The following is a 142,833-nucleotide window of genomic DNA, read 5'->3' on the forward strand; positions in this document are numbered from 1 at the left end:
AATAAAAAGATCTGTTCAATTCTCTCCGAGCAACACTACTACATGAGACCATAGCACTATGATGAATAAGAAAATGGATGCATGCATTTCCATCTGGAGTAGACAATGTCAAATGTGAAACTGGAGACTGGACTCAGTTAAAGTGAACTGAACATTAATAGCAGAGGTTAATCTTTTTAGTCAATATAAGGGAACAGAGTTTCAACGATAAAACACAAAGAAATAAGCAGACGTTGTATATACTGATATGATGAAACATGTGTTTTCAAGTTCACGAGTGAACAAAGAAAGGAGTACATAATGAAGTTGACAAGGGAATCAAAGATCACCAAAGTGAGTTTGTGTGCAGGGAGCAAAATATAATTGCTTGCCATTAAAATACTCTTTGCAGCCAAGAAGTGAGCAGGCGCTGTTGATAACTAAAATCTTTTTGTGTGGCCCTGTTAAACGGATCTCATGGCACTGAAAAAAAAGTGTGTTGTTTATGAAGAATTAATTACCACCCACTGCTGAGAAGACTGTGTAAGAAAAAAATAATGAATTTTGTTGCTTGGAGAGAGTTTAATTCACAGAAACTACCTTATCTAGAGTCTGTCACTTCATAAAAAAAACAGCCCTGTGGTTCTCAACTGTTCCAGCCTCAGGACTCAACAGCAACTCCTTCATGAGAAATCTTGACCCAAATTTTGTGTTATTTTTCAACCAATGAGATTTATTTTGTGAAAAATAGTTTGGACATCAGACGGTACAAAACGTGACAGCACAACAAGACAGAACAAAACAAAACTGTTTAAAAAGTGCTTCATAGACTTTTAGACCCTTTATTTTTTTTCCAGGCACACATTAGCAAACCATTGAAAATTGTGGGTCCAGACCAACCAGACCAACCACAGATACATTGCTCTAGAGGGCTTAAAAATACTGAGTCAGGACATCAGGTGGAATTTCTAATTAAAGTGGGCAAGATGACATAAAGAAATGATAAATATACATTTAAAGTTAATCAAGCCAAACTTGGAAAGCAATTGTTGGAAAGTGCACTGCATAACTCATATCTTATTCTTGTCAGAAATATCTTACTGTTAGTCAGAAGGAGTATGAAAAAAGATTGGCTTAACGTTCTTGAAACTTGGTTGAGCAATGTGTCATGGACCAAAGAAGAAGTTTAAGTTGGGAATGAAAGGATTTCAGGCAATGGAATAAGCAATAATTGCAGAGCAGGTGCAGGCAGAGCTATTCATAGAGGAATATCCTCTTAAACAAGTGAAAATATTGATAGAATTCAATCCTGTAAGATTGATTTTTTTCAGACAGATATTGCTTGGTTTGCAGATTTGAACATCATGGGTCTGGATTACTGGCCTTAATGTAGGACTATGCTGTCTGAGTGTCCTTCTACTTCATAATGAAAATGCTTTCATAGTTTAACAGTTATATTTTGTAAAAGAGAGGTTCTATTGATTGTGAATTTCCTTACTTTTTACTGTAGCTAAACAAGCAAACTCCTGTTGTAGATGATTTAGCAGGAGGGATTGTTGGCTCCTCCTGACAGAAACAACTGCTGCTTTTTGTTATGAGCGTTTATTATTAGAATGGTTTATTTGTCTCCAAATTATGCAGCTGAATTGGACCGTGATGTATAGTACATTATGTACACTACAATGGATTCCAGCAAAGACACAGGGATTCCTCCACAGTTGGTTGTGCCATGGCTTAAGGCTCAGACAAACATCTGTTGAATGCATTTAGATCTCAAACTGAGCCAATTATAAGAGAGAAAAAAACGCCCCTGGTCAGTCCGTCCTCGACCCAGTTCTAGTCAGCTGATGATGACTGTCTTCCTTCCTTCTTTCCTCCCACTTGCAGGCATGATTGGCTGGGTCCTGTCCAAGGACGAGGATGTGGAGAGCTGCAGCACCAATAAAAGCCAACTCAACTGACTCATGTTGTTTATAAAGGAATCCTTTCTAACGTGGGAGTGAGGAGGTGGACCTCTTTGTTTATGTGTGTGTGCCTGTTTTGTGTTTAATTTTCTTGGAGCTATTTAACATATATATATATTCATATTGAGAAATGTGCCTCCAACGACTGGGGTTTTTGAAGGCTCTTCCCTCTTTATAGATGGCATGATCTGGAAGGAGGAGGCAATTATTTATGATTAGACACAGATAAAAGTCTCATGTGTTGGCTGTGTTCTTCACTGTAGCTGTTGGTTTAGTGGAGTCAATACTGGATTAGAATGACAGCAGCTCTATAGATAGTCCTGCATAGGATATCAAATTAACTGTAGCATAAACCTTGTTAATAAGTTTTCACATTCATCATTTTTAAAAGCCACATACTACTCCAGGTTCAGTGTAGGCTGCATCTTAAATATTAAGCCTAATGCCTTGGAAGTGATCCCTTACTTAAAATTGTCTTGGGCAAAGTGTACAGCTTTGTACATTAACTCAAAGGTTTGATGTATGCTCACATTAGAAAATTGATAAAAGTGTGTAACCACTGAAAGAGGAGCAGTTTAGACATATCTTTAAACTAAACCAATCTCATTCTCAAAAATGTCTTCTGGATGATCAAAATTCTTAGAGCTATACTGAGCTATGCCAATTGATCACTAAAAAGAGCCAGAATTGCCATCACTAGTGCATGCTAACAGGTTAGAGCCATCACACTGCTGGCAAGATCTGGTAGTGTGCTAAGTTCACGCACAACTCAGGTACTGTAGATTTAGGGAATAAGAAGTTTGCCTGTTTTTACTGTGAGCACTGTGGCCAAAAGAGACAACAAATAATAAAGTGTTGAGAATGAATTGTTTCAACATCTATAAATTATCTCTAAGGTATGACATTTTAAGGAAGGGCATACCAATTTAGGGTGATGGTCCCTATCCACATCTGACTCTTGTCCCTGGACACACTGCTTCTACCATGTTGTTTAGTGTCTCTTTTACAGTTCAGTTTTAGGGTATGACAAAAACATTTTAATACAGTGCGTCTCTCATGGACAGATGTGCACACAGTAGGCAGACTCCTAAACTATTTGGGGCCCAACAGTTTCAGTGACCTAAAGTGTTGGAAGGCATTTTCTGACACACTTATTTAAAAAAAAAAAAAAACTATTGAAGTTAAAAAAAAAAAAAAAAGTTTACCAGCTAAAGACAGCACGCTAAGTAACACAGGGACTTAAGTCTGTTTAAAGCTAGGCTGGGTAAGCTGGACCTCCTATCAGGAAACGGTGGACAAAGGTTCCATTGATTTCTCTAGATAGAGGTGTAAAAAGAAAGGAATAAGGTGTCAGTACAGTGCAGAGGAAACTAATGGGAAGAGAAGGAACATTGAAGCACATCATATAATGTTTCCCTCAGTACTAAGCCTTAACAAAACGCCCCCTCCGCCTCAACTACTACTGTTGCAGAAAAGAAAACAGCTGATTAAATCCTCCTGCATCTCTATGTGAGATCCAACAGCAGCTCTATGTGCTGATTTCTTTCTGAAATCCTGATTTCTTTCTGTTTTCAACAAAATATCAATGTGAATTCTGGCTGGCGCTCACTGGTAAGCAATACCTTTTTTTATAAAGTTCAAATAAAGGTTCATAAAGGAGACATCTTGGTGACACACTGTATGTAACTACAACCCATTGTATGTGTAAATGAATATGCAGGATGATAAGGAATTAAGATATATACACAGTTCTTAATAACTATAGCAACATTTGTTTCACCTTCATGCTGCTTTGTCAATTGGATACTTTGACATTTTCTGATACTTTCTGATAGCTCTTCAACCTCTCTGCTAATATAATGTTAAAGAAAAACTGCCTAAGCTAATGATGAGACAAACTTCTACAATTATCAGTCCGATGCTTCAAATCAGGCTAGAGAGCAGCGGTGGTCCAGATACCGAGAAGGTAACTGAAAAGAAGAGAGGAATGTTAACAAGAATACATCTGAGAAATAAATATTATTTTCAGCTTGTTTTCAGGGACCATTTCTTAGTATGAACAAGATCACCCACATCTACTTAAAAAATAATATTTGAGAAGCTTTTGTATTTTGTTTCAAAGGAGGGGAAATGCACAGCTTCATTCTATCCATTTGGCTCTCCAGTACTGAAAGCCTGAAAGTGTCAGTACTTATTGGAAAATGAAACACCTACCTTAATCATGGTGACATAGGATGTTAAGACAATATATGGCCTTTTTTCATTTCTTATCGAAGCAATTGATACAACGTTTGAACATCTGCCATGAAACTTAGTGACACTTAACAGATGAACCAACCATTAAGCAACCTTTCCTTTTTCATATCGCATTCAGACAAGCAATTACAGGGGCACTGGTGGCGCAGTGGTTAGTGCGCGCGCCCCATGTATGGAGGTTGTCGTCTCAAGCGGGCGGCCCGGGTTCACATTCCACCTGTGGCTTCTTTCCTGCATGTCATTCCCCACTCTCTCTCTCTCTCTCTCCCTGATTTCCGACTCTATCCACTGTTCTATCTCTCCATTAAAGGCATAAAAAGCCCAAAAATAAATCTTAAAAAAAAAAAAAGACACGCAATTACACAAAGGTTTAACATATCAAATTACGACTTCAAAGACAAGCTGCCCATTCTGGTTTAGTCCTTACACTTATTGGATATATACTCGGCTGTGACTGCCCATCCTGAGAGCAACATTATCCCCCTTTTGTCTTGGAGCCTCTTGGGGATTCCTCTGACATGTCTTTGTTTATGTTGAACCAACAGAGTCATCAAACTATGCACAAGTTTTATAGGGGTGTCTGTCAACCACATAAAACTATGTAATTACCAGCAATTTCAGATACTAATGCCTGCACCCAAAAAGTAATTTCACACCAATTAAAATCTGCAACAACAGAATCTGCAATCTGGTTTTGCGGACCCCTTCAATCCTGCCTGCAGGGTTGACAACTTGATGCAATGAGGTCAGTCACAAGCTGAGCATGGTGATCATTATGGCTGTGTCTATTGTCCTTTATGATTAGGTATAAAGGAACAAAAAGGATGATGTCAAAAACAATCCCACTAAATAACAGGGAGGTGTCTATATGCAAAAAGTGTTTGAGTGGGTTGTTGTCAGGTGAATAAAGAACATATATTTAGGAGCAAAGAGAAATAAAAACAAAGCAGCTGTTGAAGGCCATCATGAGATAATTAAAACCTGCACAATACCTTTCTCTGCCCCATTGGGCTTTATAGTGAGTGTTAAACTGCCAGATTATATTTAATGGAAATTGGATTGTCACTGCGGCCTGGAGAAGTAAGGAAAAAAATAGAACTGGTACTGAATCACCTCATTGGTGCTGTGTTGTTGTTAAAACCATCAGTGAAAAGCACAGATGTATGAGGTGCGGTGGAGCCTGACTTAAACATTTATGACAATGAGCTCCTTGGGTTCCAAAATGTACATTTTTCATTATGTTTTGTCAGTGGGACATTGCCTCCTATCATTCCCCTAATCCCATTTAACCTGTTATGGGGGATTTTCACTGTTGGAATCTCATTATTGAAGGATGCTTTTCTCATTTGAATAATTTCGCAATGACAAGAAAATGACTTTCCTGTATCCCAGCCTGGTAACGTTCTTAAGGCTAAAAAAATGTTTCAGTGTCTTAATAATGTGCCTGTGGTTGTTTCCATTGCTTTGAACAGTGTTAGAAACTATGAGTATGACGTCTGCTTGAACATAATCTTCAGCTAATTAGGGTATTTGTATTACTCTGTCACAATGGCTTTGTTTGCTAATTAATACATTCAAAGTTTTAAATGTGCCCCCTTTGGCTTTATGTACCTTGAGCTGCCTGTTTGATGGGATTTAAACAAAAATAAACAATAGCACATGAAGGCAGATCCTTTGTGTTAGTGGGAAGTAAGCTAGTAATATTTCATAAAATATACATTTTTATCAGCCAACATAGTAAACAAAAACAGGCCTTAGTAAGGTTTAATGTTATAATACATAATAATATTAATTGAGATCAAAACATTATTACATCAACATGTATTTCCCTAGTATACTCAATGGCTCAGTGGTAGAAAGGATAATTTTTCAATCAGATGGTTGGTTGTTCACAGTGTCCTTGGGTAAGACACTGAACCCCCTGCTGCCCCTGGAGGCATAGCCATCAGTGTGTGAATGTATCTATGAAAGGGTTAATGTGGCATGTAGTGTAAACGTGCTCTGAAAGGTCAGAAATGGAAAAGCATGATGTAAGAGCCGTCCATTACCATTCCATTTAGTTGCTCCAGATCTATCCAAGACATGATCACATTAATCTCTGACATAAGCATGTTGCTTATTTAAAGTTCACATATTATACTCATTTTCAACAAATTAAAAATTAGTCTCAGAGGTTGAAGTTTCTTGCCAAACATCCACTCTGATCCTGTATTTGATCATGCCTATAAACACCTCTATTTCAGCCCTGCTCAGAACAGGCTGTTTCTGTGTCTACAGCTTTAAATGTAAATGAGCAGTGTTTGACCACGCCCCTCGTGAAGGGCTTGGGTGTCGCTGGCTTTCTTGCACCATGCCCAATTGTTTACAGTGAGAAGGCAGACTCAGAGGGCAGAAGAAACATCTAGCTGTGGGGGTGTCACCAACCTGAAGGAGGGGTTACTGCCCTTTGTGATGTCAGGAAGAGAAAATCTCCAAATTGGCCTTTTTTGAGAACACATTTTCTGAACAGTGGAGCAGGCTAAAGTCTAAAATGCTCATGCTCACTGTGGCTCATTAATGGTTGTCCAACCTCACTGGTGACTTGTCCTGAATTAAGGAGTCACTTCAGTGTACACATTTGTGAATCTATTTACGCATGTGCAATCAATTACGCAACACATTTTTGCTCCACACTTTTATCATTTAAGAAATATTTCCAAAATTAGAATACTACTTCCTCTGGCGGAATCAGACATTTGTCCAGCTTTCCTGTATGTTGTCAGTTACAGCTGTACATAACTCTGAGCCCATGCTGAACGTGTCAGACAGAGCATTACTCAAATCTCAAAACCTTTCTATTAGTAACCTGTCTGTTGATAAAGTTTTAAATTCTTGTATTGGTAGTAAATCATTGGCTGGCCTTTCCCCATCTTAAATGAAATAACACTACGTTGGCCATAGAATTATCTAATTTCGCTGCTAGATCAATTCTTCCCAACAGTTTTTCCTTGGAGCCTCTCTATAGTATCTAAGAAAAGCAGTCCCCCCCAGGACAAAAAAGGGAAACATTGCTGTCAATAATTAACAGAAATTGTAGTTGTTTTCATTTGAAAAGGAAGGAACTAACTTTTTTTGAACAAAATACCTTTGTATAAAATATCCAGTAAGTATGTTAACATAATTTTTCTTAATATGTGCAGATCTTATTTTTACAACCCTCGAGCAGACATAGCTGTGCACCACCCTCCGAGGTGTTTGGTACACCCCCGGCAAATGTCCTAGATCCTACTACCCAAACATTGTGCTTTTTTTTTTTTTTTTTTTTTGAGCTCAGACAAAATTATCAAACAGCATGCACATTTGAAAACTTAACTACTGGGTGCTGAACAAAAAAACAGCCAAAGTATAAGTCGACACACCAGAAGTTGCTCCAATGAAATGAAATTTAATGGCAATATCACCACATGTAACGTTTCGGGCCCTCGCCCTTCATCAGGCATGACGATGAAAAAATGATGGATAGGCAACAGTTACCGTCTACCTGAAAAGAAACATATTTATGCTGTAAAATAAGTTAAAACTTTAGAAAGAGAGAATATGAAACAAAACAAAGGTTTCCGTCCAGAATTGTATCTGAAACTGAGTAGTTATGCCACATGTGCCGTCATCACAAGGCTACCAAGAAAGTCCCTCTGCAACATCGGTCTCTTGTCTCAGAGATTAAAGTCCTACAAAAAACATCTTCAAACTTTTACAAACTGATAATAAAACTGTACAGCCAGGCTGCAATCAGCAATTAGTGTTACAGCAACGTCTCTGAAGTCTTTGCCTCTCTGTAGAACTGTGTCAACTTCTCAGTTGTTGGTATTATTTGAACAGAGGACATATTTCCCTAATCAACCGCCTTGGAAATGCGGGATTAGAAGTGCCAGTCTTGGTTTTGTTTTTGATCAGTGTTGTTCTCTTATAGGCAGGTAGCACTGCAGCAGGAACACTTTCTGTGGATCTGTATTTGTTAATTAGATTCTATTCCTTCACCCAAACTTAACAGCCAAAGTTATTAGCACATTCATAGAGTGTTCTCCCGTTCCTACGGAAAAATTTTCCCAGACATTCAATTACTGATTCCTGGCTTTTTTTTGTGATAACAAAGAAAAATCTTCTAAACCAGCAGAGAGCAGGCACAAAAGTAATTTCAGTGCCTGTCAACACACTGACTTGCGGACAAGACGTTACTGCACACAACAATGGGTATCAGTTCAGCAGAAAAAGAGGGATTAGGCTTCAGGTATATCATCACAACCTTCTGTTTGGTTTTCCACTCACAGCATGGCAAACTAAGTGTACACAGAGATTTGTTGTCTGTGTCTACATTGCATATTCACAAAGCAATGGATGAGATGGATGACCATTTAAAGACCTCAACACTTGCTTGTGCCAATGCTGAGAAATCTATCATTTTGATGTAAATAAGAAAACCAAATCAGTTTTGATAGAACACTTTACAATGATAAGATGGGGGAAATCATTGTGGTATAATATGTCATTAAGACTAAGATGTATTTCCAAAAGAGACTGAAACATGAATAATAGGATTAATATAGACGCATTCACATTTTTTTCAAACCTTTGTTCTGTATGAGAAGGCACAATACAACATGGTATATGATACTATTACTTTCCCCGAGATGGCTAGGGGATGAAGGGAGTAAGAATAAAAATAAAACCCAGGGAAAAGAACTAGGAACTAAATATAAGCAAAGTTTATACAATACATCATGCAATAAGGCCTCAATCAAAATCTCACTCCTTCCACACAGGGATCCCACTGAAGATTTTCAGCGTCAAAGACAAACGCACACACAAAGCCGAATGACCCACTGACAACTGGCTGCTTCCTCTCCTGCTCTTTATATATCAGTCCCTGATTGCCAAGTTGCCACAGGTGTGGCATGGGCACACTCAGGCTGAGGAGCAACACCTGGGGAGCACACAGGAGAGAGAGAGAGAGAGAGAGAGCGAGAGAGAGAGAGAGAGAGAGAGAGAGAGAGAGATAGAGAGAGAGAGAGAGAGACAGAGAGAGAGCGAGAGAAAACAAACACATACACACAACACAACGGCACATAACAGGTACATATGGGTACAGAATTGTATCTGTCGTGCTGGAGAGGCCATACACTTGATAGTGATGGTAGTGACGCGTTGGGTATTGACTTTTGACTTATGTACACACATGTATCATATGTTTTGATCCACTTTATGAATAAACAGCAGTGTGATGAAAGTAGCTCAGCCACTTTTATTAAATCAAAGTAGAAAGTAAATCAAGACTATAAAATGTTGGACACCGCTGGTTTAATATTATTAAAGATGCACAATTATGCACAGTGGAGACAGCTGATCCGCAATGAGATTCAACATGATAGGAAATAATCCTTTTAACTTTTCGCTTAATTTGGTTGTAGGTAATTGATGTGGCCAGTTGTTTACAAGTGCACGCCAGTACTGTGAAAGGGGTAGGTTTTTGGGTTCCTAGTAGAACATTCTTGGAAGGTTCCACCTTGAACCTTTTATAAGGTCCTACCTAGAACCCAACAAACATACCAAGGACCATCTGTTAAAAGGTTTCACCAATAACTCCCCACACTTTTAAAGGTTTATTTAGGGCTCTTCTGTGATTTAATGCTTCCACTCAACACCAGTTTGGTTCCAATCAACACCAACTCATCTTATGGCGCTCAAATTACTTCATTTGAGGATTCTCACAGAACCTTTTTCTGATCCCTTTCTTGTCATCTTTCCAGGATTTTAAAATCTTCCAGCCTTTTAAGGACCACATCTCCAAAAGAGGGTTCTTTGAAAGTAATTGGTAAAAACCCAACCCTTTATGAAGAACCCTTTTGAAAACCCTATTGTTAAGAGTAAAATATCTGTGAGAGTTTGAAGGATATTCTGTGTGCCAAGTTTACTGTAATCACAAGGTGTACTTATATATTCTTACCCTAATACCTTATAGATATTTCCTATGCCATGTTGACCTTATCCTGGGAGGTGTTCTGTCAGTACAACTCATCATATTTTAAGAATAGCCTATATAAGGTATTCAAAATGTATACATTTACAAAAGTGCCTACAAAGAGCCCTCTGAGGCTGCATTTTTCCTCAATATCCCAAAGCTGAGAATGCTGGATGTGATAAAGCAGATTAATATTGGTATTCAGCCCATGCAGATTTTGACACTCAATTAAACATGAGTGGGAAGAACAAAATGAAGTGTCACTTCCTGTACAATTATGCTGGTGTAGTGTGTCCAAGAATTGCAGTTCAAGCTTGTTACCTAAGCAAGTCTCAGTAGTTGCCCTGATTTCCTAATAAGTGATTGAAATGTCAGCGTAAAGGTCACAGACTAGAAATTCAACATCTAATGTTGCTATATCGGAGGACTTTGTTCAGTAAGTTTGAGACTAAAGTGCACCAAAGAAAGAAAGGCATTTATGATTGAAGGACATTCTTGTTTATGATTCGGAGGCCATCAGTGTCATCAGTAAGCAGAGTTTAGTAGCCAGTGGTTTCTTAGTGTGCAGGAATATCTAGCTGGAACCTGTTATTCCATTGAGGCTAAATGTAGTTTGTTTCCAGATAGATGAGTTAGTCCCACAGCCATTTATACTGCCAGCACAGGCAGCATGCCAACTTTTCATCAGAGACCAATGTAACTGTCTGTAACTCTGTTAAAACAGGAGATTATTAATTGAACAAAGCTTGTGCTATAGAACTCACTCTATATGTATCTGATATATTTCAATTGCATGGCTTCAACCTTTTTTAAATAAAGCACAGAGACCCCTGAAGGACATGGAGAATTTTTTGGGGGTAAATCCTGAGTTTATCTGGATTAAGCTAAAACATGTTTTTCCATCAATGTCCTTTAAGGGGGTCAGTGAGAAGTAGAAACAAGGAAGACACAAATAAAGAAATGAAATGGAGAAGGAGTATAGATATTTCATGTGGAAAAGATCTAAGTAAAACATACTAGGGTAGTGACAGTGAAAGTGAGGTTTCTCCGCAACTGCCAGGTGAGTTGTGAAAAATCAAATGACCTCTTGCATTAAAAATAAAAACTCTGTACCCTCACAGGTCGTGATATATCTTCCAGTCGGATTAAGCTATCAACAGATTCTTGTCAAGAATCAATTAAAAGGTGGAACTGTAAATAATTTGTAAGGGCCTTCATGTCTCTGTGGTCAAATAAGGGGCTACGTTTACTTTGATTTGCTCAAAATCTTAAGGGGGACAGATGTAGACAGAAAACCAACTGAGTTGCTCTCCAACTTCAAAGCAAATCTAACATGGAGTTCACATGGTATCTTAATAAAACAGCAATCCTAAATTAATTTGTTACTTTGGTCTCATTCTATTGTACTATGGCCACATATTAGTAAAAGTTCTCTTACTTGTGGTGTCTTTACACAACTGATAAAGCAGCTTTAAACTACATACAATGTAATTTTTGCCTGGTTTGTTGATACTATGAATACATCAAATTAAACATCAAATTGATATAAGGAAATAAGCTATCATTATTAGTGCCAAACTCTGTCGCTTTGTCCGCTATCTTGGATTTCTGTTGTGTCTTTTTCATGTCATCTCTTGCCTCCTGAGACCAGATGTGGCCAAATAATTGGTTAATTGGTGTCATCCTTAAATGTAGAAGTTTTAGCCAGACCCAAGGCTGACAGGGTGGCCATCATACATCTTTATCATATGTGCATCTTGTGATAAAGGGAAGCTAGCATAACCAATTCAAGCAAAGCAATAATAGAAGAAAAGTGCATTTGTGTGCCCCATTAAAACTCAAAAATCCATGCCATTACTTGAATGATTGGTACTGCAGTGTTCTTTTAAAATGCTTTTCTTTGCCCCTTAAGAAATTCTTAACAATCCAAAGTTTGGGCAAATAGGGATATATGTCTTCCTTAATGAGTGAAGCCCAGACATTATTCTCTCATGAATACTGCCTGGCCGGTGCAAAAAAATGCCACAGCACTCGGTCGCAGAGGAAGTGAATTTTAATCACAGCTTTTGGCCTCTCGCTAAACATGTGATTACATTTTTAAATGAGCCATTGCCAAAGCCTTGGAGGAGGCACAAGAACTTCATGTGCTATCACTCAAAACTGAAAATTTGGATGCCCTTTGGGTGCCAAATCAGTATTTGTAAGCATGACTCCTACAACTCCCTTTAGGAGTTAACAAATTAAAAAAACTAATCTCCAAGATGTGTCATGCAAATATTAAGACTGGTGCTGCTCCGTTATGATTTATTGTTCTTATTAAAGTAAGAGTCAGCACTGGTTGGTTCTAGTAACTACTCTTTGCACATGCACTGTACCATCATAGTTTTGCGTCAGTTGTAAGAGTTGTGTCTCACATTGCACTGTCGGAGTGTTAGGCCTACTCTATTGTATTCTATTGCAGTGGAAGTTTTAGCACACCATACAGAGAATTCATAACTAAATCAATCAATCAATCAACTTTTATTTGTATAGCGTCAACTCATAACAAGTGTTATCTCGAGACACTTTACAAGAAGCAGGTAAAGGGGGTAGGGGTGGGGTGGGGGATGTTCTGGCAAGCCGTCAACCGACGATCTTGAGGAGCCTAGGAGAGCTCAAGAGCTCCCAGGAAAGTAGGTGGTTAGTGACTGAGATTTATAGATAGATACATGCAGTAATATGATGTACTGTATATGCAGAGAGAGAGAGAGAGAGAGAGAGAGGAGCTCAGGGTGCCAGTTCCCCCGGTAGTCTAAGCCTATAGCAGCATAACTAAGAGCTGGTCTACACCAGCACCAGCCCTAACTATAAGATTTATCAAAAAGGAAAGTTTTAAGTCTATTCTTAAAATACAGACTGTGTCTGCCTCCCGGACCCCGGCTGGAAGGCGGTTCCAGAGGAGAGGAGCCCGATAACTGAAGGCTTTACCCCCCATAGTACACTTGGAGACTGTAGGTACCACCAGCAGGCCTGCACTCCGGGACCGCAATGCTCTCGAGGGACAGTACGGCACTAGTAGCTCCTTCAGGTAAGATGGTGCCTGGCCATTTAGAGCTTTGTAGGTGAGAAGAAGGATCTTGAATTCTATTCTAGACTGTATAGGGAGCCAGTGCAGAGAAGCCAGGACAGGAGTGATGTGGTCCCATTTCCTGGTTCTGGTCAGTACACGAGCTGCAGCATTCTGGACCAGTTGAAGAGTCTTTAGAGATTTGCCAGAGCACCCTGACAAAAGAGAGTTACAATAATCCAGTCTGGAGGTAACAAATGCATGAACTAGTTTTTCTGCATCACTTTGCGACAGGATATTCCTGATCTTGGATATATTACGAAGGTGAAAGTAGACTGTTCTTGAAATTTGACTGATGTGAGAGCTAAAAGACATATCTTGATCAAAAAGAACTGCTAGATTCCTAACAGTGGTGCTAGATGCCAGGCTGATGTCATTGAGGACAGTCACATCACTAGAAAAAGTATCTCTGAGGTTCTTAGGGCCTAGCACAATAACTTCAGTCTTGTCTGAGTTAAGTAGCAAAACATTTCAGGTCATCCAGGTCCTAACGTCCTTAAGGCACGTTTCTAGCTGACATAACTGACTGGTACCATCGGGCTTCATTGATACATAAAGCTGAGTATCATCTGCATAACAATGAAACTGTATGGAGTGTTTCCTCATAATATTTCCCAGAGGAAGCATATATAATGTAAAAAGAATTGGTCCAAGCACTGAACCTTGTGGGACTCCATGGCAAACTTTAGTGTGCATAGAGGACTCATCATTAACATGTACAAACTGAGATCGGTCTGATAAGTAGGATTCAAACCAACTTAAAGCAGTCCCTGTAATTCCAAGCAAATGCTCCAGTCTGTACAACAGGATCCGATGGTCAATGGTGTCAAAAGCAGCACTAAGATCTAACAAGACGAGCACAGACAGAAGTCCCCTGTCTGAGGCTAGAAGTAGATCGTTTGTATCTCTAACTAGTGCAGTCTCAGTGCTATGGTGGACTCTAAATCCTGACTGGAACTCCTCAAATAAACTGTTGTCATGGAGAAAGTCACACAGCTGTTTAGCTACCACCTTCTCCAGGATCTTCGAGAAAAAAGGAAGGTTGGATATAGGCCTGTAGTTAGCCAGAGTTCCTGAGTCCAGAGTAGGCTTTTTAAGTAGATGATTAAGTTTGATTACCGCTACTTTAAATGCCTGTGGTACATAGCCTGCCAGTAAAGACATATTGATCATATCTAATATGGAGTTGCTAACTAAGGGAAAGACTTCCTTAAACAGCTTGGTTGGGATTGGGTCCAAAATACAGGTTGACGGTTTCGACGTAGAAAAAATGGAATATAGCTCTGAAAGGTCAATTGGAGAAAAACAGTCGAGACTAATATCTGGTCCTGGAACTGTCTCTGCCGTATCAGACGTATCTGCACCAGGTAAGGGCAGGAGGTTACCAATTTTGTCTCTGATGTCTAGAACTTTGTTGTTGAAAAAGCTCAGGAAGTCATTACTGCTGAGGGCTAGAGGAATACAAGGCTCAATGGAGCCATGACTCTCTGTCAGTCTGGCTACAGTGCTGAAAAGGTATCTAGGATTGCCTTTGTTTTCCTCGATTAGAGAGGAGTAGTAGGCAGCTTGGGCGTGACGTAGAGCCTTCATATATCTTCTATGACTATCCTGCCAGAAAAAACGAGATTCTACCGTTTTGGTCGAATGCCATATTCTTTCAAAATTCTGTGACGATTGTTTCAGAGTACGGGTTTCTGAGTTGAACCATGGAGCCACTCTCCGCCGCTTGACAACCTTCTGTTTCAGGGGAGCAATCGAATCCAGAGTAACTCTCAGCGAATCCACTGCACTATCAACAAACTGATCTAGCTGAGAGGGACTAAAGCTATCGTAAGAGTTTCCAACTGGGTTGAAACACTGTACTGAATCAAAAACAGCTGAAATAGCTTCCTTAAATCTAGCCACAGCACTATCCGACAAACTTCTAGAGAGCACACCTCTTCCAGGCAGAGGTAATTCTAGTAGGACAAAATCAAATGTAATAAAAAAATGGTCTGATAGCAGAGGATTTTCTAGGAAAACTGTAAGGTTATGGATTTCAATTCCATAAGCTAAAACAAGATCCAGGGTGTGGTTAAAACGATGAGTAGGTTCGTTTACACCCTGGGTGAAACCAATAGAGTCTAATAGTGACATAAAAGCTGTGCTCAGGCTATCATTTTCAACATCCACATGGATATTGAAGTCACCTACAACAATTATTCTATCACTGCTAAGGACTAAGTCTGATAACAATTCTGCAAACTCAGATAAAAACTCAGAATATGGGCCAGGAGGGCGGTACAACAACTAGAACTGGCTGAAAGGTTCTTGAGACTGGATGTGGAAGACTAAGAACAAGGCTTTCAAAAGAAGAAAAATTCAGCTTTGGTCGAGGGTTAACTAAAAGACTGGAATTAAAAATAGCTGCTACTCCACCACCTCGTCCGGTGTCTCGAGGTATATGAGTATTAAAATGACTGGGAGGAGTGGATTCATTCAAACTAACATATTCATCTCGACACAGCCAGGTTTCAGTCAAAAAAAGTAAATCAATGTGCTGATCTGATATCAGATCATTCACTAAAAGAGACTTGGATGCTAAGGACCTAATGTTCAAAAGTCCGCAGTGAATCCTACGATCTTGTAGCAAAATTGTATTCGTAGTTTTGATTCTAATCAGATTCTGACGATTCATGCCGTTTGGATGACTTATAAAAACGGGTCTGGGCCGGGGGACAGACACAGTACCTATAGTATAACTACAGTTCGATTCAGAATTACAGCTATAGTGACTGGGAGACAGATTTAAGGGAGGCGCAGAGAAGTGTGTAAGTCTGCAGCTCTGCCTCCTGGTCTGAACTCTGTGTTGTTGTCAGGGTTTTGGACTAATAACCTCTGCTATGTTTCTAGATAATAGAGCTGCACCGTCCAAAGTGGGATGGATGCCGTCTCTAGCTAGCAGACCAGGTTTTCCCCAAAAAGACTGCCAGTTATCTATGAAGCCCACATCGTTTGCTGGACACCACCTCGACAGCCAGCGGTTGAGTAATGACATACGGCTATACATGTCATCACTGGTCTGATTTGGGAGGGGACCAGAGAACACTACGGAGTCCGACATCGTCTTAGCAAAAGTACACACCGACTCCACATTAACCTTAGTGACTTCCGACTGGCGTAGTAGGGAGTCATTTGTGCCGACATGAATTACGATTGTATCAAATCTACCTTTAGTCTTTGTCAGCAACTTTAAATGAGATGCGATGTCGCCCGCTCTGGCCCCGGGTATACACCTAACTATGCCCGCTGACTTCGCAAGCTTCACGTTTCGGACTATGTAGTCTCCAATAATCAGAGTTTTATTCTCAGCGGGTGTGTCGCTGAGTGGGGAAAATTTGTTTGAAACGTGAAGTGGTTGGTGGGGAACCGTGTGTTTCGATTTTCGACTATGCTTCCCTCGGACAGTAACCCAGCCACTGCCTCCCGGCTGCTCGGGAGCTACCGGGGGGGAGCCAAGCTATGTCGGCCCGCACCGGCTACAGGTGGCTGGCTAACTACTGCTGCATACGATGACTCTGACTCAATGGTGCGGAGCCGTCTCTCTAACTCAGACACCCTCGCCTCCAAAGCTAAAAATAAACTACATTTCTTACAAGTATCATTATCACTAAAGGAGGACGAGGAGTAACTTAACATCTGACACGTAGAGCAGGAGAGAGCAGGAGAGGGAGAGACAGAAAAAGAAGCCATTGTAAAGCTAACTGCTAAGCTAAGCTTAGGTACACAGTAACACAGTGCAGAGTAGAACAGAACAAGAAATTATGCAATACGCTCACCGTAGTACGCTGCTCTGCTCAGGTGCTGCTCGCTGCTTTGCTCAGGTGCTGCTCGCTGCTTTGCTCAGGTGCTGCTCGCTGCTCTGCTCAGGTGCTGCTCGCACACAATGTGGTGGGCTGAATAGTAAATGGGAAGAGCTATGGGACACAGGGCTTAGAGAAGGCTTGATTTACACTCATACATAGTGTTGGGCCTCAGCCATGTGGTTGGGACAAAGGACTCAGGCCTATATCACAGTCTCGAGCCTGACTAAAGTTATTTTGAAGGCAACTAAACAAAGGGGTCTTAGCCCAGCAACCCCCCAACAGAAACTAACAAATAGGTGTGAAAAGTGGGGGGGTTGGGGGTTCCGAATTCTCTATCCTCATTGGAGGAGGCCTGAGGTAAACCCACAGGCAGCTCCAGTCTTTAAAAGCAATCACCAGGCATTGCTTCCTTCTCTTCAAGTGTTGTCTGCTGACACCAGAGGATAAACTCTCCAACAAGATGGACTCCAGCATTCGAGACAAAGCCTTTCCTCCTCTTGGCTTACATAGGTTAAACTCCAGAGCTGAGGTTGCTCAGTATAGGTAGCTCTTCACATGCTGAATTCAAGCATCAGAGGATTCAGCTGACTACTTCCACAGCATATTTTTAGGAGTTTTGGGCGCAATCAGATGCTATCAGGTTCGAGCAAAAAGAAGAGTTTCTTTCCTTTGATTTTTCGTAAGACGTCATTGAACGCAACTGGACAGGAGCGCTGAAGGAAGCCCACTGATCCCTGAATCCACAAGGACACATAAAGAACTCGGCTCCTGCAACTAGAAGACCCTATAGAGCAACGCTCGGGTCGAAGATCTGAATCCCGCTACCCTCTTCCTACATCTGCCACGAAGGAACCCTGCCTGAATCTGATGATTCAACATTCAACAGAGTGACGATCTAACCAGCTTTGCAACGATCACCAGGAGTTACCCCAAGTAAGAGCTTTGGTCTGGGCAGAAATAGTTTCAGAAATAGTTATGTTTCTTTTATAACCACTGATAATTATGCATCATTGTTGACGACACGTCACATTCTGTTTATTATCTGTTGTAAGCTGCTGCATTTGTTTTATTGTGATGAACTGCTGTGTTCACCTATGTGTGTAATGCTATGCTAGTTTACCTTCAGTCAACGGCTTTCACAATCAGAAAGACCAGTGTACCCGCCGTTGAATCAATGTCTGGCCACTGGCTTTCTGGTGTTTAAGTAACAGTTACTGAACTCAGCTCAGAGAGCTCAAACTATTTCAAAAGGTAGCCACACGGCTTCCTTTCCTGTTGTCCACCATTTTGTCCACATGTGACGAAGTCACATGGTGCATTGTCTCTCTCCACCATCTTGTTTTCTTTCTTTCTCTCTCCCTCTCTCTTTCTCTCTCTCTCTCTCTCTCTCTCATCTACATACACACACAAAAACACATTTACACCTCATTCACAAGTTTTGCTTGATAATGTTTGTTGCTTAGATTAGTTTATGATAGTTATTTGTTTGATTAAGTTCATTGATTTTTATTGATGTTGCTTTGTTTAAATAAATTCTGTTATAATTTTAAGAGAGCAGTTGTTTGTGATTACTGGTGTATTTGCATTGTGATATAAGCTGGGTGCGAAGGCTTTGTGTACGGATTTCACGCCTTCAATTTATTAAATATAGTTATTAATTATTAATAATATTAGTAATTAAATAACTAATTTGAGACTGATTTGAGTGATATTTTGGTTATATTTACCTGAGTACAGGTTGGTGCCCCAAAACGAGATTAAACATAGTTTAATGATATTTTATTTATATTATTAATAATTAAATATAATTATTAAAGAATATAACCAAAGTTGACTTGATACAACCCCAACAATAGCTACTCACGTTATTGCAGAACCTGGGATGGACTGACCATGGGTATGCCCTTAAACTGGCAAAAGGAAGACTAAGTCTGCACACCACTAAATCCAAAAAGACTAAGTCCTGGATCTTAGTCTTCCTTTTGCCTTTGTATATATATTTTTTGTCCAGTCCCCAACGATTTGGATGTGCATGCTGTTCGATATTGTAGGCCATTTAAACTGACCAAAGGTGAAGTACCAGAAATTATGAACCTATATGTGACACATACATACATTTTTTTACAACATTACTGGTTTATAACAACAGAGGTCCTTTTTTATAGTTTGCCATAATTTTCACGAGTAATAACATATTATGCAAAGTTTTTGATCCAATGTAAAAAAAACATTGCCAATACCACTTATCCCATTTAGGATTGTGTCCAGCCTTCTTCCTGTTGACCTTGTTGGGGTTGTATCAAGTCAACTTTGGTTATATTCTTTAATAATTATTTCTAATTATTAATAATATACATAAAATATCATCAAACTATGTTTAATCTCGTTTTGGGGCACCACCCTGTACTCAGGGAAATATAACCAAAATATCACTCAAATCAGTCTCAGATTAGTTATTTAGTTACTAATATTATTAATAATTAATAACTATATTTAATAAATTGAAGGCGTGAAATCCGTACACAAAGCCTTCGCACCCAGCTTATATCACAATGCAAATACACCAGTAATCACAAACAACTGCTCTCTTAAATTATAACAGAATTTATTTAAACAAAGCAACATCAATCCAAAATCAATGAACTTAATCAAACAAATAACTATTATAAACTAATCTAAGCAACAAACATTATCAAGCACACCTTGTGAATGAGGTGTAAATGTGTGTGTGTGTGTGTGTGTGCGTGTGTGTGTGTGTAGGAGAGAGAGAGAGAGAGAGAGAGAGAGAGAGAGAACAAGATGGGGGAGGGAGACAATGCACCATGTGACTTCGTCACATGTGGACAAAATGGTGGACAACAGAGGAAGCCGTGTGGCTGCCTTTTGAAATAGTTTGAGCTCTCTGAGCTGAGTTCAGTAACTGTTACTTAAACACCAGAAAGCCAGTGGCCGGACTTTGATTCAACGGCGGGTACACTGGTCTTTCTGATTGTGAAAGCCGTTGACTGAAGATAAACTAGCATAGCATTACACACATAGGTGAACACAGCAGTTCATCACAATAAAACAAATGCAGCAGCTTACAACAGATAATAAACAGAATGTGACGTGTCGTCAACAATGATGCATAATTATCAGTGGTTATAAAAGAAACATAACTATTTCTGAAACTATTTCTGCCCAGACCAAAGCTCTTACTTGGGGTAACTCCTGGTGATCGTTGCAAAGCTGGTTAGATCGTCACTCTGTTGAATGTTGAATCATCAGATTCAGGCAGGGTTCCTTCGTGGCAGATGTAGGAAGAGGGTAGTGGGATTCAGATCTTCGACCCGAGCGTTGCTCTATAGGGTCTTCTAGTTGCAGGAGCCGAGTTCTTTATGTGTCCTTGTGGATTCAGGGATCAGTGGGCTTCCTTCAGCGCTCCTGTCCAGTTGCGTTCAATGACGTCTTACGAAAAATCAAAGGAAAGAAACTCTTCTTTTTGCTCGAACCTGATAGCATCTGATTGCGCCCAAAACTCCTAAAAATATGCCATGGAAGTAGTCAGCTGAATCCTCTGATGCTTGAATTCAGCATGTGAAGAGCTACCTATACTGAGCTAGGAGATCAGCTCTGGAGTTTAACCTATGTAAGCCAAGAGGAGGAAAGGCTTTGTCTCGAATGCTGGAGTCCATCTTGTTGGAGAGGGTATCCTCTGGTGTCGGCAGACCACACTTGAAGAGAAGGAAGCAATGCCTGGTGATTGCTTTTAAAGACTGGAGCTGCCTGTGGGTTTACCTCAGGTCCCGTTCCCCCCCTTTACGTCACACGTAGGTGTGAAGTACCGCAGGGGATTCTGGGATAAAGAGTCCTTTAAAGGCCTCTTTGAAATCTCAGTAAGTAACTCAAAGGCACAGACTGTCCTAAGCCTGCGTGGCCCAACATCCCCCCTTTGTCCTGAAGAATGGGATTGCAGGTCACAGTCTTTAGGGCAAATAGGGCCAACAGTCCATGTGTTAGGAAACAAACGTTCAAATAGTTAGTGAGCAACAGTCCATACATTTTGAGAGGCATTCGGTCTGGGCAGACACTGAGGCAAAGTCTGGGCAGACTGTCTAATTATGGCTAAAGCTAGGCATAAAACATAACCAGGCATTAGCAAAGCTTTGCCACTCAAGGTGCATTCTTTAACAAAACAAATGAAACAAACAGACAAGAGGAGGAGAGAAAGAGAAGAGTATCAGGTGTAGATTTGTGGGCTAACTCCTAGCCTGGGCAGGAGTAAGTCTATGGGATGGTGTATGTGGCATGTAGGTGTGTAAATATACATGTGCATTATGTCTCACTACCAATGTCAGGTCATAAAACAGAGACTAGAAAGCATTAATGCTGAGTGACTTTGGTGGGTTTTGCAGTGGAGGCTACTCCCCCCTCCCCACTGTGGAGTCAGAACCTTGTTCTTTGTAAGGGCTGGAGGCCTCCCACTGTCTAATCACCTCTGTCACACACATCCGGACCATGTTCTCCATTCCCCTGTCAGAACCTGCATCCTTGGGAAGTTCATGGGAACTCCGGTTATGCCTACCCCTCTGTCTGGGGCTTCGGCCATCCCGAGAGTTCTGTTCGGGTCTGGTGGTGATCAGTACTTCAGGTTGGGAACTACCCTGTGGCTGGCTCCTTCCTTCACCCCCCCTGGTTCTGTTGTCTATTCTGCCGGTGATGCGGTTTCTTAGATTTATTCATAGCATAAGGCAATTTGTTGCCTTCTAGTGCTAGGTCACTATTGTGTCTCCAAAACCCAGGACGTATGCGTGTTTCCCAAGCCATCTGTGCAAATTCCTTGATTTCTGGCATACCAAGCTGATGTGTTCGGCAATGCATGGTGACATCGTAACGCACACAGCCATGCAGATTGTGCAGGAATAAGGACTTGAAAGTCTGGTCCTCTTCCAAACCTGGAGCATTACATCCCTGGAAATATGCAGATTTTAGGCGCTGGTAATAATCTTTGGGTGCCTCGTGCTTCTGGTGCCAGACACTAAAGGCTCTAAGAGGGGCAGATACAGGGTCGGTGTAGGTGGAGAATTCCTTGCACAAAGCGTTGCAGAGTGCTGAGTACTGGTCTCTGATCTCAGGCAGGAGGGTAGTCATGAAGTCATGGACACTCCTGGAAGTTGTCTTCCAGATCAGCTTGAGTTTTTTCGTGTGGATGCATCAGGTAGATCACAGAGGCACAGGTTGATCTCTCTGAGGTAATCATCAATGCTGAAATGTGGGTTACCTGGGTCAAACCGGTCTACATCCTTCGCCAGGGATTCAATGAGCCTTATGCGCATTCTTTGATCTCTGGGTGGACAGGAGCCATCCGATTCATCTGATGTTTCAGAACTTCTCAGCTGTGGACAATGCAGTGTGGACTTACAGGTAGAAGGAGGGGGGTTGGTGTTATCTCTGCCTCTGGGGCTGAGAAGTCACCCCCCTCCCTATGTGGTGATTCAAACCTGTGAAGGTGTGAAAAGGTGTCACAGCTGTCGGGGGACTGGGGCGTTTCCCCAAAGGGAGGGGCTCCACAGTCAAAGTCTTTGTTTCCAGGAATGGCAGGGAAGACAAGACTAATTTTCTTAGTCCTTGGGTTATCCTGGCTGCTCGGTTCTTTATTGAGCTTTTTCAGCAGGGTTGTTTGATTTCTTGAGGGGCTTGGTTCAAGATCAGAGCCATATTCTGACAATATGTCTTGCTCCATGCATACCTATGCCAATTTCTGAATAACGTCAAACACATCCAGCACTTCCTGCTCAGCAGTTTTGAATTGCTGACGAATAAATGTATTTTCTGCCAACAGGGATTGGATGTGGTTCTGCAGGGCTTCTTTCTCTACTTGCAGCTGGGTTTGCTGCAGGAGGACTTGCGTTGGGAAAGAGGGAGGAGTTGCCCAAGAACATTCAGGATTATGCTTTGGGGTTTCCTGGCTTGGTGGTTGGCCTGATCAACGAGCTCCTTTAACTTCTTATCACAAATGCTAATTGAATAGCTATTTAGGTCGGCTATCTCCTCTAAGGATAGGTGCGTCAGACTGGCAACAGTTTCTTGCAGTGCTGCGTCGTCTGATCCAAAAGGAGTCTCAGCTCCCGGCTCACCTAGGGTCTTGGTAAACATTTTACGTGATAAAATGGAACCACAGTGGATTACTGTTAAGAAAGCCGCTAAGCTAAACAAAGCTAGATCAACACCAGAGCAAATCTTATCTAGGTTTCCCAACTGATCACTGCAGTCTATCCTGGAAGCTAGGAGAGGGGATTCACACCTCAAGTCCTCAAAGGATGGGAGGAACTCACACCTCTCGGACAGCTGGCTATGCAACAATTATGAGGTTACACTCTCAACTAGAAAAATTGCTAAATTGTTGTCTCAAACAACAAAGAGCACAGAAAAATTAAAACTACTCAACTCACCAAAACACAACAACACAACTAAACACAACTTGATGTCTACTTTGCTTAAAATGAGAATGTTCACAACAAATACATTTCTTTAGAAGAATTACTACAGGATAAAACTCTGGATTAAAGCAACAAACTAGTTCATTAAGAAAGTCGCCCTGGCTGCATCATTATGTTCAACAACACAAACTAAGCCACAGCTTGCTGTCTGTTTTGAATAAACAACAAGCAAGAAAAGTAAATCTTCAAAAGAAAAGACAATTTTTCCTCACGAAAAATCTCTTTTAGGATTAAAAATTCGGATTACTGTGCATTTACAGGGCAATAAAGCTGGTTTATTGAAGGCCTCACACGGGGCACCATTTGTTGGGGTTGTATCAAGTCAACTTTGGTTATATTCTTTAATAATTATTTCTAATTATTAATAATATACATAAAATATCATCAAACTATGTTTAATCTCGTTTTGGGGCACCACCCTGTACTCAGGGAAATATAACCAAAATATCACTCAAATCAGTCTCAGATTAGTTATTTAATTACTAATATTATTAATAATTAATAACTATATTTAATAAATTGAAGGCGTGAAATCCGTACACAAAGCCTTCGCACCCAGCTTATATCACAATGCAAATACACCAGTAATCACAAACAACTGCTCTCTTAAATTATAACAGAATTTATTTAAACAAAGCAACATCAATCCAAAATCAATGAACTTAATCAAACAAATAACTATTATAAACTAATCTAAGCAACAAACATTATCAAGCACACCTTGTGAATGAGGTGTAAATGTGTGTGTGTGTGTGTGTGTGCGTGTGTGTGTGTGTAGGAGAGAGAGAGAGAGAGAGAGAGAGAGAGAGAGAACAAGATGGGGGAGGGAGACAATGCACCATGTGACTTCGTCACATGTGGACAAAATGGTGGACAACAGAGGAAGCCGTGTGGCTGCCTTTTGAAATAGTTTGAGCTCTCTGAGCTGAGTTCAGTAACTGTTACTTAAACACCAGAAAGCCAGTGGCCGGACTTTGATTCAACGGCGGGTACACTGGTCTTTCTGATTGTGAAAGCCGTTGACTGAAGATAAACTAGCATAGCATTACACACATAGGTGAACACAGCAGTTCATCACAATAAAACAAATGCAGCAGCTTACAACAGATAATAAACAGAATGTGACGTGTCGTCAACAATGATGCATAATTATCAGTGGTTATAAAAGAAACATAACTATTTCTGAAACTATTTCTGCCCAGACCAAAGCTCTTACTTGGGGTAACTCCTGGTGATCGTTGCAAAGCTGGTTAGATCGTCACTCTGTTGAATGTTGAATCATCAGATTCAGGCAGGGTTCCTTCGTGGCAGATGTAGGAAGAGGGTAGTGGGATTCAGATCTTCGACCCGAGCGTTGCTCTATAGGGTCTTCTAGTTGCAGGAGCCGAGTTCTTTATGTGTCCTTGTGGATTCAGGGATCAGTGGGCTTCCTTCAGCGCTCCTGTCCAGTTGCGTTCAATGACGTCTTACGAAAAATCAAAGGAAAGAAACTCTTCTTTTTGCTCGAACCTGATAGCATCTGATTGCGCCCAAAACTCCTAAAAATATGCCATGGAAGTAGTCAGCTGAATCCTCTGATGCTTGAATTCAGCATGTGAAGAGCTACCTATACTGAGCTAGGAGATCAGCTCTGGAGTTTAACCTATGTAAGCCAAGAGGAGGAAAGGCTTTGTCTCGAATGCTGGAGTCCATCTTGTTGGAGAGGGTATCCTCTGGTGTCGGCAGACCACACTTGAAGAGAAGGAAGCAATGCCTGGTGATTGCTTTTAAAGACTGGAGCTGCCTGTGGGTTTACCTCAGGTCCCGGTCCCCCCCTTTACGTCACACGTAGGTGTGAAGTACCGCAGGGGATTCTGGGATAAAGAGTCCTTTAAAGGCCTCTTTGAGATCTCAGTAAGTAACTCAAAGGCACAGACTGTCCTAAGCCTGCGTGGCCCAACAACCTGTTATGCCACATACCAACAATCGATAAACTAGTAAGCCGCAAACTGATTTCCTTCTATTCATGTATTTCATTGTTTACCTACATCACCTGACCCAGATATTGGGCATGGGTTGAGTCAGTTGTCTGTCAATTGGAAAGTCTGCTGGTCGTAGTGCCTTGCAAGGCTAACTATCTTCTAAAATTTTCAAACACCAATGGCTTCTCCAGTTCAAGGGTCACTGAAACAAAAATATGCTATGCAGATGGGAAAAGCAAGGACACAAACAGCAATTGTCCTTCAGTTATGATATATTTATTATTCAAGTTTTAAATAATGCTTTTGATAGCAAGTTACATTTATTACAATCTGAAGCCCTTTGTATTTGAAAAGACCTTTGTTTAGTCTTGGTCCAATTCATGGAATGCAATGTGCTTCTCTTCTATTTATTATAAGGAAACAGTAAAAATCCTATGGAGCCCAAAGTCAATGCATCATTGACACACAGAGTTATAAACAAGCAGCTGTGGAGCTTTTTGCTAATTGGGCCTTAAATCAAAGTCCTTACAGTGAATGAAGCTACACATCAAGGCAAAAGAAAAAAATGGTTCAACAGCGGACAATAAATAGACACCATAAAAGTGGCAGAAAATCATGAGACTCCAGCCAATTTAAATGATGGGAATAACAGGGGACCAGGAAATCTTGTAGTAAGCTTGCACAGTTCACTCTAAATGTTGACTCAAAGTACACATTTAAACAGAAGCTCCACCTTGATCCCTTTAAAACATCAGGACATTTGTAAATCTTTTTGCAAAAGTGACTGCCTCCTAATTCTGATGTGAAACATCTTGGTCTAAATCAAATATGTATTTTCTGTATCCTTTGTCCAAGCAAAACACACACTCAGTGGGAGACTGAGTCTTATATAATCACATAACCAAGTGAGTCAGAAATGCAGAATGATCAATACCAGTCAAATATTTGGATGCTTTAAACAGATTTGGCATTTAATGTTGTGCAATAAATTGAATACAGTCTCTTGTAGAAGACTACAAGAAGCAAGTGGTAAGTGCATGTCTTTAAGTTACAGAGGATCAGAGAAATACAGGCAATCAATACAAATAATACTGACCCTAAATATTCAGTACAGTTGATCCAATTAGAAATAATTTATTGGACATTTGCACAACGTAGACATCATTCAACTGCTGTTGCTTCTGGCAATGAAATTGTTTGAATTATATCAATGGCTACAAATAATTTAAACTTTGAGAAAAGCAGACTGCCTTTGAGTATTCCTGGTTTTCCTGGAAATGGTCCAAACTCTCAAGCCCACCGAACTATCCATTCTGTTCTTTTCACCTGTTTTAGTGTCTCCAAAGACACAAATGAACATCTTCTAAGCCTTTGAAAGAAGAATGGATAAAGGGAGCCATATGATCTCCTGTGATGGGAGTAGGTTTAATAATATTTCAAGAGGGACTCAATGTGCTTTGCCCTACCAGTGGTTCTCTATTCATGGATGAGGTAAATACAAAAATTTGACATTCTACAATAGTATTCTTACTACAACTGGCTCAAACATTGTGGTATCAACTTACCTGTGTCACTTTGTACTTGGTTAAATTGTGAAATTATACCAGTGGAAAATGTGCTGTGTAATGTTGCACATTGTAGCTAATTTCTCAAACTTAATTAACATATTAACTAATTTATTGTAATTCTGCACATTTTATTGCATTTTTATACTCTGATTCAAATCTTGTTCCTTTGTACTTATTGCATGATTTTGTTTTCATCTTATGTCTTGTCATAACTTTACCCCCTCAAATGTAGAATGCTGCATCCTTCACTCTTTTTGTTTGCCCCAGATTCAGAGAAATACAGAAAGAAATGTTGTCTTATCTCTAACCTAAATCAGGGGTTCCCAAACTTTGCTGTGACAAGGACCCACATATAGCGTCTACCTCCGGTGGGATCCCCCTCTGGCAAATTTTCATGAATTCCTTTCCTTTTTTTCCTTGTTAGTAATTTATTGCATTCGTTATGTAGTTTTGTTGTGTGTTATTTTACAATATTTAAATATTTTCATAGAAAAAGAACACAAACTTGGATATGCAGTGATCAATAACATCTAATAAGACATATTAGGTATAATAATAGTATGTTGATTTTTATTCTTGTTCCATTTTCTCCCCTCTCCCCTCCAAATTATAGGGACCCCCTAGTAACCCCTGGTGACCTCCCAGGGACCCCCACTTTGAAAAACACATTGGGACATGAGGCATTGGGAATCGTGCAGTACAGTCTTTACCAAGAACAACTTATATGTTGTTTTATTGAAAAAAAATAGTTCTCAGTCAAAATAAACAATACAATTATATGTAGAGAACTAAGTAGGGTTACACTTCCTGTGTGATTTTCAAATTAAATCAGTCTGGCATTTCTAGGGAGTAAATCCCCTCATTTATACACAATATTTTTTATTCTGAAATTATTCGAGGACAGTTGTCTGTTAAATTCAGTTACTTTAAACTTTCTGGGTTCCCTGCAACACTTTATTCAATGTAAATGAGATCATTAAACCCAGTAGGCTATGAGTACATTGTGTGAATATTTAAATAACAGCAGGTTAAGGGTGATAATTCTTCTAGTCCACCCTCTCTCGCTCTCTCTCTCTTCTAGGTTTCCTCTCACTATTTTTCTCTGAGCTTGGGGAGTTGTTTTTGTCCTGTATGTAAAGTAAGTAACCGTTAATAATGTAAACAAGATAATTTTCTATAAGCCTAACCCCCTGAAAAACCACCCCTGGATATGGCGCGAGAAAAAAGGAAAAAAATGTAGTTATAAACCAGTGTAGTTCATCATCTTAATTGCCTAATGTGCGTCTCTTTCTCGCTCCTTACCCATTCACTCTTTTTTCCTTTCTCTCTCTCTCTCTCCCTTCTACAGTCGTTTTGCGCTATATCCTTGTAAATTAATGACCCATTTATAATGTAAATAGGATTGTTTCTGATAAGCCCAGCCCTCAGGACTTGTATAAAGACATTTGAAAACAATCCATGAATGTGACAGACAGCCTGCTAAGGTGATTAATACATATACTTAATTTACATTTATTGATTATTAATTCAATTTGAGCAAAGTCTCTTTTGCCTTTTCTGTAAATAAGAAAATCTCTATTAAGCCAAAAATACAAAATATATATAGTTTATGTAATTTATTGAGGTAAAACATGAAGACGACAGGGTTGACAGCAACAACAAACAACATTGAAGGGCTGTGAGAATACCATACTTGAGCTGGAGCCATCACATGCCGCAGCCGTCACGCAGCCAATTCAAGCTAGTCTGTACCAGGACATACTGTGAGCCTGTGACTGATTGTGTGAGTTGAAATATTTTAGTTTTTGAAGCTTAAGGAGAATTGGGAAGGACGAGAAAGCTTCTTTATAACCTAAGGTCTTGACATTTTATTCCAGATCTTTAGGATAAAAGTACAATTCAGGATTCGGGATACATTCATCTGCAGTCAGATCGATAGGTAGATAATTATCTATTTTCTACATGTAGGTTTAAAGGAGCTATATGTAACTCTGACACGTTGTGTTTAAAAGTGGTACTGCACTCCAAATTCTAAATATTGGAGAAGGCTGTATACTCCTGCCCCTCCTCCCTAGAGTAGATGAGAACCCAGGTTGCCATGGACACCGAATCTTCAGTGTTTAGCCAGCTCTGCATCAGTCTTGAAACCTTTCTGGGTTCTATCTTCTCTCCATTTTCAAAAGCATCTCATATTTAGCCTATGTTTCTTGTCAGGAGCTTTTTAGCAAAATGCTGCTGTTTTTAGGTCAGGTAGAATTAGTTATATCTGAACCATTTTGTTTCCTGCTTCCATCGCTGCAACACAAGTTGGTTTGTCGTGATTACTGGTCTCATATTTGGCAAACCGAGGGGCGCCTACCTTCTCTGGTCAAAAATAATACAGAGCATTCCGGACTGGAATCCAAACTTAGAAGGCGGACATACTGGCTGCTGCATTGTTGTCAGTGAAGGCAGCACTTCAACATAGCATTTTTCCTTAATGTCTGATGATATAGTACTGTAAGGCCAATTGATGATTTCATTCATTCTATAGAGTCTATAGACAATTCAAACAGTTTTTTAGAGGGGAAAAATATGCTACCCCTGATACCTAATGCATGTGTAACAATCTCAGTATTTTGTTCTCTAGGGACAAAATACTTGATGATGCTTGAAGGTAATTTTGATTGATTTTCACATAACCCTAAACCTAAGAACCACGGTATTATTCATGGCACGTCACAAGTTTAATTTTCACAATTCACAGATCCACAACTTATTTCTTTAAGCACATGCCTGTGCCATGTCAGATGGCTCTCATTGTAGGTTCAATGAAGCTGTGTAATGTAAACAAATGGTACACAGCACCATCAATTGAGCATCAAGGGAGCCGGAAAGTCATGCACTTACTCTAATATTTCACTTTTCTTCTGCACTAAATCAACCCCTATCCCAGTGCTGTGGGAGAAAGACTGAGTGAGGAAATTGAAGACAAAGGCTGTTATTTGTAAGAATCCCCACACCACATTACCTGATTTATTTTGTTCACTCTCCCAAGACTCCTCTCTCGCTTACCTCTCCTTTCTCGCTCACTCATTCTCCCTCTCAATGTCTTCCTCGCTCTCCCTTCACAATTATCTCTTATAGCCTGTGAGGTGATTAATGGGTTTCATTTGACGTCCTCTCCTACCCTCCGCCGAGCACCAACAAATAAAACCAGTTCCCAACACACAAATTGTCCCTCAGAAGAGCCGTAAAACTGGGGGAAATACGGAGGTTGCAAAGACAATGAAGCAGAGCGATCTGGCCTTTGGAAAGAAAAACATTTGCAGAGGAACGGCCTGGAACAATTTCCTTTGTAGCCTCACTCCCCAGAGAAATCCCCCTACTGCTAATCTACAGTTATTGCTACTGCTGACGGCAGATTCCAAATTAAGGAGAGGAGGGGGATAAAAAACACTTACGAGTTATGGTCTCTCCACTACTCATGTTTATAACTTCTTTTTCTGTGTTTCAGAGAGACCTTGTTGGCCATGTTAAGTGGCTTTGCATAAGCTTAAGATATCTGAATGAAAAAAAGGTAAAGCAGATCGACTCAGATTCTGAGGTTGCCGAAGGGGCCCTTTAAGGCCTGGACTGGGCAGCACAACTTGCAAAAATCCCTGCCAATTTCTGAGGCCACAAAAATACAAATGCAGAAAAAAGAAAGGGAAGATCTGAATTTCAAATAGCCGACAAACAGACTTACAGGCTTGTCTCTTGCTGAGTTTGGTCACACAAAACATGGTATACAAGAACTGTCAGCATGGGTTTAATGTCACAAACAAGCTATTATAGGGAAGAAAGTGACTGTGGACTTGCTCAGGTAAGAACAGCATGACCACACACTCTACACCAATGGGAAGGGAGTTGAGAGAGGCTCCAGCTTGATGTTGGCTCTGGCGGGAATAAGGAGCTGTCCTCGAGCACCTATATCAATTTGGTAATAGGAATACTCCACAATGCCTCTTCTAACTGAGGAAACAGAGGAGAGCCAACTTGCCTCAAAAAGCTCTAACATTGCACCAGTCATTATGTGCCCCTGAGCTGTGTGGCAGTGTGGTTGTCCAGCTACCAGAAGTAGGACCAGAGAACTCTCTAGATAATTATAAAAACTGCAGCAAAAATCATTGGGACCCAGCCACACCTCCGGCTGCCTTCAACAGTTACACTGCATCAACAGCCACCAATAAAATACAGCGTATCACCTGTCTGACCTTTTCCCTCATGCAGAAGATACAGGTCCGTCAGAGCAGAAAGCTGCAGGATGGTGCATAGTTTCTTCCCCAAGGCAGCCAGACTTACAAATCAAATGTAACAGCCAAGTCATGGAAGCCATCCCCCCCCCCCCACCCCAGTACCCTGTAAGTCAATAAACCTTAGCACTACAACTAGATGCCTTGATGACTGTAGATCAATAGTGGCTGCTCTAAAGCTATAGGCCCAGTCCCAATATCAGCACTTCCTCCCTAATGTGTTTCTCAAACTGGGGACTTTGGGGAGTTAGTGCGCAAGGGACCGAAGCTGTTAAGAGCAGAATTGGGACGGTTTCGTTTTCATCACCCTTCTGATTGGGTTCAAGAGAGAAAACATGGCGCTGGTTGTAGTAACGTTGTTCACAGTACTTCTGCTTAAAATTGATTAGAAATTAAGTGTATTATTGGAAGAAATAAGAAGTCACACGATAAGAAGATTCTACACCTGATCAAAACATTGGTGCTGATGCCCGACCAAATTAACTTAATTTTACAATTTAATTAACCGGTTAATACCACTAATGTGTTCCTCTATTAATAGCTGTAACATGACACAATCTTTTTAACTCTACTGTTAATGTTATTGCAATTGAAACTGTTTTGGCTATAGAATAAATTGTGAGAAAAAAAAGCGGCAACCTTCGATCTTGAAAAATGAAGCCAATGCGAAAGTGCAAAATCCTGCAGTTCGTTCCACGTATGCTTCAAGCCCCCAAATCTAAACAAAGAGGACTATTTCAACTTCAAGCAGTTCTATTTCATCCCAATGCAAGCTATATGTGACTCATATGGACATTTCCTCAACATCCTTGTTTGTTTTCTTAGCTATGTCCACGGTACTTGTGTTCAGAAAAACAACCCACTTTAAGTCCAATGCTGAGTATCCACCTCCTGGTGGATGTAAATTGTTATAGATTGAAGGGGGAAATAAACATTATTTACATGGGTGTGCATTCCAATTACCAACTAAATAGTATCACTAAAACAGATTGAGCATTAAAAATCATGTGAAATTGCTTTTACCTTGTACTTTTTCTTAAGATGTTTTTCCATTGCCTTGATTTTGAAAATGTCGCGTAAAGGCACATGTTCATCCATTAGATCACTTGTATGCTTACGCTATGACCATGATAACCTACTCATATCCCTGGGTAGAGGCATTTCTGATCGTTTCTTATTGGTCCCTATGTGAAGATAATAGCAAAAGAAAGTGAAATCCTATTCTGCAAGCCACAGCTTCACGTCAGCTCCTTTTGATATGAATGTCCATTTCTGATCAAAAACAATTTCCACTTACACTTAAAGAAATTTCTTCTCCATCATCTCTCTTCTGGGCTTCCCTGTCAGATCAAACGTTTAGCTTCCCCATTGGTTAGCTGTTGGAAATGTCAATAGGGATTTTGGGCAATAGCCCGAAGTCAGATCTGATGAGCACTTCAGAAAGGGGTGCATTATGTTGTGCAAGAGGGCTCCCCTGGAGATCAACACAAGAGAATTTGGACACCCTATGGTCTTGCACCCCATTGCGAGAATGCGCAATTAAGGGGCACAGAGGCGGAAGTGCAGATACTGGGACAGGGCCCAAGAGCATCTTAAGACAGGCTTTGCCTTGCTGGCTCACCAGGTGAGATTGGTCTTGCTTACTTGCTTTTCCATTAAGCAAACTTAAAGGCAGACTTTTGAAAAGTTTTCCTTAGTTCATATTATGTCCAAGCTTGACTCAATTTCTGAGGGGGAGACAGATGTTTTTTTCTGCTTATAAGCCACCTTCCCCTAACTGGCAAGCGACCTCTCTAAGATGATTCTCATGAAAGGTCAAATGTCCAAATCAGAGTCTTTAAATATTGAAGAAACTGAGCACATATACAGAACAAGCAGCAACACCCCAGTAAACCAGGTCACAACTTAATTATTTCCTATCAATCCAAGGTTTTGCAGACCAATGTACACAGACTGAATAGTTTGTTGAAGACCTAGATCTGCATTGAGCAATGATACATTGTCAAGGCCATATAGCTTTCTATTATGGGTAACCTGATTAAATATGGTACAATGGCATCCAGGCATGGATGTCCACATAAGACCTTGGACTTTATAAATTTTGGATTTAGGAAGCCATTAGCATTCTGGACTTAAAGTAATTCCCCTTTAAGCCCATTAGTCAACAGGTGTCACAGGACTCAACATAAGTGGAGTCATTAATGGAAGCGTGGAAGGCTTTGTGACTTCAGGGGTAACATTAACCAACAGGCCCTACAATGATCATTCAAACAAACCTATCCTGAAACACAGCTCTCACTTAGGCTTGAGTTAAAGTCATTCTCAAATTAACTTTTGGGACTAAATTATGTTCTGAAACAAGCATAAAAGCCTACACATGAGACCAGTTACTGGACTTCTTTGTTGTCAATTTGTATACAGTATAACTGTTAAATATAAATTTTTACATGCGCCATGTTTTCCCCAATGGCATTATTCCAAAGTCTTCCACAGAAACATGTAATCATTGGTTAATGTATGTATGTAAGTTTCCAGTATCTAATCCCAAGCCTGAGCATTTCCCTCCTTCTAGCTCCAGACCATTTTTAACAGTCTTATCCATGAGGCATGGTGGGAAATGCCAGCCAGTGACATTCAGCTCGGTAAAGGGTATATCACTCCATCTGCTTTGCAGTTCACAGCTGTCTGACCACTAACCAAACCCTGTGTGGGTATCATTAACGTATGTTCACTGTCCTTCTGACAAGTACACTCTATGTGAGACAAATACAAAGGGTGCCCAGAAGTCATCAAGAAAAAAAAAGCGAAAGTAATGTTACTTTGTGCCAAACTCGCTGCTACTATACTGCTGAGTTGATGTCAAGAGTTTATAGCGCACTATGATGTCATCACAACATGCTGTACTTACAGCTTGACATTTAAGTCATGACCACAGGCTTCATTATTGTAGGCCTTTCGTACTTTCAAATGCCATTATCAAGCAAACTGGACACCATTAGTCATGCAGCTTCCCCAAACTTCTGATATTCAGTTGCTACATAGCAAATAGTATGACATAATCTACACACCTGGACATAGTCTACCACATCAAAGGTGTTAGAAATAACCTGAGGGCTGGGCTGTTGGATTCCAATGCATGAGTTGGTTTATTTGGGCTTTTGATTGAGCAGTCACATTTCCACACCATGCAGAGATACCATACCATATCTTAGGAGACTCTCTTCTCCTGTGTGATAAAATTTGAAGTTGCACTTTAGGGGTCACACCAAAGGTTCTGAGTCATCTCAATAAGTGCAGCAGAGGCTGCACTCTAAAATGAACAGCCTTCCACGCAAGTGTGTTATCTTTATGGATGCTGAGGTAACAGCAAAATGACATGGTATACCAAATTGTTTTTACAAGGAAACTAAAGCAGTGTGTAAGTACATGAAATAAATGAATGTTATAGCAAAAAATCACAACTTATCTTAAGACATGTTACATAAAGAACAGGTCTAGACTGTGCTCTGTATTACACTATAAATATAGACTTGCTATATTCAACATGAGCAAGTACTTGACAAAAGGGACAAGAAAAAACTTAGTTTGAATAGCTAGAAACCTGGAACACAACTTGACTATTACTGTATGGCCAACTGTGTGTGTTGAGAGAAAAGAGATATAGAACAATCAGAGAAGCATGGTAGCAGATATATTAATACCAATAATAGCATTAATGAAGATAAGACTAATAATAATGATAACAGTAGAATTGAAAGTAACCTATGAGACTAAGAGGTAAAAAAATAAGGGGCGTTGGTAGCCTATAGTGGTTAATGCATGCGCCCCACATAATATGGCTACAGTCCTCCAAGTGGACGGCCCGAGTTCAAATCCGACCTGTGGATCCTTTAGCAGGTCATGCTCCACTGTCTCTCTCCCCGATTTCTGAATGTATTCACTGTCCTATCTCTAAATAAAGGCAAACCCCATCAGTGAAGATAAAAAGATACATGCATTAGTGGGACATAAAAGAAAACAGATGGATTGGCAGAGGAGCAGAGAGAAGCTCAGTTTGTCCAGGTAAGTCCTTTGACAATCTATCAGCAACAGTAAGGGGTGGTACAAGGAAATCCTAAGCGAGCCATAACTTTGAACTTCATTAAAATTAAAAGTTTAGTCCGAGAAAAAATAAAAAGGGAGTGTCCCTTATAAACTTGAGGATAGTTCCAGAGGAGATAAGTCTACTAAATAAAGACTCTGCCTCCTATACTACTTTTGAAGACTAGGTACGCACAGTGTATAGAGGGGTAACAGGGCACAATAAGCTCATAAAGATATGATGGTGACTGAGCAAAAAACCCTCTGTAGGAGGAAGATTAATTTCAAATCTATTTTGATTTATAAGAGAGCTAATGCTGAGAACCTAGTGCAGATATAAATCATTCAAATCATCTGTCTTGGAACCTTGAGGGAACTGATTGCAAGGTGTGGCTTAGGAAGGTCACGTTGACTGTGGTGTCGCCAGTGGAGGTGTCTAGCTGAGCTTTTAAGCCCTCCAAAATATATGAATAATTTAGAGGACATTAAAAGTGTCAAATACTCTTTAATGGGAAAAGAGAAACTTCATTACATTCTAAATTGGTTGTTGTGCACAAATTAAGTAACGGGAGTGCCAAGGTATGTTGCAGGAGGTTTCTTTTAGCCCCTTTCGTTCAGGAAGCTTTTTAAATATTTGCATTTGATTTCAGTTTTTCCTTTACTACAAGGGTCTTGTACATGCTGATGGATTCAACTCAATTATGACACTATTTCATTTCGCATAACACTCCAACGCTTTTCAAACACTTTCAAAATGTTCAAGCAAGTACACAGACCTTAGTGATGAGTAAAGTGAATATGAATTCTAAATGATCACTCTGAACAGGGTATATATAGCTTCTTCTACTTATGTTCACATGCAAGAATCAGAATATTACAACACAGTCTTGACCATATCATGTAGTTGCTTAATCCTGACATTTTTCTAGCAGGGTTCCAATGCTTATGTGGGGTGAAAGAATATTTGGCTCATTTTTTTATTTTTTTTTACACTTGATTAAACTAAAATACAGTTGTGGCACACAAGTTCTAATAAAAAATAAAACAATTTTGGCCTCTGGCAGACAACAACAGTGATATGGAATGGTTGGATATGTTTTTAGGATGATTGGTTCTTTACCTCAAGGGGTCTTGTTCCTTCAAAATGTCATATTTGTAAAGCTTGAGAAGAGAACAGAAAAGTTCATAGCCAGAAAGTCTTTAATCCAGTGGCTGACGTTTTTTTATTGCTCAGCAGTGAAGTGATTTACACCATCCCAGTAGTGCAGCCTTAGGAGTAATACCATCAATTTGCCCTAATTCAGTTTCAGTGACAAACCTCTCACACTGGGTAAACCCATTGCCTCTGATCCCCTCACTGCCTAAGTGGCCAACAGCGAAGAGTTAGGGTTTGAAGCAACAAAGCCCAATGTCCCAAGTGGCATCATGATAACAATTTTTGAAATCACATTACTGTCAAAACCTCTACCATATAATTAAAACAACACTCAAAAGAAGATTGTACATATACAGTAGCAGAGGGCTGTAGGTGGATGCTGGATTGTTGGGGGGGGGGGTAAGGGTCCAAAAAACTACAGTAAAATTCAGAGCCGTTGTACATTTTTACAATAAAGTTGTTGTTGAGCAGCTTCAGTGATTCATTCCTACAATATGCAACTACTTCCTTCAATACATTTTTATAGCTTTGGATGCAGTCAATGTATTTTTTTATATTGTGGGCCATTTTCTGAAGAGTAAAGCCAATCCTTTATCAGCTGTCCTCCCAGAGTGTGAACCACTTGTTCTTCTTGATCTGTCCACTCTTGCTCCTTCCCTCTCACTCCATAGATATCTCATCCTACTTAAGCTACCAAAGCCACCCATGTGTGATATTGGCTATGCTGGCTTTCCAATGACTACTGTTACCCAATTGCACTCCAGCAGAATTTTGCCTCTGGAAAGCAATGGTTTTCAATCACAACTTTTCTTGCATATTGCAACGGGGAGCTTTTATTTGACTTTTTTGAGGTGAGCGTTGGATAAAAGTGACTTTCAATCAAATGTCCCTATTGCAAATTATAGTCTTTATTTTCTCCAATATATCTAAAGATGGAGGTGAAGAGCTTAGTCTTGCTGAGTCATGCTCTGCCTCCACAAATTCTATGAAAAAACCATGTTGTTTGGGGAACCTACTTAAGTTTATATATTTTTTTTATTGAAGAAGACACATTTGTCTTTTAAATTCCCTGCATAGACTTTCAAAACAAAGAGCAATAAAGAATTCAACACACACATGGTCTCTTTGAGGCAACAAGCAAGCAAAAAGAGCTGAAGCACAGGTTAGTAGATCATTAGGTGCACTTATCACACCTATCACCCATTCTGAGCGCGACATGCTTTTAAGCATGTGAACACCAAGGAAGCAGCAGTACCAGGAGCAAGCAAAGGGCAGGTCCATTATCTATGTGCTAACTACAAAAAAGCTAGTGTTGACAACGATTTTAAGCCTGTCCCTTGTTAAGTCTGCATGCTTCAAGATGTCCACTATTGTTTCAAAGCCCATGAAAGGAGACCAGACTATATGAATGACTACTGCCCTCAAACAGTAAGCTCAACAGTGATGAAGTGCTTTCAAATGGTCCAACCTGCTCCTTACTTCTTAGCACGCTAAAGTTCAGTTTGCCTACCATGCCAAAAAAGAATGGCCTTTACTTCCCCCAAATCTCACCTGGACAAGAAAGGGGGTTATAAGATTCCTGTTTATTGTCTAGAGTTCAGTGTTCGACATATACAGTGGACTGTACAACATGGATGTAGTCTCAGTGATGTAACCCATTGGTTTCCTGAAGCGTAGTTTTGTAGCCCAACAATGGTCGTCGCTATTAGGCAAATACAGTCTCAACCAAACTTTCAGTCAACCTAGTAACAGGCAAAGAGGTAGAGCCTCCTGAAAAACAGCTACAACATGCCAACGTTCAGTCAGATCTGTCAAGCCTCTAAATATGAATAACCCTTAGCCTTAATATCATACAAATGGATGGGTTATAAAGAAAATCACTCCCTGACATTGTGTGTTGATAATGACATGAGCTATAACGTGGATGTGAATATGACTTCTGGGTCTTTTGCAGCCAGCCTCAAGTGACTCTTCATAGAGCTCGAGGACCTAAGATCAAACACCTGACAGTTCATGTAGATCCCATGACCTCCTCATTGAAAGCTAGCGAGTATGTGTGAGCACAACTCTTCCAACCTCATGACACCTCTTAACGCCAGACCAATCTTCTGCTTGTACACACACAACTGCGTATCCAGCATCCACTTTTTATACTGATATTCATTTTACTTTGACAACTGTATGATTACATTAAACTTGAAATTGAAGCCCAAGCCTCTAAAGGGTTGGAAATAAGTGATTCTTCTGTCTAGCCTAATTTTTCTTAGCATCAAAACTCCAGTGGTGCTTATATGCGCAAAGCTCCTGAAAACTTCCTATTTTTTCCCCCTTGTCAGCCTCCTGGTAACTGTTTTTTGTGAAATTGGGGTGAGGGGGCGGGGGTTGATGATGTTTATATCCGACGAGCAATGACAGACTTTACAGCATGCGATCAGTGTGATCTCTGTGCACGTAATGAAATTGCGCCTGTATGCCTACCATCCACCAGTATGTTCTTCTCCACTCATTTGTTGATATTATGTATATCAAACTATATCATACGTCAGGAAGATTTCACAGGCAACCTGCCTGATATTTTTTAGAAATGTTCAGGAGCGTATAAGAAAACTGCTCAGGTTAAAGCTGCAGTGTGCAGGCAGATTCTACCTTTCTGTCTTTAGCTGCAGTGTTTCCTGTTGTTACAACAGCTTCTCTTCCGTCTAGACATGTGGGGGGAAATGTGTTACAAGTGTGACTTGGGAAAATGGAACAAGGTATTTTCACTGCACCTCTGTCAACGCTATAGACCAATCAATTAGGGCATTCTTTCTTTCATTGTTTGGTTTCTGCTTTAAGTTATGCCCTGTGTATGCCTCTTTTTCAGTGTTATGCTTGTTTCCATGGCAATGACTCCCATGCTCCCACACTCTCTGCTTCCAGGTAGGCACTGACGGGGTAATACTGCTTCACTGAAGAATTTCTCATCATTACAGCTCCTGTGCTAGACCAAAGTGAAATATTCTAGCAGTACATCAATTGTCCCTGAGTGTGCTCCAATAAATTTTCATTGATATCTTGTTGGAAGGCTTCTGCATTAACATTCACCCTACCAAAGTGACTTTTTTACCTTTGTCTCTCCGTGTTAAGCTGAATAAGAGGGCCACAGTAGAGGGAACAGGCGGGGTGGCCTTTTTACTCGACAAAAGATAAATATCAAGAGGAAGCGAAAAGTCAAGAATGGAATTATCTTGCTATACATATAATGCTTTTCTTAAATGATCTTATCGTGCCTAACCACTAGAAATATTGTCCTTCAGTGGGCTTGGAATGAGCTGTTTAGTCAAAATACAGCCCCTGCTGCTTACACAAATTTATTTTTTCTTCAAGGTCAGCTACCACATTTCACATCACTGCACCCCCTTCCACAGGCTTTGCTGACGATGCTCAAATCCAAGATTTATCTCGCTGCCTTTGTATGTTTCTACAAAATATAACAGGCAGTACAACTTGGTGAAGGAGAGACGGGCTGCAAAGCATAACAGTCTCTTAAGCGGTGCATTACAACAATAGTTTATTTGGGGGGTTTATGTGACTAAGTGTGGCTTATTTGGGCAATTTTCCACATTTTACATTAATACAAGGAAATGCTTGCAGAATGGAAATTCTTCTTAAGGGGGTCAAAAAGAAAAAGAAGTTTGCTTTAATGTTCCCTTCCACCATCGTATCAGACACGGCTCAAGTTCTTACAGTATGTAATTTAACTTGTTATTGTTGTTGCACCGTAAGTTATTACCAGACCAGATACTCTGAACACCCCCAAAGCTTCCCAAAACACAATTCCTTGGCCCCAATGCTACTTTCAGCCAAGGTACTCCTATAAATGCTGTGGCTAACTTATCAATGTCTTGTATGTTGTCAATGATGCTTGCTTTGTTCCGTAGGGACTTTGCTCTAACTTCCTGTAGCTTTTTCATGATGACAAATGAAAGGGCAAGGAAGGTGTGCTCTCCCTGCATAGGCCTTTCCACACATTCATGTAGTGGAGGGGCAGGAAGGTATCCTGAACAGAGCCATACTGCCAAATATAAATGACTGCACAGCAATTAAAGCTGTCTTTGACCAAAGGGGTCCTGGCTGAAATCTGTTTTGTCTTTGAAGTAAGGGGAGATGACTTTTCTTCCGAAAATAGTTGAATGATTTTGGCCTACAGCCCAGTGTGCTGACAGGGCGACTCTGTGTGTGTGTCTTTGTGCGGGTGTGTGGGCCTGTATTTAATAAAAGACGGATTATGTGAATGTCAAGCTTGATGCCAGTGTCTTGTTGATGGAGGGTCAAGTATCACAGCCCTGAATGGCCAAAGATTTATGGTGGTCGCTCTTAGACACTCTCCACCAGTCACCCTGCTTATATACCTCACTGTTCATGCTTCCCCCCTTTATTTCATTACTTAGAAGAACAAGAAGAGTATGGCATGTTGTTTTATTGATGCCTGTGAACACACATTACATATTTTTTTGATCATTTTGTGGGCTTTTTGCCTTTATACATATATATATATATATATATATAGGATGGTGGATAGAGTAGGAAATCAAGAAAGTACATGGGGAATGACTTGCAGCAAAGGAGCTACAGGTCAGAGTTGAACCTGGGCTGCCCACTTGGAATCTTGACCTCTCTGCTCTAAATTGGTCCTTAGCCAGTGCTGTGTTATGGGAAGATCTCCTATCTTTAACATAACATGCTCGGGAGTTTGTTAGGGATGATGTATAAGATATAAAGTGGTGTTGGTTGTAAGGTTTTAATGCACTGATCTATGAATGAACGTGGGCGACTCTGTATGCTGTCCACAGCTGCTTTACACTGTGTGAAAAATGTCTTGTACAGTATGAAATCCCTTGGGATCTCGCAGCAGGGATTTCAGGGCAGTAATGGTCATTCAGATGGCCATTCACTGTGTTCACCTGGATAAATCACCATAATGACTCCAGGCTTTACTGTCTAATCATACAGAACTCTATACACACATTACACTTGTCGGTTGAACGCCAAATTCACACTTGTCTGGTTACATTTAAGCCTCTTTTTCAACCTTGGTTTTCAGCAAAGAAACATGTCTCTTTTTTTGCCTGCTTGAAACCATGTTAGAAGGTTAATACTTTAATTACATGGTTTTGTTCTTATGTTGCAAATGAGAATATGAATTAATGAGATGGCATTCAACAACCAGCCGACTACAGGCAAAATCTGACCAGTCAGATTCCACTTTGTAAATCCTTAGGTAAGAAAATCCCTCAGTTAATCAATCTACAACTGCATTTTCTAGGTGTGTTGACCTGACACCAAGAAATTGGTTTAAGTACTATTTCAGCCAGACTAACATGTTAACATGCATTTTAAAAGTCCAGCTTTAGCAGGACCAACACAATAAATCCACTTTTTCCAAACTGTAACATACCGATGAATCAGTCAACTGCAATCTGAAGAACAGTTTCCTTTGCACAGTAAAGGATTATACTCTGTCAAACTTGGTGAAAAATCATACTTCATCTTCCTTTGGCTGCATACTTTCTGGTGATGTGTGTTAATTTCTTGTCACTTTGCAGTAAAGCTTTCGGTTTCCTCAGCTGTTTCCACATTTAGCCTTTACTGGCACATCTGTGTCAGAGCTATCAGACGAGTGATGTCATTTGCTTTGTGAGTAATTGCAACCACACACACTTATATTCATGTTCAAAACTGTTCATGTTTCACTGCTGTACATATATAGTCAGCATGAACTGTCATACAAAAAACTAGCATTTTTTTTATTATTTGAAATGTTATTTATCTACTAATATCTACAAATGTTAATAAAAGCATTCAGTTCAATATCTGATATTTGAATCATATACTGATTCATAGTGCTTTGTTCTTACAAAGTCCTAATTTCTTTTATATTAATGTTTATAGGAGTGGATGACTTTTACATTCAGATAAAGATGGTGTGTTAAATTACACCAGAATGCTGGAAAAGCTGTGTCTGGACTGCATGACTTTGACCTCTCACTTAGTTTTTTTTCACCAGGGTGTGGGCCAGCTGGCAAGGAGGCCCTTATTTTCTACATTTTTTTTCAGAAAAATACTTCTTTGTGCAATGTTTTACATCTGTGATGAACATCCTCTCCTCAAGTGTCTGTGGTTATGATGCGATGAAGTAAGCCATGATATGATATGACCGACTTCTGTCACTCTCATGTATATGAAATGTTGTTTCTTTCAGACGATTCTTAAAAAGCATTTAAATTATAATTTTTTTTTTTTTTAAATACAGAAAAAAGGGTCACGTTGCTTTGGGAAAAAGTATATATTTACCAGGGAGGAAAAGGGAGGAAGGCAAGAAAGGCTTATGGATCTTTGCACATCTAATGTGGATAATCATGTGTAATCAAGCAACAACAAAGAAAATATTTCAACAGGCTTGTAGTAGTAGTAATAGTTCTGTCACTTGACAAGAAGAAACTAAATTACATAAGAGAAACAATCTGAGTATCCTGACCCAGTCTAACAGCACTCAGCATAGTTTTGCATGAATTTTGAAAAAACACTTGTTTCTTTTTATTTCTCCAAGAAGAACAGTCCACTAGTTGTATCCCCCTGAAAACCTTGAAACTTTTCAAAATCTAGATTTAATATTTTAAATTCAAGTAACATCAATTAAATATTGCAACTCCTCCTACAGCAGCATACAATATGTTTACATAATTGTTATAAATTATATTTTATTAAATAGATATTTCAAAAAAAGAGCCACCTGTGTTAGAGTGAGGGAGCAACCTCTGCCATACCAGGAACCTATATATCCTCCCGCGGGGGGAGAGGGGTATATCAGCGGATATAAGTGTTGCTAAAGGAACAAGGTAAGAAACTGCAGGGGCATCAGCTCCTCCTTTTGACATGAGAGCATCTACAGTGCTCATAAGTAAATGGAAATGATAAATGGACTTGAGCTTGTATAGCGCTTTTCTATTCTTCTGACAACTCAAAGCGCTTTTAACACCGCAGTTCACACCGCCCATTCACATCCATTCACACACTGATGGCAGAGGTTGCTATGCAATGTGATCATCAGAAGTAACTAATCCCATTCATACACATTAATACGCCACCGATGAAGCAGCTGGAGCATCTTGGGGTTAAGTGTCTTGCCCGAGGACACATCAGACATGTAACTGCAGGAGCCGGGGATCAAAGCCCCAACCTTCTGGTTGGGTGATGACTGACTCTACTAACTGAACCACAGCCAGCCCAGTGAGGTTCAATCCATTGATATTCTCTCTGCCATCTCCCATTATCCAGCCACAGCCAACCTCAAGATCTAATTTACTGCCCTAGACAGATATGTTTATCATTTGGAACATTCTGTTTAAATCATTTCTTTACTGCTAAAATAACTGTGTGTTTCAGTTGTTTTTTTTAAATCTTTAAAAAAGAAAGATTTGTTGGGGGCTACCAAAATCCCATGGTTTACCCTGCTGCCTGTACCAATACATGGAAGCTCCAGTTTAACAAAGGCCAGACACACAGCAGTATTACAATCCTTAGAATTTGCACTTTTTCGGCCGAGTGTTAATCGTTTGAACAACAGATGTTTAGGGTGATGCTTGTATGTCTTTGCAGTCCTAAACGTGTATGACAACCTGTTGTTTGTGAGAGAAAAAAACAAGCGAGAACATATACACACAAACATGCAACACAAGTAGACTGGATACAAAACAGGGAGACAGAGTGTTAATAAGAAGGGGATAGATGGAGGAAGAATGATGATCTCCCGTCTGCTGGGGATCTATTTCTGTGCCTCTCACACGGAGGTATCCACTTGGATCAGAATGTATGCATACACACTAATGCAGTAATGAGGGTATTTATCAGGCGAGCGCTTTTATGGCAACAATTACTTTTGGAGGAAAGTTGTCTCATCATGTTCGGAGCATTCTATTTGATACTCAGCTGCATTTCGATTGAGTGGAAGGCTCCTCGTTTCCTTTGGTTCACTCTGATTTAGACGATCGTGAAGAATGTGTGTAGAAGCTTGATAGAGCTACAAAGGCTCAAGGCAAGAGGAAAGGGAAGCTCATTCTTGCAGGTTGAATGTATAAATCTCTGTAGCGCACAATAGGAACTTGAACAGAGAACAAGTTTTGTTACAGCGAGCATATACAACTCTGTCGTATTTTAGTTGTTATTGTTGTTGGCAAGAGAGCTTCTGTTAAGAAGACCTGCAGTGACTTTTAGGCTTACAACAGTGTGAGAATGACACACTGATTCATACCCAGGCTGACAAATGTGTTGAATTCAGACGTGTTGTAAAGTTATTGTTTAATCCTGTGTTTGGTAGTAAAGGGTGGGACAGAATATGAAAGACATCTATGCGCGCACCGGAAAAAAGTATTGTGTCATTTAAATAGAGGGAAAAAAACAGGAGCGTTTTGGAAAGGAATGTTCAGTCAGGAACACTCTCGTCATGTGGCTCTTTTCCCGCATGTCTCCCTCTCCCCCTGACTGTATCAGTGTATATGTGTGTGATAAGAAGCAATAATTCAATCAGCTGGCTGTCAGCTGATTACAGCTGGGGTGTCCTGCATGAAGTAACGCAAAGCCCCATGTGTTACATTTAAGTGTTTTTTTTTTTTTTTATCATTGTATTCTGTCACCACTTTGAGTTGACATATCTGCTTTGGCATGACATGTTCCAGTTATTAAGACACACATTCTTGTCAGGTTCAACCACAAAAATGTTGATACCTTCACTTTTTTCAAGAGGATTATAAAAGTTCTTTCATCAGGGCAACATTGTATTTTTTTTAGGAGACTTTATTAATGACTAATTAGCTGCAGCTCTAATAACATCCACTTGGGCCCAAATTGTGTTTAATGCAAGAAGCTTATTTATTATGGTAACATAGTTATCTCAGACAGTTACATTCTGAACATAATATCAGCTTAGAATTAGCATGTTAGCCTTATCACTTTACAGGTAACATATTAGTCAGAATACACTTTACCATGTTTTTTTTAACGCTAATATGTGTCCCTACAAACCCCCCAATTAAAGAAAAAGTGTGTGCTCAAACAGGCCGTTTGGAGATTTTCCCTTTGTGACCTCACAAAAGCCGGTAACCCCTCCCCCAGGTGGGTGACACCCCCATGGCTAGGTGTTTGTTCTGCCCTCTGAGTCCGCCTTCTCATCGTAAACAATTGGACATGATGGAAGAGCCGCCCCAAAACTTTCAAGAGGGGTGTGGTCTAAAGCAGCTCGCATTTAAAGCTACAGACACAGAAACAGGGCTGAATAGAGGGGTTTATAGGCATGCTGGATAGGGGCGAATTTTAGCAAGAAACTTCACAGACATATTTTGGGGACCTCTGAGACTTAATTTAACTTGTTGACCTTTAAGCATGTGAGCATGAGGATGTCAGCATTCAACTCTATGCACCACATACATGCAGCTCAGAGCTGTTAACATGGCTTAAGACTTAAGTCAAAGTGCAAATCATAGTTTAACTGATTAAAAAAGTAACCCCTAATGGCAGGACTCACTTCTTTGCAATCAAGACAACCAAAGAATGACATTTTGTCAGATTACAGTCCCTATAACTAGAAGAAGAAACTTTTTGACTTTGGTGCCTCCCTGTGGTTACATCGAGGCGACATAATAACACAAGCAAAGCGCAACACTATACCCTCTATTTGCATACGTTCAATCCATCAGCATTGAGAGAGAGGTTGATTGGCTGAAGTCATGGAACGCCCAAGTGTCCCTTGTGCGCAGTCTTCAGGGCGGAAAATGAGCCATCAGTATTATATTAAAAATTAATAAATTAACTCATTGTAGCTTTAATTTATTTTAAGTATTTCCATTGATTGCTGTCTTGCACATTTTCCATCATGTTCCTTTATTTCTTAAATTGCCGATCAATAGGTGTAATGATGGTTTGTTTTGGCATCTGATGCTATTAAGCAATGAATCATGTACCAGTGCAGATTCCTTTTAATTTCATAATGAACCTGCTTGCATTTTTAGTGGAGTGTTAAATTGTAGGTTATTTTAATTTGACCACAACACACACAGACTTAAGGCACATTGGGTGTAACATCTGGCTCTCAGTGTATCTGGCATGACATAATGCTGTCAGTTTTCCGGATTTTCTTCCAGCTATTTGCACCCATTTTTCCAACACTCATATTGGCATGAGAGCCACATTTCTCGTCTACCATTCAGCTTTTTGGAGCTCAGTAGCATACTGTACTGCCCAGTCTAAAACTCGCGCACATGACGTGTGACACTCCAGCACATGACATATTTGGCTTTAAAATGACGTCACGGCAGCGTGGGGCTCAGCAGGCAGGTCGTTCGTCAGTCTGAAAGAAAAGGAGCAGCAGGAGACGGACCAGCCTCCTCTCCTCTCTGATGACAAGCTCTCATTCCCCCTCTCCCAAACTCCTCTGGAAAAAAAAACTCCCGACCTCCAGGATTCTCCTTTAACGCTTCGCCTCCCCTCTTTCTTTTTTCAGTTGAACCTATTTATTTTCCATTTTCATTTAATGTATTTTTTTTACTTTGTCTAACCCCATTCGCATCCCTAAACCCGCGCAGAGATGTGAGAAGATAACCAGGATCCCCTGCAGCCAGCGGTGACTTCTTTCCTCCATGCTTCAGAGATCCGAAAATCCTCATCCTCCACCCCCAATATATTCAATCTTTTGGACGTTCATCTGCCTTTCAACAATGTGGGAGAACGTGCGCTGACATTTCAGCGGCGAGGATGCCAACCACACGCCTTGTTTTCTCTCTCCGCTGCTCTCATCTTTGTCTTTCCAGCGGGAGAGTAATGACAGCTTTGCGCGGAGGCAAAGTTTGAGGCTATTTCTTTTGGGTCTCCCACTCACCTGCCCTGCTTCTCGCGTGCACCTCACTCCGTTTGACCGATAACGAGGACGATTATAAGAACTGTTGACGAGCAAGTTAGAAGGGACCTGATTATTGTTCTGGTACGTTTTAAGTGGGATTTCGCACAGCTATTGAAGGTATTTGATGTGCGCAACGCTGAAGGATATGGCTTAAAAGAATGGTTGCGTTACTGACAGCTGGAGGAAGGTCCGTCCCTTGAGTGTTTTTTTTAATTTATTTTTTATCAGATATTGTCGACTTTGGAGGAAACCCATCTAAATGGGAGGATACCTGCAGGACTGAGACGGATTTGGCAGTCGAGAAAATGTGGGTAAAACGGAGTGTTGCACGCAGGTAAGAGACGCACAATTTTATTTATCGTGACAATAATGGAATCACAATCAGCAAATGATGAGCGGATCCGAAAGAGCAATTTATTTCCATGTAGTTTCACATTTGAATTCGCTTTTCGACAGTGTGTTGTCTCAGTTTTTCAATATACGCCACTGCAAGTTATGTGAGTCTGTTGGGATGGATAAATGAATTATATGTATCACAAGGTCTGTAAAAGCATGACAATGAAAGTCCTTTCTAATACACCGACTATAATGTCATTTTAGTGGCAATGCAAACGCGAAGGCTTTATATGGATATAATTTGTGCTGTTCAAAAATAGAATATGACCAAAAGTTACACATTCTATACGCTGGGGGTCGCCAACAGTATGGCAGAAGCTACTCGGATACACTGAAAGCCCAAACACACACACGAACAGCGCGCACAGACACTCGTGTATGCAGCCTGTCTGTCAGCTCCTGCACTATTGTGAAGGCAAAACAAAGTGCAAGCGCCCTTAGACAAACCCCTAATGACAAAGAAAGAAACCGCTGAAATCAACGAAAATGTACATTTATGAGGAAATGTCTTATGATAATGATGTGTCACTTTTTAATTGTAACCCCCCCCCCCCCAACAACATCCATCAAAAAAAGGAAAGACAGAAAGAAAAAGCTGTTTTCCTGTAATGTGTGTTCCTTGTGAATAAAGTAGTAGGCGACTTATCAAAGATTCAAAGATTCAAGATGCCATGCAGACTGTCTGGAGGGAGTTCCAAAGCTTTACCCCCATCCATCCCAAAAAACACCCACACACATGCACTTGGGTGCTCTTCTCCTTCTGCTCTTTTTTGTTGTTGTTGCAATAATAACAAGAATAGTCACAGGACAAAATACCAAATGGATACTTTCTTTGTTTTGATGAAAAATAATTATGTAAGAAAGGTTTATTGATTATGACTTGATTGGGAACTCTGCAAATTGTAGCTAAAATCGAGTCCGTTCATTTGCCCTGCGATCGCTTTAGATGTAATGACATGCAGTGAAATGAGACCAAACCTGCGAGCCGTGAGATTCCCTTGCCACCTGCTGGATCTCGTTCCCACCAGTGGCTCTAATTCTTTTCCATTTGCAGCCATACATTTATTATGTTTGACACACACTTGACATATCAGAGATGACCTCGCAGGGTAAAGGCAATGCATGCCCCTAGGCAGTGCAGTTGTATAAGATGATGAAATCAAATGCATCTCTGTCTCCTCTACATGGATCAGTTAGAGGTACAAAGAAACCCATTTTCAGTTTTAGGATTGTCCCTGCCTCTTGCTGACACGATTTGGAATGCCAAAGTGGGATTTGGGATGAACGTTTCTTTGAATTTGCAATTGCAGACTATAAGGCTGCATATTGCGTTGTAGTTATTTTTATCAGGCAGCAATTGCAATGCCAGGTTTTTCTAAACACAATGTGTGAAGGAGAAAGCCTTGACTTCAAGTACACAATGTTTTTAACATGATTAGCATCTTTTCTCTTTTAGAAAAAGGCATTTGACATGTGCTGAAAAACCTCCTGTACCTGTTGTAACAGACTTAGAACAGACTGCCTACAAACACATCATGTGTGGGCGTTAATGGAGCAGCAAACCTGAAAGAAAGAAATGAATAAAAAAACAGCTGAATATCTAAACAAAAAACGGATCTTTAAAATGATACTGTGATACTCAATGTAATCTTTAATCTGGGCATGATACAGTTAAATGTTGCCGAACTGTTTATCTTTTCTTAAGGTTTCTCTGTGCACCTGGACTTATAAAAGATCTATGTATGGACTTATGTATGTAAAATGTGTATTGTTTCAATGATTTCTATACAATAGTGTGATGATTATGTTACCCATATTTTCAGTGTTTCAACTGTGTTTCCATGCCAATCAGTGGAGTAAGGGCGAGAGGCATTTCAGCTCTAATGGAGAGACTGAAGAAGCATTTTGAACTTTAAAAAAATGTCAAAAAGGTAAAAATGTCTGTCATAACTTTTCCAAACCCATATTGATAAATTTGTATTATTTATTTTGTCCAACCAACAGTAAAAACCAAAAAGATAATCTCTTTGTATAATGTACAGTCTGTGATTGGAAACCTTTGGAGTACTTCCTTAAAAAATGACCAAAATCTTCAACGTTGGCAAATTCAAGTTTTTTGGGGGTCTTCTTGAGTAGTGTTTGTGATACTCCCTATAGGAAACAACCAAAAACTTCAAAACTATAATTCAGTATGCGAATGAAAAGACAAATATATATAAGTGCCAGTTGTAACAAATTAACACAGCCTAAAACCTTCTGCCTGCCACTGTAAGGGGTTTCAACGAGTTTCACACATATATTTTTCTCATACATTTAAATTGAATCCAATTTAATAGATATATAACAAGCTCAAAAGAGCCAGTGTCTCACTGGAGGGTTAAACCAGCAGGGATTCATCTCTCCCCGGCTCTGCATCGAGGGCTTAATCTTTCACAGACGTCACACAGTTTTAGGTTCCCCACGGTGAGCTGCTCTTATAACGCTGAGCCACCAGAGATGCTATCATTCTGAGGCACACTGCAGCTTTCCTGAAAGACTTCATCTGTTTCCACTGGCTTACGACAGGCTTGTTAGTCATAGGTGTCTGTTAAGTACATGTATCTACATTTTCTGTTCAGGGAAGATTGTTTTAAAGAAATGGATGCTGGGTGATTGAGATATCTGGAGTGATGGAGGTCTACGATCAAAAATATTCGTAGAATATACAAGCAGAAAAAGAAATGGTTTTACTCAGAGTAATAGCCTAATTTTTATTAATATTACAGACTTTAGAACCAGGTTTACAAATGTAAATGTGCTCTCCAATGAGGTGTTTTCTCTGGAGATGTTTATGACCAGTGGCTCTTCCTTACAGATGGCTTCACCGAGAACTCCGAGGCTGACTGTGACTTATATTCCTGATAGATGTTCCTGTGATTTAGGTGCCGCCTTAATAGCCTCTATGAGGGTTATTACCAGGCCTCTCTTGAGCACGATTAACCTAATTTGCAGCTGTGTTGCTTCTCTGAGATCCTATCCTCTGGAGATGTGTGTGTGTGTGTGTGTGTGTGTGTGTGTGTGTGTGTGTGTGTGTGTGTGTGTGTGTGTATGTATGTATGTATGTATGTGTGTGTGTGTAAACACTCTGTGCTCAGCCGTCCGTCAAATCTAGAAGGATCGTTATAGTTTGTCCCTTTGAAATAGCCTAAGAGACAAAACAGATATGGATGCTGGTCCTTCTGACAAAGCTGGAAGTACACCGAAGAGAGAAACACGGGAGTAAAAAGAGATATTTGCGGTTGCTAAGGACACGAGTGAACCATAAATGACTCCTTATTGACTGTCATAACCAATTAGCAGGGGAGAGACATGGGCAGCAATATGACCCTTACGACCATTGTTAAATTAAACTGACTGCCATATTACATAACTGCGTAGCTAATCCTTCAGAATAAGACACAAAGATTAGCTCATTTAGCTTCTGAAAAATCTATCTATCTATCTATCTATCTATCTATCTATCTATCTATCATCCATCCATCTATTTATCTAACATACGCACATCAATTTTTGCAGTGTATGTATATATATACAGTATATACATGCCACTTTCATTTTACACTGTAAAAACTAAAATATTCTGAAGTGTATTCGTCTCATTTCAAGTCAAAAATATTTCTTTACACTTCATATAAGCCACATTCACCTGACTAGTCCAGTTAAAAATCTTATTCCAATAAAAAAAAGAAGAAGCCAAAAGCAGGCCAAAGTAGCTTGCAATGAGTGGAAATAGCAGCGAGCAAAATGTACTTGTTAAGTTTCTTAAAATGAGATCTTTTATCTTTATTCAAGAAAACAAAAAAAACAAGTTAATCGTTAATCGTACTGCTCTGGCAGTAATTTAAACTCATTAAAAGCAATTTAGCTCTTATTTTTAGCTCCATATAAGATAACGTCAGATAACACTTTATTGTCTGTTTGCACGGAAATTAGTTTTCCATCAATCCTCATATCAGAGTCACATGATGTGTTAAAGACACATCATGAAGACAACTTATGTTACATTAAAAAACACATTTAAATAAGAAGTTTTCTGGACTTGTCAGGTGAACGTGCCATTTCTTTTTGACAAGAAACGAAACAAACACACTTCTTAATATTGGACTTTTTTGGAGTGCAGATTCAAGTATCATGCTGTACTTTGCTCTGACTTCTTTTACTCACACATCTTCCATGGGCTATTCTGGCTAACAAAGACACATGCTTTCATCCAAGTCTAAAATACCCACATTGAGTTCTTGTTAACAGTACAGTAGTGCCAGTACTTGTCAGCATGATTGGGCTTAATGACCAGCATGTCCATCTTGGTGCTACATGAGAAAGTGTGTTTTACCATTGCGCTGAAACACAGCGGCACAACCATCCCACGGAGTGAAAAAAAACACAAAGAGCTCATACTTGATTCATGTAGTGCACTTTGCTAGATCAATACAGCCTGATCAAAGAATCCGATTTATCCGTCAGCACCCTTCCCACTAACTGGCCATCTTCAGGCTCCGGGGGCGACTCTCTGCAGTTTGCTTTTACTCAAAAGTAGTTCATAAATACACGTGAGAAAGTCCCAACCTCCCTCTTCTTCATTTTGTTTCCAACTGGCAAGTGTAAAGATATGAAATAAGGCTTATAGCCATATACAACTCTAGACAGCGAGGAGCTGAGTCGATACGTTCATTGGTACGTTTGCCTGACCTTTGATTTCTCACTTTCCCCCTATTCCCATGCTCTTTTCAGCCCTGCTTATCTTTCTGAACATGTGGGTCATGCACACTGCAGTGGAGGACATAGCACAGTGGGAGTAATTAATGGGATGATGCAACAGCCTTGGGTGAGCATCTTAGACCCCCTCCAAACCACATTGTTCCCCTACGAATTATTATCCATCCCCAGCAACGCAGCAATGTTTCATAGCAGCTAAGATATGCCCTCTCTTAACCATACTTTTGCATAGAACCGCGAGGTTTCCACAAGTGAGTGCTTCAGTGAACAAAGACCTTAAAGAACTGCCAAATTTGCATGATTAAGCCAGCAATGCAACCAGTTATATGGAAACAAAAAGATGGATTGCTATCCTGTAATTCCCACTAATATACTGTATGCTCACAGTTTAGAAAACTAATAATTAGAACTGAAAGATGAGTGTTGGTGTCGGAAAGGGGGGGGGGTTGGAGGGGCAGTAGGCAGTGACCTCATTTAGCATCCTACAGGCCTTTAGGGTAGACGCTCTTTCTGAGCGTCTCTGTAAATAATAAACAAGGCAATACTTGAGGAGGTACATATGATTGCAGACTTTGCTTTACTTTAAACGTTCCACTATTGTTGCCCCCCCTGACGGCATTGATACTGCCGTTACCATTCATTCTAAGTGTATCTTGCTTGCATGGGTGTTCATTTTTGAGTGTGTGGACAACCAATGTTTCAAATGGACATAGGGGAGCAATCATATCCCCGCTATAGAATAGTTAAAAGCGAGTATTTCACTAGCTACAGAAGCGATTTAGCTTGTTTGTACTGTGTATGTGTGCATGTGTGTGTGTGTGTGTGTGTGTGTGTGTGTGTGTGTGTGTGTGTGTGTGTGTTAAGCACGAGTAAGATTCCATGGAATGTTTTCCTCCCAGAGGTCTGCCGCACAGAAGCAATCCGTACGTCTTTTGAGATCCAACTGTGGTATTTACCTCCTTACAGGACACCTACAGAGGAGAGCTTAGCCTCTCCACCTCGGAGAATGTTTGTTTCAAAGCTACACAACCAAATGCAGCTGTTATTCTGAAAAGTGGAACAAATACAAATAGTTCAAAACAGTGCATGTGATTCTCTGCATCCTCTTGCCATATTTCTTTTTTGCTGGGATGTCTGTTTGTTTACACGTATTCTAGATAGATAATACATCATGGCTATACATTGGTAGTCAGCTGGAGGATGGGATGTTGAAGGAAAATTGCCAGAAATGAATTAGAACAGCACAACACACTTAAAGGAAAGAAGTGATTTGGTTCCTGTTTATCCTTTGCCGCCACAGAGCCATTTGCATGTGTGTATGTCAGTGAATATGGGTGTACAGTATACATGTTGGGCTCTATTTGCCCCGATGCTTAGTTTGAGAGCTCGAGCACACAAGGCCTCACGGTTTGAACAAAGACATGATTGCATATTCAACAGGCTGCAAATAGAGAGTCAGAAGTATCACAGCTCCTCTTTTCAGTGGACAGAGGATGGACTCTCTAAGCTTTACTGGATGAAATGCAAACACTTCCACAACTGCAGTTCAAAAACATCCACCAACACAGGGCAAAATCTCATTTGCTCAACAATGAAGTGCATGCAATGAAAAACACAATACTCGTAAATCCATATATATATATATATATATATGTATATATATGTATATATAACCACAAGGAGTGAGACGGTTGAACTGTTGGTTTACTCTTGCAGATAGTGTCTCTGTGGCATTTTATCTGTCCAGAAATTCGTTAAATCATGCGTGAGCTGGGTGAATTTAAGTGAAGTCGAATGGCTCACACCTGATCAAGTTTCTCTGCCCTGATTAAAATCTGAGTCATTTGACATTTCCTGGCCATATGATTGTACAGTATAGCACCGCTCTGATATAGCGGGGGGGGGGGGGGGGGGGGGGGGGGGGGGCAGCACAGAGTAAACTACGCCTAGACAAAGTGTTGTAGTCAAGATCACACTAACCGAGACCACGACATAGCTGAGACCAGAGGGCTCTGAGACCGAGACAAGACCGAGACATTTAGTGATCGAGACCGAGTCAAGACCAAGACCATTAATATCAATGAAAAATCATCATCTTGTGTTCAGGGGGCATGTCACTCACTTAGACCGTGACACCGGGAAGATTGCGGACATAACCGGAGAATACAAATCTAATTATGAATGAATTGAAGTTATTTGTTCTATTAGAAAGGGGCGTGTGGTGGTCTTTAGTGGTCTTGATGTAAAATCCAGAATCCGAAGTCCAAGACAAGCTTTTGATTCCGAGATGAGATAGAGACCTTCAAAAAGTGGTCTCGAGACCGGTCTTGAGACCAAGACTGTTTTCCAGTACTATAACACTACCTGGACATGCACAGCTGTTTTAAGGAGACATCCTCTTCTTGCACACTTTAATGTTAATCTCACTGAATAATATATTACCACAAATGCACCTTAAAGTATATGCACAGACTCATTTTAAATGTTCTCTTCCTCCATACAGACACAGCTGTACCTTACCATATGAATGTTGCTGTGCAGCAGCTGTATAACTTAGGTCTCCTCTAATTCGTACAGGTCCAATTTTAATCTGTGATTTAAATGGTAAATAGCTTTTGATTCTTTTTCCTGCATGAGGTAATTTAAAATGTCTTGGTGGTATACATGTAATTTTTCAATTATATGGGTTTCATTTTGATCCCTGTAGGGGTAACGTTTTTGTGTGGCTTAATTTATACTTGGTGAGGAGGAAGTGGGTGTTGTTAGATGTAACAAATGTTAAAAGGCGATGTGTGTGTTTTGTAAGCTGCTACTGGATGCTGAAGTTTCCCTCAGGAACCATTACGTATCCATCCATCTGTCCGTCCAGCCCTCCGTCCGTTCATCTCAGCTGCACAGAAACTGCACATTATGGGCTTTGCTGAATGCTATGGAAATCTAAATGCAGGAAAACAGTTAAAACCTTTTTTTCTTTTCCCCCCCTGCAGGGAAATTCAAAGAAATACTATATGTTATACATGTCACCCCATACAGAGTTCCAGTCGGATACTTGTACTTTCCATTATAATTCTGCAGCACAATCCACATTTCAAGAACAATTTCAGTTATTTACATCAATTTTAATGCTGAGAAATTAATAAGCAAAGCATTGAGAAAGAATTGCCTGAATTTAAGCTGTTCCTCAATATATTAAGTAAAAACTCTCTTTTCTGCCTCTCAGACTGAGTAATCATTAAAAGTAGGTAACTAAGATAAACGAATAGTCTTGACCTGGTATAGTGTCTTTTATAGTGTGTGGTGTTTTGCTGCTCTCTAACAAAGCCTGATAAAGCATATCCCTGCCCTTCTGCCAGATTATTTTCTTTTTAGTCCAAAAAATGTCTTAGAAACTATGAATATATGTAGATTCCGCCGCCAGGGGACTCTCGATCAATACTACAATAATTATGGAATCATGAACCCCCCACATTGTCATAAAATACATGTTGTACGTTTAAAGTTGACGGCTGGGCAGCGAAACAAAAGGTAGAAACCATCCATGAAAATAAAGGAACTGAAGATATTTTGTTGTTATTTAGGAAGTGATTTCAGATTTATTTTGAACACACTGTTATTAGGAAATACTATTTCCACACAATTTAAGTGGTTGTGAGTGTGCAGGAATTGTGAGGACCTTAAAATGCATTTTGACTCATGCCTGCCAAGTGCACGCAATACATAAAGTTTATCAGCCGTGTGAATTTAAAATCACCTTTAGTTGTCAGGCATTCAGATGTAACATCCAAGAATCTGCCTTCCCTTTAGTCTTTGCTCAGAAATAAAAAGGCTGTTTGGGCTTCATCCCTAGAAAAGTGCTTTACACAATTGGAGAAGAGAAGCACCAGTAAAGTGCAGAGCAGACAAAAAAAAAGAATGAGAACTGAATTAACATTACAATAGAGCATTTTTGCTAATGGTTCATTTTGAGTTGCTGTCCAAATATGAAGCTGTCTGTTGGGTTTCTGCTTGATAAAAAGGTGCTGATGCCTCCAGTCCATATGCTTTGCATGCTGTACTGTGAGCTCGACATTTGATAGCACACGTTTGCTGACTGTCATTCCTCCTCTTCTCTAAGCACTTCAGACAATTCTGATGAATTGGGCTTTGCTTTCCTTAAGTGAAGAGTTTACCTTTAAGTCTGACGAAAAGGGGAAGCACCTTTTCCTCAACAATGTGTCACTGTTTGCATTCGCTGTCATAAAAAGACATGGCGTGTTCCAGAGGCCGTACACCTGTTAAAAAATGGTTTTGAATATAATAATGGAAGCCTCGTAGATCATAAATATCCAATGTGCATTCAATTCATCAAGTTTTTAAAGGTTCCTTTCAGCATTGTGTATATCCTTTGACATTTCAATTGACTTTATCATCAACACTTAACTGAGTTTATTGGACTGGAAATGCAATCCATCCATATTTTTCATATGGATAACACATTTCTCTGGGAAGTCAGACCTTTATAACGGCCATTTATTCTCCTCAATTACAGCTGGATGTTTCTTCTCAACTGTACGCATGATAACGCTCATTTGAGATGATCGTTTTTCCGCGTGCACCTTGTGGGGATTCAAGTAAATGAAGGTTTTTATCTCCATGGAGACCATTACAAAAGCACTGAACATCATGGGAGGTTAATGATACCTTATACTTATAAGTAAATGATATGTTCCAATATGCAAAAATAAATACATTTCACATGTGTTTACTGACCATCTTGCACTTTCTGTTGTGTGTAGCAATCATCAGCATGCCATGTTAGCTCATGAATATCCATATAAACGTGTAATATCTCTGCATTGCATTTGCTTTTAAGCAGTTAAAAGAGAAAGAGGTTGTGCTGGTCAATTTATTGCAGTATAACAGCTTCCTTATGCACTTGATCCATTTAGTATGAAGAGGGTTTTAGACCAAGAGCTAAATGTCAAATGTTCACCAACAGTTTTTATCCTGGGGAGCAATTTAATGTTTGTACCAAATGTAATGATAATTTATCCAACACATGTCCAAGCACTTCAGTCCGAAGGGTGTATTCAAGCTACCATAAGCCCCATACTCCCCAAGAGCGTTTGTTCTGTACAGCCACCATGCAACATAAGACCTTTGCCTGTTCTCTATAATAAATCTCCCCCAAAAGTCCCATGCATAATAGTCTACTCTACCCCACTGAAGTTAAAGAACTGCAAGGTCTACACCAGGATGTATAAATAACTTCAGTACGTGAGGCAGAAAGAAATCATTTACTGAATTCATTAAAGTGCCTCCCGTGCAAGTGCAACAATGAAAATGTATGCCCCGGTGAGTCTCCAGTCAACGTTTTCCTAGAGTCGTTCCAATATCTAAACCCGCCTCAGATATGCCTCAGATAAAACCTGAAATGCTCTGTCAGATTTTGGCATGTCTGTTATGTACCGACTCAACAACAAAGTTTTACCAGCATCCTAAAAAAGTCAACATGTTTCACAGGGAATTGATCCTTCTTTGCTGCTCCAAAGCAGCGTACTGCACAGCAAGCAGCACTGTGCTTTAACTGTGGATCAAACATGGCTGACACTCACTCAACTACTATTTGAGTGGCAGGTAATTTATCAACATATGATAGCTTAAACAACACTACTGTTCAAACTTTGTATAATATCAGCCAGGGCTAGGAAAAAGTCAGTTTTTACATCCTGATATATATGCTGTTTGTTATAAAAGACAGTTAAAACTGATAAAGCACTCAATGTAGCAGCTTCTTGTTACAGATCTGTGTTTCTCTGACAAAACTGAGCTGCCACTAACAAGCCAGTTGTTTTAAAGTGTTCAGGCTGTTTAAAGGTTAGGATTCATACAGTTTCATTATTCAAAAGATGAACCTAGCCTGCCCCTAACACCATCTAAATCTTTAACATATTAAAGGTCCCATATTCTTCTTTTTCTGGTTTTATATGCTCTTTAGTGTGTTTTCCAAGTGTCCTGTGCATGTTTAGGCACATCTATGTGCAAAAATTCAAAGTCCGCGGAAACGCGGCTTCTCCTACGTCCTCCTGTTAGCTGTAGCATTAGCTGCATGTAACGCTCGGTTCTAGCCCCCCTCGATAAAAATTTGTCAGTGCGACGTCTTGTCAGTGTGAGATCACTGATCTAAGCCCATTGGCTCGTTGTGTCAAGCCCTGCAGCTCATGTTGAAATTTCCGACTTCTGACATAACCTACCCTATGGTCCTTATGCCACAGCAACCTAAACAGCATTGTCACTTTCAACAGACCCAGGCTGTGTTGGTGCAAGCTCCAGGTACGATAGATACTACCTACCTTATCTGATGGCCACTTCTGGCCCCCACAACTCAACATGTATGCTAATGGATGGAAAAGAGCCAGGACATCACTGGGGTTGTCAAGTGGGAACCTCCCTCCACTAGTGTTTCAGCCGATTAGTCCCATGACACCTCGGGAAGGCCGGCCTGAGCTCCAGCATCCCAGAGCCCCCCCGCCCAACAAACCCACACATAGAACTTCTACATCTTTCTTACCCTTCCACATGGCTGCCACAGCCCAAACAGCAACAAATGATAAAGACAAGTAAATGGACATAACATACAACCCTGTTTTTCAAAACACTTAAACCCATTTTTCATTGGAAAAAGTTCAAAGACAACGTGTTCTTTTTTTTTTAAATTTGAATTTGATACTGATATCACATTTCAAAAAAGTTAATACACCGGCAACAAAAGTCAGTAAAATCACATAATGCATTTACTACAACATGATGGCTCCACAGTAAAAGAGCCTGAGTGGTAAACTGGACTTTCTGCAGGCCTGACTTGTCACCCATTGAAAATGTTTGGAGCATTATGAAACTCTAAATAATCTAATCTAAATAAGACAAACTGTCAAACACAGCTGACATTCATTCATTAAGCAAGACTGGAAAAACATTCCACTTTGAAAATGACAGAATTGGGTCTCCTTGGTTCCCAAAATGCTTACAGAGTTCCTGAAAAAATCAGTTTCAGCAGCTGACCAAAGAACACTTGGAAATGTGGATTGAACCGCTTATCTACTGATCAGTAGTTAACGTGCTCTACATCCTGCTTTTGAAAATCCAGCTAACAGCTGACGTTTCTAGAAAACTCTTAACAATTTGGCAATATTCTACCCTTGAAAATCCCTCAACTAAAACAACATTAACAATGTTTTAGGATCATCATCAACAATTTGTGCATGTCTTAATAGTCTCACACCTCATGCTTCAGCTCTTCCTTCTGCTGAACAGATTGATCTACCTTTAAAGTCTGTCCAATATTTCATTGCAAGCTCATTCCCATCACCAGGGTACTTATTGAACAGAGCGCTGTGCATGCAACAGGGCTTCTGTAACAGATGATGTAACATGGATAATAGAGGCAGGGTAGGGAAGGTAAAAGTCTGTGAAGCAGGTTTTATTTATCTGTGGCACATCAGCCAGGTGCTTTTGCTACCTTAAACACCTGACTTAAGCAGACCGTTTAAAGAACAGATGTGCTTTGGGGTTTTCCGTTTAGTGTCTACACCTGCAGCACAGATACAAGATAGAGTTGGATAGGTCGTAGATAACTTTTAATTGTATGTAATGCAGTGCTTTATAACATATAACAGATATAACAGTGAAAACATGAAATCATTGTGATTTTTTGGCTGTTTTAACGATTTCAAGTGGAAAAGGGATTTAAAGAGAAACTTGTTTCTAAGGAACATACTTGCAGCTTGGTCTTTTTTTTTTGCCCTATAGTAGGGGCGAAGTTTAATTTACAAAGACACTTGATGAACAAATTAAAATGTGCAAAGGGAAGGAGAGAAAGAGTCTTAAACCTAAACCCTTTTCATTTCCTATTAGAATATCTTATGTGAGAAATTGACGGTCCAAGTCTGTGTTTTGTTCAGGAATTCTGTATTGACCTGATATCATCCCTTGTACATGATATCAAGTCTCAGAATAACATTCTCATCATAGATCTATTAATAGGCTACAATGTGCAATCTAGTGAGCCTGTTGATAGATCCAAACTCGTTCTGTATAGCATATTGCCATGCATGACATCCAAGAAAACATTTTGGGATTTCCCTCCTTTGACTGACTTGGGTTTGCTTTCTCTGAAATTCTGTCTCCATGTAATACAGTTTGATGAAACTCCTGAGTTTGCAACCATAATGCTTTAGAAGCTTTGTATTGGAAGTTTCCGGTGCAGCCTTAAGAATTCTTAAAGAAAAATGGAGAAAAAAAAAGATGAGTGAGATGTTTGGCGCAGAACTTGAAGTATTGCAAGAATTTAGTTTTGCCTGATTTGCTAGGATATTGTGGTGTAATTTATTCTTAACAAATTCTACGCACGGCAGATTCAAAGGGCATTGGGATCATTGCCAAACTTTTGGCAGATACAGAAAGGGTGAAACACTTTCTTACAGACTGAAAAAAAACACAACTAATGAAATCTAAGAGAGGAGTTCATTTAAAAAAAAAAATCTTAAATTTCAAAGTCAATAAGTGAGAAATAACCCTGACACGAAGCTAATACCTCAATTCTTGATTTGTCCAAAGAACTAATATTCTGGCAGAGAATATAGAACCTGCTGCACTGACTGCTTAATGTGTCTCTTGCTGCCACACTTCCTGTTTTAGCTTCTCTCAGAGTAACCAGCTGGTATTTATTGAACTTGGAGATACAGAAACTACTTTTACAAAGGCATAATGAAATCAAATAAGAACAATGTCCTTCACTAATCCCAGAGAGGTCAGAGTCATTTACATAACATGTTTCCCTTAAAGCAAAAAAAATATCTTCATAATAAGGTTGTTTGCAACAAGTGAAATGCATTTATTTATTTTTGACCGTGTTTAGCGTTGTGATTCATGATTTTCAGAGGTCACTTCCGTTGTTTAGGAGATTAAGCAGCATTTCCAGCCACTATGACTTCATGCACTTGTGATTTTGCCATGATGCTAACATGGCATGAACCCTCTTCTATTATTGAAGGCTTAAGTTTGTCTTCACAGAGTGACAGTGCATGATGTCATTCATGTTCTGTTTACTCATTAGTCTCAGCTGAGCGAGCATTGCTCAGTGGAGCAGAAGAGGTTTCCTGGACAGTGAAGAGGTGCACTTATTGTAGACATGGAGACTCACCAAGACATGGATATTATTTCTGGACTCAGCAAGGACCTTAAAAAAAAAACATCTGACCCACTGATGCACAAAAATAATCGCCCCATGGGAATGTTATAGCCAAACTCTTGGTGAAATCATATTAATAATACTAATACTAATACTAGTAAATGATTTTACTATTTTAATGTAAGAGTGTCAGTGCCAAAGTTCATTAGAAAAACTGCTAAATTAGGGCACCAGTAGCCTAGTGGTTAGTTTGCACGCCCCATGCATGGAGGCTGAGGTCCTCCAAGCGGGTTGCCTGGGTTCGAATCTGGCCTGTGGCGCCTTTCCCGCATGTCATTCCTCACTTTTACTCTCCCTGATTTCTGACTCTATCCACTATCCTATGTCTACAATAAAGGCAGAAAGAGCCTAAAAATACATCTTTAAAAAAAATAAAATGTGTAAAATTCATTTTTAAGACATTAAAACTTTTGACTTTATTGTCCCCATGTGGAAATTCCTTTTCACAACCCTGTTTCTGTCCAACAGACATTTCCCATCAAAGAACAGTATACATACAAAAAACGAAGAGTATAAAACAAACAGAGTTAAACAAAAATCAAGAGCCATTCTGGCCTGTTCAGCGAGGCCTTTTGCTTAGGGCAGCTATAACAGCAGGGTTCATTTCCCAAGGCAAGCCCTTCTGCACCTCAGTGCTCTGTACCTGCGTCCTGAGGGAAGTCGGGTGATGTGGGTGTTCAGAGGATGTGTGAGGTCCTGTTTTATTCAGGTTGCAATGCGTGTGATGGCCCTGTTGTTGAGTTGTGTGATGTTGGGTGTGGGGAGACCAAGAAGAAGCCGGTGGAACGGTACATTAGGATGGGCTGGATCATCATTTTACGATATTTATTTGAGAGGTGTGATGACATTTGACTGTAACGATGCTTAACAGCGGAACAGTTTCTTGCATTGCACTGAAAATCCACTAAGTCAGTCAGTGTAAAAACAGAACTTCAGTATTGTGTTCTCAGATTTATAAATGAATCATAGCCTTTTCAGTTCAGTCCTCACAATGTGTCTAGAATCTCATGGCAGCTTTAGAATGTTTTTTTGTAATTTTAAGCTATAAGGGTATTTTATTTTAGTAGCTATCATTGCTGTAATTTTTAGGCATTTTCTTTAGATCCTGACAGAAATAATTACATAAAAAGAGACATATTCATGGCTGTTGAAGGCTGGATAAAGCTTTCTTAGGCGGCCCTGCAACATTTAAATGCAGACTTGAGTGCAATTTGCTGTGCTAAATGCACATGACAATAGTCTTCAATGAATAAAAAATAGCTTTCAACAAGAAAGCCAGAGATGGGTAACTTGATGCTGCTGCAAATGGCACTGACATGCAGAACTCTTCTCTGCTCCTGCATCATGCTGTAAGAGAGGCTGAGCACTTTCATTTATGTGTTCATTGAGAGCAGCGCTCTGATATTTGTCCAGATGGACTCTTTCAAAATGAAGACTTCTTGAGCTGCTTTCTCCAAAGTGCCTATCGCAACATTAATTTTGACAAACACTAATTTCCACAAACCCTAACTGCAACAATGAAACAACTGTAGTAATGTTGTTGTTTTTTTAAAGTTCTGTCAGATTTAGAAATTAAAAAGTTGGACTGCATTAAGAGAATGAAAACACATGCTGTTGCTCTGGTTATCAGTCTTCAATGAACTATAGCCATATTCTGTTGTTTAAACACTTCTTTTTATACTTTATGTTCTAATAATTATTTTTGAAATGTTGCTTTCATTGCAACAGAAAAAACGTCAGTGTTAGAATTTGGAAAGTGAAGACAAAACATTGATACATATTTCAGATAGGTAGATAGAAAAATAGACACTTTGCTTTAAACACTGCTATTCAAGCGTTATAAGAAGCAGACAGTAATTTGACAATGGATGATAACTAGGGCTGTCAACAATTAAATATGTTTAATCGCTATTTAATGCTGAATTTAAATAGTTGAGCGCGATTAATTAAATTTTTAATCATGCTTGAAATTTCATTATTTTACTTTTCAAAAAGCCGTTATTTTGTATTTTTGTACAGAGTTAAACAAGGGTGAACTACTTCCTGTTTTGACCTACTTTTCTTCTGAAAGAAAATGAAGAACATGTGGTAGAACAATTACAACTTTATCTCAACCATAGAAAAAAATAACTTGTTACCACTAGAAAAACAAACCGCTAACGAGAACGGTAAGAAGTAAAATGTTTGATGTTACGAGGTACAGTAGATATTGTTTTTGACTTGTCAACTCAGCCGCCTTGAAGTGTTTTTCGTTTTGGTATGAAATGAGCCATTAAAAGGCGTAGATGTGTCGTTCTTTTCCATCACTGTGTGTACAGGAAGATACTGCTGTCAGTGCTGTGGCTTAGCTACCGTGCGCCTAAAGGGACAAAATTGCAAACGATCAATGTGGTTACAAATTAGGATTTCACTCATTTCTGCCTTTAATCGCATCACAATTAAATGGTTAACACTGAAAGTCCTAATTATAACACAACAATTTAGTGATAGCTCTGAGTTACTAAAGTTGGCACATGATAAATGACTTTATAAAAGATTCTCCATCATAGAACCCTACTATGTATATGTAATACCTCTCTCTTACACACATTTGCGGGGCCATTGTTGTAATTTGATGAAGCAGTCAAATGCATCTTGCCTCGCCAGTGGGGTCTATGTGTCATTTGAAAGGAGAAATGTCCTTGTTCTGTGGCCTGGATGCTAAAGAAATTTTTACCCCCTAGAGGGGTAAACTGCCACACAGCTCCTTCCCTGTTCTCCCTTTTTCTTTGTCCATCTCCGTTCCTCTCTCAGGGTAATGCAAATGCATACTCCATATCCCCCCCATCTCTATTTTAAGAGTCTTCTCCCCAGTGTGAAAAGGCTGGGCTCGGGGCTAGCAGAATCAGGGAAGCCAGAATGAATGGAAAGACTTTGTCTGAGCTCTCACCAGCATCCCCACTGTCTTTGGTGTATTTCTTAATCCGTAATCCTTTCTAGCTCTTCAAACAAATTGCTTGAACTGTAGTTTGGCCCAGTGTTTGAGTGTTAAAGAAGACTTAACCAAACATCACTCCCGGAGGTTTGTGAGGAAAACTATGACAGTGACACGTTGGCTATGAATAAAGTATCAAACTCTAATACAAAATGACACTGAATTCCAGAAGAAGCTTTTCCAACTGGTAACCAATCTGATTGTACTGATGCTTTCAAAGACAAGATGGGCATCATAATATCACAGGAATTAGCCCTGAGTGTTACTCCTTGTTTCCACTTAGTCCGTGCGTGCACGCCCTGCCCCACTGGCTCTGTTTCTGTACACACATCACAAGTTAAAGAACTACTAGATCCCACAGAAATAAAGAGGAAAATGTGCAAACAGCATACAGCTTGGGGCGGCAGTAGCTCAGTCTGTAGGGACTTGGGTTGGGAACCGGAGGGTCGCCAGCTCAAGCCCCGGTGCAGACCAAATATGGAAGTTGGTCTGGTAGCTGGAGAGGTGCCAGATCACCTCCTGAGCACTGCCGAGGCGCCCCTGAGCAAGGCACCGAACCCCCTCTCCACCATCAGCTCAGGAGAGCCCGCTGTGGGCCGCTCTGTCACTCTGACATCTCTCCCTTAGTGCATGTCCATAGGATCCTGTTTCTGCATGTGTGTGTTCATGACTAACAGAGTGTAAAAACTGAAATTTCCCCTTGCGGGGATCAATAAAGTTAATCTTAATCTTGTTTTGTCTTTCTGAGGTTGCTTTGTTGTTTGTTTGGTGACTTGACTTAATATTGATAAATCGGTGGGAAATGCGTTCGTGAGTCCGTATATCCTGTTTTATTTTGAAATTGACCTGACGCTCTGTTCCTTTACCTTGTCTAACTTCCTGTCAGGGTCGTTCTATTTTGTCCATCTTGACTGTGCAGTGCTTGCTGCCGGAGCTCGGTCAGTAAAATAGACCCACAGGGTATTTGAAACAAAGCAGAGCGTAGTGTCGCTGCTGGCACACTTCGGAGAAGAACCGAGCAGTTGCTGTGGAAACAGAAGCATTGACTAAAGTGGCAGCGAACGGCGGCGTAGTGCACGGTGCTGACGGACTGTGGCGCTTACAGAGTATGTGGAAATTAGGAGTCAATGTGGCATAAAATAAATATTTTTAGTTAGTTCAGTTAGTTTTAAATAGACAAGATGCTTTCAATGAGTGCCGATATAAAGTACAACATCAATAGGACTTCTGACTGTGTTTTAACACTCTGATTAACTGTTTACATGATGCATGGGAACATTCATAAAATTAAATGTACTTACAGGCAATGCAAGGTCAGCTTACATAGGTTACCAAACAGAAAATCACTAGTTTATGGAAAATGTTTGGGTTGCTTAGCAGCAGTCCAGTTCCAGTTCTATTGTGGAACTGTTTGTGATGATGGAGCCCATAGGATTAAATGAACAAAAAAAAAAGAATAATCTGATGTTGCTGATTACTTTATACTTTACGCTTCATGTAGAACTGTTGTGTAATATCACACTATCACACTGGTCATGCTGTCGTTCTGATTATCAGCACAGCTGTGATTTTCTTCGGCCATGTGACGGTTCAGTTCTGCAGCATGTCCTTAATTGTAATATAACCTCTATGGTATTATACTGTGATAAAACCTCTTTGAGGAAGGAGACCGCTAACTCTGCATTAGTCAGCAGTCTCTGCAGGGTGTCTGATGATGCCATCTTCACCCACGATTCTGCTGGAGGAGCATTGTCGGTCAGAGTGTGTTAAAGGTCTGACTTTTATCATGAGCCCTCGGACGGGTGCTAGTTGCAAGGATTCTTCTGTTCTAACTTTGTTGAGTGTGAACACAAGCACTGAACAGACTTCTATCTGAAGTTTCTTGCTCCCAAAGTTGGCTGGATGCCGCACATTCTGTGCTATTCGGGCAGCAAGCTGCTGAGTCCCAGGCTTGTGGCCTGATGGCTCCCCTCTGCGCCGCAGGCCTGAGTGTGAGGGGTGGAACAGCAACAGGAGACGAGCATGAGCTCTGGAGAACAGTCTAATCATCAGGTTTTTTGCATCTTGTATCTTTGGTTTTATACTTTTACAATCTTGGGATCAACTTTAAATAAACTATGCTCAGTTTACTTATCATATAGTTACATATTCAAATCTCCTATCATAGTAGCATAGCATAAGAAGATTACATATTTAAATTCTAAATGGCAAAGTCATTTTTTTTGTTTTTTGGATGAGTTATATGTACTGTGTCCTAACAGCTTGTGGGCGTTGGATATCGCACTGCATTCAGCATGATCACAAGCTGCTGTCCACACTGCTTCCGTTAAATATTGAATTCTCTGCTCTGTGAAATTCAGATTGCCCTTGCAAACAGTATGACATCCAGTGCTTTTATTCTGAAGGTGGACAAACAGAAGAGTGGCGCTTTGTATTGACGAGCATCTGACTCAAATCACAACACTCAGAGGCTGGCCAGTAAACAGCAGAAATAAGGTATTTTCCGGTGTTAACCGAAGTCAAAGCACAACATTTCAATCTTGGATGTGCCGCATTGCACTGCTCTGTCTAACTGCTCGAGGGCAGGTAGGACATTCGAATAGGAAACATTAGAATCAAGCTGATTTTGTCTCAGACGCTTGCTCGCTTTGCATGCTATTAGGACAGGCTGTTAGAGAATCCACTACAGGGTCATGCGGTGTGGTGCCATGTCTATGAAAACAGGTAGGTAATTGGGTGCTGTCAAGAGTCGTCCATTAGTTTTAGCTTCTGATTATGTGCATGGCCTGCTCCGTGACCCTGAGGCCCTCTGAAACCGACTGATCAGTGGAGGTTTGTCAGCTCTCTGTAAAAGGAAGAACAGAAGCCTTTGTTAACAAGAGTCTAAACCATATGTTGGGACTGATCAAGGTTCAGATGTCTTTTTAATCCCATACAAGCCATCAAACGGTTTCTCAAGAATGAACTGTAAAAAAAAAAAGCAAAGAATCACCATTGTTAACATTGTACTGTGTCCATACAGAGACTCAAACACAGAGACTGCACCAGGAAAAACGGCAAAGTTAAAAAAAGACCTGTCTTCAATGGTTCAAAGGCAGTTGTACACAGCAGGTCAGTCCAAGAATAATGGCAAACGAATACTGTCTGGTAACAGGAAAAAATCCAATAACTGCATAACAATGCAATGCCAAAAACCTTGGATAAAAACTACAATATAGCTGGAAAGTGTTGAACCCACAAGGACAAACTTAAATGATCTGGCAAAAGAGCAGAGAGAAAAAAAATGAGTGTGTGTAGGGTGGGGAGGGGGGTGTGCAATGAGCACAGGTGTTGATATTCAAGGCAACCCAGAGACATGAGGGGTGGGTTGAAACAGAAATTACAGCAGGAGATGATACACTTTTTTTTTAAACAGAAGGGACAATGTGTACAGATAAGAAGGATGTAACAAAGCTGGTGACTTCAGACAAAGATACAGATTCTTAAAAATTCATAAACCAGCAGTAAAATTAGTTTTACTCGGTTCAAGAGTTTGGAGAGGTTTGAGAATGAAAATGTGGTTTTGAAAGGTTACACACACACACACACACACACACACACACACACACACACACACACACACACACACACACACACACACACACACACACACACACACACACAGAAACACACACAAAATGAAACACTGTTGGAGAAGTTCCTTTATAGTTTGTTCTTGTAAGGATTTTTTTTTAACCTCATACATTGGAAAAGCTTGAATACTTGCAAGTAACCAAAATATTTGTCCAAGTATTTAATAAAATACATCTGGACCAACAGCTGCAATTGAAGTACTGTATCACTGTAGCTTTGTACCTATGGCAAGATGTTTTTTTTTAAATGCACATTAATGTGCACTGTCCTAATTCAATAAATATATAAATGAAATGAAATCTTGCAACAGAATACAGATATTCAAACGTTTTGGCTTATTGCTGTATTTATGCTTCCTCAAGACATTAATCCCTCTTTTTGGGGCAATGTCTATTGTTAGACTCTCTACATTCTTATAGAAGCAGGACAACCAGATATTATTTATACTGATTTTAAACATATCCCTCTATGGTTTGATATCAGTGCTGTTGTCAGCAGCATACTTAACATTTGTTTATTGTGCATATTTTCTAATGATTGAGGTACAACCGGATACAAGGGTGAACTGATTCTGTACAGCATCCTAGGGCTGGGATATGTGCCTGAAAGATGTATGAGGTTCAAATGTTTTCAGTCAATATCAATAATTATTGATAGTTCAGAGTTTCCCACAGATGTACAATCTATTTGGGTGGTAGCTGACGGGGGATGGAGGGGCTTAGTGAATCAATGCACTGTTCAGAGCGTTGAAAGGAAATAATACTTACCTTATTTTAATCAAATAAGTAAACAAACAAATAAAGAATCCAATATGTATTTACTCTCTTTTACTAGTTAAAGATAACCTAGGGTAGGTCTGGTCTCAGTCTTTGGCTCACTGGTAATGTGGGTTGTCTCACTATAAAGACAGTCAGTTTGATACCCAGCTCATGCAGTCTGCATGTCAAAGTGTCCTTAATTGCTCCCAAAGGCATCAATTTGTGTGTGCGGTTATTACTGATGGGCAGTTGGGTACTTTACATAGCAACCTCTGACATCAGTGTGTGAGGGTGAATGTTGCATGTAGCGTAAAAGGGCTTTGGGCCACGTAAGAAAATTCTAATTCATAAATGTTTTTTGTAGTATCTAAGATTCATTCCCAGATAAAAAAAAATTCAACAAAACAAAGAACGAATTCTTTGAGCACTTGACAGCAAACTCATGCACATTTAAGTACTGACATGGGGGCATGTGAGTTCTTTCTGCTTACCTACCTGTAATTTCTGTGTGCATATGGCCCTGCAGCCTCATGCCCTTGTATGGGCATTTGAGGAACATGCAACAATCAATCAATCTTTATTTGTATAGGGCCAATTTATAAAAAATTATAATCTCAAGGCAATGTACATAAAGAGCAGATGAAAGACCTTACACATTGTTATATTATCTACAAAAACCCAGCATTAATCCATCATGAACGCCAATGCAATGTAACCTTTGCTAATTAGTAAATACGTGCATGGGGTCCCAGTTTCAGTGACATCACCACTTTAAGAATACAGGGCGGAAAGATCCTGTAGGTTTAGAACAGTCTCTTTCTTAGACTTGTCGTTTGAACTTTCTTAGGAACAAATTCAAGAAAGAACTTAGGAAGACATTGGTGACTGAGCAGGTTGAATGGTCAAACACTTAAAGTGCTATATATAAGGGCAGACCATTTATGTTCTTGCTGAAAATTGGTTTCCGCAAGCGTGACAGCTCATGTTCTTTTAGTTATGAGGCATTAACCTTTTGTAACAAACGTATCTATTCATTGTAATACCTTTTATTACAAGACTTCATGAGAGCTGGTGCGCTCACCTGTCTTATACTGAGGTCCACATGACAAAAAGTCTATTTAGAGAAACCAAGTTTGGTGTCGAGGTTCTGAATATGTTAAAATAAATCTCATTTTAACCTCTTGATGTGCATGTTTGGACCCAACACAGAAAATCGCCCACTGCAACCTGAAACTTCATGATCTACAGCTGGCAAACCTTTTCCCTGGTGGATCTGTATTTTTCAAAGTGCTGTTTTTAGATATGTGTGGGAGGTACATGGACACCATAGTTCAGAGTGGAAATGCTCTATCAATTGCGAGTTCTACCATGAATATATCACCACTGGTTTATTTTTTGTACTCTGAAATTCTTAACACAGGAAAACTCCACTGAGCGGTTAAAAAAAAGCAAACCACGGATTCAGTCTACACCCTACTGGGCAGATAGGGTCTTCCATCACCACCAGCCTTCCATCAGATGTGGAGTCACCTTTAACAAGGCAATTGTCAAGGGCTGTGTGGGCTGGAAAATGATGTGTACTCAGAGGCAGGGTTGTCAAGACCAAAGTGATAACATTTTCTATTGTTGGCTGGGGAAGGGCAAAGGGGAATGATGAAGCCATGCCTTTTTCACCTCCCTCAGGTGGGAAAAAAAAATCTGCCAAGGCCTCACTTCTGCAAACTCCCAAGAAGTTCTAATTAAGACCTACGTTGTACAAGTGATCACAGTGTGGTGATGTCACAAGAACTGGGCCAGAGATCCAGTGCAGAAGACAATAATTGGGCTGCAATATCTGATTAGCTGCAGAGATAATAGTTTTGCTTTAGTGGGTCTTGCATGAGGCGAAGGATACATTCAAAGACCCAGATAATCCTTCATTAGCCCCTTGTACTCTCATGACAATTCATATAAACTATAAGGAAGCAATGTTGCTCTAAATATAGACTTCTTTTAATAGTCCCTTCTGTATGTGTAGTTTATGCTTGTTTATGTGTTCTTCACTGTTTCGCTTTTTTGTAAAGCTGGACTTCCTTTGCTCATTTAAGCATTGTGGCTTTGTGATTCATTAAAAAAAAGGCTTCAGAGGAGCCTTTAATGTTGGCCTCATTCACAGAGATGGTATCCTGCCCTTTGTTTCTTTGCTAATCTGTGCCCCACTATAGCACATGGTTTGCAGAACTGCGGTTCATATCAGCCGACAAAGCACTCATTTACTTTGATCCTGTCTTGGGGAAGAGTAAAACCATCAAGCATTGTAAGCCTTTTCCAGGATCCTTGACATGTTTGAAGCCTTAAATAGGTGATGATGGGGCGCCAGGAGCAGTGTGTAGTCCTCGGAGCAGACGGCCTGGGTTTGAATCTGACCTGTCATTCCCCACTCTCTCTTCCTGATTTCCGACTCTATCCACTGTCCTGTCTCTCCAATAAAGACATAAAAAGCCCAATAAAAAAGGTAATGCTGCGAATCAAGACTGTATTCAACCAAGCAACATCAAAAGTTTGTCACAAAATTTGGAAATATGTGCACTGCACTTCCTGTCAGCCCCTGTGTGTTCTATCAGACTTTAAGGTGTTTGTTTGCTCTTACTGACGTTGTTTCCTCCTTTCTAAATCTTTGCTTGTGTTGTACTAAGTCTCTGATGTACGTCGCTTTGGATAAAAAGCGTCTGCTAAATGAATTGTACAAATTGTAGAAATGTGTGACACATTATCCCTGAAGCCCCCCTTAATAGCTCTCTGTGAGCATGCCATGCTGAAATAGGTCGGATTGACTGGGAGTCAGTGCTAGATCCAAAATGAAAAATACGAATCATATTCACACAAAAAAAAGATCATAATTATGATAATATAGATATTTTTCATAATTCTGTCCCAGCTTTTGAGGAGTGGCTGTTTCTCTGGGGAATCTTATGGAACACAAGATCGACTGAGAAAACAAGCAGCATTTTTATATAGTCAATGATTTTAAGATGCAATTTGACACCATGGTCAGTACAAGATCACATTTTTCTCAGCAACAATAGACACTCACTGTTTCAACATCAGTGTTCAATATTCAGTTTGTTACTTCGTATGCCTGCATGGATATACAGTAGCTAAATATAGCGACTGAACAGTGATGCCTCTACATGTGTGATGGTGCTTAATGTAGCAGATGTTGCACACATAAAGGTTAGACATTTCTCTGCAGCATATCACTGCTGACATCATACATAGTCATGGAATGAGTTATACAATTGAGTCAATACACGGAGATTACAGTCATGTTAGTACACATTGATACAGAGAAAACAATGGTGACCGTGAACTATGAGTAAGACGATGATTAAGGCTTGGGTCATCATGGGAATTTCATAGCAGCTACGTTGTAACTCGTGGCCATGCATGATTTAGTACCCTGAACCAAATCATGCTGACTAATTCATATAAACTCACTGAGCACAGACCATAACAGCCTTCAAACTGTGCAGTATTGGCACAGTGTTTCCCTCTGGATTTTGGGAAACGATTGGGGATGGACCACAGACCAGGCAGATCAGGGGGGACGCTCACTATGAAGGTAACTGCATCAATCTGGTGCACTTTTAGAGCAAAAATATAGAGGCTATTACAACTTATAAAAGCTCTTGTGTTCAGTTTTGTGGTGATGATGTGACAGAAAAAAATCACAAATCATGGTAACTTCAGCACGTCTCTCACCAAAATAAACAAACTCCTTCAGCGCAACACCTCCCCTCCTCCCCCACCCCTCCCTTAGTGATCTGACAGAGTGCAGCCATTTGTAGAACAGATCTCCGTTCTCATATAAGCCCAATTTTGATTTGGTTCTTTGAAGTATTTTCGATCTTGTGTTTGGTTTGAAAGTCAAATGGTTCTACTTCAATTGTTATCTTGTGATGATACTCCGGCATTAAGCCTCTACAAGCAGCGTCCCTGAGTGGGCGTGGGGCCGTCTCTCTTCCCCCTGGTAGTGGCGGGGCTAACAGGTGGATGAAGCGGGGTTGTCATGGGAAAAACAAACATGTAAAGAATTTGTTTGAGCCCCTGAAACAAAAACAAGCTGAAAGAAGCACCGTCCCGTCAGTTTGAAAACAGAGCTGAGAATAACAAACCCCGAGGCAGTTTGACTTTACTCCTTTTTAAGATAGTCATGACTCAACTATGTAGTTAGGATATATTCGATATATGCTGAATTAACGTTGGAAATATTGAATATTAAACCTTTGATGAAGCCCAACATCTTCCTAAACATTGACCTGCAGACCGTCTGCATTGCCTAATTCTGCCATCTTTTGTCACTTGGATCCAGATAAACATTTGACTTTGTGTATGTCTGTAAAAAGTAATTTTCAGTTTTACAACTTATCTTTCTAAATCAGATATTGCATTGGCATTTGTTGTCAAAAGGTTGGGTGTTAAAGGTGATAATCAACATTTTGCAAATGTAGCTTTTGGCATGCTTACGTACACATGGCAAAACATGCACAAGAGCACAGAGAGTAATTAAGCTCAAAATAAGAACATTTATTGACGAGTAGGCCTTTGAGATGAATGAATCAAGGCTTTCAAATGACAACAGTGACTCGTGTTTATTACATCCATGATGTGATGGCCATGACAGGTGGAGATGACCTGTCTGTGTTCACCGGGGACCACATGCGGGACCCATAACACCTCAACTAGTTTTCATTTGCAGCACCGGCTTTACCTCCGATGCACCCTAAGTCATTTTGTTCTAGAACTGGATCTGAGAGCTGAGCTTCTCAAGGAGAACCAAATTATTTCATCTACAGAATGAAGCAGAGAGTTTAATAAAAACAAAGTCATCCGAGACATTTAGGGCTGGATAAATCATGTTACATTTTTATTGAATGTGTCTTGATTATTTCCATATTACACTAGCCACACATTTAGAGGTATAACTAACATTAACTGTGTGGTATGGCATTGTGTGGTTTCCTATAGAATGTATTTTTAAGAAAGAAATCTCATTTAGATTCAGAAAGGACAGTGAAACTTAACGCTTGCCAAAAGCCATTCCTTTAAAGTGGTCAAATCTTTTTTTTTATCACCTCCTCTGTTGTGAAGAGCTTATAGCAAGCTCCGCTGTAATAATGTGAGTTATGCTCGTGCCCTTTATCGCCTCCTTCTTCAAATGACTATATTCAGAGACAGTATGTGGTCAGCCGTGAGTGGGAAGCCTTCTTCATTGCCTTCTTCAAATTCATTTTTTAACAACCATGACTGCTGCTAACTTTAGAATACCTGGAGGTTATACTGTCAGTTCCAGCTCCACCATCATCCGCCAACCAGCAAGGTTATATAATGCAATCTCTTCCTCATGTGAAACAAGTTTGATGAATGGTAAATGGACTTGAGCTTGTATAGCGCTTTTCTAGTCTTCTGACTACTCAAAGCGCATTTACACCGCAGGTCACTCCTACACATTCACACACTGATGGAAGTGGTTGCTATGTACTGTAAAGGGGCCATCAGAAGTAACTAATCCCATTCATACACATGCCACAGATGAAGCAGCAGGATTAAGTGTTTTGGGGTTAAGTGTCCTGCCCAAGGACACATCGGTCATGTAGCTGCAGGAGCTGGGGATCAAACCCGGTTGAGAGACAACTGACTAATACACAGCTGCCCCCGATTTATCTAGCTAGCTAACTTTCTCTATCAACCATTATACACTTTCAATAAAAAGCTTTTAGATATATCATGATCTTCAGGACTTATAGAGTTGGTTTCCTGAGTTAATAGCTCAAAACTCAGCTTTATAGATTATGTCATTAAAGATGTGTCAAATGTTTGCTGGTCATTATGAAAATGTAGTCTGAAAATATTCACAACAGTTGGCATCCAGAGTATCAATAATTAATGGTAAACACTTAAAAACTTCCTCCTGCTGTCGTCGAGGTACATCCATACGTTTCAAATCTTCACATTAAACCCTGCCAGCTGACGTTAGAGGGAGACACATATAAATACTTCATCAAGAGGTTCTTAGTCATTGTCTAGCTGAGAATAAGAGCCCTCAAATGCTGCTATGGTTGAATTAACAGCACATGAAAAAAAAGAGAAACACAATCCACTGGAAACCCAGTGATCTTAAAACACTGCGAACCACAGAAGGAGCACTTCTAACGGTAACATCCAGGTTGTTTGCATAAGAGGATTTCATCCACATCCCACATGTCAACAATCTGACATGAAGAATGTGGACAACATCCTCTTATGCAAAGAAACCTGTATCGGCGAGGCAGAGCCGTCTGTATGAATGGCCTTTTATTTTGTATTAACCGCGCCCACCCTTTGCTCAAGCATTTAATTCAGGATAATGCTGTGAATCTTTTTCATAGACTTCAAAGGCCACTCTTCATTCATTTCGGGCTTTTGAAGGTATTATGTTGGTTATGTGAGGCTTCCAGTTTTTTCAAGGACCAGTAAATGTTATTAAGTTATGTGTGCAATGGATTACTGGGTCTAATGTTTCCCTGTTTGCACAGCACTGCAGCTCGCAGCCTGTGACATGGATATTATAAAATTTCCACTGTGGTAGCAGCATTTGGGAGACAAATGTTCTGTAACTATGCTGGCAGAAGTCCTCACTTCTACTATTTAAATTATTTTTGAAAGATTTTCAATGTAGACTTTTTTCTTGTCCGTCCCTTTTGACTGTAGGCATGTTGTAAACACACTTACTGAGCATTATTTATTAACGACTAACTCTAAAAACACAAGTCAGCGGCATACATCAGAGCTTGAGGCATATGCCGATGATATTGTGTTAAAATGGGAAACCTTAATTATGTGCTTCAGACGTAGTTCTTGGTGAGCACGTGTTTAATTTTCCTGTCAAGGCCTAATCCTAACGCCTGTGACAGTGGCATTTCGCAGGAAGCTGCAAAATAAGTTGGAAGTAGATTTACTGAATATAGTACAGCTTAAACTGGCACAGAGGAGACAGAAAAGTCAAGCTTGGTGAACCCTCCTCCAGCGCTTTTTCGAGACGCATAATCCAAATGTATTGCTCTGAATATCACATCTTACATATTCCGTTACATCACTGGCTTTCTGCTGAAACTCTGCTTTGCTTGAGCTTGATGAAGGACAGCAGAGGTTGGGATCAAACACACACATATAAACGCACACTCACTCATACGCACAGTCTCTGTATCTGCTATAACAGAACATATGGTAGGCATCATAGCAGCTGGATCAATAGGGAAAAAAAGGGATATAAAGCAAACACGAAATATCGTAAAAAAAATGTGTTTCTGTATTTTGGTAGCAGAGGCTTCAGAAAGGTTTAAACATGTAATGCATAGAGATTATTTTCCCTTGCTGGTTTTGTGAGTAGGATCTCAGGCTGCAGCTTTCATCTGCTGTCTGAAGTCCTGGTTAAAAATCCTCATTCCAGCAAGCCTTAAGATGGCCTTCAAATCAGGCCAACAGGCACGCTAATTAACAGTTTGCTGCATAAATTCACAAAGTAATTTCATTTCATGTATGTCTGGCTCTAGAATGGACTTCATACTGAGACCCAGGACTTGAAATTAGCTTACTGGGTCACAGAACCCTACTAAATAATGTGTGTGAAGTAGCTCATAATTTAAGGTTAACTTTCCCCATGAATAAAATAAGTAAAAGCATAAGAATGTCCTGCTACCATACCAGGTTTTCAGCTTTTCCAGCTAAATCTGTATTTTTTTCCTGTTGAAAATGTGATTTCCCGTCTCTCCTGTTACCCCATGTACAATCACAATGCGTTGTGTTGATAAAAAAAAAAAAAGCGAGACAGGGACAGCATAAGCTCAGAATCAGGAGACGTCACAATCTCCACTAAAGGGATTTTCTGCCATATTGTTGAGGTTTAACGACGGAAGTCACAAATGACAGAAAGATGAAGCATTTGCTCATAAAATAGGACACTAGACACGCATTCCCACCAGAAAGCAATCTGGTATGTTGATGCTGTAAGTACTGCACTTAATCTGCCATCTGTGCAGTTTACTTCCAAACAATATTTTCATTATGAGTAATGTCAAAGAATATTAGGGAGTCATTCTTTTGCTACAGGGGTAGAAAAAACGCACTGTCCATTTTGTCTGCAGCGCTCATAGCTTGAATATAGAGTAGACAAAATTGGACAGTCTTATTCTGTAAGCCCTGTATATATATATTCATATGAAGCCTTTTTCAGTGAATGTCTGTCAGTCCCCTTGTGCAGAGTGGTGGGGCAGTGCCCTATAGCGCCCTCTATTTACCAGCCGTCTGCACAGCAGAGCCACTACCAAGGTGCTTAAAAACATGTCCATTAAATTTTTTTACAGCATCTTCCTGCTCAAGATCATTTCAGCAGTGATAACTTTCATCACGTTCTTAGTCTGGTAATGCATTAGCTTGGCCTGAAAAGTTCAATTTTTGTTGCCTCAGTGTGTGCTCAGTGGCAATGTGCCAGCTTAACAGTCTTAGGTCAGTGCCCCGAGCACACACAGAACTTTTAACTGTCAATATTACTCTGACCTTGTCACTTTTCCTTATGACCACATCAATCACCATTTATGGTTCAATTAAAATGCCATTCTAAATTATATTATCCTTTAATGGTGGGCGGATCTTTCAAAACTTTCAGAAATGGAAAAAGTGGAGTGACTATAAAACAAATGTGTTCAACATCCTGCATGCAGAGCAGAACAAATATGAACCATCACCTAGATTGTTAAAGTTTAGAGTAAGAGTAAGCGTTTTTGTATTCTAAATGATTGCAATATTCAAAGACAGGTACATGTCAATGATACATGAGAGCATTTTTTTGACCCAAAAATACTCAAAAACAAAATGTATTCATTTGTTTGTTTATTTGACAACGTTGGTGCTGTAACATTTAACCATGCACAAGTCACAGATGCACTGCTCTTATTTTTTTATTTTTTTTTAGCAAAATGCTAATTTGCAACACCTGTCCACGCGAGGCTTTTAGAAATAAATGTGTGGGAACTCAGCCATGATTTAATACCTTTGTTCAAACATGAAAACTGTGTTGCAGGTAGACTATTCCAGAGTTTACCTCCTACAACAGAGAAGGCTGATCGTCCAAATGAGGTTTTGTACATTGGAATACGACAGTTACTGAGGCTCATGGGTTGACTGCTAGAATCATAATGTCCTGAAATAAATTCACAAAACAGAGAAGGGGCAGACCATACAATCATTTAAAAAAAAAAATTGGAGATTGCAGTAGCAAATGTAGCTTTCATAACATAATTAAACTAACCTACCAACCTAACAGTTGGTTTCTGGACAACGCGCGCCACACCATAACACAACAAGATACAATACCTTACGTTATGTTACAATTTGTGTCTTGTTCTTCAAGTGCTAAATCATTTAGCTGCCTCCACAATTGTTTTAGCACACCAGTGTGGGTCGCAAGCAGGGCACACCCACTGGGAGTGAGGAGTGTGATGAGTTTGTTCTGTCATAAACCATGTTCTCTCTATGATAAGGCAGACAGGCATTGCTAGCTGAGACCAGATATAAGAAATGCCTCAGTCTAATCTCAAAGATCTGATCAGGGTCAACAGAGGATTTTTTCCGCACTGAGACTCCTTTGTTGTTTCAGCTTTTAACACCTTTTTTTTTTACTTGCAAAAGATCGACAAGGACAGGACTTTGTCAACTTTCCATTTTTTGGCTCTTATGTACTGTGTGCGTTTGTGTGTGTGTGGCTGAACCCTGCATGTGGCAGATAAACATACATAATTCAGTAATGGGATGGCCATGCTAACATTTATTTAGCTGAAAACCTTTTTCATCAATGCACATTTTACTTCCACGTGAAAGGCAATCGGTACTGTAATTGTTGTCAAACAGTTAGATTTAACAAAAGAACCCTTTTACCATTATCCTTGTCAAACATCAAATTCAAAATCTAATTTGTTTCCCTCCATTTTGTGCCAGAAAAGAGACTAACAATACCCTGGGTTACTGACTGGAAAATGGGGCAAGGGGTTCATCAGAATTAATTATTGAAATATACCATATATAATCCAATTGCATAACCTTTACATTTGACAAAAATAGTATTGCAGATTTTATGTCAGAAAAATCTAAATTGTAACTTACTACTGACCAGAGATGCAACTGAAGCTATCACTACAGCATAGCTAGACGACCCTTACAGACTTGTAATAACAAAGCTGGTTGATTATAGGATCAACAGACATCTTTGTGTTGCCTCTAAAAGGTGATGAGCCCATTCACACTTTTTCCATCTGTCGACACCTCTGTGATGCTTTCAACGTTAGTCCTTCGTGTGGGCTTAAATTGGCCAAGGACAGCAGAGATGAAAGATAGCCCATAATGAGGTTTCTCCCTTAGCAATCAATGAGGAGCTTTGTCCCAGGGGGCACTGAAGGTTGTCTGTAAAAACAGTCCAGTGCATGCTCCTACCCCGAATAGCCAGGCTATCTATCACCTTGCAATCTTGTTGATGAGCAGGAGGTCTATACAGTAAGAAAAGGGACATTTTAGGACACGGTTTGGTACTGAATAAATTAAAGGAATATTCCTCCCTGATCATTGCAATGCATAATCAAATTGCCCTTTGGGAATCAGATGACTTTGCGTCTCAGGGAGATAATGTAGAATATGATGATCAGTCAAACCAGGCCTGACCTTGCATGTTGCTGTATTCATCCTGGGATTGATATGGATCTGTTACATCATGCAGTTCTTACTACTTCTGACAAGCTGAGAGCATAAAGTTCAAATTCTAAATCGTTCACATTTTACAACATGTACTTTTCACTACATTTACTAAGCTTGGTTTCTTAGCTCAATTGAGTAGAAGTTAAAGAAGTGCAGGGGTAAAACTTTGCCATAAGTGCTTATGAAGGGTGAATAAAGATGTGAATCTTTATGTATTCCATTAAACTGAAGAGATGGGATAGAAGGAACCTGATTGTATTGTCTGAAGTTTTTTTTTTTTTTTAAACTTATTTACTTTTCTCCATTCTCTGCAGTCCGTCTGCCACGAGGCCAGGCAGCTGTGTGGGGCACCGGGTGTGGATTCTGCTGGCTATGACTCACCTCACTCTGGACTTCTCTGTGTGCAGCCCACTCAGCCAGGGTCTAGGGATTAAACTCACCCCTAAATCAGTGCCTCGCTCACGACCTCGGTGGCAGCTTCTCTGGGACATGCCCAACAAGCTTCACTGGAGAACAGTAAGTCCGTTGGCCCGCCGGCTCCTGAACCCTATTCCTTTACCCCAAGACAATAGGGCAGGGATAGGGCCGAAAGTAAAGGGTCATTTGCATTGGAAGCCAGCATATAAAGGACAACCAGCGTGTAAGGAGTGCCAGTTGAGATACTCTCCAAAGGAGACAAGTGATCCTTTGGCTGTAAAAGCCGATGCTCCAGGAGCTTTATCCAGCGGGAGTACAGGAGACACCGTGAGGTTGTTACTCAGAGCCAAGAGGCAGCTCAAATGGGAAAACGACAAGTCTCAGGAGGGGCGGACTACCACAGTGGCCGGATTTATTGACTGGGGGCCCACAGGGACAGATAGCATAGATGATGATAGCAAATTGGAGCCTAACGGGACGCTGTCCACAAGGGTCTCTACTACCACAGTGGGCACAACCACTAGCACTACAACCAGGCTCTCCCAAAGGACGTTCACTGTGGTGACCACACCAGAGGCCAAGAGGTTAAGCACCACCAAGGCCACTGTCAGCTTCGGGGAGACTGTCAAACCACCAAAGCCATATGGGGACACACCAGGTAAGAGATAAAATATATAACGGCTTATCATACAAAGGGAATTATACTGTTTTTCATAACTAAAAATGCTCATAAAAGTTATTGTTTTAGTGGCCTTTGTTCCATGTTTTGTTTCTGTCACACTAAGCAGGCTTGGCCTATTTCTTCAGCTGCCAGCGGTGTCACGTTAACAAAGCACATCTCAATACATTTTTAACAAGACAACTTCCAAATTCATGAATTCAGTGAAGTGTTTCAATATCTAAAGAGCTTTGGAGCCTTTATACAATAACTTGAATTTGTTTCAGGTTAAAAAATAAAACCTTCAATGTATGATAGTCAGTGACAAATATGAACCCAAAGATTGACATACAGACATCTTAAAAAGCTCAGAAAACATGTATCAGAAATATTATTCACTATATCATTCATCCCAAAAGTGGTCTAATGTGTGCCATTGACCTAAAACCAGGGGTCACACAGAGGCAAAATAAGCATCCACCACCACCTCCGCCATGGAAACCAATGTCTTAATTGGCAGCAGTTGGTCCTTCAAGGTTGTGCATTCCACCAAACACAGTCATGTTTTTCATTTGGGAAGCCAATGTGACATCGAAATGTTATTGTTACACTTTATAGACTTCTACAGAATTAATGAGGTAGGGGGGTGGTGCAGGGGTAAATTGCAACAAAGTGTTTTCTCCCAGTTTTTTCTTTACTGATTAAGCAGGTGAAACAATAATCACCTTTTCGCTGTAGTAAATGACGACAAGATCTACTGTTCATTAATACGACATTGCAGCTGGAAGAACAGTAGATTGTTCTCCATGAATGTCCTTGACCATACTGTGGCTATCAAGCCTGAAATACAGTACATGGGCATATGAGATTTTTATGAATAGTTCCCCTGTGCTGTGGACACACAATCCTCCCTGTAAGGCATATTAGATTTAACATTTCATTAAGTCCAGGAGGAACACAGCTTTTAAATGGACCATACAGGTAGACATAAATTATAAGTCATGTTTAACAACTTAGGAACAAGCACTATGCTAATTGAAGCTTTCCCATTTGGTGCATTAATATAAATGTCATAAAATTCTGCAGCTTACAGTAAGGTTGATAAAAGTCCTTGGCTAGCTCCCACTCAATTAAAGAGAAAAATGTCGGAAGACACAGTGGGATGAGAGAATCTATCAGTGGTAGAGCTCCTGCTGAAAGAGAATATGTCTCAGTGTGAAAAATATGAATCTATGTTTCTATATCTATATCAAGGGGAATGTTGTTTAGTTTATGTTGATCTGTATTGACATCTAATAACTCTGATTGTTGGTTAAATGCCAGTAACACTTAATTATTTCCATGATCGTTTCAGTAATTGGATAAAGCCAAAACTCCAGCATTCACATCATGAACACAAATATCCCTGAAGCGCCTTTCAAATAGGACGTTGTGGGCACTGCGCGCCGCAGTCAAATCCATTCATTGTGTATTGTGTTGCGTCGCGCAAGAACGTATCTCCTGCTCCGACGATCTCATGAACACACAACCTCTTTTTCTTTGCTGCTCGTCTCCCACTCTGCAGCAGAAGAAAAATCTGGGCTTTTTTCTAAATAGTGGACACATAGGCCTACATAATGCTGTGGCAGAAGCTACTTTCCCCACCTATTTTCCCGACTATTGATTCATCCACCTAGCAATGCGTGCTTTAGTTTTCTGATCATGTGCGCTCTCCGCCCTAGTCCGGGGCGAGCTCACCGCGTCCTATCTGAAAGGCCCTGTAGCCCTGAACTGGGCCTGACCAAAATGGACGATTAAGTTAGGCTTGATTTTCAATGGTAAAGTAAATTTATATTTGTAATGGTTGTCTAAAGTCAATTAAAAACAAAATTATCATCAACTACCCAGCTCTAGACTGAAGTGTACAAAGTTCAAGAGAAATGAAATAGAAAAGCAATATGTAATCAATCTTTGTTAGCGTTTTAAAGAGACCCCACAAAAGTCCACCATGAACAAACATTTGGCAACATTAGGCAACTGTGGCAAGGACAAACCTTCCTTTAAACAGGCAGAAACCTTGATCAGAACCAGGCTCATGATGAACAGTCACCTGCTGTGACTGTCTTGGTTGAGAAAGTGGGAGAAAGGGAGGGACAAAAAAGAGAAAGATAAATGGAGACAACAAACAGAGCAACAATAACAACAACAGATAAAACATACTTAATAAATAATAAGACTGATAGGTAGCAGGTGGAGAGAGCAGGTCAAAAGCAGCAAGCAGTCCACGGTAATGTTCAACAGGAACCAATATACAGTTAGATACATGCATCAATGGGACATTAGTGCTAACATAATAGCGAGAGAGTGAGAGACAAGAGCTCAATGCGTCAGGTTCCCAGCCGTCTAAGCTTATAGCAGTATAACTAGGGCCTTGCCCAAGCCTTAGCAAGCACTAAGCTTTATGGAAAAGAAAGGCTTAACGGCTACAATGTGAGTGTCTTCCTGACCTAAACTGGTAGATGATCCCAAAGGAGAGGGGCTTGTTCATTGAAGGCTCTACCGCCCATATTACTTATACAGGCTCTGGGTACCACAAGCCGACCTCATTCTGTGAGGACAGTCTTCTAGAGCCGTAATAATGTGCTTTGAGCCCTTTAAAATATGAAGGTGCCTGACTACCAGAACGATTTTTAATTCTATTTTAGGGAGCCATTTGCACAGAAGTATGATCTCAAATATGAGCTGAAAGGAAGATACACAGGTAGTAGCATGAATTTACATGTCGTGAATTTATACAGACACACACACACACACACACACACACACACATGCACAATACAGTGCGTCTTATGTGTTGTAGTCCCTTCATGCTTGATTGGGAGGTTAGTTTGAGACCTGGGATTTAAAATGATGGCTTGATATGGTATCCTTGAGAAAATCCTTCAAAGCTGTTGTGCATTGTCATTGCCTTGCACTGCCACTAAGGAACACACATCCCAGTTCATATTTATTAATCAATTATAGGAGAAAGGTTAAAAAAATCCCCATCGTTATTTGAGAAGAAAGTAATCAGACTGTCGGTGTCCATGTAAGCCGCTGAGGTCATTGCCATCCAGCATCTTAAAAACAACAGTTAAAATGATCTTTTAAAAAATGTAGAAGAAATAACAATACAAGGATCAAAAGCTATCATAAAAGAAAATACATTTATTCTGCTTACTAAGTCTCTCATAATCATCTGAATAACCCCAACCACTAAAAGTCAAGGATTTTTTTCCCCTTAAAGAAGTATTACCGAATTAAAAATACTTATTACCCTGTTCAGATAAAACATGAAACCAACCCTATGTGTCCAGCTAGCCGCAATTAGCTGGATATAAGCTAATTTTGTCTTCTTCTTCAATTGACACTCTTAAAAACGGTGTGTCACAATACTTTAGAAAGAAAATGTAATGTATTGTTCCTCTCAGTAACTCAGTAACTGAGAGATTACACTATGTGCATTAACCCCTGCAGTAAACTACTGTATGGACTTAATCACTATGACTCATCAACACTGTAGGCAGTACAAACACAAGCCATTACTAGAGCTTAGCCATGTATGTATGTGCGATATGAGGATATGAGGGTAAGCATCTCAAGCTGTGTGTGTGTGTTGGTAGAGAGAAGGTGGTAGACTCCATAATGGCTTCCATGCAAAAATGTGTCTTTATTTTCCAGTTGATTTGACCATGGGTGATGCTATCCACAACACCTCAAGGAAAGATGCACAAGTCTTTAGTACCAGTTTCACTTTGAATATAGAAAAAGAACTGCAAAATCCAGTGCTCAATGGAAGAAATTACAAAGACTCCCATCTCCGGCAATTTGTTTTGGATATAAAGAAATTAGAACACATCTGCAAAATATGTTTCCTGTATTATTGTATTTTGTTTATTTGATAATTTCCAAACCAGTTTGGTTGAAAATAAATTTCTTTAAAACCATCAAGAGTAAAGTTACACTTTCTCAATGCAGGCTATCCCACTCAGTTTTAATTATTGTAATGTGTAAATTCTGTGCATATCTCACTCAGTTTGAACCACATCTTTGTGGATGGCTGATCAGCTCTCTTGCCATCAGTCAGGATTTGGGTGGGGGTTGAGTGGGGGGGTGGGGTGGGCTGATAGCTCTGGTGCCTCCAGATGCTCACTGATTGTTCCCAATGATTGTACCAGTCACTGTGACTGTACACAGATGTAGCTGTCAGCTCCATTATGGATATGAGTTGAAAGAAGCTGCAGTCCATAAAAGTCACTGCAAATAACTTGGATCGTTATACATCTGACGTTTACAATGTTATAACTTTATGGTCTGTTTGGCTAGGTAATGTGTTCCTGATGAAAGAATTAGGAATCATATGTGTGGCTAGCGGACACTCACAGTGGATGTTGAAAATAAAAGACAGAAGACATCCACTGTAGGAGAGGAGAGTAATGTAAAATAAATAGATCCTTCTGGAAACAATTCTCATCAATTTATATGAAGTTTGCAAGGGGAGAGAGGGTTAAATTGATGGAGTACTTAAGCTGTAGAGCAAAGTGAGCACATGTAAAATGTATGTTAAGTGTCTCAGGAATCTATTTTTAAAGAAGCGAGCCCAGTGTTCATTGTAATGCCGCTTTTTGACCTGTGATAGACCTGGAGAGGCGTACCAAACAGCTTCCTCAACAGAGAGTGATACACATAGAGGAAGAGAGGAACCACTTTTCCCAAGTGTTACCATGGCAATCCAATAAATTTGCCATTACTCTCTGTGCTGCCTCTCAATAAAGTGGGTAAAACTGAATCCCCTTTGCTTGAGCGTTAAATCGACTTAAACGATGATGCCTGGTGACAGGCGTGCAGAGTCAAACCCCCTCTCCCTGAAAGCCAAGAGGAGATGAAGGGACCGGACTGAGCAGATGCTGCTCATCTCTTTCTTCATGGACTGCATAGAGAGAAGTGCACATGTCGACTGAAACACTGCTATGAGTACAGGAGATGTTGTTTAAGGATGGCCGAGGACTTTAGCACGAGTCTCATTTTCTAAACTCTCTTGAGTATATTTTTTAAGGACATTGGTTGGTTGGGGGCGCCGGTAGACTAGCGGTCAGTGTGCGCCCCATGTACAGAGGCCAAAGTCCTCTAGAGCGGGAGGCCCGGGTTCAAATCTGACTTGTGGTCGCTTTCCAGCATGTCGTTCCCAATTCTCTCTCTCTTCATTTCTGACTCTATCCACTGTCCTATCTCTAAAATAAAGGCAAAAAAAAAGATTGTGGTTTGTTGAGTATTACCCAACAGGACAGTCAAATAGAATGATAGAGCATGCACAAGTATTGGCTTAAATCAAACACATGGCAGGTGCATGACATGTTTACCAGCCCATTTACTTGCAAAATAATTCCAGAAGCTTTACCTTCGCTGAAGTGTTACGTTCAGTCCTCAGCATGACAGCGCACACGTTTCTTGATGGAACATTCCTTGGTATCAATGTCATTTCATTCCCACCTGAAAGCTGCCGTTATTTGTCATTTGTTTGTTTCAAACAGGATGAGCTACCTCCAGGCAGGTGCACAAAGACAAAGTGTAACCCCCCTTTAAGGGATGCCATCATTGAAACAATTTACTTTGATGACCCCTTTTTGGACATTTTAGCCTGCCAGCCTGACTGAATTATGCAGCATTGCCTTTGACATTGAGAGAAAAGGCATGTAGAGTAATTGTTTCTGATCACCTCCTCTTCAACTCTCTCCTCCACTTTCTCTCTGTGCCCCCCTACCTACCCCACCCCCTCCTTCTGAGCACCCTCTTCTTCAATAAGTGTTTTAGATTGCTTGGTGACTCAGTGGAAATCAGCCTAGATTGACACTTTGACACCACAGTTAATTAGCATTTTCCATCCATCAGCAGGCCACCTTTGACGGAAGTCTTCCAACAACCTGTCCTGCTCAGGTGCTCTGTTTGAGAGGAGAAGGGTCATTCTGCATGTATTAAATACGCCGGTACAATTGTGCATCGGGTGTAGGAGTATGGTGGCTCAACCTCTGCAGGCTGCAACTGTGTTACATTTTTTAGAAGCTCTTATGCCTATACTGTGTGGGTGTAGCAACTATTAACCCTTAATAATTTTTTGCAAGTGGATGCCTGATAGGGCTTACCCCAACATACAGAGAGATAAACATGCATACTAAATAACAAGTAATTATCTTCTTCTCATTAATGGCTTCTGGTGTAGGACAAAGGATCTCAACTGGTATGGCCTCAGGACCCACAATCAACTCCTTTACAAAATACCGCAACCAAAATTTCTGATATTTTTCAAACCAATCCCTAATGAAAAATTATGCAGTTTGGCCCTCAGACAGTAAAAAACATTCAACAGAACAAAGAAACAGAACAAAACAAACGTGTTAAAAAAAGCCCTTCATAGACTTTTTGTCCAGGCACACATTTGCGACCCACTTTCGGGTCCTGCACCACTGGTAAAGATGGGTCAAAATACAGTTCAAAAATATAATTAGCAAAACAACAATACGGAGATTCAGCGAGGTAAAAAAAGAAAAGCCATAAAAACGTTTGCATATCATGGCTGTACCATCTGTTGTTATAATAGTTGGCTGTATTCCAAAGACTTAATCAGAATCGGGGTTTATTGCCAAGTACATTTACACATATAAGGAATTTGACTTGGTGTATTGGTGCTAAAACATGTGGACAGGGCATCTCCATTTCTTTATGTTGTGAAAGTTAAAGCCAAAACACCCCCACGGCATGTGCTGACATGTTGTGCTCATGATGTCATTTGGAGCCAGAATTGCAGAGTGGAGACCCTGCTGCAGTATTGAATGTACGCTACATCTGCTGACCAAAGCACAAACTTAACTTACCAAAAACGACAAATATCAGTCCACACAGAAAAGATTCCTGTGGAGGTTTGAAGCAGACATCACGCTTCCCCAATAATCTATCTGTTAACATGGAGGAGGCTGGTTTATATCCTGTAGTCAGACAGCAAGGAGTATTGTGGCTTCATTCTTAAAGAGCTTTATAGAGTCTACGCTGTATTCAATTGTTTTTTTCAAATTATTTGTGAATTATATTCACAAGCCTAAATAAGAACAAGTTACCTTCATGAATTTCTTTGGAAATTGATATTTGTCATATGAATTTAAGTGTCTGTTTTTATGAAGTGGATGTTTGTTCATGGTGTCTTCATTTGGCAGAGGAAGAAGCTAACTCTAATGTTGTTACCTTCTTCTACCTGTTGCACATTTGAGCTCTAGGATTTTTCCACACAAGACATTTGGACATCTCATACTGTAGTAGGAAAATTACAGGTCTTATTCCATTTAGCCACTTCTCTCGCGTTATTGAGAAAACCTGCTTTCCATCATATTGCCTTAACACTTCAAATCAATGCTTTTTCTTCTATGACAAGATAAAATAGCTGCTTTGAAAAATGGTTGAATGGACTTCTCTTGTCAAGTTCCATTACAGTCTTCCAATCATGTATAACACTTTACAGAACATGCCATTCATCTGATTCTCAAACATGTTCATATAGTGAAAGAAGAGGCTTGTTTTAAAGGTGTCATCAATAAATCAGTTGTAGTGACGGGTATTTTCCATTGAAATCGTAAAGGTTAGAAATTTACTTCTCATCCTCTTATGTAAAGAGAGCCAATAAATTGTATCCTAAGCATAATTTGGCAAGAACAACAAGGAAACACTTCCTTTCAACATGCAGAAACCTTGAGCAGAACTGAACTATATGTGGACCGTTGTTTGCCTTGCTGGTGAAGAGAGAGACAGAGAAAGGCAGACAGAAATAAATTCAAGCTCTCTTAAACATTGTATTGATACAGAACACATATCTGTAACCTGTTCAGTCTAAATATGGGACAAAGGTGAAAGAAACATTTTGATGAGTTTTTAAAGGTGCTACAAATCAGACATTACTTGCTATTACAGGCTTTGCGTTTGGGTCTAAGCTGGAGATCTTTTATTAAAAGTAGGCAGCAAGGAGAAATTTAATTTACCCCCCATGTTTTCCTTTGACGTGTTCATCAAACTGTCATGGCCATGAAGGCCCAAATCTCATTTATTTCTTGCTGTGAGAAGTGGTGGGGGCACAAATCCTGCAGCTTTCGAGGTCACAAGCTAGCTGTCCCCTCCTCTCAGTATCCTTTTTCGTCTCAGTTCCGTTCTCCGCATTTGCACTCAGATTTGTCAGCATGTCATTATCTATATCCCAGCATGAAATGTAAATAAATTAAATGTACTGTCCTGAAATTGTTGTTGTTTCGTATAAGAGCTTTACCAGGAAAGATCATTTGTATTTGGCTTCAAATGTCAGCTTGAATTAATGTTTGGTTGGGCTTTATTGGTATTGAGAAGTTATGGCATAAAAGGGTATTTGGAAATTATTAACACTGCAGAAAGAAAGGAGCACTTATTCCAAAGCTGTGACACATATGCTGTCTGTCAAAATGCAAAAGTATAGCAGAATAAAATGCTATTTGCACATTTTATAATGATGCAATCAACAGCAAACATGTCCTTGATATCTGGCTTTCCCAAATACTCGTTACACCCACTTAGAAACGGATAAACCATACCAAATGTGATTCTGACGTCATCCCACATTCATAACATTCCAAACAATATCAGAAAAGCTCAGCCTGGAGTTTGTCTTGGTGGCTCCATGCAGAGAGCATCAAAGAGATGCCCACCGACCCAGAGTCTCGACCCCTCTGGTTTCCTCAAGTCGTACCCGCATCAGCTGACAGCAGGCCATCGTTCTTCCTACATTCATCTCTCAAACCATTACCTTCATCCGTTCATCTCTTCATCTGTATCCTCATCCCTCCATCCCACATCCCTCCACCCTTAACTTCGTCCACTCATCCCTCTACCCTTAACCCCCTTCCGCATCTCTCCACCCTTACTCTCTTCCCTCATTCGGCATTTCTCGACCCTTACCTCCATCCAATCATCTCTACCAGTATCTTCATCCCTTGACCCCATACCTTCATCCCTTCTTCTTTTGACCTTCATATTCTTCCTATCATCCATGGCTGTCAGCTGAGGAGTCAATTACAGTGACAGCAGCAGAGCAGGTTTTGACACAAACATAATGTTAAATACTGTTAACAACACGATGTCATGTAACATAACATTAACACCATCTACATGAAGGTGGTGTTACAGAATCTTACTGGGGCATGTCTTTACAGGGTATCTGTCCAAAATGAAGGTTTTGATCTAAAATCTCCTGACTTTTCAGTGCCCCATTTCCTACTGACATCAATTTAAAATGAAACAATTGTCAGACCTCAGCTAATGATTAAGGTCAGGGGGCGAGCTCTTTTATGTCTGAAGTTGGACAGATGTTAATTTATGACTAAACACTTTTAACTTAACAGCCTTGATATCAGCCGGAGACAGGCAAAGAGGAAGGAAGAAGATGGAGGATAGAGAGAGAGGATATGAGCGAAACGAAAAGGACTTGTCAGATAAGTTAATCTGCCTTTGCAGTGGCAGGGACTCTGATTGGGCTGCGAAGGTAAAGCTTTCCTGAGACAGCCAGAGATATCATTAATCCAGGGTTGACCTGGCCTGCCTTTTGCATGGGCCTGCCAACTGAAGTTTATTATCCAAGAGGAGGCTGTCCAAGCAGCAGGCAGGCAGAGGAGAGGCCATGTGCTTTTCCAAAATGACGGGGCAGCACTTCCTTTTGAGCATTCCAAAGACAAATTGCCTTGGATCAGCGGCTTGGCAGCTGGCTGATAGAGAAGTGAGGTGTATAAGGTCCACCTGGGCATTTTCATCATGGCAGCTTTTCTCTACAGTTTTTTTTTCTTATTTGTGCAGCTGGTCACCTGCTGCCGTGTGTCATTGCATCTCAGCCAACTCTATCACTCACACATCTACACAACACACTAACCATACAATAGTCTCACACTTAGCCTCATTTTAGACATGTACTGTACTCTTTTGTTTTGGGATTACAGTCCTCTGGCAAAAGTGAGAGATCAGCACGCACAACTCTGAATAGTTTAAAAAAGAAAATGCTTTTGTACTTTAGTCAAAGAGAACAAAGGGGCCAAGCAGGGATGCTTTGAGCCTCTCTCATATCTGCAAGCGGGCTATGTTGCAATTTAACTAGTATTTTTATGGCTTTGCTTTGTAAAACAAGACAGCAAGGAAGTTTTGAAAAAAAAAATCATGTGTAATTATGATGATTTGGCTTGTACTGCTCTTTTTAAATATATACGATTATACCAAAGGTGGCTGCTCAAAGCTTTCCCGAATCACACGATCAATAGCGTCAATATTTACATGAATCCTTTATTCATTGACAATGGGCATATAGAATAGAATGAGAATGTATTTGGGCCTCTACCGCCCTTTTAGGATTTATAATCAAGTTCTATTATTTTTCAAAAACAAATATCTATGAGTAGGCGGATTTATTCAGTATTTGGTTTGTATGAAGGAGGAATGTAAAAGTCAAGTCCTGCCTGAGGTTACCTTTTTATTCTGCCTCATATTTAAGATTTAAAATGGATTGAATGGCTACGTTTCTGAGAAGGAGTGACTGAAAGAGACACAAAGAATTGTCAACTTTGCCACAGTTTAGCATCTTTCAGCACAATGTTTCGCTTTTCTAACCCGTAACTCCACTATAGATATAAAAGGGGTAGCTATTTTCAATTAAAAAAAGCTCAGATGAAACCCCCTGTTATGTACCTGGAAGCTATGAAAAGAAGAAAGGAAGAATAATAAATGGCAGCAGGCTAACAAAATGGAAATGTCGGAGTCAAAGTGCCTTTTTTTTTCCTCTTGAGATGTAGGAAACTGGAATAGAGCCTTGAAGAGGCTTGTGCTGTTTGTTTATCTTGATGTGTAAAGAGACAGCATGTTCATTATCACATTTGTATTTTAGTGCAGTAACTATTTACAGATGTCTTTTCAAGTGTTCTGCTGATTCAAAGAGGCTTTTAAACGCAGCTTGAAGTTGCTCCAATTTTTCATAACAAGGTCTTCAGATCTGACAAAACGTAATTTTTCTATTTTGTTCAATCAAATTGACAAATTGTACAGTTCAAGTTAACAACCCAAATCTGTAAAAGAAAGTGTTATAAACGACAAATTCTGTTGCTGATGAAGTTAGACATGAGTGAAACCAGTTGTTCCTTAAGTGTTGCACCATTTATTTTCTTATTTAGAATTTGATATTCATTCAAATATTAGATTTGCAGGGGCATGCCCAGACTTTTTTGTACAGGGGTGGCCCTACTGGGACACTGACTTGTGCAGGGGTGGCCTGAAGTTTGTGTGCCCACACATGAATGAAGATCATTTATTTATCCCATGATGTCTGCACTAATCACATCGACTTTTTAAGTAATACAAGATAATTCTTGAAGGATTCAAACAAATACATCCAAAGTCACAGTGTAAAGTGTTTCAAAAATTGCAGACAGGAATCTGTACAGCCTAAATAGTGGATTTCAACATAAATAAGACCCACCTCCAGAAAGTAAGGATTTTGGGGTGGCCAATAAGATTTTAAGGTGTGGCCCGTGCCAACCATCTAGACACGCCCCTGTATGTTTGATATCGGTCTGACAGTCTTATTATGCATGTATCATTTCTGCTCTTTAATTGGCTGGTTATTCAGATGAAGTTTTTGTCTTTAAATTTTCTCTTTTTTCCCCAAGTATTTAAAGATTGAAAAAACATTGTCACAATAACATTGTCTTAAATGTGTCTCCAATGCTGTTTTCAAGAATAGCATTACCCAGTTTTAATGCACGTGTACTAGTGTATCCTCATTCTTCTCCCCAGCATTCATTACCAGGCTTTCTTTTCAAAGAGTTCTGACTACCCAACAGGATCACGTTTGATCAAATAGCTTTTTGATCTAACATATCAAGTCATTTGTTCTCAGTTAAGAGTTGCAATAAAAGCCTTCGAGCGAAATGCAGAGCTGTAATCTCAAGTGAGAAAATGATTTGAAAAGCAAACCACCTATTAGAGAGTTGGAGGTTATTTTCCTTTCTTACTTTTTGAGTGAGACATCAGTTTACATCCTGTCTGATACACTTACACATTAACTAAACACTTTTGAATTTGGACCTGAATCATAAGAATAAAGAGAGGTGTGGGTATACTTGGAGAAAACTTGGACGGTGTTATCCATTACAGTCTGCTATGCTGTAATGGAATTATTTATATCATCCTTCAATTATGAAAAGCAGTGGCTGAGGATGTCATCAATATTTACTGAAGAGCAAAATTGTTCAGGGCAGTCAAGTGAGCTGCCCTCGATGCTTTGTAGAGTGCAGTGGGTTTGTACAGTACAGAAGACAAAAGACAAGACGAGTGCATGGCTCTCTGATGTGAGCAACAGAAGCTTTAAAAACACTTGCTTCACAAATGATTGTAACGACATGCCTTTGTTTTTATTCTTGTCTTTTTCACAGGTTTGGCAGTTCACCAGATAATCACAATCACTGTGTCTCTCATTATGGTTATCGCAGCCTTGATCACAACACTCGTCCTTAAAAACTGGTAGGAAAGATTCCTTTACTCTTTTAAAACAGGCACTTGAGGAGACTGTAGGTACAAGGTATGATTTTATGTTTGTTTCTTCTCTTTGGTGCGTGTTTTTGTAGCTGTGCGCAGTCAGGAAATGGCCGCCACAATAGCCATCAGCGCAAGATCCACCAGCAGGAAGAAAGTTGCCAAAACCTGACAGACTTCACCCCAGCCCGGGTTCCCAGCAAGGTGGACATATTCACTGCCTACAATGAAAGCCTACAGTGCTCACATGAGTGCGTTCGGACTGCCGTGCCGATTTACACTGATGAGATGATCCAGCAGACGCCTGTGTACAAAACCGCTTACAACGGAAACAGGTATGCTGGCTCAGGACCAGTCACTCTTTGCAGAGGGTGGATGCTCACTAAAAAAAAAAAAAGACCGCAGTCAGCCAGCACTGATAATCCAAATACCCTTTTTCCATAATGATGTCTGTGTCTGCAGTTATTATCACTAATATAATTAGAGTGTAATGGCCTAAATCTTTTGAAATCCAAAGTGAAATGACACAGATAGATCAATTTAAATTGGGTTAAGAAATCAGTGTCTGCTTCCTAATTATGATTGTTTTATGAGGGGGAAAATGTTCTAATTACCTCCACGTGAAATTAAAAAGCCCAGAAAAAAAGCAAATGCAAGCAAATGATGTTCTTCATTTATTTAATTTTGTTGTTTTAACTAGTGTTAAAAACAAGAATATTCTATCCATCTTTGAGGGCTGTGTGTCCATTGACGGTGATTTCTGTGCTGGCATCGCCCACTTCTCACCAGCGCTCATTGTTCATCGGTGACGGAATTTAACTTCCCTTGGTAATGACAGTCAAGTCTGTTTTAATAGCTCCATGTGTTTAATTGTTTTCTTTATTGAAGGAAATATCTCCAAGAATGAACGTGAAAAGAAAAATTCAAATCCTGTCCAGCAGCAGTTCTAGACCTGGAAAATGTAGCCTTAGAAAGACGAGATAGTTTAGCTTCTTCCGCTATTGTTGTTGACTAAGCTGATACCAGAAGTCCCGCCCCTTCTTGATATTGATTTCTCAGTGAGGGAGAAGTGACATTGATGAGAGTGGCACTCTTCCAAATCTGTTTTCATCTAAGAGCGCTGTGAGTGCAGCAACAAAAAAAATGTGATGCTGTGAATTAATTTGCACCCAGACGCTAAGCGCTAAAATGTTGAAATGCAATCATTTTGTACTGAAAATGGGCTCTGCCAGCGCAAAAAAAAAAACAGCCTTAGTGGACACAGGCCTTTACTGTTCTATATTATCTTCGATTATAACATGTAAAATCAACATTTACTTTCGTGAATTGCATGGCAATGTAGTCATTAAGCTCTTTACTGTTTTTGTTTAAAGAGTCAATTTCTAAATATCTTCAGTCGAAATCTAGGCATTAAAGTCAGCCAATAAGACGCTGCCAATTGGTTTTAACTATCTCCTGCAGCCTGTACTTCTTATGGATACTGTTCTTTTGGAACAAGAGAGTCACACCATTTCCATTATCATCATTACCATGGCAACCAGACTGGAGTGCAAGCATATGGTCTGTCTTTCATAAATTAGTGAAAACAGTGGATGTCCTTTGTTAAAGAGGAAAACATGAGTGAAACAGAACAAGGGGGGTGAAGTGTTCTGATTTTATTTTTGTAATAATAACATCTCAGGACTGATAACATGTCGTAAAATTAACCAATCAAACAGACACACAGCAGTTTGAGTCCACGTTGAGCTCTTACCTCTTACATTTTATCCCACAGGCCTTCCCCCACTGAAAGACAACTGATTCCTGTGGCCTTTGTGTCGGAGAAATGGTTCGAGATTTCATGTTGACGAGCTGAAGGCCTTGTTCACTTCATGTGGGTGGAAGAGACTTCCTCCATACACACGCTGGTGGGTACTGTGCCACTTTGTCGTCTTGCAAAATCACCGTCTGAGCCTTAGCCACCTGCTCCACTTTGGGAATAAACGGAAACTTGGCATATGTTTGTTATATTTGACATAATTATGCTGCTTTCCATCTCCTGCACAGTGATGAGAAAAAAAAAGGACAGAGAAATCCAGGCCAGGGAATTATCAGAGGTCTCAAGTTCACATAACAGAGCAGATATATCATCAATGATTTACTGTATTCCAACGATAGGGATTTCAGTTTTAATATATGACCACTTTTATTAATATACATGTCACCACTCTCATTCTCACACCAACAGTATATTCTATTGAATATTTAGAGTAAAGGGGCACTTTAACATGACTTGTGACATATTTATTATGCATGGCTAATTATGCAAGAATGGCCTGCATCTGAAATTCAAAGCGTGAAAGTTAAACACATGCTCCGGCCCCACAGTGTTATTGGTGGAGGCTCGAGGGGAGATGTAACGTCTGCTATTGACCCAGATTTTAAAGGAATAAATTGCCTGCAGGTAGTGCAGAGAGAGAGGAGAGCGCCATAGCGTTGTCTGGACACACATTAGTCTCAGTCATCTCGCCTCTCTATGCTGCATGCTACCAATGCTGTAGTCCTTAAAGACACAAGATCCCTTATCGTTTTGTTACAAATGAAATGTATGCCTGTGTGTTAAAGCAGGCAGTCAAAGTACAGGAAAGGTTTTTTCTTCTAGTGCAAGAAAGGCCCTGGGCATGCATCTATTTCAGGCCATGTTAATTTTCTTTCACATAAGGGAAAGCAGACTGGTTCCAGTGTATCCATTATAATTCTGAGTTTGTTTTTTTTCTCCACATCTCCACAGGATCGAGTTGGAAACAAGAAACACACAAAACAGCGTCTTTTGTAAAATAGCGTGATCACTCTTTGGACACTGGTTAAGATTTTTATTTTTCTAGAGATGACAAGCAGAGCAGCCACGTTGCTGCCACTCCATATTTCCAGGAACGTACAGTCATTTAGTTATAGATTATATATAGGTATATTTACAGGATTTGGGGGAACAAGACTGTGGACTTTGAGTACGTCTCAAGAACAAACAAAAAAAACACTTGACATTTGTGAAAGGAATCCACGGAGCTGCTGTGGGGGGAAGATATGAACTGTATTTCTGAACAATGTGCCAATAATGCCACTATGTGCCACAACATGGATAGCAGGAAGATTCAACAACAACAACTTATGGACTTAATGAGTGCTATATTAACCCTGTATCAACTCCAACTACATTTTTCTTTTGTTTTTTGTTTTTTTAAAGAAATGTGAAAGATTAAAAAAATGTGACAAATGTATTTGAATATGTTTTGAAATAGTTTTAAGAAATGTGTTATAAAAGAGTGTAAAAGATATTTATATGAAGCACTATTCTATTAGTCAGGGGGGAGGTGGAAAAAAAGACACGGTATATGCTTTATTGAAGTGTTGATTTTGAAAAGCCTGTTTCTATTGGTCCCATTTTAAAAGAAAAAACAGAATAGTTATGTCTATTTTTTTACACGAGAGTCTGCCACAGACCTTACAGTAGAGGTCCAAAGCACTAAGGATCCAGCACTGTTAAAGCTAGGGTAGGCAATTTATGTGAGAGGCATTTTTTGTTACATCTGTAAAATTCTCTTTACGTCCTATAAGCGATCAATAAAAATAAAACCCCATATCGTATGGCTTGTAATAAGCCATGTTCAATCATTTCATTTAACTTGATGGAATGATTAACCTGCCAGTCTACCTGCGTGTACTCTGCCTGTAGGCTCATTCACCACGAGTCTTCTACAACTAAAGCTCAACAGCGAGTCACACTAGAAGGCAGAAAGAGATAGTAGGAGATGGTTAAGCTTGGCGCACAGTGCACGACTGAGCAGCGTGTCATGAAACCTCTTGCTTTTCATTCCTGTGTGCATGTTAACAGGTTAGAGTAGCCACACAGCTTGCATAGGTGCACTGCCCAGACACAGCTCATTGCTGCTGTTGCTGCTGCACAGCACAAAGAGAGAATAAGCAGCCCATTCTGTTTTACTGTGCATGATTCTCTCTGAACACAGTCTGTGTAATTGATTAGTAAAGTCTATACATGCATTTAAAAGTGCATGAATCAATTTCAGATCTCTGTCTAAACTAATTACAAAAGGTAATGTGTTCAAAAATGAGATGAAACATTACGATTATTAATAAAGGCAGACTCAATGTTAAGAGAATCAGCAGCACTGCAGGTGACTTGAGGCGCTGCTCAGACATGTGGTGTGACCCCAAAATTAGTGCTGATGACTCTGCTCTATCAGTGACTCGATCCCCACCGGTATCCATGCTGTCCACCTGGGCTGCTGTTGCATATTTCTGTGAAGGCGCGTTCAAAATCGTACTCCTAATAGCTTCTTCCGATTTGCCTACCCAAGCTTTACTTAATAACTCCAATCCAAGCTGAGATTATTACCAAGAAAACCACCTGCACGTGCATGGTGCACAGCCAAACTAACTTATTATTTAAGATTTGCACCTGATTCACTAAATAACAAAGGCAAACAAGATCACTGGTGCAACACATCCCACTGCAGAAAATGCATGCTCAGACTAAGGGCAAACTGCATGGAGCTGGACAGGACATTCATACTGCCTCAGGTCTGTCCAGCTCTGGCAGTTTTTGATAAGTGATGGGGTTTTTGATTCAGATCTGAGCTTGAGCTCTGAAAGGGTGGATCTGATTCAGTATGAGCTTCACAGTCAAATAATAATTTGAAATATTAGAACTTAAATTAAATTGTGGGTAGATATCCCTGCTCACTTTTGATGCATCATTTTGAAACCTAAATGTCAGATAACAAAGAAGACGTACTGATTTTCTGAAGGTGGCTTCTGAAATTGTTCTCAGATCTGATGATATGAATGAAGAAGAATCTGTGATCATGGTACAGCAAAGAAGTGTCCCAATTTATGAAAAATGTGTTTTTAATGCAAGCAGGGAGGATTTCTCCCCCCCCCCCTCACCAAAATGTATAGTAAGTGTTAGTTAGATCTCTTAAGAGCCAGTTCTACTCAATACATGAGGAGAATATTTCTAGCATATCAAACTTTCAGCTATCACAGCCAGGTAGTTGGCAGTTGTGCACAAATCAAAAAGGTTTTAATTGGTGCTGAGGGAAACAGAGCGGAAATGAAATTTAAAACTAAAGAGAAAGAGTTCAATTTTGTTCTTTTAAAAACCTGAAACACTCGTACCATGTTAATGTATTCCTGAAGGAACGGGGGGATTATGAAAAACCAATAAGCCGCGGCCAAATTGGTTTTAACTATCTCCTAAGTCAAGGTGGGATAACTCTTTGGTCAGGGAGAACACTAAAGCTCATCAAAGAGCCTTCTAGCACCGATAATTTTACTATCGACCTCAAGCTCTGGAAGGCAGATTATCTTTGAGCGGAAGAAGCTTTTGAGGAAGCCACCTATGAGTCTACCTTTTCATTGTGCTGTGGGTTTGTACAAAGCACAAGAAAACCTCTGTAATTGTAAACGTTTTTTTTTGGGCTGCACACAGCAATATGTAAAGATTGAAGAAGGGTGTTTTCTTGGGTGTTAACAGTAGATCTCCAATATTTGGCTTACAGGGGGTTTTAGGCTTACTTTCATAAAGGATTCAGGAAAAACAGGTTGTCCCCCGTAAGATCATCATGAGTAAACGTGAATCATTCAGGAGGGGCAGAGACGGCATGTGTTAAAACACTGTGGTGCAAAAACTTTTTTGCCCATTCACAACAGGAAAACCATTCTCATGAATGACCCATACCGATTCAGCCTCTCAGTGTGTGTCAGGCTGTGGAGTTGCTTCTTTGACATATATATTTTTTTGAATGAAGAGTGTTATCTTACTAGTCAGAGGGTTATGAAAACTTACTGTATATTACACACATGTAAATGTATTTTCTATATATTTGCTTCTATTTGTGTACAGGTGTGTTTTTCAAGACCTCTCCTTTTTTTGGGGGAGGTTCGATAGGTTGGGGATAGTGTCTTTGTTTACATGTGTACAACGGTATTTCTTTTAAAACTAAAAAAAAAACTAACCTTGTGCCAAGCTTCCTACCTGCACTTTCAAGCAGTTCTTGTATTATATATCAAGCTAACCAGTATAATACTTCAGTAGACGCTGCAGTAGCTCAGAGACTTGAGAGAGTGACTATCAGTCGGGATGGATGAGTGCTGAAGAGTTTGAGGAGATGTTGGGATCACATCTTGGCTTTCTGCTGTTTTTCATGGTTGGCTTGGAAACAAAATTACTGTCTGTTCTCAAACATCATTTCAACATGAATTCCAGTGTAGATTGTTTCATCAACAGGACTAAAAAAAAAAAAAAGGCCACAAGCATTCTTCATTCAGAAGCGTCTTTTCAAATGGTTTTCTAAAGGCAGTGAACGTTGTGTGTGCTGATTCGGGGCCTTGGCCTCTTGCATTCGGTTTGTCCAAAGCGTCTTTCATATCTGCAGTAGCTTTTGGATTTGTCAGGTTGAGAAAATAGTAAAAAAGTGCCAATTTTCAAGAGAATTTTGTCCCCCGTTCTACATTCTGATGAGAAAGGAGAGTAAAAAAAGATGTGTTGTTAATTACATCTTACCGTGGATACACAAAACAATGTTTCACATCTTCACTTGTCAGAAACTAGGCTTGTTCAGTCATCAGTAAGCCAGACCAAAACCCCCAAATACAGTGTGGACATTTAGAGGAGCATAAACTACTGCAAACAAATGGTCGGCGGATGTCTTTTAATGCTATTTATGTGCTGCTATCCCCTGGGGGTTAAGTACACTCTAATGCACCCAGACAGATCTGTGTGGTTGCGTGGGACCTCCTGAAATAGGAGTAATTAAGGGGAGTACAACAAGCTGGCTGTGTCCAGCTACTTGGCAATAGCCATTAAACCTCAATCACAGCCAGAGGGGGAGTGCGCTGCATCTGTCAATTTGTATGCAGATGTTATCACCTTTAGGCAGCCAAAGTAAAGGCCACTGTTCTGTCGTTTTTTTTTCTTACTTTTTCAACAAAAAAAACAAGTGATACATGGCGTACAGACTTCAACCTGCAAAACACATTCTGTCATATCAGTCCCCTAAGTTTGAAAGTAACCAACTACATTCTAGCTAAACTGTGTTTGATCAATTGTTCATATTGTTTTTATTACCCTAAATACTTTTGCATATCACTATTAGGCAAATGAATGATTTACAATACACTTTACTGTAACAGCTGCGATAACTACCTAATATTATCATTTATCGGTATATCAACTAAGAAGGTAAAGCTGTCTAAAGAAGAATTGTGAGGGAAAGAAAGTGTGAAATACCACTCTACCACTGTAGTCTGTGCTGACACTTTGGTATTCATGGTTCATATTGATGAAACTGATAAATTGAGCTGGTTCAAAATGACCAGGACATGAATGACAGATGGTTTCACTTTGGCTGACCTGGTGTTAACTACCAGTTAGTAGGAAGCATCAGCCGTTAGTTCATATAGATATACATTTTGGAATCATGGAATGAGGGAGGTGGATATTGGGGAAAGTCTTGCGCAGAAACCAAAGACTTGATCTGCCTTTTTCCCACAATGATGTGGAAAGTATTTTGCGGTAACCACATCTCCTCAGGAGCCCTCTTTAGCACATACAAACTATAAATCAGCGAGGATTTTCCTGACAAAATGAAGATTTCCACTTATTGCAGAGACTGTGATTCTTGCAAAATAAAAGTTTAATTTACATTACATTGCTGGCATAAAAATCCTCAAAGCCATTTTCTTTTCACATGATCAAAAGCATTCAAGAAAGGACAAAAATCACTGTGTCAACTTTGTTTTAATCATCAGTTTTGGGTCTCTGATAAGCATGCAGAAGTGTTTCTCAACTGACATTGATGGTGACATGGTGATAATTTGAAGTTTTAAAACTGAAATCTACAGCTACAGTAGGTAATATTCTGCACAACAAAAAATAATTGGTTTTGGAATGTAAAGTTGAAGTCAGTGGAAAGGACAGAGACAGGGAGAAGAATCTATATTAACTGATAAAGGTTATTACTGAATACATTCTTCATCGGTTAGAAATCCGTAGCTCTTCATTTCCCTTCTTCCTCATTGTTTCACAAAATCACATACTGTGCGCTTACTGTAATCTAAAGTGGAGGGCTGCGACTCTCCTCTTGGGTCATGTTTTTACTTTTCTATGTACAAGAGCTAAGGCACTGTCACTGTCAGTGCTTGTCAATACAGTCAAAGACTTGAAAAATGAGAAACATGAAAAGGAAAACAACACTTTGTTTGCAACATCTCAATTCTCCCATGGTCCCTCTGCCAGATGCAGACTATAGTCTGCATGACCCAAATCTGCCGTTTCAGCATTGGATTTGAATAGAGGGTCCCCAACGCTGTGTGATGCATTCAGAAGAGAGTGTGGGCCTCAGAATGAGAATTAAAGCGAAGAAACAAGAGGAATATCAGAAAAATATCCATCCATGGTTGCGTTTTTTCCCTGAGAGTTGATCAAAATCGGATTGGACAGAAGTGTCAAAAAAAGAAAATCATTCATATCACGCATACTGTTCCTAGTGATGGATGTTTTATACAATTTAACTTTAGATTTTTCGGGATGGGGTTGGGGGCACGCTCGTTGGAGCTGACATACAATCACAAACCATAGCTACCATGAAGGAATCCGACTCGAGTTGTGTTGTTGCCATAAAAATGAAGAGTTTGTACTTTGTGACTCTTAAACTTTTTATATTTGTGTTTAATATATCAATGAGTACCTCTGTTAACTTTTGTATAAAACCTATGACTATAGTATATACAAACACAAACACACATATAACACACCTACACAAAAGGGACTCCAGTCTGTCTCTGAGACGGCTAAGTGTTGTATAACTTTTATTTTGTGTCTTATGAACCACATCTCTTCCTTTTGTAGTTATTGGTAAACGTTTCGATTTCCAGGTAACTTTGATTTGGTTACTCTTGTACTACTAAGCTCTGTATTTGCAAGCACTGTAAATGCGATTCTCATTGAATTCGTCCTCTGTACATTTAGTACTCTGATGTTGCTATTAATAAAATGTAAAAACAACACGGCCTGTTGCTTCTTGGAGTTTCTTGGAACGAATCATTGGGAGGGCATTGGTCAGGTAAAAAGATATGAAAACTTACACTTACCTTACAAAATGCAATGCTTAGATTAAACTGGGAGGTGTTTAAGAAGTCACCCAGTACCAACAGAGTATAAAGTCAATGTAAGAGCACTCATTTTTATGTTTTTAAAATAATCAAGACATCATAACCATATTATCTTTTGCCGCTTTTTCCCCTTTTGGTGTCGCAGGGGGGCTGGAGCCAATCCCAGCTGTCATTGGGCAAGAGGCAGTGTACACACCATGGACTATTGGCCAGACAATCACCGGGCCGACACATAGAGAGACTTTACAGTAGAGTGGCCCGGGCAAGTGCATGGCTGAATGGGTGGCCTTGCGCCCCCCCCCCCCCCCCCCCGAAATCTGATTGGCCTCCACAGTTTCAAAGCCAAAATCCTAATCTCAAACTATGATTCGCTATAAGCGTTGGCATAGTCAGGATTTATATTACTATCAACTATTGAGGCTGTGTTGCATCAGTAGCGTTCTTTGAATTCCAATGTGGCATAGGTCCTTTATTTTGACCTTGAAATTGTGACTTTGGACAAACATCTTCTCTTTCAGTCCTTAAACAAATAAGACAATTACATTTTTTTCCATTCTATCTTATGTAATGTTAAATATTTGAGGTACTTAAAAGTTTTATGATACTTTAATGTATTGAGAGTAGATATGATGAGTGGCCATTGAGAGGATAATTCTATTGAATTATGTGGTTCCACACACATGCATAATGGGGAAATGAATGTTTACAATCTTGATGGTATTTTAACACATTTTAAGTACCTATGTGTTACGTTTTGTTTGCAGGGCTGAATCCCGATTTAACCCTGTGTTTTGTTTTTCACTACTGCAGCTATGAAAAACTATGACGATCATCTGCATTTCTACTGTTGTATTTGTATTCTAAAAATAGATAAGTGTATGAGTTCATCTTAATTAACAGGAGTGCAAGTAACCCCAGGATATTAATTCTTGTAATGATACTTAATAACCAATGGTATAGTTTTTTTCTGTTCCCATTCATCAGTGTGTCATCACTGCAATTAAATTATCCCAGATAATCACTATTTATGAATAGTTAGGGCAACTTTAGGTTTATCTCTTAATGGTTTTAAACTGGATCCACATGGAGTGTGTCTTGGACCTGTCTCTCCCTCACGCTCTCCATCTAGTTAGCAATCAGGTCCCATGAATACCTGTATCTAACTGTATATTCCCAAAAGTCTTGGTGCTTCCTCAACTTTCAGATCTGCTTGGATGGTTTTTGTGGACGGCATGCTGCCCTGGACCTGCTTGTATCCCAAGTCTACATTTTAATATTACCAGTAATTGTGTCACTTATATTGTCATCATAACAGTAGTTAACGCTAACATTGGACATATTTGACTTCTACAGCTACAATTATTGTCATTACTTCACTTATTTTTGCTATTGTTGGCAATATTTTTATCTGTATTATTGTCATTGTTGCCATAAATCAGTGTAATCTTTTGCAGATGCCACTCTGATTGTCGTCTCGGTCCATCATTCTCTTTCTGCATCTTCCTCTATCCCACTTTCTCTGCCCCTTCTCTGCCCAGATGGCTGTTCACCATGAGTCTGCTTGTTAAAAGCCAGTTCTTTCTTGGCAGGAATTTTGTATTCAAAGCTTTTGTGAGAACCTTTCAGAATTTCTAGATTTTGCCAACCCCTTGGAGGAAGTCCACTCTTTGCTTCTCTTGTCCTATACATGTGTAAGTAGTGTTCACTGACAAAAAAAACCAACTCATCCATCTTACTTTTAACAGTCAAACATATTACTCACAGTAATTTGTTGCCATGGAAATTGTATGAAAGGCTGTTTTGGCAGCGTACTGTATAACGCCTTACATTTACCTGATGGCAGCAGTAGGAGGCATTCAAAAGAATTATAATGAACCTTATGACACCATATGTCATAGAGGTATCTGTATTGCTCAGTCTTTTGTTTCATTACCACCTTCTAATTTCTCAAAGGTGCTTTAACAAGCCAGCATGCTTTTCTTTCACTTCTACCCACAATTCTCACACTGACTAAGAAGATGATAAATGGCTTTTTTATATTTCTCTAGCAACTTTTTTCAAAATATTCCAACACTATAAACTAAGTGTTTTAGGAAAAAGCTCAAAGGTCAAGGACTAACGTTCAAACAATGAGAATATTTAAATTGAATACTGCACAAAGAGCACCGACAACATTGAAATAGCTGCATTGGCTAGTTTTAAAAACAAAAAAAATCCCTGAACTGAAGGGCAACTGTTACCATCTGTGTGTGTGTGCGTGTGTGTGTGTGTGTGTGTGTGTGTGTGTGTGTGTGTGAGTGTGTGTGTGTGTGTGTGTGTGTACATATAAGTGCTGAACCCTCATCAAATTTCATGAATCCTACCAGACTTACTCTGCCCTCTCTCCCTGTATTTAGTCTCACTGTCATCTTTGGAAAGGGCCAGATCAAATACTCTGCCATTATTTAATTGGAGGAACCAGTTGCTACCAATTTGTATTAGGTATTAACTGACTGTGCAATGAAAAGACAGAAAAGACACGCAAATCCCAAAGAGGGAGCTGGATCAAAAAACATGAATAGGTAAAAGAAGCAAACAAGATTCGCACACCAAGAAGCTCCCGGTTAAAGGATTTATTGACAAGTGACGTTTCAAGCCTGAATGTAATTCTAAACGTCACTTTTCAATAAATCCTTTGAACAGGAGCTCATTGGTGTGCTGATCTTGTTTGCTTTGACTTATTAAATTACTGTGCCTCAATGTAAAAAGAACAGCTGCCTTTTGGAATTGAAAAATAAAGTCCATTCCCTAAAAAGCTTGGTTTGTTATAATTCCAAATCAACAATGATTTGCGTTTCTATTTGAATGATGCCACTTTTTTTTACCAATGCCTTTTATTTTGAAAGATGTTTTGAACACAGACAGTTAAATCAGTCCCCCCCCCCCCCCCCCCACACACACACACACACACACACAAAGCTAATTCCATCGATGAGACAATACATGTACAATAGTATTTACAATTTAACTTCTCATCAGAGGCATTTATCTTCTTCTCCCGTGTCTCCTTCTCTCTCACTTGTTGTTTACTTTCTGTCTCGCCCTCTCTTTCTCTGTCACACTGTCTGGCAGCTTTTGGGATCACCTAGAGATACAGTTCTCCTCTCCTGTTTGACGAAATGGCTCAGGCAGAATGAGTCCTCCTCTGTGCTCCCCTAAAGCCAGGCTCTCTCTAAGGGAGGCCTGGCAGGCGGCATTAGCATGAGGCGAGGTTTGATTGGTCTGCACTGACGGGCCCAGTGCCCACCTCGCTCCTCGTACATTAAGTAGAATAATGCAGCACTGCCCTCACAGACAGGCCAAATCAATGGGCTGGGCGGCATATGCTAACAGCAGCCAGGGAGATACTTTAGCACCGGATGATTAATCCCAGTTGCAAACTTGCATCTGTCAAAAACTCTGGCACCACCAAGGCCAGACAGTGCAGTCAAAGCTGATTAGCTCCTTGGTTTGTCAGATTTGGAGTGAAGGGACTACGCCAAGTTTGAGTGGCAGTTGAGACAGGTAAAGGCTGGTGATGAGTAGACTACCAAACTGTCCAAACTTGGCTCCTGTTTCTGTCATGACCCTGTTCAGCCCTGTTACAGGTAAACAGTAGTCTTGTTCGGGGTTCAGGATTTGTTAGTGTTCTCCTGCAGAAAAATATAAATCAATCGTTTTTTAAATGATGTGATAATTCCCAACAAAAATGACTTTGTGACATCAAAAGTAAAGAGCTTATCTAGACAATAATCCATATTCCCAGGCCATGAGAAGAGAACACTGACAATACTCTTCTGATTATTATTTCAAATTGTAATATTTAATCAAATCTGTATCAGTGTCATTTCCATACCTTTCCAAGACTATCAGTTAACTGCTTTAACTCCTATGTTTTGCATTTTTTCTGATTGTCCCACTTTGTTTAAACTGATCCCCGATAATTTCACGTAATCAAGATCTATTACCCAAACATACACCTTTCAGCATTTTTTAAGTCCACCACATTTAGCTAGAAACCTTAATAGCAGGCGAATAAAATAGATTTGATTGGAAATTTAACACTTCTTGTAGTTTTTCTCTATAATATAAGAAGTTACATTTTGGTTTTGTGATTAATAACCATTACTTTAGGGGGGCCAACAAGTCAGAGGCACATTAACGGCCCAACACCACTTACATTAAGAAACACTTGCAGAAAGGTAAAAAACAAATGCAACGACCGAAACACGCTGCAAATGAAATAAATCTTCTGTAAAAAGTAAAAACAACTGCGTTAACTTCAATTGGCTGCAAACATAATAACAAGACAAAGTAAATAAAAAAAAACACATAATCGAAAGCAACTGCAAAAAGTCAAATGATTTAAATCCAGTCTCGTACACACCTAGGCCTGTAGGGGTGTTCAATGAAACAGTTTATTATTAAACAGAGACAATGAGGGAGACAAGGAAGTCAATGTATTGCTCAGATAGACAAGTTGGATAGTTTGAAGACAGACTGCTATGGGAAAAAATGACAATAACTAGAGGATTTGAGGGGGTGTTCAGTCCTGGAGTTAGAGCTGGCTAATACCCAGAGGTGGCCACACATGTGCTATTTCTATCATTTTATTATCTAAGTCATCAAAACTTAATCCTCCAACTGAGACCAATAACATATTTTATAGCCCTGATGGTGAACAAAGACGGACAAGGTTCTGCAGAATGTTACACAGCTCTTACAGACAAGTGCCAGTCTGTAAAAATACACTCATCCTTAGCATCTCCAATATATCATCTGTGGTGGCGGAATAACTTATAATTTAAAGGTGCTGTTAGAGTGTGATAGAGATCACAGAGGAATAGAGAGTTTGCACAGATTTGAGATTTATGACTCTAACTCTTCCTTCAACAAACTTGAAACAAGAGAAGAGCCCCCCCGGGGCGAAAACATTAAAAAAAAAATGCCAGTTTAATTCCTCTTGCAACTGCAAGAAACGCTCCAAAAACAGGTTAAAACCTGGAGCCTAGAGTTGCTGGAGGTGATTTGTGGTGATGTCATCAAGCTAAAATAGCTTCTCATTAGCACCTCTGAAGCAGGTCGTATGAATAATTGTCACCAAAGATTTACAATCCAATTAGAGAGTGTCTGGGTGTGGAACAAATTACTCACCTTTGAGGGAAACACATCAATGAAAAAAACCAAATAGGCTTTTTGGGGAGCAATTTCTGTGCTTTGGGCTGATTGATGCTGTAGTGGATGTGTTTTTTTTGTTTGGGATGGGATATATACAAAGATCCCTCACCATGTTGGGTGCCTTGTCAACAAAACATGGCAAGTGAGTCGATCTGCAAGTTTTTCTTGACATCAGACATTTTGTTTAAGTGATTTATATCCGAGACCAGTGCCAAAACAAGGATCCCAGTGTTGACACTTTTGTGAACATGCGTACACACATGCAAAAGCATTTTCAGGGAATGACTAATTAACCAGCAAGCACTTTCCAGCTTTGCCTCAAGTTTTAATCCCCGCATTTGCATGACTAAATATAGATCAGCCCTCACACATCCACACTGGAATTCGACTCTAAGAACATAAAGGCTTGTTTCGACTAAATGTTGATTAAACATGCATGAGCTCACTCCTCCTCTGTCTCAGTGGTCCTCCTCTAACACACTACCTGCATATGATACATTGAGACACTATGCACAACTACTTCAGTTTTTATATGCTTGTTAGAGCCAAGCCACTATGTTTTCCAAAGAGTGATTCAATTGCCTGCAAATGGGCTGCTCCAAGAGTTCCGTTGCTAGGTTTAAGGAGAGAGCTCACAGACGCGGAACGGATGCAATAACGGGAGAGTTGCTGGCTGATAGAATAGCTTTATCACACACTATGCCCTGTTGAGCTATGCACTTCTATTTTGCTGGTATTTTCACACAAACAAACCCCTACATCAGACAAAAGCACCCTGTAGGGATATCAGTTTATTTAGGGAAAGTTTTGTTAGACTACGCAAACTGCTTTAACCTCATGTCCACTCATATTAGATGCAGCATTAGAGGATCTCTTGGTAATCAAGATATATTTTTCAAATTATCTTCAGAAACAAGAGTTTTGCATGTAGGCCTCATGCAAAATGTTGCTTGAGGGTTCCTGCTTTGTGCCACCATAGTAGAGGATTCTTCCATCTTTGTTGATATGGTAGCATGTGTTTACATTTTGAATTTAGGTCTTGTGTTTTTATGGTTGACACAGTCTGCTCTGCCAAATAGGTCATGTTATCAACATGTTGTGTTTTTTAGTAAATTGTCTTCTGTTCCTGTTTGTTTTGGTGGTTTTTCACTCTCCCTTGTCTCTGTTACATTTATGTAAGATATAACCTACATATAATGTTTTAAGCATACAAATGTACAACTGCACAAAACATCCTTAAGTGAGTGAAATATGTTGAATAAAACATAATCTGATTTAAAATGTCTCTTATCTTTTTATCCCTTACTTGATCTGTGTCCCTTTACGATCATTGTTAATTGTTGTGAACGGTCGGATGCGCGAGTCGCTTTAAATGTTGAGGCCACAAGGAATTGTGGGGCGGCATATCTCATCTCCTTTCATAAAGGATGGTCCAGTGTATCCTATGCTAAAGGAGGTTATAAAGGAAGCATTGACCCACCTTTCCTTAGCTTTTAGAGAATTCGAATGGCTCTTATCATGGCCGCCACTTAAATACTTCCGGGGTTAAGGTAAAGTGGATAGTGAAAGGAGATAGGAGGGACAATTCGAACGCACCCTCTGTCATTTCAGATCCTGCTCCTTGTGTGTCAGCCCCGCCCTGATTACCCACACCTGTGTCTCGTTATACACTGATTGGCTGTGCGTTTAACCCCAGTGTGTGCTCCCTCATGTTGCCTGTTTGTAGCGTTTCCCTCTTCATAGCAGTTTTTTCTTCCACACACACTTAGTTCTCACAAACATCTTGGTCCACATGAAAACCCAAAACGCACTGTTAGGGCTATCATGAGCACGCCAAGTCAAAAACAATATCCTTGACACGCTAAAATGGTCTTACCATTCCTCTGCAATGACCACTTAAAGTTCTCCATTCAGAGAGACTGTGTGTGTATTGTGTTAGCATGTTAAAAGTCCAGTTAGCAATGTTAACACCAGCACTGTTTGGTTACGTCTGCCATCGCACTAAACTCATGTAAACAAAAGTGACAGCCTCGCACTATCATGACAAACAGGGGAGAAAATTGGTGATATTTCCCCGTCTACACATAAACCTTAAACAGAGTTTCTGAAAATCATCTCCCTGGAAGGAGTTTTCCAAAAGGTGCGTTTTCAGTTCCCTAAAACATGTATGTGTACGAAAGGTCAAAACACACAGAAAACCCTCTGTTTTCAGAGGCATTAGTGTGTATGATACACTATCTGCCGGGTTTTTTCACCCAGCCTTTAGCCGACTCCTCTGGATTTGTTTGCCGACTCCTTTTTCCCTTGCTGTGTACCAAATATTGGACTTCATTAAATATTTAACCATTTTGAACGCTCCCTCTGAGTCTGTGTGTGAATCAATAGTGTGCTTATCTTTGTGTCAATGGTTAGGATGAGAATACAGAAAAACTTCAACTTCAATGTTCATCTTTGTAAACTACTTTCACTCTAAAATATTGTAACAAATGTATATCTCAAAATTGTGTGGCATAAAAGTAGTTTAGAATGATCAAATAACTACAACTTGCTAATATAAAAATATAAATAGACTTTATAAAAGGGCAGCGACTTCTCAGCATTTTTTTAAAAAGGTGCAGGGTGACAACTAAAAATACATTAAAGCAATCTTAATATGGAACCAAAAAACCCCACTACACTGCCCTTTGTTTGAACACAGTTAACACATGGACAGGTGCCTAGTTTAAGTCACAGTATAGTAGAAAAGACTAGGGCTGTCAAAAGACAAATTTTTTTTTATCATGATTAATCACTAAATCTCAATAGTTAATTGCGATGAATCACATTTTTGATTGCATGTTTAAAATTCCATTATTTCGTATTGAAAAATATAAACAATTAGGCTTTTATTTTTAATTATGTTGACTGTCTCAAACGTGGAACACTTCACTTGCTGTTTGAATTCTACCCAGCTTTTATTTTGAATTAAAGTAAGGACCTTTTGGTTGATCGAAGGTCATGACATTAACTTAACCTCGGAAAATTAACTTGTCATGACTCAAAAACTAAAAGAAAACAGCAAAAAGGAACGATAGAAAAAGTGAAATGTTAGATAGGGTGAGGTGGTTATTACTTTTGACACGTCAGCTGAACTGTCTATTTTTAAAGTTCAAAGACACAGCAGTGTCGTTCTTTTCTATCACTGTGACTACAGGGAGACAATGCGGAGGCTTATCCACGCTTATTACAAAAAATGAATGCTTTAATTTCAGACCTTAATTAATCACGAGTAACTAGTTAATGCAGACAGACAGAAAAATGTATGGTTATACCTGTTGTTTCCACATAATATCATACAGTACTCTGATTCTTTATTTTTCATAGTAAGCGCAACAGCTTGAACCAAAACTGCACTGACTGTGTTACGCACACTGAATTACGACAATGTGGCTTCCATAAGAAAGGTGTTTTTATTTACAGCATTCGTAACTGCAAACAGAACAGAAAGACAGTCTTGTATGAGAATCGGCATATAGTGCTGCTTTGCAGACTGTCTGATGCGATACAACTGTGCTTACTTCCTGCAATACACAGGGAACAGCTACAAATGACTGACTAAACAATATAACTTTGCTATCAGTCTCCAAACATAACAAACACTTGACAGCAAATATTAAATGTATAGTTTTGTCTTCACAAATAACTATTTCTGTGAACCAACAATGCATATGATATCTTACAAACATTAAACCTGTGTACGAATCCTGCTTAACATAGCTAGCGCGCTTGACGTGTCAAAGGAGGCTACTGATGCTAGCACTAGTTAGCTTTCCTGTTATTTGACATAAACAACATTTCTAACATGCAAACATTACTAAACACATGAAGATGTACTTAAACTAAATGTTTTCGCTGCTTGTGTACTTATCTCTCACCTGCAAACAGAACAGAAAGACAGTCTTGTATGAGAATCGGCATATAGTTCTGCTTTGCAGACTGTCTGATGCGATACAACTGTGCTTACTTCCTGCAATACACAGGGAACAGCGCCAGTTGTTGACATATCAATGCTGCTACTGACACCTACTGGCCACAATGAATATTGCCCTGCAGGTACTTACAGCCTAAGCAGGTGAATCCCTCCTATTTTAAGTCACACAAATCATCTTAATGACATTTAACCAGAAAAATAATAGTGGGGGGCACCAATGTAATAATATAACTGATAACCAATAATCACAGGCACAGTCTTAGCTACTAAAATACCCAGGGTGCCACAACTGCTTAGTTGTCCCTGACACACACCCAACTGCGCCTGTTGTCCCACCACAGTCAGGTTCACTTATTATCACGTTGAGTCACCAAAATACCAAAAGAGCACAGGCATGGACAAAAATGGAACGGTTTATCTGACAAGAATGGCACATATTTCTGAATTTGCAGTAGCATCATACTAAAAAAGCAAACCCTTTAGGTCTATATGTGCACACAATATAGTTTTAATACACTATTTAGTCAGTTGGGCCTGAATGGTTGAAATGCATGTGTGTGGCCCTGAAGCCTGCCAGGTAGATGTCCAAGTATGAAATAAAATGTATACGGGGTGAAGCTACAGGAGATTCATGCATTCCACTGTAACTTCAGGCAGGAGGTGTAACAGTGTTATGAGACCAGATTTTACACTCTGAAGCTGAAACTAGTTCCCTTTAATTTCACACCACAATTTTGTTACACTCCAACAACAGCAGATTTTGAATTTGCTGCAGTTCCAATAAATGTCTCTGACTGGCTTATGGCCAAAGCAATGGATCCAAGGCTCATTGGCCTTAAGTAGTTTTTAGAGCTTGCCACAGTAACAGGCAAAAACGGGGATGAAGTAAGCAGACATTCACAACATAAACGTATTAAATCCTTACATTGTAAAGGATATGGTGTTTTTATGGTAGTTAAAATTGAGGATATCATTGAGGGAAACGTTTACAAAGATGCCAAATAACAAGGAAAGGCACTTCTGGAGCTGGTCGCTCTGCAAAATGTGAGACATTATCCAACAGCCAAGTCATCAGTGGAACTGCAGAAAGGGTGCCGTTTTCAAGATGGTCACGGTGCAAGGATGTTTGTCATTAGTCAATAAGCAATAAGCCTTGTCTCCAAAGTCAATGGTGGGCCAATATGGTGGTTAGAGGGTGATCCATGTCACCTGCTTGAACAGATTCTGCTATGGTGTGTTGTATTAATGTGACAATACAACACATCTTCATTTTTTAAAATTTCTTTTACACAAAGAAGATAACCATTTTGATCTTGCAGAAATACATCTTTACTGCGTGTAACCTTTTGACAATTCCATTGTCAATCTAACATTTTCATAAACGAGCAACATAGTTTAGCTAGTTGAGCAGTAGTGACACCCGGGGAAGTAACCACCTCCTGGTATTGGTATTGATTTTTCTCCCTGGAAATGTTAAATGTATTGGAAAAGGTTCAAGAGTGGCAGCAGAGGCAGCAGAGGCAGTTGGTCCTGAGGCAATATTGTTTTCTCTCTCTCTCTCTCTGAGCATGCTCCCTCACCCTCTCACCCACACACTTTATTCTCTCCCTTTAAGTGAACACAGATTGGCTTAAGAACAGCCCAGATCCGCCTCTCTTCTCATCCATCTTCGTTGCTGATGTCCCACTTCTCAGCTAACTTTGATTAAGTCCTCTCAGCCCAATAGTTCTTAATGGCCACACTGCTAGGTAAAGGGGGAATTGGGGGAGGGGGTCGTCTGACTGAGAGAGCTCCTGCTAGACTTCCTGTCTACCATCTGGGACTTGTTTTCTTTAAGCTGATGGAAGATGACTTTTCTCTCTTTGGCTGAGTTCTCTTTCAACTAGGCAGATGAAGATCAAAGAGGCAGAAGTGACAGAGGGAGTGAAAATCATTTTTTGGATTTTTTACTTAGAAGCCTTTATACAGTCCTGTGCTTACTTTATACACACTTCTTTCATAGTCTCTCTCATTATTTAAACAGACAGGTGGGGTTAACTGATTTTCCATTGATATGATTATTTCACCATTTTTATTCATGGAGATCCACGAATAAAAATTGGAATTTTGAACATATATGAAAGCAGATACACAGGCGAAAACTGTAAAAGATGCACAGATGAACATGATAGATTTTCAAAATAAAATAAAAATACCCTTGACAATTTAACTCTACTAGACATTTATTTCATTTAACATTTTAAAGATATTGGGCGAGGGGGGCTTATGCCTTGACAGGCAGTGGATACAGTTGGAAACATTGATGGTGAGTGGGGAATGATGGGGAAAGGAGAACCGAACAGAGTTGAACGGGAAGGAGGACGAAGGAGCCTCTTTACATGGGTCGCACAACATATTAACTGCTAGCCTACCCGTCAACACACTTTTATTTAAAAAAAAAAAAAACACAGTTCCCCCCTTTTCACATCACAGGGTTCCAAGAGATCAAAACTTTGATGTTAGTTTTAAAGCAACTCTACGGAACTTTCATTTTGTGTTGATTTGGCGACCTCTGTGGTCAAAGCAGTATGCCGTATCTCTTTGTTGTTCTTGTCCTATAAATGTATAAGTAGCATTCTGTAAAAGAAAGACTCCCATTGTATTACCCACCAAATCTTTTTACTGGAAAATGTTAACAAAGGCACCTCCAGTCTGTATGCTGGGAATAACTTTCCACGTGGTATATGCTCAAAAATATCAGAATAGAAAAAGTCGCTCCTTTAGTCGATGGTCTCATATGCTGTTGGAGGTCATATAATGGTATCAGGATTCATTCAAACATACCCAAACTCATTCACCCTAATTTGATTATGTATTATGCTTTTGGACTGGTGATGTGTTTGATCGCCTTCACATGAGAATTAAATTAATTTGATACAGCATAATAAACCATTTCTCTGTTGGTCTACTGCATGTATTGGATTGGAACTATTTCACATCAAGGTCCATAAGGATATTAATTAGATCCATCTGACATATTTCCATCGACATGCTAATTGCCTGTAGGAACCAGATGAGATGGCACGCTTTGATTATAATCACAGATAAGTAGGAGATTTTCATATTTTGCAGACAGCATCCCGCCAGCTTGACATTTCAGCTGTTTTCAAGGGACTGTCCTGTTTATGATCAATACAGAGGCAACCCTGCTGAGACCCATGTGCTCAGAAATCATTTTTCTGTAAGTCTTGAGCACTGTCCTCTTTTTAGGATCCCAGTTGCCTCAGGGTAAGCGCTTTTCCTGTTGTTGGGGTAGAAATTCCTCAGTATTCAAGGGGACAACCTGAGATTCCTCAAGCATCTGTGGTGAAAAAGTCTCCTCCTTCATATTCTCACCACAGAGTCAGTATGCAATGCCAGGGTCTTTGATGGCTCTGTGTGATGTGGTATATATGCCCTTTACCTATCTGACACTGCCATTAGAGATTCAGTCAATCAATCAATCATCAATCAACTCTATTTGTATAGCGCCAATGCATAACAAATGTTATCTTAACACAGTTTGGAAAAGACCAGGGAAAATATCTTACTCTTTGTTTTATTATTTACAAAGACACACCATAGATCCATCTTGAGCACAGCACTAAGCAACATTTAGCAAATGAAAAACTGCCTTTAAACAGGCAGAAACCTTGAACAGAACCAGACTGTTGTTGGACAGCCACCTGTCGAAACTGTGTTGGTGTTGAAAAGTGGGAAAGAGGAGGATGCAGAAAGAAAGAGACATATAGAGCCAACCATTGTGACAATATCCCTGTTAGTGGGATAGATTTACAGTATCTAGCTGTCAGTTACAATGGTAAAGGTATGTGTAGTATTAGCAGTAACAGCTAAGTAACAGTCCAGATCAAACAACACACCATCATTGGCCTTGTGGATCAGTTTGTTGAGTCTGCTGGTGTCCACCACCCTCGGTCTGCTGCTCCAGCATACAACAGCAAAAAGGATAGCACTGGACACTGAAGACTCATAGTACATCTTCAGCATCGTCCTACAGATGTTTAAAGACCTCAGCCTTTCAGGAAGTAGAGGTGGCACAGGCCCTTCTTTTGATGGCATCAGTGTTCTTGGCCTATTCCAGTTTATTAATTAAATATACTCCCAACTACCTATAAGCAATATAATCCACCCTGAACTCAGCCTCCTCACCTTATCAATCGGCTTAATTTTAAAGCAAAAGTTATAATATTTAATTCAAATCTACTGCAGTAATGCTACAACCTGGTTAGGAACTTGAACAAGACGGGATTTGGTAAAGGAAAAGGGAGCCACCCTGTTTGTTGTAAATAATTCAAAAAGACAACAGGAGAAAATTCATTTTAAACACCAATATCAACCAAAATAAACTGTCATTGGAAAAAAATATTGTCCACCTTAAATGTCCAAATTCCAATCCAGGAAACCCTCCAGTAATCCCTATAGTTCCAAGGGAAAAAGCTCAAAAACTCAAAAGAGATAATCCCAGCAAACAAAAACATGGAAAGCAATGCATTGCAAACATATCGAAATATGCGAAAAGATGAAGAAAAAAGTATCCACTTCAATCAGCACTCACCGGTCTTGCAATTGAGGTCTCGCCATGACTGGCCCTCAGAATCCTGAATTGTCCTCAGTGTTCACAGTCCTCCTAAACACATGTAATCTTCTCATGTGGAGGAGGAAACACTGTCAAAAATAAGCCCAGGTGTCTGTTTCTAGCCTTTCAGCAGCTCTCCTCTGCCCTCTTCCCAGAGTAAAAAAAACCCCACAAACATTTCTCCATCTCCCTTTGTTCTCCCCAGGCCATTCCCCCTACACACCAGTGTCTACCTGGTTGAAGCAGGTCACATGAGCAGGCTGATTGCAGACTTAACATGACCCCACACAGAAACATGATATAGGGGACAGAGACATCACGAAGGGATTTAACCTTGCAAGGAATTCATTTTAATTAAGTCACCTTTCTATAAAAATATGTCTGTCTCCTCCCTAACCATTGTGGCCTTGTCACAACCTTAGCTGATGAATTTAACTACAGCAGAGTAATCACAGAACTTCAAGAAGATGACTGGACACTGTGTTGTAGTTGTAGTCAGCGGTGTAAAGGGAGACAGGGCTGTTCGCAGCTGGCCTTTAACTGTCCTTGTGAGCCTGTGGATGGCCTGGTCTGTCACCTCGTAAAAAGCCCTGCTGTCTGACATAGGTGTCCTCAGACCATCTCCTCACTGTCTCTGTAGTTACAGGCGGCCTTTCTACCAGATGCACACAAGGGGGTGAGTTGAATCAGGTTGGGACTCGACCCTCCCAGGGTGGGAACTGGAGAAGAGCTTTATGGGTCCTTTAATTTTAAGTCCGGGCTCCTCTCCCCATTTGATGAGAAGCTCATATACTGTACTGGGTGAAGTTTGGCAATATGTTTGCCTGGCTGATGTGGTTGAAATCAGCCGAGATAGAAATGAAGGCACTTGGGTGGTCCATGCGAAGTCGAACTACGGTGGTGTGGATGAACTTACAGGCCGTAGTTGGGTTGGCAGATGGAGTGATATATGAAATCTCCCTGGGGAAAATAATATGGCTGGAGTCCCATGACAGAGTTTAATGTCCCTGCAATAAATACACTCCTTAACTATAATGTCACTAGGATTATACATTCAGTTGTTTACGAGTACAAGCCCCCTGCAGTTGCCTTTTAACATTGGCTGTCTGAAAGCTGTTGCTGGTACTATTTTAGTTATGATCATCCTGATGCAGCCAGCGTTCCATAAATCACATCATCACAAAACTCCCTCTGACTACTGTTTAGCACCGTTAGCTTATCCGGTTAATTTGCCAGAGATCTCATCTTGCCCATGTTAAGAGGTGAGAGACTCTGCTTTTATCCCGTCTCTGTAAGTCTCTGAGGTCTTGACCCAGCTCTCTCCCCTCCCTGTTTTTCTCCTTCTCTGCATCCCCTGTGTCCTTCTTCATATTTCTGCATTCTGATACCCAGTGCTCTGGCTGCTAAGTTCAACCAGCTGATCCCAGTTGTGAACAGGGTGACGTGATGATGAAAAATAAGGTAGCAACCAACAGGGACGCCTCTATATTTGTCTGTGGTGGTTACAATTCACTTAGCAGAGTATGTTTACCACTGTGATGCGTACCAACCAAGGAGTTGGGTTGGGAAGCTGAGAGTCACCGGGCGAAGTCCTGGTGCGCACCAAACTATGGAATTTAGTCTGGTGGCTGGAGAGGTGCCAGGTCATTTCCTGAGTACTGCCACGGTTAAGCAAGGCACCAAACCTGCAACAGCCTTGGCACACTCCCTGTGAAGCTCCTAAACCTGCTGCCTTATCACATCGAGTCAATCACACCAGACGTCCATGCTTTATAATAGGGAGATCTGACTTACTGTACAAACTTTCATTTGCAAAGAGAACGAACATCTATGCCATCTGGAATAAGAGCCTTTGTCTGTTCCACCAAGTTAGCCATTAATCATCATCCATAATGCTGCTTATTAGGCACTTTGGTTTGGGTAGTGTTGAGCTCAATGAGCTGCATAGGCTCAGGTAACTACATGTGGCAGGGGAAGTTATATTTTGACTTATTCTCCCAACATCAGAAATGATCAGACAGACGCAGTGAATATTATTTAAAGCTTATCCTAAATAATGATTAAAATCTCTAGACAAGATTGGACAGGATCTAAAGTATGTTAACTAGTCTGTGAGCTCAACTTCAAATAAAGATGACTGTCAAGATGTATTCTCTGCTGGATTCCTTGGGTACATTCTCTAATTTGTGCATAATGGACACTGGATGGTTTGTAATAATATCTGTGGGCTATACTGCAATCAGAGTGAGCCCATACAGAGGAAAGCTTGGAAACAAAAAGAGACAGCCCATAAAAAAAATGATTTGAATGTATTGGAAACGCACTGATATTTAACTGTGAAGCAGTTGTGCATCCTGTGTGAATGGATTAAGCTCAGTGGACGTGTGATGTGAGCTCATATGTCCCTCTTTCTAATGCAACCTCTTAATATCAGGAACATGTTGTGACACAGACTTTAGACATTAGACCAGGCAGGTTTTAGGCAGACTAAGGCAAAGTTTTATTTGTCCTCAAGAGAGAAGCGCCAGCTTGTTGCCTGACCACACCTCGTTTTAAGACAAACATGCCCCCTGTCGCTACAGAGAGCGCAAGTTAATTTGCTATTTAAACAACGTGAGCGCTGAGTGTTAGAATGACAACTGCGTCAGGAGGAAAATAGGAAAGACACCAGCCGTACAAAACAGCCTCATGTCTTTTCCATAACAAACCCCTGTATAGGTTTATGTTGCCCTGGACAGTAGCAGTCTCAGCAGTCTGTCTTAAAGATCTGTTTCGAGCATTTTTTTTATTTTGCCTTTAGTCTAAAGAAAAGCCTGTAAGCTCCAATGTCATTATTGTTGTAAAGTCTGAGCTTTCAAAGTCATTTCAGCAGGTTTCATCAGTGGCAGCTGGTGAGAACATTAATTGCCAATCAGTTGATCCTAGCAGTTTGCTGGGGTTAAGACCATCTCATCTACTTAATGTCACCCACTGTCTCCCCCTTCTCACATTGATCGAATGTTGTTTAATTAGCAGCCAACTGTAGAGACTCAATGAACTATTAAATAACTTAATGATTTGGCACTTTCCCCCCAATTGCTTGGATCCAGTGAAGTGGCTCCCTGCACATATTACACAAATGACTACCAGTGGAGGTGTATAAGCCTTGTGTTACAGCTCTGACCTCAAACTCACTGAAATGTACTTGCTATGAACCACAGACGCCTCATAAACACCTCAGAGATCATAAAAGCTTCAAAGAAAATGGTTTGATTTCTAAATGCTCAATACTTATATTATTTGTTTCTTTAGCTTTTACATTATTCCCTTCCCTTGTAACAGTCTCCTATAAATTCACCTGCTTTGCACTGCACTCACAAAATGATTGTTTATTGGATTTTACTGAAGTTAATGGATTATCGTTGCATTCTAATGTCATAGTTAATCCAAGACATGCCTCATTAAACACTACCCTTTTCAGAAAGGTTATCACTGCTTGTCATTTGCTTCCTGAGATAGATTTCAAAAGAGTATTTTTACTGAAGCAGTAAGGAGAGCGACAAAGTCACAAATAGTTTCCAGTTTTTAAACAGTCCCTCCTCATTAGACTTTAAGTTGTACTGGCAGGTTTGGAAGAGGGAACACAAACACAGATCAATTCTTAAAATTTGAAGACTTTATGAATTGTGTCTCAAATACATTAGTGATGATTGATGAAACTGACTAGGGTTGTAAATAGTCTGTGAAAAGTTCAAATCCACAGTCAGCTCAGCATCCAGTTGTGCCACTGGCCTGATTAACAGATAGTATGTTATTGCTCCGGCATGGGCACCGCCACAATTAATTGACATAAAACGCACAAGAACCATACGAGTGTGTTTAGGACACTTTTATCTTCAGGTTCCCATAAGAACATACGCGATCACAATGACTGAGCGGGCAAGTGAGAGAGAGAGAGAGTAAGCCAGCCAATGATGCAAAATATTGGTTGCAATGTACAGCAGTATACCATATAAGCTATTCCAGAGAAATGTGAAGTAAAAGTTGGTATCGAGCTTGAATCTGGACTGCAACAACTTTTATTTTGACAGTCAAGATGCTCGTTCTAGCTCATCAGCCCTAATTAAGTAGATGTCACCTGGAGAAGTTGAGGTGGCACGTACAGTACTGTGGATATTTGCTGTTCTGTGGGGAAAATACCTGAGTCTTCTTGGCTTGGGAAACAGTCACTCATTGGGATATCTGAGACCTTAGATTGCTACTGACTTCAACAGTCACTAGCTGACTGCTGCAAATTGGAAAAAGAAAAACACTGCCTTTAAACAGGCAGAAACTCGTCGTTATATTGAATAGTTTCTGCTGATAACATGTCAACACTCCTGCACTTTAACTTATGTATCACTGATTGCACAGCTCTGGACAGCTCCCTATGTCAATACTGTCCATTTACAACTCTGTTTTTGTATTTAATATTATATTATGTTTAGATTTGCTAATATTGTGTGTTTGGACAACCTGCTGCTGTAACGCCACAATTTCCGAGTTTGGGATCAATAAAGTAATTCTATTCTATTCTAAACCTCGAGCATGTTGAACAGCCATCTACTGCAACTATGTTAGGCTTAGAAGTGTGATGGAGGAAGATGCAGAAACAAAGAATTGGTTAGAGACAAACTTAGTAACAATAACAACAATGAATAGGATATATTTATAGCTACAATGTCAGTTATAATGGTAAAGTGTGTAGTATTAGCAGTAACAACAAAGTGTGATATTCAACAGATCAATTTAATCTTAACATTAGCATCGGTAAAGACAATTAATTTGGGAAGACTGATAATGTTATTTATAGCAGTGACTTAGATTCACATCAACATTTATAGTAATGATAGGAGGTGTAAGAACAGTGACGGCTGGTGCAATATTCTTAAAGGGGGGCGCAATTTCTCACAGATGTCTGAGATGTACAATTTTTTTAATTTGACGCTAACACTCAATGGATATTGCAATATCAAAATAGTTTTCACTTTCTAACTTAACAATGTTTAGTAAAAAATATTGTACTTGATTGTTTCATAGGTTAGAGAAGATGCTGAGTTTGTTCCTTATCCTTTCTATCCAAGTCTGTAACGCTGCAGTTGTGTGGTCATACATCATATGTAAATTCGACAGACATAATCAGAGGTACATTGAACCCAAAGGACACGACAGTAAGGTACGAAGACATAAATGAAACAGATATAAATGGATGGAAGAGAGGATGATCAGGAGCAAAAATATTAGAAGTGTGCTGCTTAGAGAGAAGGGCTGAAAGTCTGTGCCTGAGAGCCATGGACTTGTTGGACATAGATGTCCATACAATTTGTTTGAGATTTGTAGTTGAGGCTTTGGGATAGGGTCTGTTTTTGTTGGATTTAAGCCTCGGTCAAATGATTCACTCTCTAATTAGTCACTTTTAAGCAGAACTCATAGCCTTAATATAATAAAAACATTAGAGTTAATAAAAAAAAAACATGTCATATTGACCTATGTTTGACCCCATAAGCAAAATTCAAAGAAACTTAATGTATGATGCAGTAAAAGGATTGATCCACCATGTAATATACTATTAATTTATAGATATATACAGTATATACTTTATATTAAACCTTGAATTGATCATCACATAAGTGATGGGGTGTCCTTCATGGCAAGGTTTGTGTTTCACTTAAACTTATTGACAAATCTGATTTGTTAAAAAAAATAAATGTATGTCTTTAGAATTACAAGCCAGCAATGTGAAAGCTCCCTCTTTCATCTGGATAAAAAAAGAAATGCAGTGGCAGGAGAAAGCACAAGAATGGTTGACAATGCATTCCCACTAATGCTTAACATACTCCTCTGAAAGCAAATTGTGCAATAATTTAGTTCTTCTATATTTGAAGACAAAAACGTTCCTGTATTGTCCTCTGTAGATACAGACTAAGTTGTTGGTACTCTTCACTATAGTTCTATTATTTTTACATTTCTTAACAAGGACACTACACTGAAACCCACCTGGGACCATATTTCCAAAAATGTATGGTAATAAAAATGGACATTAGTACTATTGACCCCCTAAATCAATACATTATAACAAAGCAAAGATAGTAAATCTTTCTATCATTTCTATGTTTTAACACGAAAAGCTTGACCGTCTAAATGGTGAATCGTAAATGGACTTGAGCTTGTATAGCACTTTTCAGTCTTCTGACTGCTCAAAGTGCTTTTCATACCACAGGTCACACCTACACATTCACACCCTGATGACTGCTATTTAAAATGACCATCAGTATTAACGAACCCATTCATACTCATTCACAAGCCACCGAAGAAGCAGCAGGATCTATTAAAAATTAAGTGTCTTGCCCAAGAAGATGCAAAAGCTAAGGTTCGAATCGCCGAACTTCCAGTCGAGAGACGACCAGCTCTACCACTGAGCCACAGCCGTTTAATGTTAGTGTATTACCAAAAAACATAAAAATAGATTTGAACAAAATTCACTTCATGAGCAGTAGCATGACACAAAGAAGCTCTGTAAAAGGGAATAAAGACACACTCAAAATTTTGATTTAAAAACTGTTATAACCAACAATACATTTCCAACAATAATATTCATTAATCTGTTTATTACAAAAAACATAGATCTGAATCTATTTTTTAGGCATGTCCCATTTGTTTGCCGTGAGTTTAATATTGACCTCTTTCTTTGTGGTCCTGTGCTGTTTTGTATCAGTGAAAATCGCCTGTTTTCTTGTTTGTTTTGTTGTTGAAGCTGTGTGGTGTTGTGGGATGCAGGTGTAGGGTTCCATATTTATCTGTCTGTGAGATATTGGATCCATAAATAAACACCTTTCACACATTTCCAGGTGGTTGACAGATAACTGATCTGCCGGTAAAAGACCCAACAAGTATCGCTGATACTGATATTGACAATTCTTCTCTACAGTTAAGGATGACGATGGATTTTCATGAATACTTTTACCATTACAACTAGTACAAAAATGTATTTTACCCATCTTGTTATGTTCTTCTGACTCTGTTGTGTCTTTCAAAAAGCAGCTGAAAACATTCATGTTTAGATGCTTTTAAATGAGTTGAAACTAATGCATGTGTCTAAACACTTGGTGTAATATAGTTGTTGATACCATTCTTCATGTCCATTGCCTATAGATGACAGTCTTTTGGAGGCTTTCCATATATGTGTGTCCTGTTTGTCCTGAGGTCCATGGAGACAGGGAAGGTGAGTCATCCATCCTCAGCCCTTTTCTTGATGCTGATGCACAATCTGACCATCAGCCCCTTCTCCCCTCAGCACAGAAAAGCTATCCATTCATCCTAACTATGCTTCAGCATAACCATCCATCTACCTATTGCAGGTTGCAACCCAGCATTAGCATCGATGCACCATAAATCTTTGTTTGGTTTCAAATACAATGCGGCAGAAACCTTTGGAAAGTTTTAGGATGTCTTTAATAGCGCAGATAGATAGATTTGAAAACTTTAAAAAAACTCATGCCCCACAAACTCATGGGCGTGTCCAGATTTTTTTGACTGGCCCAACTGGGGCACTTACTTATACAAAGAGTGGTCTGGTGTGATGTGCGTACAAAGTCACACAAATAAATATCAATTATTTACCCTTTCTAACCTCATAGAATTAACCCCAATAATATGAACTTTATAACACAAGATAATGACAAGGCAAAAATCAAATCACAGTGTAGTATTTTTGGGTTGGCATCTGGGGTGGCTAATTATATTTTTGGACACGCCCCTGCACAAAAGGTTTTCTATTACTCCACCCTTGTGCCAATGTTTATTTCAAATGTCATCAGCAACTAGCGTTGTTGCTTCCAGAGTTTTGAGAATACACACATCCACAGTTTCTGATTTATTGGAAATTAAATGTTCTGCTGAAGTGTGACTTAGTGTTTTGTGTTATGAATGATTAATATGGTTTGATTTTGGATGTGCAGAATCAACTGTGTGTAATTAAATCACAACTATAGTGGACAGTCCAGTACAGGTTATAAAACAATATGTAGAACGCAGGACTGAAACCAAGGACCGAAACCGTATACCTGCATGCAATTCTAACATCTATAAATCACAATCCAACTGTAAATGTGCACACAGGGATTAGCCTTTTTCCCAGTTCTGCCATACACTCATTCAACAATAAAAGGGCAATGCAAAGAACCTCATGAATGAAATGAATTCAAAAAAGCAAGCAGAAAAAAGGAGGGGAATTTTGGTGACAACCTGGGGGGAAAGGAGGAAAATAACTTTTCTGACACAGAGATCAAGGAGCTTTTGAATGAAGTGAAGGTTTAGAGCATGTACTGTTTGTCTGTTTCAGCAGGAGTGTCTTAAACGAAAGAAAATCACATGGAGACCTTCCATAGCTGCTGCATACACACAGTCCTCCAGCAGTGCATGTCCATCCACCATTCATCATCATGCACAAGTGTCTCTGCAGTGTTTGTATGTTTACAAGGCCCCCACACTGATTTCTTCATATTATGCCAGAGTGCTCACGTCTCTCAGCGGTCTCCAGGGTATTGTTTGCTTGAAGTTTTTGCTCAAATGAAAGGAAGCTTCTAATTGGATGGTTTTATCATGGTGAACGTGGCCTGCACTGGGACTTATCGTGAGAATCAGACACACTTACTTTGTTCTATTGCACAATCAATACATGCAGGTGATGAAGATGTGGCGAGTGACAAAAAGGCAGAGTGTGAAAAACGCAATGTCTCCAAAGAGCTCTGTGGGCCAATTAGAAGAGTGATCTTATTTCAACTAAAATAACACTTGATGACATGGCACTCTATTCCTCAATTGTTTCATGCTTTTTATGTTATTTTAGATTTCTACATCTAATATGCAAGTCAAAATGAAGTTAATTTCACTCCTCTGGGCTTGGGGGTAATGTGAAGATGAGACAAAGCTAAAAGTCTGGTAGCCTTTTTTTTTTTTTTTTTTTTTAAGTTAACTGTTTCTGTTCATACTGACAGGTACTTAAAGAAAGCAGCTCACTAAAGGTTTGTGTACAATTAAAATCTGACAGTTTAAATAATGATGACATGGATATTACTAGTATTGCTTTATCAACCTAAAAATGTGTTCACTAGTTTTCCTGATAATGCTGTAACTATATTTAAGAAGCAATTCCAGCTGCTTTTAATTCAGTACTATGTCCCAACACAATTGATTACATTTGTCATGAATTGACACTATTCAAGTAAGGATGGATTTATTGATATAATAAAATCAAATTTGTGTGAGGCATCAATACAACCTTGCTTGATCACCCCACCATCTGCCTTGGGGATTTCTCCTGCCTGCAAAATGTGCTCATGGGTCGGTTGGGTATGTCTTTACTTAACAATGTGAATGCACGTTTTAGTGTACACCAGGCTTATTACAGCCTGTTGTAACAGCAAGCAATGCAAGCGAGCGTCAGCGACAAAATTAGCTTGATTATATTGTTTCCTATTGGAGTGCCCTAACTGCGAGCGAACACAGCGTTCACTCGCGAGCAGTTAGGGCCGTGAAGCAACGGGCCGTTTTTACACTGACACCCCGTTCCTATTTTCCTGTCTATCACTCACGTAGACGGAGGAAGAACGAGAACGGAGGGGGCTCTACAAGACACTGACACTCGCTTTTCTCACTCAACAGAGCTTGTTAGCTTGTTTTACAAAGTGGAGATAACGGTGCATTAATGATATCCACATCTGCGATTGAAATGTACTGCTTTGACTTTTCTTCGGCTCACTGTGAACTGTTTATTGACGAGTCTCTGAGTGTTGTGGTCAACACAGTACAGCTCCTCAAGACAAAGCACCACACTTCATTTTGTCCACCTTCAGTACAAAAGCACTAGATTTCATAATGTTTCCAAGGGGTAACTCAAATTCAAAGAGCAAAGCATTATGTATTTAACGGAGCCAGTGTACGATCATGTGTGAGCGACGCAATATATAACACTTGCGGGCTGTTAGGACACAGTGTTTAATAGACCTCATGATTTTTGTTGGCATTTGTGGAAGTTCAGGGGTTCGATCTCCAGCTCCTGCAGTCACATGTCCGTTGTGACCTTGACACCTAACCCCAAATTGTTCCCGCTGCTTCTTTGCCAGTGTATGAATGATAATGAATGGGATTAGTTACTTCTGATGGTCACTGTACATCGCAGCCTCTGCCATCAGTGTGTGAATGGTTGTGAATGGGTAGGTTTGTAGAAGAAAAGTAAAGCACTAAACAAGCTCAAGTTCATTTACCATTTGTGCATCAATGTGTTTGTCTATATATTCTGATGTTGTATAGTAGAGATGTATGTATTAGGTCTTGTGAGTACCTACTCTTTAGCCACACTGTGTTTTAAGGTGTAACGAAATTATGGAGAAAGTTTGTCGAAAGTTTAACTCAGCAGCTAAACTCCCCGAACATTCATGGAAGGAGTTGCCAGGGAAATAACTCAACAGTTCCTTAAACGTAAGTATAGGCTGTCTGAAAGTAAGTTAGCCTTAACAAGGGAAGCATTCTTTCCATCTCTCATGCAATGGATCTGTTCTTTGCTGCTTCTGAAGGCGTTGCCAGTGGTGTGTGATTGTGTGTGAATAAGTTAGATTACATATAAATGGGCTGTAAGGCATCCTCCACCATTAGTGTATGAATGTATTTATAAGAAGGGGAATGCATAAGGAAAAGCACTTTGAGGTGGAAGACTAGAAAAGCGTAGTCCATTTATCATTTACTACACACAAAATGGACAGCTAGCATAATGTGAGTTAACTTAACTATTATAGACCATTTGAATTGAGGTATTGGATCATAGGTGAAAAGGTCACATATTGCATTAATTTTCAACAACTTCTCAGAGCCCCCCAAAACATGTCTGTGAAGTTTCTTGCCAAAAATCCCCTCTGATCCCATATGTTAGCATGTCTATTAACCCCTCTATTTCAGCCCTGCTCAGAACAGGCTGTTTATGTGTCTATAGCTTTACATGCCTCTCTGGAAAGGCTTGGGTGGCTAAGTTGGGCACCATGGCAAATTTCAAGTTTATAATTAGAAGGCGGACTCAGAGGGCAGAACAAACACCTAGCTGTGGGAGTGTCACCCACCTGGGGGAGGGGCTACTGCCCTTTGTGATATCATGAAGGGAAAATCTCCAAACAGTCTGTTTAAGAACACATTTTCTGAAAAGTGGGGCAGGCAAAGGACCGAAAGGATGGACTTTTCTCATAATTTAGGGGTTTGTAGACCGGCTAGGGACACATATAAGTGTTAGAAAACCATGGTAAAGACCTTTAATCTGCAAATCCCAGATTAAGTCAGGAATTAATTTATCTCTTTGATACAAGTTTTACTTCCCCAGGGTACCATGGCAACACTAAGCACATTTTAAATTAAACAACTGCTCGGCTAAAGTGCTCCCCCCATCAACCTACTCTTTGGAATTACAAAAAATAATTAGAAGAATTATTGGACTACCTGAAAGTTTAGTTCATGGTCAACAAAAGTGTTGAATAAAAGCCCCATTTTTTTTCTCTGCAGTGTTATGCATGAACTAGGTCACTCGTGGTGCGCAATTAGGCACAAAATGACCATGCAGCTTGACGGAGAACACTTGAAATCATGCCAGAGGATATGGGACAAGTTCAACAAAAAAAAAAACAACCATCAGGTTCATTTACTTGGGATTTATCCTATGGTGTCATTTACTAGCCTGCAGAGTAATAGGCAAGGAACCAATTGCACGCAGTTTTGTGCATCAACAAAGTGAACAAATTGCTTGAAGGAAGAAAAGCAACTCTTGTCTTTGTCCTATTTTACTGAATGTCTCCCCTGAATTGCTTCATTTTGTCGTCTTCATTTTAAACTACTTTTGCAGTATGGCTGACAATTTGTCAGAGAAGAGAAGACCTTGTGCCCCTGGGTGACACATGCTGGTACAAGTAATTTGAAACTTGCTTTAGTAACCTGGGCGCAAAAAGTTTAGGCTTACCAAAGCCATACCACCACCCGACATCTTCCCTAAAGATGTCCTGGCAGTTCATGCATACCTTCCCTCATCCTCTTCTTCCCCTGACTCCCCACCCTTTTGCTATTGTAATGCAGGGAGGGAAAGAAGCGAATATTGAAAGCCTTGTTTTCAGCAGCTGCTGTGCAAGTCTCTGTTGAGTTTTTCCTAATTACCTCCCAAAGGAGCCTGACTGCTGTCAGACAGAAAGAGAGGAGGGGGAGAGGGAGATAGAGGGAGGGATACGAAGTAGGTGATGGGATGAAAAGAAAGACAGAATGTCGACAGTAACAGGAAGACGGCAATACACAGTGATAAATCAGCATTGTAGGGAGGAAGAAGAGAGGCAGAAATAAGAAGCTTCCATATCTTCCATTTAGCTACAGTTTGCCATGTTGACTGTCACTCCAGCTCTGAAAAACAGGTAGAAAGCCTCTTTCTTCAGTACAGCATCTTTAAAAATGCATGGAGCCTCTGTCACCCACGGTCCCAACACTCTATCTTGGGTTAAAAAATAGATGTAAAGTCATCCTTTCATCCCCGCTGTACAGAAGTTAATGACAGCGATGGCCTGGTGTTATGTGTATACATGCATAAATGCTTACATTACACCAGGGATGCAATTTCTGCCAAATGTTTTTAAAATACGCAATCATAACTCCCCTTTTATTCTTTTTTTTTATGTGTAGCACAGCATCACTATCAATCCCTTCCTCTCCACACAATCTTAAATATTGATTGCTTTTTTAAGCAGTGGAATGCTGCAGCTCTTTGTGGGGCATTAGAGTTGGTTTGGCTATCTGAAAAAAGTCATAATGATCAAAAAGATATCAAAGCTACCTTGAGGAATAGAACTAAATTCACATTAGAGCTATGAGTTAACCAAAGAGCGCTAACATTAGCCTGCTAACACAACAATGAAGGTCACAGGTGATTGCAGCTCGAGCAAAGGACAAATCTTTCCGCCGCTTGCGCATAATGGTGCTTAATTATCTTGCGTTCTAATCGATAACGCCTTTGTGCAAACGTGAGAGAGAGTCATGCTGGTGCTCAAGGGCGACATCTATTGGATCAAAAAGTCCAAAAAGTTGTTCCTTTAAGGGCAAGTTCATTAACCGTGAACCTAAGTTGTTCTTTACCTATTTCATAATCAACGGTGTGTTTTTAAGAGCTCTGTTCTTATAAAGGGGTATGACATATGTGTGAGATGATCATTTTTGTATTAATAATATCCTAAGTAGACTAACAAAAGTAAACAGTATTTTTGTGCCAAAGTTTTTTATTCAATATTGCAGTAACTCATGATCAGAAAATCTGTTGAACAAGGTTATTCTAACCCACTTATTACTTCATGCATTCACCCAAAACCAGGTTACTTGAGTAACCAGGTCAAGAATGTAGTTCTCTGTGAATGGAAACGGGGCCATTTAAAAAAAAAAAAATACTCCACACTGCAGACAAGGAGCTGTTTTTGGTGTTCAATTCCAGATACTTTTTAAAAACCTCACTTGAATAAATTATTATTGGAGCAGATCCAGGTTGAATTTTACTTCATGTATCATGATAGAAGTTCTAGAAACAACACACTAACATGCATGTATCATAATTCACAAAAGACATATTTGACCTGTTATATGCAGCTTTTCCTTCAATGACAGTTTGGATTCTGAATGTTGGAATAATCTGCAGACAAAGGATTAGGTTAATAAAACTAATGTGGAATAACAGGTTAAATCAGTCTTGTGTAAATAGGGCTTCAGAGGGCTGTTTTAAAATACATTACCACCTTCACACACTTGACGTGGGTGACTTTGAAAGTGAAGTGCTATTCATTGGGGAATAATTTGTAAATTATATTTGAGGAGGGATTTCTGTGCTTTAAAGTCACAAATCATTTTCTCTTACCAGTGATGAAATAATCCACTTATTCTTGGTACATTCTATTACAAATAAAAAACAGTGAGAATCTATTGGGGATTTGAAGAATATCATATTTATTCTTACAATTTTGAGGGCTGCATGGTGTTGCAGTGGTTAGCGCTGTTGCCTCACAGCGGGAAGGTTCCTGGTTCGAATCTCCGTCGGACAGGAGTCTTTCTGTGTGGTGTTTCATGGCCTCTCCGTGCATGTGTAAGTTCTCTCTAAGTACTCCGGCTTCCTCCCACAGTTTAGAGACATGCTAGCTAGATAAATTGGCGAGTCTAAATTGCCCATAGGTGTGAATGTGAGTGTGGCTGCTTGTCTGTCTCAGTCAGCTCTGTGATTGACTGATGAACAGTCCAGGGTGTACCCCGTCTCTCGCCCAATGACAGATGGGCTCAGCCCCAGCCCTCCCTCCACCCTGAACGGGAAAAAGCTCCATAGACAAATATCTTATTGTTATGAGCTTATGTAGCTGTCCATGGTGCTGAAAACGGACATTTTGTTCAGTCAAGCTTCTGATAATTTACATGTAAAATAAAAACAATAGAAGTGTTGAATCTGGTTAATTATTACCCTGAGTACCAGCTGAGACTACAGCCGACATGAACAGCTTCAAGCTTGCTGATTATAATGTATAATCGTAGTATGCTTGTAGCTCTTGTGAGCCTCCCAAAGGAGACATATTGTCAATGAATGCAGGTGTTGTCACTTTGTCATCAAATTAACATTCCCATATGCAGCGTATGTTGGGTCCAGATTAATACAGTGAACACTTACAACAGAAAAAGGAAGGTATGCCTGAGGAAAGTGGAAAAATAGAGGAATTAATGAAGATAGATATATTGAATTTAATAAATAAATCAAAGTTTCCTTCATTGATTTGGAAACACAAGTTATTAGAATATCTCTATCTTTCCAACCTGTGTTCATATTCACATTTGTCTCATTCATGTTGTGTTTAGTGTTCAACTCTGACTTGTTACTACAAATTTGACCACGGTCTTATAAAATAACCCAACATATAGATAGTCTTTCCATTGGATATAAAATCCTTATTGAATTCAGGTAAAATTGTCACAAAACATTGAACACTGACACAAAGCAGGTCTCCCTGCAACAGATAAATGGTTTTAGGGCAGAAGATTCTCCTTTATAACTGTACACACAGACATTGAATGAGAATAGGCAGAGGTATTTATTTATTAATATATGAAGCAAGGGGCATTACCTCAGTGGTATATTATTTTCTCTTCTCCCAGTGCCCCCCCTCCCCTCAACAGGCAGCATTAGTAAATGTGTGCTGACAGCAGAGGTTACCTTGAGCAGGCTGCTAGACCTGGGGGCTGTATGTCTTCATTTACCCCAGTATCTGCAGATGCCAGGGAAAAGAGAAAGTTATTTTCTGTGTCTGGCCTGCGGGGAAAACTGAGGCTAACGATCTTGGCCATGTTGATTGTTACCTTGCGCCTAGAATAGCACTTTACTTTTAGGAGCAAGCGCCAGGGAATGCATGCTGGAATGATGAGAGGGGATGGGTGGAGTGGTGTGAGTATTGCAGAAATAGAGGTGATGCTTGGGGGTGGAGGTGTTTGGGTCACCGGCTGGACACACACAACGCACACGCATGCACAGACACTGACGGGGCTTGATTGTTGAACACAGTTGCCCACAGAGGTATTGCGTGGTGTGATTATGCCAAGCCTGTGTGTCCACCAATTAATCATCTGGATTATTCAGGTCAACTTTTTAAACCAATAAATTCCATGAATCTACAACCTAGGACCCAATATTATGACTCTATACGTATATGACTTGAGGAAGCAAAGATAAGCTCAGCCAAAAGTACTCTTCCTGCTTCAGCCTGAGCATTGCTTATCACTCCATTTGTTTTTGGCGTCATCCCGCCCTTAAGAGACTGTGTTTTATTTTGAAGATTTATTAGTTATACCTCCCCATTAAAGTCTGATCCTTTTGTGACAGTAGTATTTTTAAAACATTAAAAAAATGTAATCATGGATGCTAAAATTTTGATGTGATTTGTGGAAGACTGTTTCGTCTGAGTCAATCATCATTGCCTCAATCTGTTAGCACAATCTCTCCTGTATGGACCCTTCAAGTGCGTAGTAAAGAGCCTTAACAAGATAAGATTAAACTTTTTAGACTTTTAGACTTTGGGGTTTAATGGGGACTGTGTTTCTATGTTCTTATGTGTGTATGTATGTGCATACACATACACTGTTTTAACTGTTTTAATCATTTTGATTCTTAATCCTTATCTGGTAAGGCAAAGTGTTCTGCTCTATCTTAATTTGTATGATAAAAGAGAAGTACAAGTGTTTACATGTGCAGGAGGGAGCAGGAGTCTCAGACACACAGCCAACTGTAAGCTGTAAGACTTATTACAATTAAATATAGGCTAACACTCCTTGGGGCGGCTGTTATGCTGAAACTAATATGGACATCAATAATCACAGCCCAATTCATTGTTTTGTCTTGACTCAAGAGGATCTCTAAATGGCAACCTCCTGGTTCAGTGCATGCATCTATACCAAGAAAAAGTCTGAGCAGAGAAAAATGGTTGTATTCCCTCCCCAATCCAGGTGGCGGTAATGTTCATAATTGTTTATTGCCACCCTCTTTTATATAAGAAACACAGAAGAAGAGTAATATACAGTAGCAATATAACATGGCACTGTTAAGATCCACCTGCTTTTTTATATCCGTTTTTTCCAGGTTTCCAGTGCGGTATCTCATTGGAAACACGTCGACCATGCTAATGAATAATAGACAGCATCACCCACAGGTACCAATCTCTGGAGCTTGGTGTCCAACAACTTATCCCTGCTGTATTGAAAAAGCCTCTTATGTGAGAAAGCAGAGAGAGTTGATATTATAGAAGACATTACCAAAGCAAATACGTTTTTAAGGCAATGGGCGCATAAGTGGTAGTAGAGGACCCTGACTTTCAAGTATATGTATTAAAAGTGCTCAAGACTTGTTGCAATATTGCTATTAGTGTTCCCATTAGCCAGTCTGTGATCCTTTACTGGCATAGAGGAGTGGTGATTGAGCAGAAATAAAAGCTGCACCTGCTGTTGCACTAACACTAGAAGGATGGACTTCCTGTGACACTTGAGACTATGTGACCACACATTTCACTGTACTGTGACCGATTGACTGAAAATTTGGCTGATATCATTTTCAATATGGCGACCACCATCTATGAGCTTCAAATGTACTGTTCAGAAACAAATGACTATGGGAGCCTATGTCCAAGTTTTTTACAGTCTATGTTATCTATGTCAATGGTAGAGTCATCGTCTCTCAACCAGGAGGTCGAGGGTTCGATTCCCAGCCACATGTCAATATGTCCCTTGGACAAGTCACTTAACCCTAACTTAAATTTGCTCCCGCTGCTGAGTCAGTGGCATATGAATGTGTTTGAATGGATAAGTTAATACTGATGGACACTTTACATAGCGGTAGTCAATGGACTAGCAAAGCACTATACAAGCTCAACTTAATTTATCATTTACTATATACACGCAAACCAGTGTTCCTGCCTAAGTCATCGTTAGTTGTATAACTTTTATGTAACTTGTTTTTTTTCTGAATCATTTCATGAAAAGTCTCCCAACCCAGCTACACTGCTAAAATATTTTTTGTCATTCAGTGGATGTTTCCCAATCTCAAGTAATAGACATGTGAGAGAGTACAGCAATGCCCAATGAGCTGTTGCTTCTGTTGTGGTGGTTTAATATGTAGTACTGTCCATGGTCCTTATAAGAGTCATGATGTCACAGTGTAACTGACCTTCTCTTGCGTTATTAACGGGCTGATGACTCAGACTGAACTGGTTTAATAGTGTTGTGAGTCGGCATGCTATTTCCATTGGCCCCTTTGCCAATGTTGGGTGCAGTTGCAGGTCACAGATCATAATGCTGTCATAATGAAGTCATTTGAGGTGAATCTTTAAAGTATACAGTAAATGAGCATAGTATATATGTATTATTGTTATCTTTTTACTAGGGCTGGGCACGATTAAAAGTTTTAATCGCGTTAATCGCATGAGTTCCTGTGATTAATCGCGATTAATCGCATTGTTATATGCAAAATCCAATAATGAATTAAAAAGTAGTGTATAGCGCACTTTTATTGTAAATGTACTTCTCAACTTAAACAATGTAATCAAAGCAAATAAATACAAAACTAAAGCTTATTGCCTTGGTTGCAGTCTGGACGCAGAGTGGTGTGGGTCTGCTCTCTGACTGCAGCTGGGTCTGCTGTGCGAGGCTCCACTGACAGCCTGTGAGTGCTTTTGGAAGGGGGAGGGGCTCACGGCAGCACCCGCTGCTCGTTGAGGACAGTAACTGCAGAGCAATACGTGCTTTCACGTCAGTTTCTTACACCAAAAAAGTCTCCAATAGCACCAGAAAAAGTCGCTAGATTTGTCGCTAGTAGCTGTTGACAAAAAAAGTTGCCAAGGCGGTTTGGAAAGTCGCCAGATTTAGCGAGAAAGTCGTCAAGTTGGCAACACTGTTTCCTCTTTCCTGTGAGCGCCGCAGCAGACATGCGCAGCAGTAAGCAACATACTAGGCTCGCTCACGATGGAATTTTACAAAATAAAAGCCAGTGAGCGACAGACTTTTACAATAAGAAAATAAACAATAAAAACTGCGTTAATGCGAGATAAAATAATTGTCTGCGATAATTAATTAATGAGTTAACGCGAAAATAACGCGTTAACGTGCCCAGCCCTACTTTTTACATATTGCACTGTTCAATGTGAATTTAATGTTTAGATTAAAAAAAAGCAAATGCCTGACAAGATACTTACATCTGGTGTCAGGACTGATGAGAGAAAGAGGTTAATGTTACAACTTGTTACAACCCAGCTCCTGAGGTGAAAGGGAAGCAACATCCAAAAACAGCTTACATGTCTGTAACAATTTCCACATACCTTTGACCATGTTATGTATATCACATGGTCAAACACATGCAAAACAATGGGTACTTTTTGTTTCCTCAGTGCAAGGTCACGTTTAACTCCTATTGCCAAACATTCAGTTTGGCCACTAAAATATGGGACAGCTAAGCTAATTGTATTGACATCTGAAGAATCTATAAAATATCAAGGGAGTGGAGAGCAATTTCATTAAAAGTCCAAAGTTGCAAAATTACATACATCACTCAAATCTAACTTGATGCACTGCTGTTAGGACACTCCATTTATCGAATTGAGTTTCTGTTTAATTTGCATCCTAATTTGACCCTGGTACCTCTGACTGAACCTCAAGGTGCTTTTATTGCTTCCAACTTCATTATCAGTGAGTTGTACAATAGTACTTTGAATTCCAATGGTTCTTCTCATACAGCTGCCACAACGTGGGAAGATGACATATTGTTCACAGGTTTTAGTGTGTACATGTTGACATTGTATATAATACATGTGTATGTAGAGCAGTTAGAAAGACCACATAGGCTCACCAAATGCCAAACACCATCTTACCACAAGCATGACTTGACAATCTACCTTTCATCGAAAGCAATGCAGTGCTCAAACACTAAGCTTTACAGCTTCAGGATGGTGGTAAAGGTAAACTCAACTTTACCTTAACTATTGAGTATAATAATAGAATAACCATAATTTTATTTCTATTTTTTTCTACATATTCTCATGTACCAAGAGACCTTAAAATTAAAAGTCAGGACTTTTAAGTCGCAATAAGCACAGTTGGAGAGTTGGTTATTGATGGAAGTATGTCTGCCTTGGCTTCTGTAGGTGGCACTATACCCCTTTTCAGCTAGATACTACTGGACCTTCTTCCGGTTTATTCCAAACTATATGTGTGTTGTATGTTGAACGGTGAATACATGGACAACTTTACAGCTCTGTACATTTTGTATACTCCACACTCTACTCTTGGTACAAAGGATATCCCTCTAGCTTATGGTGGTGATACCCATAGGCAGATGACAACACGACTTCTGCTATGTTACACATTTATGTTGGTCAACTTCTGGTTTAAAGCCCAGCTCGGGAACTGTGGAGCATGTGCAGAAAGGCTAGTTTGGGTCCAGTTGAGGTATATGCATGCAACAGTAAACAAATCCCCAACCGCATTATCCAGGTGTGTTGTAGGCTGACTTCAAGACAATGTAGTACATTTTTGTTTTGTATAAAACCTGTTTATTGCTGTAACCAAGTTCTTTTTAAGAAGTTTCAAACAAATACAATGTATAACAAATACATGTCTAGTAAAGGAAATGCTTTAAAAAACAGCTTGAACAGCAGAAATAGCTTTTTAAATTAGTGCATAGCATATGAATACTCTTGGCTCTGTGCATTTGGTCCCTGATTTCTGGAGGTAGGCTGAGTGTTTCAGTTAATGCTTCTACCCTAATTACAAAATTTACCTCATGCTTTTGAGAGTAGACATGCAGAGGAATAACAACTCAGTCTGCTTGAATTACTGTCCTCTCTAGCTTTACTGACCGACTGGAAAACCCAGAGGAAGGTCCCTTCTGCTGGCGATGAGAGCCACACGCTAAGCCCCCATTCATCTCCCTTGGCCTTTTTTAGAGATTTTTTTCCCTCTTTCCTCTCAATGCCTCCCTCTCTGCTTCCACATGGGTCCCCTAGGCAGCAGCAGGTGCACTTGGGAGGCTAGGGAGGGTCTTTGCCAGGAGCATGAATAAAGCCTTTATAGACTGGCTTTCAATGTGCCCCCTGTTTCCCACTGTGTTGTCATAAAAAAAACACTATCGTCACAGTTATGATCTACAGTCCTCCAATTGTGGCTTCTCCCCACCAGTTGAGGGGCTTACAAAGACCTCCTGGGGGGTTGTGATGCTCCATTTCAATCAGGTTCATGAAACTAGCTCACCCCACCTCCACACCCACCTCATGCCACACAGGCACGCACTCATCACAGACAAGCAACTGCATGTAACTTCAAGGCAGCCAGGCTACAGTGACAGAGAAGAAGATAGACACAGGAGTGTGAAACCCAAGGTTTCAGAGGAATTACTGCAGAATTAAGCTGCTGAACTGAGAGGAGAGGAAAAATGACTCAGCACAGCCTGTCACTAGTCTAGCCTAACACCAGGGATGCTATAAATCCAGAGATGCCAGTTAGCTCTTTAAAAAAAAAAAATCTGACACATTTTATCTAAACAAACATGTTATGCAACTATCCCAGATTGCTATGCAACAGTGATCCGATTTATTTTCAGCTCATGGACGTGTTTACATTTCCTGTTTGGAACATTCAGTGTCTTTACTTGCAAATGATCATCTGATGCACATGGAGGTAATTCAACATATGTGGTTTTTGGGTCATTTTTGCAAGAACTGTACAAGCATGAGCAGGTGTAAAGCATTATGGCTCATGGGATGGACATTTTTTTGTCAGTTCACGTCATTGGTTCAGACTGAAAACCTCAACAACCCTTGGCTAGATTGTCCAGAAATTATTGCCCAGACATTAATCGATCCCAGAGGACTCTGACTTTAGATCCCCCGGTTTCTTTCTCTTTAAAGAGTTGCCATTCGTTGAAGGTAAAATATTGAAAACTACTGATGGATTGACTTGATGTTTGGTATACGTTCATTCATTTCTGTGGTTGAATTGTAATAACCTAATGAACACTGTAGGTATTCATTTGGGGTCACCATCAAGTTTAAAGTACCAGCAAAACCAGATGCTATTTCAATCTGCACACCTAGCTTGAACTAATTCATGAGCCACCCATGACGATTACATTCTATAAGAAATATTTCATAATTTAACCACGGTTATCATGTGCATTAAAGTGTATTATTTATCAACAAAGGGACATCATACAGTTATGGGATGAACAGATTTTCAGATCAAAACAAACTGCTCTCTTCAGAAGCACCTTCGTCATCCCTCAGCTCCCCCTCCCCTCCTGCCTACTCATTTCCCCTAGGGCTGAAATTAGGGTTTTCAGAGATGCCAGTTTAACATTAAATAGGGAGTTTTTTTAAACTGCAAATCATGCAGACAACTCTCTAGGATTCACAGTGTGAAATTATGAGAGGTGAAAATGAGTATCATAATTCTCCTTTCAAGGTTAGAAGAAAAAGCACTGACTGAAAGTGAGGAACAGAACTTGAACGATATATGACCTTGCCTACAAACCTTTATTTTGCAAACATAATTCTAAGATATGCGACCTTGCCTACATAACAAAACACTGCAAACACTTGAAATAGCAAACAGTCAACTCCTGGAAAAAAATTATACTCTGAGTCATCTCTGGAAAACATGGTTGAGGGTGTGTTCCTTAAGTGCTCTATGAAGGAGGAGTTCAGGATTGTATACAAGCACGAGAATTTCAATTAAATCCCTTAGTTGATCCCAGGTCCATTGGTTTATTGTACCTGGAAGAAAGCGACTACGCAGAGGTGTCTGATAAATCCTGCATATCATTACAAAAATAGTTTGACCCTTTTGAAGCAGGGTTGTAGATATTTGCAATAAACCTATATTAGACTTGTATGAATGAAGCGTGTCATTAAAGGGATAGTGACAAATATTTAAGGGGTCCCAAACAAAAAAAACACTATCAGGTAATGTGTAGGGTTTGTTTGCAAAATGTTTAACCTTTCAACGTTGCTATCATACAGGAGTTCTTTTGCACTACATTTATAACTCTACAAATTCAGCAGTCATTCAGGACACTGTAGAAGAAAATCTGCATTAAAAAGGAAACGCCATGGCAAGCTAATCAAAAAGAATAATAGCATATTTAGGGATTGTAGAGATGCTGCAGGCTTGTGATTTTAAGGCTGTTCAATGTAGAATTGACCTACAGTATAACACTGATTGAAATGAGCTAAACAGCTGTGGGTAGTCTTACACATAAACACTGGTACCAGCCACATTGGGCAAAGTAACATTTGCAATGATAGTCTTTCTGCAGAAAATGTGAAAGCACCCCCAAATAAGCAAATTATAGACACAAAAGCACTTCTATACCTGACCATCAGGATATACAATATATAGAGTTAAATGCATGGATGAAATGACCTTACAAACATTCACAGAAGTTTCCTTCTCTCTGCAAAAGTTATTCATCTGTCTGCATTTTTTCATTGCTGTTGCTGCTGTTATCTCTTATATACGGTGAAACACATTTCCTCGTCCACATTTCCAGATTTTGAAACATCTGCCTCTAGAAAAAAACGATTTCAGTGGTTAGTATTCAATAAGTAATAGGATTCCCAAATGACATTAGAAAACCTGACGGTAGGGCGTCTTTGGACAAACAATGCTAGGGAATGAATACAATTTTTCATAAACCTGCACTTAGAAAAAAAAAATACTGTTCTTTCACACATGCACAAAACTCCTGAAACGTTTGGGGTGAGCTGCTTGTGCGAATGCAAACAGCCCTAAGTGGTCAGAACAGATGCTCATCATGTGTTGTTGCTTTAAGAGCACAGAGAAGGAGAGGGTTAATCCCATAAAGTGCTTCCAAAGTCACTTCCTCATTCACTTTGAAATGAGCAGTTCCCTTCATCCTTCATTGTATATTCATGAGAGTCCTTTGCCATATGCAGGGACAGCATCTCAGTCTATCTTCATTGCCAGTGCCTTTTAAGGGAAAAAGCCCTTAGAAAGACAATTTGTTAATTATTAATTAACCCAAGCACTTTGTGGTGATGATGAAAATCGACTTTTAGGACCCCCAACACACAAACACGCAGACACCACAGCATACTTTACATTTAAGACCCGGCTGTAACAGTGCAAGCCAAAACTAACTTGCAGTTGACCTTTGCACCAACAGAGGTTTGAGGAGAAATGCCCCCCACCCATTCTGAGGGATTAACAACAGCCTTGTAATCTTGTGTCAGTAATGGATCAACATTTACTGGTTACCAATCAACCATCATTCTATTCCAAGGATTTTAGCGTTGGGACTCTTTCTCAATATCTGGTGCCATCGTGGATTTCTCAAATGGATTGATCCTGCCAAAGACTCCATTGCCTTAATAAAGCGTATTAGCCACAGAGGCAGTGCTGTCGCCAGGTAGGATTCAGCAGCCCACCGAGGGGGGGGGGGGGGGGGGGGGGGGGGCATGTGTGACAAGTGTGTCCATTACACCACTTATGTCGATGGTGTAAATACAGCATGAGATGCTACATCAAGGTCATTTACTAACACAGTTTTTGTTATTGGGAACTGGATGACATAGTAAGCCTGTGGCATCGCTTTGACCCTACACCTGCATCAAGCAGTATTATTGATTTTTTTAACAGGTTTCTCACACATCCCTGTTTTGCTGGAGCTTTGCGTGAAAGATGAGGTGACAAGTAACTTGATGATGCTGATGTTGGGGTTCATGGACCCGAGGGTCCTGGATTGCTACATCAGCATCTCCTTTTGAAACACCTTTGGATACCTTTTTTATCAAAGAGTGTTATACTTTTTTATGTTGTAACCATGGTGTTTTTTCAAACAGAGTTTTTCCTCTTTTATCAATAACATATTTCTGTGTAATTGATACATTGTTGTAACTGTGAATTTTTGTTTCTTTCTTACCTAGGTTTTCATTATTGTTTTTGAAGGAATCTTACAGTTATTGTGGCAATTGTCTGTTAAATCAATACAATTATTTTGCACGTTCAACTGCTTGAACACCTTACCTTCTATCTTTTCTGGGATGCAACACGGTGTTAGGCTATTCTGTTGATAGTGCAGGTCATTAAAATACCTATAAGAATCAGAATTTAATGTAGGGTGACAGAGCAGAGCACAACACTGTACTATGAATAGGCTGCACTACTTTACTGAAGACTTGGTTCTGTCTAAGAAAAGTCAAACATGGTATCCTGAAAGATTTAAATCACAAATGGAAATGTCGGTCCAGGTTCCTTCCCACAGTTTGCGTTGTGCATATTAGTATTTAGAAGAAAACATAAGGAGTTCTTAGATGTAAATCTTACTCTTAAAGTGATACTTACAGGTACTGTTATCATGTGCTGCCGACTAATTCAGCATCCCCGTGTGAACAGCTTTAGTAAATGTAGTTACCAAAATCTAATAAGAATTCAAACTCACAACATTTTTACCAAAATAATTGAAACAGTTAAAATATCTCAAACTATTTCACCATTCAAATTTACTGTAGTGTGAAAACAAAAAATATGACTTTTTGAAATATACGCATTACAAACGTGAATTATATAAGTGTATATTTGAAAGATTTGTGGTTCTAATGCAGGACCACCCTGAGGCACTGTAATATGGATCCTGTTATGTCAGCCACTACTATAGTTTAACCACAGAGTCAGCATTTAGTATTATATATATTTTTATATTATTTAATTTTAACAAAGAAATAAATTATTTTTACTCCCCATATGTTTGTGATAAACTACACTGTATGATGTGTCCGTTCAAAATAGACATTGAGATGCACACATGGTCAACAGTCACGTTGCTAGACATGCCATGTTCAGTAAAGCAATTAAATGGTAAATGGACTTGGGCTTGTATAGCGCTTTTCTAGTCTTCTGACCACTCAAAGAGCTTTTACACCACATGTTACATTCATCCATTCACACCCTGATGGCAGAGTATATTGCTGCATAAAGTGCCTCTCTGCTCATCAGTCCTTTTCCATTCACATGCATTCATATGCTGCTCGCTATGCAGTGGGATCAATTTGGTGTGGAGTGTCTTGCCCAAGGACGCTTCGACATGGAGCTTGGGATCAAACCCCCAACCCTCTGTTTTCTGATAGATTCAAACACAAAACTCACAAGGTTCTATGACAATCCTCTTGTTCTTCACTTGGATGCTAGTTATCAATTAATCAGTTTATATTTATGCATGGAATTTCACAACAACTTATGATTATGATGCTTTACAGAAAGAGCGTTTAGACCTTAAACGTCCTTTTAACAGGCAGAAACCTTGAGAACAATCTAATTAATTGGTTAACAGCCATTTACTTTGGCTGTTGGGGTGGAGTGTGTGAAAGGGGTGGGGGGGGGGGTGGGGGGGGGGCAGAAAAAGAGAAAATAGAGTCAAACAGACAGCAACAAAAATGACATACAGTACAGACTTATTGTAAGAGTGCAGAATATATATATATATATATATATATATATATATATTTAATAGAAG

The 142,833-nt window shown here is 39.8% G+C and overlaps 1 protein-coding gene and 1 long non-coding RNA gene across 2 annotated transcripts; both read left to right on the forward strand.

Moving 5' to 3' along the window:
• Positions 1–47,061: 47,061 nt before the first annotated feature.
• ajap1 (adherens junctions associated protein 1) lies at positions 47,062–98,013 on the forward strand. Its single transcript, XM_061057511.1, has 6 exons — positions 47,062–47,927; positions 80,414–81,174; positions 93,666–93,753; positions 93,858–94,100; positions 95,540–95,672; positions 96,536–98,013. The coding sequence occupies exons 1-5, from the start codon at positions 47,899–47,901 to the stop codon at positions 95,610–95,612; spliced, it is 1,194 nt and encodes a 397-aa protein (XP_060913494.1). The 5' UTR covers positions 47,062–47,898; the 3' UTR covers positions 95,613–95,672; positions 96,536–98,013.
• Positions 98,014–109,893: 11,880 nt separating this feature from the next.
• On the forward strand, positions 109,894–110,490 carry LOC132989795 (uncharacterized). The gene is made up of 2 exons (XR_009675941.1): positions 109,894–110,272; positions 110,392–110,490. It is a non-coding gene; the product is annotated as an uncharacterized LOC132989795 (long non-coding RNA).
• The last annotated feature ends 32,343 nt before the right edge of the window (positions 110,491–142,833 follow it).

Source organism: Labrus mixtus, chromosome 15 (genome assembly GCF_963584025.1).
Source record: "Labrus mixtus chromosome 15, fLabMix1.1, whole genome shotgun sequence".
NCBI lineage: Eukaryota > Metazoa > Chordata > Actinopteri > Labriformes > Labridae > Labrus > Labrus mixtus.

Bases quoted from the DNA above. Each gene is read 5' to 3' on its own strand.
- ajap1 (XM_061057511.1), top strand. From the start codon at position 47,899: ATGTGGGTAAAACGGAGTGTTGCACGCAG. The intron at 47,928-80,413 runs GTAAGAGACGCA...CATTCTCTGCAG, and splicing joins AAACGGAGTGTTGCACGCAG to TCCGTCTGCCACGAGGCCAG. The intron at 94,101-95,539 runs GTATGCTGGCTC...TTTATCCCACAG, and splicing joins ACCGCTTACAACGGAAACAG to GCCTTCCCCCACTGAAAGAC.